Source organism: Cynocephalus volans, chromosome 6 (genome assembly GCF_027409185.1).
Source record: "Cynocephalus volans isolate mCynVol1 chromosome 6, mCynVol1.pri, whole genome shotgun sequence".
NCBI lineage: Eukaryota > Metazoa > Chordata > Mammalia > Dermoptera > Cynocephalidae > Cynocephalus > Cynocephalus volans.
In genome coordinates, this window is record NC_084465.1 from 19,893,366 (window position 1) to 20,037,544 (window position 144,179).

The window sequence follows — 144,179 nt, forward strand, 5'->3', positions numbered from 1 at the left end:
CTATATTCCACCCTCAGGATTTCACAATCCTGTAGGTAGTTTTCCTCCAACTCTACCTTCTTGAAGATTCTTGAGCTGGGACTGTCTCAGTGAATAAGGGGTGGCCATCAGAGCACCTCTCAGAACAGAGAACGTTTCCATATCTATTTCTTCTAATATAAAGGGGGTCCATGTCAGATCGCAAGATATTTTCAAGTAAAATTAAACACCAACAACAACTACAACAACAAACCTAAAAACTAAAAACTTGTGTCCCCCAAAAGGAACTGCTTCACAAAGATCAAACAGCAGAGACTTCTTTGTCTTTTCCTCTGAGTGGATATTTGGTTTCCTCGGGAGGGAGACAGAGTCATTTCTATCAGGCAGGGTCAGTGAGGCTCTGAATTTCACAATGAATTCTCTGTCCTTTGAGGGCGAGGTGATTCAAGAGAAAAGTTTGGTCTCATCACTCTTAATTTACTTTTCATCTACAGGATTTAACACAGATGAATTGCCAGTTAACTTGGGTTGTACAATCAGGGCACTTCTGGCAATGACACAGTGGGACTTCTGTGAGGAAGAACGGAAAACTCGATGGGATAGGAGCTGGGCATTCTGAGTTCTCATTCAAGCCAGGTCACCTTAGACAAGTTACTCGAGATCAATAACTCTGAATCCCCTCAGTTGTTATTACCACCCTTTGGGGTTTTAGTAAAAACAAAATGAGGTCATGGTTACGTTAACTCATTGCAAAGGTCTTTTTTTTTTTTTTTTTTAATAAAGTACTGTTTGTTTTTAAGCCATCACTAAATAACTCACAAATATGACTTCAAGAGCGATTGACTCCAGCACAGCAATGAAGTGGTGGACACATGTCGGAAACCCACACTGAGACACCTGATTCACTAGGTATGTTTATAAGACAATAGGATACAGAATTCATCAATTAGAATGGCCACAGAAAATCAAATTTCCTTGATCTAAACGACATGATGGTAGGGTATATTGCTGCACACATCTTGCCTTAGTTCTACAAGAAATTACACTCGAAAGTACACTGGTGTCAAGCATCTGTGAACCTTCTTCTCAAAGAGGGCTCAGAAAACAAGGTGGTATGTTTCTGCTTCCTTCAGTGCCTTGGTCACTTCCTTTATTATACACTTAGGAGGGGGACTACTGTTCTACCCATGGCCCAGACCATTTGAAGTTATAAATGGGGAGAAGTCATAGAAGAGTAGAGAATATCGCCCTGTGTTTTCAGAGGCTCACTCTCTCTTGAGGCCAGACCCTATGACGTCAGCAGACATCATAAGCTAGATGTTGCCATTCGACCGATCAAACTAATCTTCTCTTCCATGGTTCTATCTAGTTTTTCTATTACTTTCTCACGTGAATGCCAAATGAAATAGAGTGGTGCAGGCATGTGATTTAAATAAAATATTTCCCTTTGATGAAAGATTTCACTCATGGTGGCCAACAGGATAACTATACCATTGGAATGGCATATTGACTTGTCATGGTCTGGCTCAACCTATCTCTTCAGCTTTCCTGTTCTTCCACACCCATAATAGGCTGTGGCTACTGAGAATGAAGTTCAGGACTCTGAATGTTCCATTCTTATGCTTTAGGAGTCTTTCCTCTTCCTTTATCTACCCAGTAAAAGCCCTACTCACCCTTTAGTGCTTTACTAACCAAGTGTGAGCTGCGTTAGCCCCACCCTTCTCTGTGATGCTGAGAGTCCTGACATCTGTAACAGAGCACCCGTACACTGTGCATCACTGTTTTCTCCTCCCCTTATCTCCCAGGACAGACTGTAGGCCTAGAATTATGATGAATCATCTCTGTATCCTAGATGTCTAGCACAGTACCTGGATGTGCCTACTTCTGCAGCAGCAAATATTGAAGAATAAATTCATAATCAAATATTTTTAGCATATCAATAAAACACACACTTACATGTGCTTTCTATAAAATAACCAACTGACTGACTACTGCAGGGAGACAGAAAAGTAAGCTTTAAAATGCAGAATAATAAGATGAATGATTTTTTTCTCAGTTTTATACGTGGATTATGTCCTCTTTATGTGTGTGTACATATGACACATCTGGAATCTAAGTTATTTTTCCAGCAGGGGGTAGAGTTGAAGGGAGCTTCTGAGACCTGCTCACTTTTGCAACCAAGCTGTTTCCCAATTCTCTCTCATACCCTTGGGGGTGTCACAGACCTAGAAAAACTCTGAGTTCCTATTAGTTTCTCCTTTTGCTCCAGTGTCAAGGAGGCACAATCTGCCAAAGAATTGCCATCCCTGTCCAAATCCTTTTTCCTTTAGGCCAATATAAAGATGAATGAAACTTTTTCTAAAAAAGTGAGAGTATATTAGCTTTTGGACCCTTCGAATGCAGTTTATCTGAAAACAGAGTCCCATCTGTCTTGTGATGGATTACTGGTACCAACAAATGGCCCTATGGGCTTGGGCAGCTCACATAGGAAAGACACAAAACAAACAAACAGAAAAAGGAATTGAAATGTTTCAGTTTTAATTTTCAGTCTTCATTGAGTGTGGAATTCTCTTCTAGCAAGTCAACATAAGCAGCTTTATTGCCTGGCAAAACATCCTTTTACATTTTGTCACTGAGTAACCCCTAAAAAGAATACAGTATTTACAAGCAAGGTTTCTGGCATGCTCTCCTGAACATCCCAGTCCTCTTGCAGTTCCAAACGCCTCTTAAAATAGCTTTGCAAGTGCCTTCCCAACATTCCCCAGGAGCACATCATGCTCCCAGTGTAAGTGACAGTGGTCTGAGAGAGCATTCTATCACCTCATTGCAAATTTCTCTGGACCATGAAATGCCTAGCATCCCAGACAATGCCAGCTCCTCAACTCACCACAAATTGCTTGTCCTCTTTTCTTTCCTTTGCTAATAAATGAAGCAAAAAGATAACAAAAAAATGGACATTTCATTTTGAAAACATTTGTGACAAAGCCGATTCCATTTATGGTTATCAGGACTTTAGGATGAAATAATTTGCTATTTGGAAGAAAAATACATTAATAGAATTAGGAGAGATGACATCAAAATACAGCTTTCTGTAATTTGTCTCTTTTTCTCACTCTAAAGACACTGCATGGACGTTTTGCAAATTTGGCAGTAACATGACAACAGTTCCCTAATGATTTTATAAAATGGGAAAGCAAACGAAAAAAGTAGATTTTGATGTTGGTTTATACAAATCCTTCATACTTTCTTCAGCTTTTTGAAGCTGTCATACATCTCCACAGAAACAAATACATTATGTAATCCGTTTTCAATTACTCTTGATTACATAACGTTAAAAGATTGAGCTGATTTCTTTCTATAAGCATCAACATTAGTTTAAAAAATATATTGGCCCAAATAGATACTGTAAGGATTAATGAAAACCCTTATTATTTAGGTGCAATTCAGTAGCAAAAATGACTAGATGATACCTCCAAAATCTCTGGAAAGTGGGAAAGTAGATCATGAGTTCCCTTTTTTTTTTTTTTTTTTGGTCCTTGTTGTGACCGGTAAGGGTATCGCAACCCTTGGCTTGGTGTCGCCTGCACCGTGCTCAGCCAGTGAGCGCACCGGCCATCCCTATGTAGGATCCGAACCTGCGCGGCAGGAGCGCAGCTGCGTTCCCAGCGCCCCTCCCGAGTGTGCCAGGCGGTTGGCCCATGAGTTCCCTTTTTTAAGGCATCAGGGAAACCAGAAGAGGGGAGGTGGAAAGAGAATCAAAAGTCCCACACAGGGGCCGGCCCTGTGGCGCACTCAGGAGAGTGCAGCGCTGGGAGCGCAGCGACGCTCCCGCCGCGGGTTCGGATCCTATATAGGTAATGGCCGGTGCGCTCACTGGCTGAGTGCCGGTCACGAAAAAGACAAAAAAAAAAAAAAAAAAAAAAAAGGCCCACACAAACAAGGAAAATCAACAAGGGGCTTTTATAGCCACAGCTCTTTCTTAGAAGGAATTAAACTCTAAGATTAAAAATAATCACTTTGAACATTCTGGAGGGGTAGTCATGGCAGGGTGATGAAATTAACAACAGATCGAGCATTCAGATGTTCATACTGCAAATCCCGGCTCTATCACTTCAGATCATTGTAACCTGCATAACAATCCACTACTGTTTTTCTTGGTCACAGTCTCCTTAACCATAAAATAAAGGTATCAGACTAGCTGATGTTAAACATCCCACTAAATCATTGAATCTATGATGTGAGGAGGTAAAGGTAAACTAACAATGATAAAATTGCCTCTAAAGTGCATAAGCTTTACCACTGGTTTACAGTATATAAATATACTGATACCCTTTGTGTGACACCCGAACCTTAAGGCAGGGAAAGATGTTGAAATCTTTTCTTTCCAAGCTCCCTAGAAGGTGATGGAAGCCAGTGGAAGATCCTCCCTGCCAGGGAGCACAGGTCTGTAGAACTACAGAGGCTGCAGCAATGCTGTTATGAAGGAATGCTAAGCCCTGTGTATGAGAGGGGCTAAGAGCGGACATTCGAGTGTGGTATTTCTACCTCTCCTACTGGTGTGTGTTGATAGAGAGGGGGCCAGGTAGGAGGGATAAGTTGGGGCCCAAGCACAGTGTTATGAGCAAAATACAGGTTCATCAAATTTTTGCTGAATGAATGAATAAAAAATATAAAGGAATCCCCAATTTTATGACTAAGGCTAAGGTTATCATGTGGCAAGTTATCTAGAATGGGACTTAGTTTCATGATATAAATTGTTGTTTATCTTTTATCTTCTATCTTTTGGATAGGGTTAAGTAAAAAGAGAAAATAGTACTAAATCCATCCCTAATGTGGCGGGGGGTGGGGGGAGCGGTCCATTTAAATCATATGCAATCTGTTGTACTAGCTAAAACTTCTTTCAATGTATATATAAAAACAAAAATTTGGGTTCCTTTAACTAATTTGTTCAACTTAAACAAAATAATTCTACCATATGCCTGCAAGGACAACCCAGAGAAAAGTTTGCTCAGGCTTAGATGAAATGTTGGTTTCAAAACTGAGAACATTTCTCAGAAGAGATTTATTTTGAAAGAGAAATTTTACCTAGAAAGAGTTTCCTTGAGCTTTTTCAGGAAATGTTAACTTGATATTATGAAACTAACAGAAGAAGCATATTAGGGTAGTAGGAAACTTGGAACTCTTAGCAGACTGTTGGTATAAAATCACCATTAAATAAATATTTGTTGAGCTCTGCTATGTGCCAAGAAAAGAGACAGGCATCAGATTCAATTCTGAGAAGAATAAACAACAGAAGAAGGAGGAGAAAAAGGTAAAGAAGGAGGGGGAGGGGGGAAGAAAAGGAGGGGGAGGGGGAAGTGGGGAGGGAAGACATGCAAATCATGTCCTTATAGAGCAGGATTCTTCTAATGGAACCAGAGAATAACAATGAGGAGGCAAGCGACAGGGCACCAATGCTCCGCTGCCACCCAGGAGTCCTGAGACAGGGGCCAAGGGTTTGCATGCCCCTGTTTCCACAAGCAGGCAAGCAACAGAGTGCACCAAACCCATAGTGGTCAAGCAAGTTCTTGAGGAGGCAGACCAATGCAGCAGAATATTTACCACCGACCTCCACTCTCTAGAAGAGAAACCCCAAAGCAATTAAGTTGAGACACAATAGAGAACATGTGCCAAATACCCTCAGAGAAAAAAAGGCATTATGTATCAGTCCTGAAAAATGAGCAAGTCTAAGAAAAATGTCCGTCCTATTGTCTTTCTGTTACTTTCTCTTTCTCAACGATCAATAACAGTATCTCCCTATTCATTTGGAAGAATGTTACATACAAATATGATGACTCCTTTGATTACCCTATAGAAATATGATATCATTTTTTTTGTATTTAATGAATCTCATTCCTTTAAAAAAATGAGAGAGAGAGAATATCACTGTGTAAAGGAGTTGGGTGTAAGGTATGTGTGTATGTTAAAGAGTGGGCCCAAGTGAAAATGTTAAAAGTCAGGTTAAATAAGTGGGTGCCATCAGCTGTCCAACGCAAAGGCTAGATCTAAATAGATGGGATGAATAGACCAATATATCAAACAACATCAATTTTCTTAGCGGCAGAGAATAAAGAAAAGGGTGAACCCTAGAAAAGTACTAAATTTCTTAGGATGCCTCTTACTTCTTATATAGAAATAAGAATATTTTTTCTGCAATTGGTAGAACCTATTAAGATTTATGGTCTTTTACTTAGGGTTTTTTTTAGGGGTCACTATGGTCTTTCATAGAATGGTCTTTCATTTAGGCTTTCAGCTTTTTTACTTAGCTTCATTATGACCATGACTGCTGAGGCTTGGAAGATCAATTGAGAAAGAGAAATGGAAAAGAAGCAGCTCTGTGATGTCCTTTCTACTGCTCTTCTTGTATTTACAGACTCAAAGGAGCAGAAGAGTTGCTAAGACTGGATAAACAAACCATTTAAATCCTTCAACAAAGAGGTGAAAGATTTTTATTGTTTGAATTACAAAAAAAAAAAAAATTGTGGAAAATAAAATAATGGGAAAATAAAGATATTGAATAAAACCCACAAGATACCAGGTAACAATGCTCTTTTCTCACTAAGTATAAAATATAGGTAGGGGTGGGTTAAAGGAAGAAGAACAAGAGATATAATCAAAATATCCAGAACATGCGTTCTGTGGCTATTAATGGAAAGTTTCAGAATTACGAACACGGAAATGTATGATTAAAGAAAGTCCAGTACAAGAATAAAATAATATAATAAGCATGGTGAAAAGAAAAATATTTCTCTCATGCACAGCTGAAATTTATCTTCAAGGAGCAAGGGAAACATTTACTGATTGAATGAAAATCCCAAAGGAAAAAAATAGTGCAATGGAATATTGTTTGGTGCTAAAAAGAAATGAACTATCACATCTTGAAAAGATATGGAGGAACCTTAAATGCACATTACTAAGTGAAAGAAGCCAGTCTGAAAAGGCTACAAACTGTATGATTCCAACTATATGACATTCTGGAAAAGGCACAACTATGGAGACAGTAAAAATATTAGTGGTTGCCAGGGTTGGCGAAGGGAGTGATGAATAGGCAAAGCACAGGGGATTTTTAGGGCAGTACTCTGTGTGATACTATAGGTTGAATACATATCGTGATACATTTGTCCAAATGCATAAGAATGTACAAAACCAAGAGTGAACCTTACTGTAAGCTACAGACTCAGAGTGATAATGATGTGTCAGTGTAGTTTCACAGATTGCAATAACTGTACCACTCTCGTGGGGGATTTTGATAATGAGGGAAGCTGTGCACATGTGAGGACAACAGGTATAAAGGAAATCTCTATACCTTCCTCTCAATTTTGCTGTGAACTTAAAACTACTCTAAAAAATAAACTCTAAAGAAAAAAAAACACACTAGCTCAGCAAGAAAAGATGTCTTTCAATAATTGCACATAGTAAGGGGGGGAGAGCAATCTGAATTTTAAATAACTGACCCCTTGGTATCAAGTTTCATTTTCAATTATACTAGAAAAGTAAAGTAAGAGAACACAGAAGTGTGGGAGAAATAAGAATTTTAAAAGGTAGTCAAATGTTTAATGTAATTGGAATGAATAAGTCACACTAATTTAATTAAAAGAAGCAAACCGAAATAACCTTTTGAAAATCTGACCAATATATGGTGCAGGGATTTCAGTGATTTGTATTTCCAAGTCTTAGAGAAATCACCTAACAGACTTAGAGTTGCCATCCATTATTTCTGAAAATGCATATCAGACCACAAGAGGTGCCAAAATATAGGAATAGGAGCGATATCTATTAAGGGAGACGCGAGCAGGGCTGTCAATTATAGCTAACACTCTAGATTCAATGTCTACTAAAATAATAGGACTAAACCAGAGTGAAAAATGTAACAAAGCTTATGCACTGAAAAAGCTACAGAGAGTCAGGAGCAATTAGGTATCTGAGGATTGGGAAATGGAAAAAAGATCCAAGAGGAATGGACCATGGAAACTTGCATTGTGATGAAGAAACTAAAATAAGCTAGTGAACATCAAAGGAGAAACATAGCACAACCTCTTTCTTTCATGAAAATGACCCCTGGGATTCAATCTGAAAACTTCAGTGACAGAAAGATGTCATTTTATTTTACTTAAATAGGGAAAGTTACTGGAAAGTAAATATGACCTCCTTTCTGTATCACTGCTGGGAAATAAAAATAATTTAAATTTTCAGTAAATTATTACAGAGATAGAAGCCAAGGAATCTCTTTATAAATTAGGAAGTTTTAAAGAGGAACACTGAGGATGTGAATTTCCTGAATAACACGTTATGTAACTAACAAACTGCATGGGAGAGGAGCAATTATCACTTTAATTAATTAGGGCCCTGTTGTAGCTCCCTTGTGAAAGATAATCCTGATTAAAAGTGTTAGTATATAAAAATATTGACTGATACTGAAATGTAAGACTGTGAAGTTTCAATTAATTGTAAAACATTAGCTGCTATTATCATTTACCAATAAACACTAGTGATTCTCAAGAGACTTGGGACATACAAACAAATGGTTAAGGCTGACAATGGACATGTAAACAGGAACAGAATTAATCTACTCTTGGTTCATCCCTCAGAAGAATTAGCTCCTTTGACATTTTGTTTGTGCATCTGCAGTGCAGAGGTAAATGTTAACTAATAGCAGTCGTTCTGCAGAGGAAGGGACTAAATATAACAGTCTAAAACAGAAGGAGATCAACTAATAACATTTTAACAACATTTAGCATTTTCCTAGTCAACAGAAATGTTCCAACATATATGCATTTTATAAATACCAATGAAATCACATTTTATGCCTTGGAAATTCCACATTTGGAAGTCTCACTGAGACTCTTTCCACCCATGTGCCTAGAAAGAGCTCTCCCCCCAGGGAATGTAAAGGCTCAAGCACTTGCAGTTGTGAAACCTCGAAATTAGATTAAGCCAGTAGGTTGTGGCCAAGTCACATAAACCTCACCTGAAGCTGATTCCTCTGACATAAACTCTGCTTTTATGATTTCATTTTCTGAACACTGATTGGAAGTGAGACCTACCTCTATTTCTTTTTCTTCCCTCTCTCTTTCCTTGGCTTTATCAGAATTAGATACCAAATAATATAATGAGATATACCCTTAAAGAAGCTGCTTGTGTTAGAGTGAAACAAAACATAAAAACATTAAAGAACTGATCTTTGATCACTCTTACGACGTGAACAAATTATTTAGTGTCAACAAGCCCTGATTTCTAGACACAGAAAGAAAAAAATATAAACACCTGCCACATCAGGTTGGCATGAGGTACAGAAACAATATATGTAAAGGTCCTAAAATTTGGTAAACACTCAAGAAACAGTGGCTATCATTTCATGGGTTTTATTGTCATTTTATTGTCACAGAAAAGTATCTCACCCTAAATTCTGAAATTTCCCCTAACATAAAAATATTTTTTAAATAAAAGCAAAACTGGGATTCCTTTTACTTTTGAATGGCACCCGTTTGCCAGAGATAACAGAAAGTAAACCCACATCATGCACTGCTCCTTGCCTTCAGTCCCTCTAGCACACAGTACAAAGAAAAACAGAAATCTTTAATATTTAGGCTTATGTGCGAAGACGTAACTGCCCACTCCACTGATAAAATGTCCCGATGCTCTCCAAAGAACACAATTAAGAAGAATCTTTCTATCATGCCTGTTGTGGTAGAAGCCTCTTCCCTATGTGACAGTACCAAGGAGGGTACAGGGTATTAGAAAGTCATCTTCGCGTTCAACAATATGAAATTTTGGGTGAGATTTATTTTAGTCCTTTTTCCAGTCAAAGTATTCCACACTTAGCTTTTATGAAAAATGGGGGAAAAATAACCTTCAGGTTATTCATTAGCTCTCCATCTCACCCCTTCTGAAGAGCCCTTTAGTAGTTAATTAAATAATCAAGAAATAATTGTTCTACCTTTTTTATTGTTTTGGCATGGGTGAAGAATTAAGGAAACGATTCTTTATTAAAGCAGAAGAATCATCTTCATGACCTAAAAGTAAACAATAACATCAGGAAAAGTCATTACAACTTTCCTATTCCTAGAAGAGGTATTACTTTATGTCAGTCTATTACCTGGGATCATGGCAGTGCCCAACATTTTGCAACATTAACAGTGAAATGTGTCCTCATTAACATTTAAGACAATTCCCTCTCTCTCGTTAACTCCTACAGTAGGTCTGGGAGAAAGGAAGAGAATTAAGGCCAGGTGCTTGATCAAGCTCCATTGGAAATGAAAACCTAGACAGAACACCAGATAGAAGAGACTGCCATGGAGATTTGGGATCATGGAAATATTAGATATTGTGTCTGGGAAGGTATTAAGGAGAATGACAGGGATTGTGGAAGCGAAAAAAATGAAACAAGGCATCGAAAAGAAATCAAGTACTTATTTCTTAAATGGCCTGGACTGATTTAACTCTAAGGACATAAGGTATGCAGATGGGACTGTGTCCCCATCTTAACTAACCAGTATACAGGTTTTGTATAAAATGGAAGAGACGCATCTTTACCTATGGTTGTCCTCCTAAATTGTTAATCATTCATTCACATTAGAATTTTCCTAGGAAATCAAAAAGTTTCTGGACCCAGCTAAACTCTCAGTCTGGACCATGATGGTCCACATAGGGATGGGAAACTCGTATGATAATATTGGCAGCAACATTTGAGTTGAGCATACTATCTTCTTTCCTCTTTAATAACCCTTAAGTCCCAATTCTCCAATCTGTTACTATGGAAAATGTGGTACTGTGATTACCCACCTCCGTAGCATGTGAAGTGTTCATTAAAAGTCTAGACTCCTAGGCCTGACCCCCAATCTGCTGACCCACAATATTTGCACAGAAATAGCGTATTTCAGGTACTCAACTGGTGAATTACTCCCTGTTAAATGAGTACTTAGAAGATAGTAGTGACTTTAATTAGAATCTTGATTTTCAAAGCACTATACCTGATGCTATGAACACTGACTGTTGAAAAAGCGGGTCTTGTTCTGTCAAGGGGTCACCATTAAAGGTGGATAGGAGTCTCAGTCTCCAAAAAGAGACATCCTGCTTTTCTGAACCCAACGGATACAGATCGATTCAAAATACTGCCCTGCTACCACCCCTTTTGTCATTTATTTTCCCTAATCTTATATAGATCTTTAGTTTTGTTGCTATTGTCCATTATTTAGGTGCTGGAAATTTGAATTTAAAGGACTGTTTAGCCTATGAAGAAGCTCATAGCTTCTTTGATACAATAAAATAGGAGAGGTTATGCATATTTATGGGATTGCACATTATCTATGCAAAAAACTGGGAAAAAAAGAAAGTTAGCTATTAAAAAATAAAGTTCTGTATTGCTAACACATTTTCAATGTATATTGCTGTCGTTTATAAAAATGTGGCCTCCATTCTCACGTTAGACCTCATTTGTATCCTTAACAAGTTTTTGTTGTTGCTCTACTAGCAGCACCAGGTAAAATCACCTAAGTTGCTTTGCACTTTAACAGATTAACATTTTTGAAAATAATTCAGTTTAATAACCAGGAAAACAATTCAGCCAAATTCACAGAATACTTTAAAATAAAAAAAAAACCTTGTCTTCACCTTCCAAAACACTTAGCTGTGAATACAAAGTGTCAGTGATGTTACTATTTATTATACTGAAAATAACAAGCACATACTGAGCACCTAGTGTATACCAGGCAATGTGCCTGGCTGTGGGAGATTAAATGAGATACAGGATGTAAAACTATGTATCAAAATGCCTGTCCTATCACATCTTTTCTTAGTTATTATTATTAGTTTTAGGGATGGCTTGAGCACAAGTGTGATGCTTATCATTGCTTATTGGCATTATAATAATAACTTGCATGTAGAGGAAGAGAAAGAAAAGGAGGAAAATAATAAAGAGGAAGGAGATATATTGGCTACCATTTATTTATCGTGTGATCTGCATCAGACATTGCACTAAGCTATTTGAATGTATTCTCTCCTCGCGTCCTGGGGGAATGAAGCAACGGCTGCTAGAGATATGGCTGGAAAAACAGCTTTGATCAATTATGGAAGCTCTCATGTGAGTTTGATTTCAGCGTTTATCCTAGACAGTTGAGAAACACTGAAGCATTTTTAACAAGAGAATGGCATGTTCGGATTTGCATTTTTGAAAGGTCACTCTGGCGATGTGAGGAATAGATTGTACTAGAGAAAGACTGGAGGATGTAAGACCGGTTAGAAACATATGGCTGCGATGACAGTTCATGTGCGAGGTGCTAAAGGTCTGAAAAAGATGTGTGGGTGGAGAGGACATGGGTTCTACAGAAGTCTCAGAGATGACACTGATTTGACTTGGTGACTGATTCGAGAGGGGCAGAAGAATTTGGAGTGAAAACGAGAGAAGGCATGTCTATAGCATATCAACCTCTCTTCTAATTTGTCATGTAATTAGTGATCAATAGTACTATGCAGATTGATATTATTATTCACACAATCATATAGAGTAAGAGTTAAACTTCCAAATTTCTCACTTAACAAATACACACATATTCACACACACGAGAGCACTTCGAAAAGTTTGTGGAAAAATAGAATTTTAAAATATAATACAAATATTTCCGTGAAGTTTTTGAAGTGCCCTCGTGTATGTGTGTGTGTCCAGCAAAAAAAAAAAAAAAAAAAAAAAAAAAAAGTTCATGTTCTAAAGATAGAAGACCTCCATTGTGATGTCTTAAAGACTTTAACATGCAGTGTATTCTATTAGATTCTCCTCCCAGAGTTATCTCAATGGCATTTCTTAGAAGAGGAAACTCCCATAGAAAATTTTCACAATGTTAAACATATATGGGTACAAATATACCTCCTCCCTTTGACATAAATTTCTAGAACTCTACAGAATAAACAGCGCTTAACATACGTAGACAACAAATGTGTTCTACTAATCTCTAATTAAATGTCTTCTTTGCTTATGTCCATTTCAAATTGTAACTGAAATTGAAATTCCCCCTGAGCTTTAAAAACAACGTCCCTTGTCCTATCCAAACCAATGTACTTCCTGTTATTGAACACCAGAGGGCGACGTTCAGTGAAAGCCTGGATTTGGGAGGCAAAGTGGGGCGTGGGGCGGGGGGAGAGAAACACAGGGAGGGAATTCCATTACTAATAAAAGAAACTGATATTTTAGTGTGTACCCTTGTCTACCATGAAAAATTACCATGGTAACAGCACCAGTTAAGATGATTGTATATTTAGGTCATAGTATAAAGGAAGGAGCTTGAACACGTGGGGGGGGGAGGGGGGGGAAGAAGGAAATGAAAGAAATTAAGACAAGAATATACAAAGAGTGGAAGGAGATAAACCAACCGGAGCCTATCTCATTTTTGCTAATAGCTGTCCACAAAGTCACATTATGTCTTTCAAAGTAAAGATGGACAATAAATCTAATTAAAATTAAATGGAGCCATCAAAATTCAGAACCATGAGGGCCGATAATCTTAATAAAAGAAAAGGAACATTCATCATGGCCAAGTGAAGAGGCACTAGACAGGAAGTTGGGATATGTGTGTTCCTGTGCAAGTCTTGGTTAGCTGCTCACCTAGGAAAAGCCTCTTTATCTACTTTAACACCTACCATGAGTTAACTGGATGATACCAAAATTCTCTTTTATTCTTTTGCTTCAGACAAGAGGAAATCTATTTAGTAATGTCCCAGTATAGCTGACAGGTGGAAATGGCATCTGCCAAAATGTCAGGTAATGCTTGTGCCATTGTTTTCCTCTGCTAGAGGCTATCATTGACTAAACAAAACATACATGTTGTACCAACTGAGAATCTAGTCAGCACCGAGTCTTCTTTGCTGAGGATTTAGGGGATCCATCAAGAACATGCAAAGTTGAGTTAAACAGATGGGAAAAACATCACTGAACCCTGAACACCATAGATTTGCTTTCCCCAAACACAGGGCAAACAAGTACTACAATGATTTGTAGAGAGCCAATCAATCAGCACAGCAACAGAACAAAGACTCTGTAGTCCAACAGGCTCTGGTTTAAATCCAGGGCCTGCAACTTACTAGCTATATGATCTTGAGCCATTACCATATCCCCCGAATGATGATTTTCTCCTCTATAAAACCAGGGGAATGACATCTCCTTCATAGGATTGGTTCAATGATAAAATGAGGAAAATGTTTCATTGATTCGCTCATTCAACAAATATTTCACAAGTTCCTAGGATTTGCCTGGCACTGTCTTAAGCTGTGAGGATAAAGCACTGATGAAACAGATAATATTATACATGCAAGGTTCTTAGGACAGTGCCAGGGACATAGAATACATTTGGTGAAAATGCCTGTCCAAAGAAAAATAATGTTTCCTTGCTCCACACAAATCACACACCACCACCACCACCTCATGGCCCAGCTAAGCTTTGGGATATGCAGTCAGCATACCTGTACTGATGATCCTGAATGAGAGAAATCCCATCACCTCTCAATGAACTAGAGGTAGACAGAGAGGGGACAGGTGAGAGGAAATGAACGCCAGTTGATAATAGTCACAAGGAAGATACTGACAGCATTTGACACATAGTAGTTGACTGAGGGAAGTGACAGAGAGAACCCACATCATAAAATGCTGATCCAAGACAAAAGTAAATTTAAAGGAAGAAAACCAGTCCTTTGGTGGAACTGTGTGACAATTGTCTCTCTCAGTTCTATCCTATCAAGTAAAGTGAAGAAAATTCAAGATAAGGTTAAGAGTGGGGTTTGGGTGGTCAGGTGATGACAATTACTAATAGGCATGTCTCACAAGCATACCCCAAGCAAAAGCTGACAACAGCGATGGAGGTCGAATCCAACAATACTACTGGCATACCCATAGACTCTTGTTCTAGTATTTTTTTTCCCTCCTATCTCCATTTCTCTTTTATTCTTGTTTCTCTTCTCCTTCCTCCTTTCCACTTTCTTTAATGTTGTTCATTGCTACGAGTCAGAGAGACACGTGATTCTTAATTAGCCAGCGTATTCTCCACTAAGGACAGTGTCATTTATGCCTCCTGTGCCTTCTCCTACCAGCCCGCAGGTTGGGAACTGCTGTCTTCTTCAGACCTCTAAAGCTGCCCATCCCTCTTCTGCCCTTGGTCCTGGAGACTGGCTGCTCTGAAATTGGAATGGAAACATTGCCCCATGAACATACATCCAGCTGCCTGACTTTGGGGACTGTCTGGGAAAATAAGGAAATATGACCATATTTAGAGCAATATAGATTTTTAAATATTGTGAGGACAGCAACCTTGGTTCCCCCAAATTTAGAAACTCTGGGGACTCACTCCAAAGGGACTTTTTCGTATGTTTGAACTGCTAGTCTCTTCTACATCTGTCTCTGAAGTCAGTTGAGAGCTGCAAACATGTACTTTGGGTCCTCTTATACCTGAACTACAATAGGGATATTCAAATCCACCTATTTTCTCACTCCAATCCCCCTCCAGACACCCTCAGGCACACTTACATCAACACGCATGCCTCTTCCTTTTACAGGAAGACAGAGCATCTGTCAGGCAGCCTACTCTGAATTTTGGGTCTCAGGACTTTTACCCTTTCCTGATCCACTTCAATCACAGAGCTTTAAAACAGTAAACTGACTTGGCTGGAGCTCGCATGCCTTTTTAGGGTCAGGTTTTATTTTCAAGTTTTAATTGGCATTGCTGTTTAGCCCAGTAAAGCAGACAGAGTCAATGGGAAGTTGCTTGTCTACTGCATTACCACATCTGGAACACATTACTAATAATAGTGATAACAATAAAGATTCATCTGTCATTAACTTATTGCTTCTTGAGTACTTAGCTGCCAAGCCTGCAAAGCTGCAACACTGTTAACACAAAATTCTTTCATCCATTTGACAAGAGTCTCCAAAGTCCACTTTCTAAATTGCAGCCTAGTACAATTTCCAGCATGAAACTGTCCCTTGCCCAAATCAACTGGTTTTACTTATATGATCATCTGTGCCTTTGTTGTTATCGCCCCAGTGACTTCACATGTATATGTATTGTTTGTAGTTTCTACTTAAATATATCACCATCCCTATTATTTGCTTATCAATGAAAATACATATACTACTATATCAAGACAGTTTATACTTATAAACCAGTTATAAAACGTGCAGCCTTTGCCGCTGGGTTTGTTACCCTGGAGTTTCTCAGCAGCTCCACTTCCAGAGCCCTCTCAATCCAGGGACTCCAGAATTGCAGGGAGTGAAGGCAGGTGCTGGCCCACCCCAGCACCAGGCCATCGGACTTCTCTGGGCCAGCTGGAGAAAGGCTGCCGCCCGCGGGTCTGCTCGGCGGCGCCGCAGCCTCAGGAGCCCTCAGTGCTCCACACTGCATAGCGTGGGGAGCCGTTTTCCCCAAAGCCTTTCCCACTTCACCCCCCAATCCAAATTCCAGTTTTTCTCAGGCCTTTTCGGTCGCCCCGGGTTTTGCTATCTGGAGTCTAGGCGTGCTTCGTTCCCCGCCTCCCGAGCCCTCTGCGGGACCGAGACCGTGGCCATGACCGTGGCCGCAGGCGCCCGGGCTGTCGAGCAAGGGCTGTGCGGCGGAGCGCTGGCGGGGTATGGCAGAGCGTGGGGACGTGTTTGTGTCGCTGGCTGCGTGTATTAAGGCACGGACAAACCACACGGCTGCCACTTACGCACTGCCACCCAGCACCCTTTTCTTGAAAAGAGCAAGAAAAGCAAAACAAATAAAAAGAAGGAAAGGAAATTGCAAGTCGATGTGGGGGATTCCGGAGCCTGAGAACTGGGAGGCGCCACTCTCTGGCTGGGCTCGCCACGCCTGGGCGGGCACACTTGGAACCTTGGGTGGCCACAGACACAGACGTGCCGTGGCCGTGAACTAACATAAGGACGCGGGAGGGCGGCTTGGGTGAGATGTCAGCGGGCAGCTCTGCGTAAGCTTTCTCTGCTCTCCTCCCGCCTCTCCCACCTAGTGACTCTCCCCGCGGGTATTTCCATACAAGCAAGAGTCTCGGTATCACCGCCAGAGGCTGGAGGGTCCGTGGACCCTCCCTTGGACGATTTTTGTGGCTCAGAGCAGCCTGGGGGACGGCTACGGGCAGGAAGATAGCGAAAGGGACGCGGGTACTGGAGGGGGACGAAAGCAGAGGGTCCGTGCCACTCCCCATGTCAAAAATTGGGGGGAATTGTCACCTCTCCAGAGAGCTCTTACGTGAGCCTCCACTTCACCCAGAGAAAGGCGTCCTGGGGCGCCGGGCAGAGCGCGCAGGTGGAATTTCTGCGCGTTGTACCCTGCACGGGGCTTCGACTGCACCTCGCGGGGTCCTCGAGCTACAAGTTAGTGGCGATTGCCCAGGTCCGCAGGTGCGGACGGCGAGGGACATCGGAGGTGCAGCGGCCCCCTTTCTGCGACTCCGAGGTCCTCTAGAGTGGCCTAGGACCCGCCGTGAGTTGAGTGGCGAGGCCGAGGCACAGTCTGGGACCGCACGGGCACCGGGCTGGGACCCTGCGCACAGCCGCGGCGGACAGCCGATACCGTGCGCGGAGCCAGAACAGGACGGGGTTGCGGAAGGCTTCCGTCACTTTTGTCCTGGGACCCTTTCCCCATTCTTGCCCTCTTTGCCCCTTGGCCGTGGTGCGCGGACCGCAACGCCAGACCCCTTTACAGAGCCCAAGGGGGCTGTTCGGAAGGCGGAGCCGGGGAACGGCGCTGAGCCCGGACGAACTGGGCCTCCTCCCCAAACGCACGGAAGACATGGTCAGACCCCAGGCAGAAAGGAGCTTCGGGGGGCAGGAGAGGCAAAGCTGCCCCGGTCTTTTCCATGACTGCATCTGGGGTGGGGGGCGGCCGGGAGATCGGCGCCAGCGAGTCGGGGGGCTGGCGTGCTGGGAGGGCGAGCGACACCCGGCAGCGCGGCGCCCAGCCTGCCTTCGCCACATTCCACCAGACTCAGTGACCTGCGGAATCGCCCCCGCCCCTCGCCGTGCCTCATTCGCCCCTTCCTCCCGGACCCGCCATCGCTGTCCTCAGCCCTCCTAGCTCCGGGAGCCGAAGTTTCCATTTGACAGTCTGCACGTGTAGGGACCACCCTTTAATTCCCCCAACCCAGAACCCCTCCGCTCTTGGGAGGGACGCCGCCGTGCCAGGGCTGCCGGCGCGGGCGAGCGGAAAGCCGGGCAGCGCGGTGCCCTTACCTGCTGCTGGTTTAGCTCCACTTGCCTCCCGCGGCTGTGGTCTGAGGCTGGCAGGAGAGAGGAGCCTTTCGTGGGTTCGAGGCCGACTCGCCCAGGAGCTAACTGCGAATGGCTTAGAGTCCGAAGCCAGCCCCGGCTCGCTTTCTCCCTTGATCTTGCAAGAAAAAAGGACAAGATTAGTTGGTGCCGCGACACTGGAAGGGTGGGGCGGGGGAGGCGGGGAGAGAGCCGACCCAAAGGCTCAGGCGAGGGCTGCGGGGCTCGCGCGCGCCAGCAGAGTCGCGCACCCCACACGGTCCCGGCCGCTCGGCCAGTCTGGGACCCGCTCGCGGTTTAGACTGGAGTTCGATTGACGCTGCCCCCGCCCTCCGTACCAAACCACCAAAGGAGAAGCAAACAAGACTTTCAAACCTGGCTTTCAGGATGATAAGTCTGGAGACCAAAAATAGAACAGAAACCTGGATGGGCCGATGAGCTGGGCAGGATGCATTTCTTCACCAAAGTGCTTGGGAAAGTAGTACTCGGTGTGGGAGCCAACACCTATTCCAGCGCCTCTGGCGATTTCCTAGTGGAATCTGCGATTTCAAGGCTCTGGCCAACCCGAACCCGCAGGCTGGTGTGTGTGTGTGTGCGGTTGTGTGCGCGTGTGTGTGCGTGTGCGTGTGTGTGTGTGTGCGGTTGTGTGTGTGCGCGTGTGTCCGCGTGCGCGCTCGCCCAAGCGAGTCTCTGCGCCCGGGGCGCCTTCGGAAGCAGAAGAGCGCGCCTGTGTTCGTGCGTGTGTGTTCGATTAGCTGCAATGGGTGGACAATTTCTGGAGAGAACATTTACAATTTTCTTTCAATATGACAGGATTAGTTGCTGTTGAAGGCGCTCCTCCAATGAAATCTTCTCTGCTCTCTGATTTGGCGGTTCTTCCGAGCAAACATGACGGCCTTTTCTCCAGGCTCTTTTCCTCTCCTCTCCATGTCCATCCAGGAGCCCAGCTCTCCGTCCGCAATGTCTACATCAGAACCTTTGCAATTACCACCACCACCCCCAGTCCCATCCCTGCAAGTGTATGACTGCTACAAAGGTGACATGGCATATTGGAAAGAACGCAGTGTTGCTTTCTGATTTACTGAAGATACTTAAGCCCCGGTTTTCCAGGTGGGAAAACGTCAAAATAAACCACTGTGCTTTGTAAACGTATAATCGTGCTGAACTATTCACAGATTGTTTATTGCTTTGGTAAGTTGGCAAATGCACTGGAAGGAGAGGTAATTTTTTTCTCTCATTTTAAACATGGGTCAATGACCACGTTTTCTTCAACTAATGAACAGTAGACTCCAAAATATGTATGGCGCTTCAGGGAATTTAGGATCTCCATGAAAAAAACAAAAAAATTAGAATGTGAGCATTTTATGTTCAGACCAGCCTAAGGTTTTTATTTCTTTATTTTAATGAGAAATTTCTTCTAAGAATTGTACCCATTATTTTTAAGTATTAACCTTATTTGATAAAGGTACAATGATATGATCCTAAAGTATAGCTTAGGACAAGATTTGCTTTTGTGAAAGTATATGTGTATATGAAGATGACACTGATATATGATATGTTATATAGGCTATATTTCCTCTCATCCGACTTTAATCAAATGAAAAATAGGTGAAACCTTAAATTGAATAATCCATAATTGGATACATCACCTTTTGGATCACAGAGACAAAGGGCAAGTTGAAGATGCATTGATTTAATATATCCAATTAAATTTAGTTCAATTCTTGATGCCAGAATTTTGCTAGGTGTTAAAGGGCATAAGGAATAGAAAAAGCCCACGGTTATTGTTGGGTTTTTTTTTTCATTTTAATAAGTTTCCAAACTTATTATCGAGAAAAAATCCCTATATGAAATACCTATATAGCAGCTGACAATCAAGATGGTTCATTATACAGCAATATAAATTCATTAATAAATGGAAATCCTATAGCTGAAAGTTTTTGCCATTTTTGTGAACTTAGCTGTCATCAAGCAGGACCTGACACAAACTTGATTTTGCTTGATGGCAGTCATCCTGAAGTAAAGCATTATAACACCAAGCCTCTTCCTTCAACCTCCACACTCACATCCCCACCTCACTGGGAGATTATAAGACACTTTTAAGGAAGTCAAAATAGCTCTGTCCAGTTTGTGTTCTCAGCAACCCCCCCCCCCCAGCATTTGTTCCATTACCTTAAATATCTGATTTTGTCATTTCATCTCCCTTAGGTGATGTTTTGAAAATGAATTCACATTTTTCTTTCTTACTCCATTATTTATTTCTACTGAGCTTCCATAAATTCATACAGTTGTTTGAACCTTTTTGAACACACACACACACACACACACCAAAGCAAAAAAGTGAAGAACAGATTTCTGACCAGCAATAGAGAAGAAAACCCAGTAATCTGTTACTATTTTGTTCTTTCATAGTATTAATACCTTCTTTCTAACAGGGACTACACATTTCAAAAAGAGCAATAAAGTAAATAGCCAATGAAGACTAACAGATATTTTCTTAAATTTCAATAAAACAGAGTCTTTGGGTGATTGAAGGACTATGTTCAATAGATGTCACTATACTTAAGGCCTTTTGGAGCTGTGCTAAAAACTGAAGGAACATGTTTACAAACAATCATTAATGATGTCCATTTTGTTTTTCTAGGTCATGACTGAAAACACTTTTTTAAAAATTTATACTTATAGCTCTGTCACTCACTGTGTGATTTGGGGGGAAATTATTTAACTGCTCTGTATCTCAGTTTCCAGTCTTGTTTGGTATAAAATGGATATAGTAATAGTAATATGGGTACAGTAATACTAATATCTACTAGGGTTGTTCTAAGGAATAATAGACTTAATTCATGTGTAGTTCTCAGAAAAATGCCTGGCATATAGCAAACTAGCAATAATTATAAGTCAGAGTCATGCCTGTAACCTACTGAAAAAGAGTGCTCAGGAGCAAGGCTTGCCAATGAGAAGCGTTATGCTCACTATCATCAAACAGTAAGCGCGCTGAACATAATCTATCATAACACTGACTCCAGGGAACTCCATTCTTTTCGTGTGTATATTCTGAGCATCTTATTTTCATATTTTAAGCCACTTCACTTTCTGAGAGAAGAGAACTTCCCCATCCCAGGGATATAGAGTTTACATTTATTAGTAACTTTTGGTGTGGAACATTTTCAAAAGTGCTTTTTAAAGGTTTTGTAGAATGCATCTATTGGTTTTCTTTTATCTGCATGCTTATTTTCCACCTCAAAGAATGCTAATAAATTTGTAATTTCCACTTATGAAGCCAAACTTCACTACCTACGACCTCATAAGGCTAATTTTACATATGTGCTGCAGAGCTCCCGATGCCTGTAAGGAATGACTTTGGATCACTGACAAAGCATGCTTTTTTAATAAGACTGTAAATAAGGTCACCACCACTGTGAGGAGAAGGGAAAAGACAGGTCTCATTCCTGAAGATGTGGTGCATATTTTATTGTGCCATGTTGATTTCAGTGCAGCAATAATTAGGCTTCAGTAATTAGGTGCACAAATCAACACTCTATCATCATAAGTGGATTAAGAGGGTGACAAGTTCAACTCCAGTGATTTCCCACCAGGTATGGCAGCCATAACAATTTTTTACTTTTTTGTTTTTAAGGGATTAAGAAAATGAAGGTGAGGGCTTTGCCTATATGGGGAAAATGAGTCAAGAACAGTAAATCTGGCCTTGTCCTTCATCTCCCACTCACACAAACTGTTCAAGAGTTGAACTAAGAAAAGCAGTATTTATCAGCAGGAGTTTTGGAAAAGGCAGGCTGATTTATTTCATGTATGCCAGAGGAAACCTTCTTTTCTTTGACCTTAAGTTGAAATATAACAATGCTAGGTTAAAAGTGGATCTCCACTAGATGACAGCAACTGTTTAAAATGGGTTCTTCCAGATCTTTCACTGTTTTGAAATATTAAGAACAACTCCATAATAGACATGCTGTTCTTCATAGAGTTATTTATTTTCCCTATAAAACTTCCAGGAGAGTAATTTAAAGGCTTCTATTCTTTAGCTAGAAAAGATTATCTCTTTTTTTCCTAGAAAATCCTAAGCTTTTATTTTTCAGACCCTACAATAGAACTTTTCATATACAAATGGGGCTGATTCTGATTGACAATATTTAGTGACAGTCTGACAAACAATGCTTTGCTATTTTTTTCTTTTCCTTTTTCCCAAAGTTTAGCATCACAGATGTTTTAAACTCTTTTTCTCCTAGCAGTGGTAGTCTTATCTAAAGCCTGAAAACATTTACTGTTGCTGAGTCTAAAATATTTAAAATACAGAGCTCTTTTTCAAACAGGGAATATGAAGAAGGGGAAAGGAGGGGGGATGCCACCCTGCAAAATGTTAAGCAGCTGTGATGGTGATAAATCAGGGTTAAGAACACAGAAGGAAAAGGCCACATGGGATCTATGTTTGCTTAGAGAAGCATTTATTGTATGTGAGTTCCTACCACTGGGAGATAAAGCTGAGCGCTGCTTCAGAGGTCAGCCTCTAAGACAGGGCGAATTGAAAAGTTTCAACAACATCTACCTCAGGGTGTATTTTGACAAACAGCTTAAAATTCCCCTTTTCACAGTCTAAGTTACATAAGTTAGATGCTGGAATCTCAGATGAAGGTAAGATTCTATCAAGTTCAAAGTGAAAGTCTTATCAGACTGTTTTATATGCATGAGGCCCCAGATTATTTGAATCAGTGACTCTCTGTGCAGAAAAGAGTCATCTAGGAATACTTAAAAATCATTTTAGTCTGTAGGGAAACCTACTTTTCTTTGAATTTAGAATGAACTAATCACTTACTTGTGGGAATTTCTCAGATCATATAACATACCAGATTCTTAAGCTAACTAAAATGGCCCTTTAAGGGAAAGCTGGGATTTCTAACACATTCCAGAGAAACATATCCTGGGAGTCACCACAATTATAGGACAGCTTCCTCACTAAATTTGATCTACCCTCTATTTTTTGAGAGTGACTGAGGTAAATGTGATGCAGAGAGCAGCATTTTGCTAAGCAAGACTCAACTGAGTGTGACTGGTAATATCACCTCATATAGATTTTCTCACTTTAAAAACAGACTTTCTCCTAGTAGTGTGCCCAAGGAAGCATTCTCTAACGTATTCCCTGATTTACTGTGCCTAATAAGACGGATCCTGGACATTGTGTTCTTTCTTCGTCATTTAATCAGCAAGGTTACTGGGAGTTGGGCTCAAGGGCCTCATTTACAAAATCTCATGGGCAATATTCTATACAACCTGTCAGAAAGGAAGGAGACAACGCTCTAGGCAAAGTCAATGTATGTGCTCCATTTCCACAAGCCTTTTGTTGACTTTTTTTTTTCCAGAAAGTGAATTAACTTAAAAAGGATGCCTAATAAACATGTACTGGCAGTCATTGAATGTCTTCAATAACAACCACTCAAAACCTACCCTTAGCTTCACAGCTGACACAATGTACTCTCTTTTTATTGATGATAGGATATGGAGTAGACAGATTATCTGGCTCGATGGTAATCCCCAGCACATATTTCTTTCTTGAGCAAGTCTTACATTTACAGTAGCCAAGACGTGGAACCAACCTAAATGTCCATCAATGGATGATTGGATAAGGAAATGGTGGTATATATACACCATGGAATTCTACTCTGCCATTAAAAACAATGAAATTCTCCCATTTGCAACAACATGGATGAGGCTGGAGAAACTTATGTGGAGTGAAATAAGCAAAGCACAGAGGGATAGATACCACATGTCCTCACTCATAAGTGGGAGCTAAGAGAGAAGGAAGGAAGGAGAGAAAGACCACAGCAATGTGTTGGACTTGCAGAGGGAGAGAACATACCTTGGGATACAAAGTGGGGGTGGAGGGGGAGGGAGGTTGGGGATAATTGGGTGCGGACACTGTGTACAAACGCAATTTGTGGTAATGGGCATGGTGCCAGTAAGAATCTGGCCTTCACATCTTGGGCACGGGGGGTGACGATCAGCTTTGTATCTCATGAATATTCATAACCAATAATAATAATAATAATTTTAAAAAGGGCCATTGCTTTGCTTTCCTTCTTCAGTGTTGTGAATTGCAGAGGCCAGTTCTGAGAATTTCTGGTTGTATCTCCGAGAATTGCATGTTTCTCACAAGTCTACCATAGACTAGATTTGAAGCATTGGGATTGGTTCAACAAATATTTATACATCATTTAATGTTCTCTTAGATATTAGGGCTATGAAAACACATAAGGAAATATTCCTGCCCTCCAGAAGCAAAAGATGCAGTTAAAGAGAACAAACATAAACAAATATGTTCTTAGGCAACTGTGATAAAATCTTTGATGTTATAACCCGCGGGGGATTCCAGAAAGAACTCTGGCACTTTTAAACCAGGGAACTGATTCTAGATGTGGATTCTAGCTGAGTTACACCCTACCTAGGATTTGGAAGTTATGATAAGGTACAGCTTGTGGGTGCAATACTCTGGTTGATGAAACGATACTTGAAATATTTAAAGCAATCACCAGGAAGGTACTACTAAACTGAAGACACACATTAATGACCATCTAGCAAAACCTTGTATCCATGCTTTCTCATATCCAGGGTGACAAATGTAACCAAAAATCATGTCTAATCTCTAAAGTTGGTTAACTAAGAAGCCCAGGATAGAACAGAAACACTCCTACACGCTCTTTGTCCAAGGTGCTACATGTTTTAGGATGTACTTCCAATCTTTCAATTTCTCTGTAGCACTTTCTTTTCTTTTACTATTTTTTGTTTTGGAAGCAATAAGCTGACTGCACACTTACTTAGCAATGAGTGTCTTTGGCACAGGACATTTCTGTAATTTTTTCAGAAGAAAGCTCTTGGCTATGGCTGTTATAGCTTGTTCTAATTATGTAATGGCATCGGGGATGGGGATAATGTAACTGAAAACTGGAATATGGTCCCTTTTCACAAAATGGACTTAAAGGAATGAAAACTCATTTCGAGTCATAGCTATACCATCAACTTGCAGAGTAACGCTAGACTTATCCCTGGGAATGTCCTCTCAGGTTTCTATGCATCTTGCCCTAGAGCTGGCCCACAATGGTGAGTGAGAGAATGAGAAACGGGGAAGGATGCAAATTTTAAGGTAAAAATGAGAAATATACCACCCAGTTTCTAAGATGAGCAGTGCTGGGTAGAAAGCTTCTGTGCCATTATGTCAACAGCAGGGTCACCTGGACAATACTAGGAGAGGTGAAGAAAATGGAAAACTGCTAAGGTACAAATAATAGACTTGCTTTTAGGGCCAAACATGGGAAAGATGAGATCCAAAGCTCTACACGTGGCAAAGCCAGACTCTGGTTCAAAGTTCACCACTTACTGGGCAGAAAAAATGCTTAATCCCTTACACTTTAGTTCTGTCACTTGTAAGTAACATATAGATTCTGTCCCAGAGTCTCATGATGATTAAATCATGTTTATGAAAAATTATATTTATAAAGGCATTTTGTAAAATGTGAATTATTATTGACAGTGGGTATGTGATTAAATTGTAATGTACATGACTGATTTATTGTTTTCCTTTTCCAATTTCAACTCCCCCCACTCAGGTGTTTTCTTCTTAATTAAAAATAATGTCTACTTAGGGGAATATCAGGCAATATGTGGCTAGGGACAAGAAAAGAGTCAGGCAGGAAGTTAATCTTGTTTCCCCAAACCATACCAGAATATAATACAGGTGTATAAGGGGTCTTCAAAAAGTTCATGGAAAGATTCATATTATCTTTTAATTCTATTTTTCCATGAACTTATTGAAGTACACTTGTACCCTTACAACAAAGACGAATCACTGCTGTCTCTTTTTTTTCCGTCTCATGATTTCATCTGTTCCTGGTATAAAATAACAAACACGAATCATGTTGTCTATGATCATTCAAGTTGTAAGCAACTAATCACATCAAAAGGGAGTTGAAATTAATTGTATTTAAACAAAACTGACTTGGCCAATGGAGGAAGGGACCGCTATGCTTTCAGCCCCGCTGTTTTATCTGACTGTCAATAGAGAAAAATGAAATTTCTGCTCTACAGCAAAAAATGCCTGTCTTGTCCTGTGTCAAATGTGGAACTCCAACAGTTGCTTTGCTCTGGCTTCTAAAACCATTAGCAGTGGTGTCTGTGGCTACAGGAACTAGTTTCAAAACCAGTAGATCGTAAGTGCTTTCTGATAGCAAAATGATACAGAGTACCTCCCTATAAACCTATGCCTTCATAAAAGAATCTCAAGTTTTTCTTCCAGACTACCTAATTCAGAAATATTATCATTCCAAGACTTTTTTCTCAGGCCCAATTGCTACAATGCTTTGATGCATCCTAAGGACTGGCTGGAGATTCACCAGGTAATCCTGATTCCAACGCTCCACATCCTAGTACTTCTGTGTAAGTTTAGACCTAGACTTCTCTTTCAATTATAAAAGAAATTATTTCTGGTCTGAAACATGATCCCGCTGTGTTTGAATCTAATAACTCTTCTTTTAAACTGGGGCGTGGTCAGTGCAGCGGGGCTGAAAGCATAGTGGTCCCTTCCTCCAATGGCCAAGTCAGTTTTGTTGAAATACAATTAATTTCAGCTCCCTTCTGATGTGATTAGTTGCTTACAACTTGAACGATCATAGGCAACATGACTGAGGATAACACTGTACAAATACGATGATGATTCCCATGAAAGAATTTTAAAACTTATGTTAAATATGAGTTGTCTTCATCATTGAGCTGCTTATTTTTGGCCAGAACAGTAATGTCCATAACAACATAAGAACATTATTTATATGTCATTAAAATAATTTTACCACATTACAAACATTTCTTACTATGTCTGTTTAGTGATGATGAATTTTTCCGGAGTGTGAGAGTTGGCAAATTTTCTTATTTTATTCTCTTCTCTACAAAATTTCTGATTGCTATTTTTGTTTCTAATTTGAAACTATTCTTAGTAAATTTAACTTATAAACTAAAGGAAAAACATTTTAAAGTCTTATGAAGACACTAAAATAGGAATAAATTCTAAAAATGATTACATCAGATGAAAAGAGAATAGAAAGAGGGAATGTGGGAAGAAATTGTGAAAAAGGCTTGTACCAAGTGAGATTAAATGTCCTGATGGAGCTGATACGCATAATGTAAAAAAAGACAACTGGACCATATGGCAGTTCTATCTATAGTTTGAGAAACCTCCATACTGTTTTCCAAAATGGCTATACTGACTTACAGTCCCACCAACAGTGTAGAAGGGTTCCCCTTCCTCCACATCCTCGCCAGCATTTGTTATCCTTTGACTTTTTGATAACAGTCAGTCTAACTTGGGTGACATGATATCCAGCAATCCCACTTCTGGGTATATACCCAAAGGAATGGAAACCATCATGTGGAAGGAATACTGCACTCCCATGTTCATCGCAGCTCTATTTACAAGAGCCAAGAGTTGGAACCAACCTCAATGTCCATCCATGGACAACTGGATAAGGAAAATGTGGTATATATACATCAGAATACTACTCAGCCATAAAAAAGAATGGAATTCTGCCATTTGCAGCAACATGGATGAGCTTGGAGAAAATTATGTCAAGTGAAATAAGCCAGGTACAGAAAGAGAGCAATATTGCATGTCCTCAGTCATAAGTGAGAGCTCAGGAAGGAAGGAAGGAAGGAAGGAAGGAAGGAAGGAAAAATAAAAGACCACAACAATATGTTGAACTTTCAGAAGGAGAGAGCAGACCTATGTTTACTAGATGTAGGAAAAGGGGAGGGGAAAAGGGGTTAAGGAGCAATTGGGTAAGGGACACAAAGAATAATTATGATTTGTAAAAATGAACATGCTAATAATGTTGATTTGATCGTCACACATTATACACAAGTACTGATAGTTAACACTGTACCCCCTAAATATGTATAATCTATTATGTTCCCATGGGAAAAAACCCCTAAAAAACACAACTATGAACCAGCACCCTCTGTCCCCCAAAAGCTCCTCCATGGGAGTATGGAAAAGGCAATGAACCATTGTTTTGTGCTCTTTCACTAGAAACTGCAGCACAGCTCTCATAATAAGCTCAAAGTTCTCGGCTCCCTAAATGCGGCTTATAAACACATTCTATTTAGCTCTTAAGGAAAATAAGTATTAAAAACAAAAATAGTTCTGAAAAAGCTTCTATTTCTTTCTTTCTTTTTGCTCGCTTTCTCCCTTGTGTGGTGACAGTTCTCTCTGAGCCGCATTAGAAACCTGGTGGCACAGATGAAGAGAATTTATTCAAAATAGTCTGGGGGTGTTGGGATGGAATGGGAGAGAGAGTTGAAATGGATAGCAATCTAGTCACTAAGGATAAGAGTCAAAGTCTACTACCCCAAACGAACGTGCCACAATGTTGCTCAAAATGGATATGTGGTGATCTGGAAAAATTAATCTAAATGCTTTATTAAGGACATAAATAGCATTTTCTATGCCTGTTCTCACAAAGCACAGCACTGCTAGGGAGGCAGCATTTTTAAAGCATTTCTATGTGATGGTGTATAAACATGCAGAGTATTTGTTAAGCTTTCTCTAGTATAGATAATACTTCATAATACAGTTCCAAACAACATAGATTTAAGATGAATCATTATTTAGGGGTAGATCTCAAGTCTCCATTCACCCACTCCTGTCTGCCCCCATCATCACAATGTTTATTTTTTCCTCAGTAATGATCATCTTAACTCATTTAAAAATAACTCTGAATAATTGTCTAATCATTGTGCACATTTTGTGTAGTGAGATCATCAAATGGTGAACTTTAGCTTCTTGCAGAAAGAATGCACTTCATAAACAGTATTGCCCTATTACAACAGTATGAATTGAGTGAATATGCACCTAGCCACATCTGGGAACATCAACTTCTTCTAACTAGGTGACCTGAAGCATCAGAATACCCCATACAGTACACACTTACAGTAATGATCATGTGGCCAACATTGAAGAACAAACTTATTCCATATTCCAAATTACCCTAGTACTGTACATTTATGACTTTAGGCTTTGTGAATTAAACAAAAATGTTAGCCACATGATAGATTTGTTCTATTACAAATTACCAGTATTACGAAATAACCTGTCTTCCTAACTGGAATGCAACAGTGATGTCAAATTGAAAGTGCTCTCAATCCCAATCCCAATTCCTCTATATTATGTGGCCTTGGATAAGTAATTTAACGCAAACATGCCTCATTTTCTTTATCTGTAGAAAGACAATGAGCTTGTCCTAAGTGATTCCAGATAACTTAAAAGATATTTTAATACCTCAAGATTAATTAAAATAAAAAATGTATATTTTGAGAAACTAGCTATTTATCAAGCTCCTTCAACCAATTTTATGATGATTTTTATAATATGCAATGTTTATATTTACCATGTTTGGTAGGCAGAATAATATCTCCCTACTGCCCCCTAAGATGTCCACGTTCTAATCTCTGGAACCTGTGAATATGTTACCATACATGGCAAAAAAAAAAAAAAAGAATTTAGATGGAAAATGCAATTAAGGTTGACAATCAGCTGACATTAAGATAGGCAGATTATCCTGCTTTATTCAGGTGGACCCAATGTAGTCACAAGTGACCTTAAAAGTGAATGGTCCAGGAAGAAGACTCAGTGTTAGACTGATGTGATATGAGAAAAACTTGACTGGCCATTACCAGCTTGGAAGACAGAAGCAACCATGAGCCAAAGAATAAAGTCAGCTCCAGAAGCTGGAAAACAAAGAAGACAGATTTTCTCCTGCAGCCTCCAGGAGGAAAATGGCGCTACTGACAACTTTATTTTACCCCAGTATTTCCCCATCAAACTTCTGAACTACTAAACTATAAGATAAAAAATAAGCTTTGTCTTAAGCCATTAAGTCTATAGTAATTTGTTACAACAGTCATAGGAAACTAATATACCAAGTTTCCACTCGTGTTGTTGAAGATGATTTAGGTATTGTGTGCCTAACAGTAGTTTAGTTCATCCAGATTTCCAGGTGGATGCCTCATATTAGTGACAGTATAATTGTGTCAAGTATTGTGCTCAAAAGTCTCAGTCAAGTTTAGTGGTCACAATAACTGTCCTAGGGTGGGAGCAGGAGGGCTGCCAAAGTTTTGAGGAAGCACTAAATTGATACTAAATATTCAGCACTTGGGACAGTTTGGCCTTATTTTCCAGTTTTGAGTCAGTACCTTGGAGAGAGAACAGGACACATTCTTTTCCTAGGATAGGCCCTGATGGTCAGTTATTCTGTGGTGTCAGCCTCTGCCAAGATCTCTGAGATGGAGGCATGACGTGCCGATCGTGACCTGAGAAGAAAATATAAAGTAGCCTCTGTTTTGAAGTAGTTCTTTCCTCAGCATCAAAGTTCCCTCATCTCAGATTTGCCAAAGCTAGTTGGAGTCAAAATGTTGGATTATCTCTGACTCAATGCTGCATACCACACGCAGCCTCTGCAAACTTCCTGGATCTGATTTGCCTTTTCTATGTCTCCTTTTCTATGTTTCTATGTCACATGCTAGTCTCAACCTCTGTCTTGAATCACACAGCCCTTTGTTATAATTTGTCTTTATGGTCCAGCAATGATCTTAACTTAGAAAAAGGCAAACTGACCTCATTCCTAGAAGCATTGAATAGAAGAAGATACAGACCAAAATAAGCCACCGTGCATTGTTCATTTGGTAAACAATATTACTTACTGCCTATCATATGTCATGCTAGGGATAAAGGCTGACTAAGATAAAGCCTTGCTTTCATGGGCCTCTTGTGGCAGAAGGCAAGCAGTAAACAACTACAAAGAACACACAATGTAATATGATATAATGATATCGAACGACAATAATTACTGTAAAATATAAAAGCAAGTAATGAAGCTATTCTAGATTAGATATTATGTTGTTTGCCAAATATAGTTCTCCTCAAAGGTATAAAATATGATTGCAGTTGCTGAGGGACAGGGCTCTGTGATTAGTTCTAACGATGAGGTGTGAGTGACATCAGTGGCACTCACAGCTGAGTATTAAATCACCAGCGTGGAAACCTCCCAGGATCTCCTTTTCCTCAGGTACAGAAATGGCAATATTAAAGAAAGTAGCAGCTCCACAATCTGACTCCCTGAGTGGTTCCTGCTAACCACCGTAGATACGTAGTGGGAGTGGAAAATGCAACTTTGTTCTTTTATTCCACAAGCATTTGTTTTTCCCTCCACAGAATAATCTATTCTATTCTAATCAATACAGAAAGTCAGAGAAGCCTTGACACTCAGAATCTGAAATTTCAGCAGAGACCTGAAGGATCATAATAAGTGAGTGATGTTAGATTCCGGAGGAAGAATATTTCAGGCGGAGGAAAGAAATAGTGTGAAGGTTTTGAGATGGGTGTAATACAGGGCCCCCAAAAATGTTTCACAAATCGGAACCAAGTTTGAGCATGAATCATAGCTGTGGACAGTCCCAGTGCTTTTCTTGCCCTATTCTTTGCCTAATAATTTCCATTTCTTCACATGCTAATATTTATTTTGAAAAACATGGTAGATGTCGAAACCAGTATCTGAAGTTCTTACAAACCTAACTCTAGACATACGGTTAAGGATCTATGTTATTTCTTACCTATACAATTATTCTATTCAGATACAGTCACTTTTTTGCCCCTTTCTTTACACCCTAACCAAAGTTCTCACCGTCGTCTTTGTAACCTTGAGGGAAATGCTTAGAAGCCCAGAGAGCTTCTGAGTCACTGCAATCTCATCGTTTTTCATTTATTCAATAAATACTTATTAATCAACTTCAGTATTCCTGATCCAGGACAAAACACTTGAGACTCCATAGTGAACAAAGATAAAACTCACAGTGTAGTGAAGGGTACAAATATTAAGCAAGTAATGATGCAAATTCAATAGAAATTGCAACTATGATAAATGTGATGAAATACAGGTCGTGTTGCTCTGAAAGTACACAGAGGGGATTTGAATCTGCCAGGGAGGTCAGGGAAGACTTGCCTGAGGAAGTGAAGCTTGAGTTAACATCTCAAAGATGAGGAGGAATTAATCAGGTGAGGAGTGAAAAGAGATGTTTGCTAGGAAAAGGGAATGACAGGTCAAACGTTCTGCAGTGGGAAAGAGCATGGAGAGTAAAAAAAATATATATGTATAATATATATATACACACACATACGTATATATGCAATACATTTTATGAGAGCAGATGGGTCAGGCAGGCGTGGGGGAGGGAGGCCACACATGGCATTGTAGCCATGTTGTTTAGAAATACCTGCCTTTTTAATGAAAGTAGTGGGAAGCTACTGGAGGATTTAATTGGGTGTGGGAAAGGAAAGCTACAATTGAAAGGGTTTCACAAAACTGGGCTGGATACAGTGGAAATGATGGGTTGGAGGAAATCAGGAGTAAACGTAGATAGATCAATGTAGCTATTGCCTCAGTTCAATGAACAGATAATGATGACTTTGGGGGCATAAAAGGGGAATAGAATAAACAGGTGAATGTCAAAGTATTTGACGAGGTGAATTTTATGCAATTTGGGGAAGATTGGATATGATTGCAGGAAGAGAGAGACTTTTGAGGATAGCAACCTGCAATCTGAGATGGCAATGCCGGTCACCGGAACTGGAAACACTGCAAGAGAAACAAAGCTCTCACAGGAGGCTTCATGTTTGAAATGTTGAATGTGAAGGATCTGAGACAAACAAGAAGAGGTGACAAGTAGACAGTTGAAAGTACAGACCTAGAACTCTAAATAAAGGTCTAAGCTAGATATATAACCTTGTGAGTCACTTGCTCCTAGGTGATAATTGAAGCCGTGGGCAAGGCTGAGACAGCCTAGCGAGAGATCACAGAAGAGGAGGAGCAAGGCAGGAAGCCAGGGAGACGAAGGGAAGATCAGCAGAGCAAGCAGAGACCGGCAGCAGGTGCAGGGCTGGAACTAGAGCTGGATTGGGACAACATCGGGAAATCTGGGTTCCGCCCACCATGGTCCAGATATAAGGATTTAAGAAATTTCTACCCAAGGACACAAGTTCTCCATGAGAGAATCTACTTCATTAATTATCTTTTCAGATGATCTGAATTAGAGAATAAAGGACAGTTCTCTTCTAAAAAATCTGCTACTGCTCTCCCCCATAAATTGTCCCAAAGTCGAGTGTTTATAAAGCAGGGACTCATTCTATGAACAACCATCCCAAACGTGCAGTGCACTCCGAAATTTGCAGTGGGAATGGGCATAGTGGTGGAAACAGGAAACCAGCTAACCTTATGTTTTAGGAGGAAAGTAAAGCGACAGCCTACTTAATCAGAAGACAGACTTCTATAAATGCAACACTTGGAACATATCTATAAACCCAGAAAAGCAAACAAGCAAACAGATATCTCCTGCATGAGCTTTGAAAATAGTATTAGAAAAAGACCATAAAAGATGTGTTGTGGGGGAATTCCTCAGACACTTATAGTTAAAATACTTTTTTGTTTTATATAGAACTCTTACAGACTCTTGTTACTTGACTTCCCAACCAATAGACAATTAACTTCATTCAATAATAAGAATTAAGGAACTGTTGGAAGCAGGCATATAGCACTGAGGAGAATGGAAGACGAGAATCCTGGCAAGAGTGGAAAACAAGAAAAACAACAGCAGCAACAACTACAAAAATCATCCCAGCAACTCAGGAAGCAGAGCTCTCCGGACCCATCACAAGAGCACACAAACATTCTCACCCTGATCGCCCTTCAAGCCTTGGTTGTATTAAAAATTAGCAAAATACTTTGAGTTATCCTGATAATCCTGAGGTGGAATTAATCTAAGTATAGTCTTTAAGAGGACAGAAAAGCTTATATACCTTTACTATTAATTAATTTAATTAAAAAGAAGGAAGTTCTTGAGGGGGTAAACTTTTGTCATCTTAAAAATTATTAATCTTTTCCAAACCTCTCATTTCCATGTGAACTAAATAAATACATAAGCATGGATTAATCATTAGCTAATGCTCTTTCTTGCCTTTGGACATTAGCTGGGAACATATTTAAACTTAGTGTATTCGTTGTCTAGGGCTTCTATAAAAAAGTATTACAACTGGATGGTTTAAACAGCAGACATATATTGTCTCACAGTTCTGGAGCCTGGAAGCCCAAAATCAAGGTGTTGGCAGGATTAGTACCATTTGGGGGCTATGAGAGAAGGATCTGGCCAAAGCTTCTCTCCTTGGCTTGTAGATAGTTGTTTTAATGTTCATGTGGTATTCTCCCTGTATGAGAGTCTGTCTCCACATTTACTCTTTTCACAACGACACCAGGCATATTGGATTAGGTCCCACCCTAATGATCTCATTTTAATTTGGTGAAGGCCCTGTCACCAAAAAATGCACATTCTAAGGTACTGGAGATTAGGACTTCAACATACAAATTTTGGGGGTGGACACAATGTAGCCCGTAGTGCTTGATTACGTGTGCAAAACAAGTAAGTAAATTAATTAATAAATGTTGTATTTTCTACCTGCTGTTAATTTCGGTCAAAGTCATGCTCTTTAAAGTTTACTTTAGTAATGCCACTGGATTCCCTCATCGTGCTTTACCTTCTTCATGATCAAAAGCAGTGTTTAATAATGAATAGACAAGGCACTTGTAACAGACAGCACTTATATAGAGACAGTTAACATAATGTAACAATATAATATATAATGTAATAATAATATAACTGTAGTTAGAAGGACTTATAATAGATAAGGCACTTATAAGGCAGTGTTTAATAATTAAGATAAGGCGTTTGCCTTATCTTCTTCATTATCAAAGGAGCCGTTTAATAATTAATGATTAGCCGCTGCTTCCATAATACTCATCACAGTCAGCCTGGTGCTCTCATCTTTCTAAAATATCACCTCTTCTAATTCTCCTGTAATGTTCTTGGGGACATGAACCATGTATTGATCATCTTAGTATACTTGTTGCATAGCATTGTGCTTTGTACATGATAAGTCATTAATAAGCATTTTTTGAGGTGAATTTAATTGAAGGGTTAGTTGAGATATAAATTTTCTCAGTGACTGCAGAACTGTGTGAAGTTAATTGACTCACCTAGGAGATTGCCTTAGTCTCATTCACCACATTCTAATTAAATAAACTAATGAAAAATTGACAAATGGTGGCTCGATTAGACCCATTCCATCTATCTTATTCTCTGGACATTCACTGGCTTGGCATTCCTGGAGTGATTTTAGTACATCAGGACTCTGGCCCCATCTTTAAAAAATAAAATAAACCCAAGGACTTGGTGGTCCAACTCTCTTCAAGAGTCACTTTAGTGACATCTTGTACACAAGCAAATGAGGTTGACACAATTAAAGTTAGCTGTCCCTGATCAAATTTTCCCAAAGGCCACATGCTATTAACTGAAATAGAGAAAAAGTGTGAATACGTGTAAATTGCATATAGTTTCTATTTTGTTCACTAATTTATGTATAGATTCTGATTTTTTTTAGGTGATTCAGGTTTTAGTTCTAATATTGCCTTTTTAAAGTTACTTCCTTGATCAGATAATCTATAGATTTCTCTCTGTCTCATTCATTTTCTATCACATTATTCTTTTAGAAACATTCCTTTTAGTACTGACCACTATTGAAAATAATATTTTATATTTGTGTTTACCATCTACTGCCCCATGCTCTGCACTACCCTGCACCTACTAGAATATAAACTCCAGGAGAGCAGGAGCATCGTTGCTCTGGCTTGCTGATGCCTCGTTCACCAGGGCCTGGCTACAGTAGGCACTCAGTTAATATTTGGTGACTATGACTACATGATGCTCTCCTCCGACCATACCAGCTCTCTCACCTCACTTCTTACAAATCTTCCCTCTATTCGTGCCACTTAAGTCTCACTGTCTCCCAGCTGTTCGTCAAACACTCCCACCACGTCCTGCCTAGAGGCTCTGCAGTTCATTTTCTCTTTCCATCTGCATGCTTCCCTGTTTCTCTCCTCTCATGCCTCTTCTCAATATATCATACAGCCGTTTCTGTATCAAAGCCCCCTCTGCCCTGAAACTCCAATGCCTTGCTTTGCTTTATTCCTCTCCATACCACCAGTCACCTTCTGACATAGCATATACGAGTATTTATTTGTCTTACTGGATGCTGTGATGTTCTGTGCAGATACCTCGCTCTTTATGATCTAGACACTCATTCTCAGAGCCAAGGGGAGTACTGACTGTTCACAGATCACAGCTTAAAAGCTCACCCCACTGGAAATTGCCCTTGGCTAGGGGAAGCTGCCACCCACATCAAATACCTGGTCAGCGTGAAGGCCATTTCAGCTCCAGAGATGCTGTGGGGTTTGTTGAGACCCTTGTTGCAATTAAGGCTCAGTTTAATCTTTTCCTTTACCCAAAGTTGCTTTATTCCCTCCTGACCTCCCTTGTGTGAATTTTTTTTTTTAAATTTTATTTTGTCAATATACATTGTAGCTGATTATTGCTCCCCATCACCAAAACCTCCCTCCCTTCTCCCTCCCCCCCTCCCCCCCAACAATGTCCTTTCTATTTGCTTGTTGTATCAACTTCAAATAATTGTGGTTGTTATATCTTCTCCCCCCCCCCCCCGGTTTGTGTGTATGTGTGTGTGTGAATTTATATATTAATTTTTAGCTCCCTCCAATAAGTGAGAACATGTGGTATTTCTCTTTCTGTGCCTGACTTGTTTCACTTAATATAATTCTCTCAAGGTCCATCCATGTTGTTGCAAATGGCAGTATTTCATTCGTTTTTATAGCCGAGTAGTATTCCATTGTGTAGATGTACCACATTTTCCGTATCCACTCATCTGATGATGGGCATTTGGGCTGGTTCCAACTCTTGGCTATTGTAAAGAGTGCTGCGATGAACATTGGGGAACAGGTATACCTTCGACTTGATGATTTCCATTCCTCTGGGTATATTCCCAACAGTGGGATGGCTGGGTCGTATGGTAGATCTATTTGCAATTGTTTGAGGAACCTCCATACCATTTTCCATAGAGGCTGCACCATTTTGCAGTCCCACCAACAATGTATGAGAGTTCCTTTTTCTCCGCAGCCTCGCCAGCATTTATCGTTCATAGTCTTTTGGATTTTAGCCATCCTAACTGGGGTTAGATGGTATCTCAATGTGGTTTTGATTTGCATTTCCCGGATGCTGAGTGATGTTGAGCATTTTTTCATGTCTGTTGGCCATTTGGATATCTTCCTTAGAGAAATGCCTACTTAGCTCTTTTGCCCATTTTTTAATTGGGTTGCTTGTTTTCTTCTTGTAAAGTTGTTTGAGTTCCTTATATATTCTGGATATTAATCCTTTGTCAGATGTATATTTTGCAAATATTTTCTCCCACTCTGTTGGTTGTCTTTTAACTCTTTTAATTGTTTCTTTTGCTGTGCAGAAGCTTTTTAGTTTGATATAATCCCATTTGTTTATTTTTCCTTTGGTTGCCCGTGCTTTTGCGGTCGTATTCATGAAGTCTGTGCCCAGTCCTATTTCCTGAAGTGTTTCTCCTATGTTTTCTTTAAGAAGTTTTATTGTCTCAGGGTGTATATTTAAATCCTTAATCCATTTTGAGTTGATTTTAGTATACGGTGAGAGGTATGGATCTAGTTTCATTCTCCTGCATATCGATATCCAGTTATCCCAGCACCACTTGCTGAAGAGGCAGTCCCTTCCCCAGTGAATAGGCTTGGTGCCTTTGTCAAAGATCAGATGGCAGTAAGTGTGTGGGTTGATTTCTGGATTCTCTATTCTATTCCATTGGTCAGTGTGTCTGTTTTTATGCCAGTACCATACTGTTTTGGTTATTATAGCTTTGTAGTATAGCTTAAAGTCAGGTAGTGTTATGTCTCCAGCTTTATTTTTTTTGCTGAGCATTGCTTTGGCTATTCGTGGTCTTTTATTGTTCCATATAAATGTCTGAATAGTTTTTTCCATTTCTGAGAAAAATGTCTTTGGAATTTTGATGGGGATTGCATTGAATTTGTATATCACTTTGGGTAGTATGGACATTTTCACTATGTTGATTCTTCCAATCCAAGAGCATGGAATATCTTTCCATCTTCTTGTATCCTCTCTAATTTCTCTCAGCAGTGGTTTGTAGTTCTCATTATAGAGATTTTTCATCTCCTTGGTTAACTCAATTCCTAAGTATTTTATTTTTTTGGTGGCTATTGTAAATGGGCAGGCTTTCTTGATTTCTCCTTCTGCATGTTCATTATTGGAGAAAAGAAATGCTACTGATTTTTGTGTTGATTTTGTATCCTGCTACTGTGCTGAAATCATTTATCAATTCCAACAGTTTTTTTGTAGAGGTTTTAGGCTGTTCGATATATAGGATCATGTCATCTGCAAACAGGGACAGTTTGACTTCATCTTTTCCAATCTGGATGCCCTTTATTTCCTTCTCTTCTCTGATTGCTCTGGCTAGTACTTCCAACACTATGTTGAATAGGAGTGGTGAGAGTGGGCATCCTTGTCTAGTGCCTGTTCTTAAAGGAAAAGCTTTCAGCTTTTCCCCATTCAGGATGATATTGGCAGTGGGTTTGTCATATATGGCTTTAATTATGTTGAGATACTTTCCCTCTATACCTAACTTATAGAGGGTCTTTGTCATGAATGAGTGCTGAACTTTATCAAATGCTTTTTCAGCATCTATAGAGATGATCATATGGTCCTTGTGTTTGAGTTTATTAATATGGTGTATCACATTTATTGATTTGCGTATGTTGAACCAACCTTGCATCCCTGGGATGAATCCCACTTGATCGTGATGAATAATTTTTCGTATGTGTTGCTGTATTCTGTTTGCTAGTATTTTAGTGAGGATTTTTGCATCTATATTCATCAAGGATATCGGCCTGTAGTTTTCTTTTTTGGTTATATCTTTACCTGGTTTTGGTATCAGGATGATGTTTGCTTCATAGAATGAGTTTGGGAGATTTGCGTCTATTTCAATCTTTTGGAATAGTTTGTAAAGAATCGGTGTCAATTCCTCTTTGAATGTTTGGTAAAATTCTGCTGTGAATCCATCTGGTCCTGGGCTTTTCTTTGTTGGGAGCCTTCTAATAACAGCTTCAATCTCCTTCATTGTTATTGGTCTGTTCAAATTTTCTACGTCTTCACGGTTCAGTTTTGGGAGCTTGTGTGTGTCCAGAAATTTATCCATTTCCTCCAGATTTTCAAATTTGTTGGTGTAGAGTTGTTTGTAGTAGTCTCGAATGATTCCTTGTATTTCAGATGAATCAGTTGTAATATCACCTTTTTCATTTCTAATTTTTGTTATTTGAGTCTTCTCTCTTCTTTTTTTTGTTAGCCATGCTAATGGTTTGTCAATTTTATTTATCTTTTCAAAAAACCAACTTTTTGATTCGCTGATCTTTTGAATTGTTTTTTGGTTTTCAATTTCATTCAGTTCTGCTCTGATCTTAATGATTTCTTTCCGTCTGCTAACTTTAGGTTTGGATTGTTCTTGTTTTTCTAGTTCTTTAAGGTGAAGTGTTAGGTTGTTCACTTGCCATCTTTCCTTTCTTCTGAAGTGAGCATTTAATGCAATAAATTTTCCCCTCAATACTGCTTTTGCAGTATCCCACAGGTTATGTATGATTGTTTTCATTAGTTTCAATAAACTTTTTGATTTCCTGCTTGATTTCTTCTTGGACCCATATGTCATTAAGTAGAATGCTGTTTAATTTCCATGTGTTTGTATAGATTCCAGAGTTTTGTTTGTTATTAATTTCTAGTTTTAATCCATTGTGGTCTGAGAAGATACATGGGATAATTCCAATTTTTTTGAATTTATTGAGACTTGATTTGTGACCTAATATGTGATCTATCCTGGAGAATGATCCATGTGCAGATGAGAAGAATGAATATTCTGAGGTTGTTGGGTGGAATGTTCTGTAGATATCTGCCAATTCCAATTGGTCTAGAGTCTTGTTTAGATCTTGTGTTTCTCTACTGATTCTTTGCCTAGATGATCTGTCTAATATTGACAGTGGAGTGTTCAGGTCCCCTGCTATTATGGTATTAGTGTCTATTTCCTTCTTTAGGTCTAATAGAGTTTGTTTTATAAATCTGGCTGCTCCAACATTGGGTGCGTACATATTTATGATTGTTATGTCTTCTTGATGGATCAGTCCTTTTATCATTAAGTAGTGTCCCTCATGTCTCTTTTTATGGTTTTTAGTTTAAAGTCTATTTTGTCAGATATAAGAATAGCCACTCCAGCTCGTTTTTCTTTTCTGTTTGCATGGTAAATCTTTTTCCATCCTTTCACTCTTAGTCTGTGTGAATCTTTATGGGTGAGGTGGGTCTCTTGTAGGCAGCATATAGTTGGGTCCTGCTTTTTGATCCAGTCAGCCAGTCTGTGTCTTTTAATTGGGGAATTTAAGCCTTTTACATTAAGAGTTGTTATTGAAAGGTGTTGATTTATTCCTAGCATTTTATTGGTTGTTTGGTTGTCTTAGGTGTCTTTTGTTCCTTGCTTTCTTATTTACTGTTTGGTTTCTTTGTTTGTTGGTTCCTTAGGTTGTAGATAGTGTTTTTGTTAGCTTGTTTTCTCTTCATGAATGCCATTTTTATTGTACTAGCGGGTTTAGATTTTTCTTAGGTTTTTATGGCAGTGGTAGTTATTTTTCAGGAACCAAACCCAGTACTCCCTTGAGGATTTCTTGTAAGGGTGGTCTTGTGGTAGTGAACTCCCGCAGTTTTTGTTTGTCTGAGAAATATACTATTTGCCCCTCATTTCGGAAGGATAGCCTTGCCGGGTAGAGTATTCTTGGCTGGCAATCTTTGTCTTTTAGTATTTTGAAAATATCATCCCATTCCTTTCTAGCTTTTAGGGTTTGTGATGAAAAGTCTGATGTTAACCTGATTGGGGCTCCCTTATAGGTGATTTGACGCTTCTCTCTTGCAGCTTTTAAGATTCTCTCTTTGTCTCTGAGTTTTGCCAATTTGACTATGACATGTCTTGGAGAAGGCCTTTTTGGGTTGAATACGTTTGGAGATCGTTGAGCTTCCTGGAGCTGAAGATCTGTGATTTTTCCTATACCTGGGAAGTTTTCTGCCACTATTTTGTTGAATATGTTTTCAATGGAATCTCCATTTTCCTCCCCTTCTGGAATACCCATGACTCGGATATTTGAGCGCTTGAGGTTGTCTGATATCTCTCTCAGATTTTCTTCCATGTCCTTGATTCTTTTTTCTTTCTTTTTGTCTGCTTGTGTTATTTCAAACAGCCCATCTTCAAGTTCAGAGGTTCTCTCTTCAACTTCGACAAGCCTGCTGGTTAAACTCTCCGTTGTGTTTTTTATTTCGCTGAATAACTTCTTCAGTTCAGCAAGTTCTGCTACATTTTTTTTCAGGACATTGATTTCCTTGTATATTTCCTCTTTCAGATCCTGTATACTTTTCCTCATTTCATCATGATGTCTAGCTGAGTTTTCTTGTATCTCATTCAGTTTCCTTAGAATTATCACTCGAAATTCCTTGTCAGTTATTTCAAGGGCTTCTTGTTCTATAGGATCTAGAGTATGAGATTTATTAACTTTTGGTGGTGTACTTTCTTGATTTTTTGTATTTCTGGTGTCTTTTTTTTGGTGTTTATTCATTGTGGCAGGGGGTTTCACAGTCCACCGGTTTGAGACTAATGACTAACTAGGATGTTGCTGTGGTTGCCAATTTGGTATGGCTCCCTCCGTGACTGCTCAGTTGGCCTCTAGTGTCTTGTGTGTGTGGTTGCCTCGGGTCTTGGGCTTCTCTGGGGATCCACCTTTCTGGTCAGCTTGTACTCTGCTGGGCTGGTGGATCACGTACCACAGGGTGTGTGATCTCTGTTGAGCTTTCACTTTCTGTACATGACTTCTCCCCATTCCGTGTGCTCTGGCCCAGGCTGTTAGATCGTGCAGTGGCGACCCCACCGGGTGTGTGGTATCTGTCGAGTCTCCACCTCCCTGGCCGCACGTCTCCCCCCTCTGTGCACACTGTGCTGGGCTGGGGTGTGTCTTCTGCACCCCTCGTCTATCAGCTGGGCCTTCAAGACCCTGCTCAGCACCGTCTCGCCCAGGAAGTCTACCAGGTTTCTGCTAGGCACAGACGACCGGTCTCTCTGGGTGCCTTTGTAGCACTATGTAGATCTTTCTCGGGTCTTGTTCACCTTTGTATCCCCCCGGTATAAACCGAGTCTAGTGCCCGCCTGCAGCCTGGTCTCCGGCAGGTTCAAGCGGACCTGGGAACTCTCCTACCACACTATTCCCAACCAGAAATTCGTTAGGCTTTTTTCCAAACTGGTGGTCGCAGAGATGGTATCTGCCTCCCAGTAACAGGAAGTTTACCAGGGACGGAGTCCAGGGTGTGGTGGAGTGACAGTCGGCCCGCCCGTACTTCCTAGCCCTCCCAACACTGGTCGGGACGCCCCACACCCCCAGCCCCGCCAGAGAACCGCGGAGGGAGTGGGAGAGGAGGCCGGCCCGCAGGGTCCGGAAAGCCCCGTGCCAGGCCAAGCAAATGGGCTCAGTGATGGCCGAGCAGGGCGGAGCTGCCCGCACCTGGGAAAATGGAGGCAGCACCGGGGCAGTGAGTGGCCTGGTGGTGCAGGCGGGAGCCGCGTGGGCATCCACCCCCCGAACAGAGCTGTGCCAGGGATCACTCACAGTGCTGTGCCAGGTCCGGCGCTCGCTCTGTCTCTAGTTTGTTGCCTTCCCTGTTCTCGGCGCTGCCGCTTCGGGCTGTTCAGTTGCGGCGCCACTCGGGCGCTCCCAGGAATCTTCTTTAATGCCGGCCTGAAACCTCGAATCCTGAATAGGGCAGCTGGCCGCCTTCAGTGCGGCCCCAGCCTCCGGGATCCTGGCTGCATCCACAGCAGCCCTGGCGCCATGTTCCCTGTTTCAAGACTCGCTTTTGCAGCTAAGAATCAGTTCTTTTCCTGCTCCACACTTCAAAGCTGTTGCCTGTAAATGAGGCAGCCTCTCCTGCCGGGGGCAAAGTGGCGTTGAGCCCCCACGACCGGCCAGCAGCAGCAGTCCTCCCTTAAGAGATGGCTAGAGGAAGGTCCACAAGTTTCCCGGCTGCCTGAGGCCCAGTGGCCACCTTTTCCACCTCAGCTACTCCGCGCCAGCCGCCGCAGCCGCCGCCATCTTGAAACTCCCCTTGTGTGAATTTTTAATAAACATTCCTATGCACAAATCTCTATCTCAGAGTTTGTTTTCCTGGGAACACAAGCTAAGACTTACATGGAGTGTAAACTTCATGAGAACTTATGATCCAGCCTTACTGTTGCTTTCCGCAGGGTCTAGAACAGTGCCTGAAGGTGCTCAATTAATAGTTAATGAGAAAATAAATGAATAAGAAGTCAGTCATCTTTCCTCCCAGAGGTGAATGTATGGACATGGGTGGATTCTAAACGCTTTTACCAGAAGACGATACAGGGCAGTTTTCAGGAGATCTGAAGAAAGGCTGCTGCCACACCATAAACAACCTTTATGAATGATTTATGTCATGTATCACAATTTTCAGTTGTTAGAGTTTTCTCATACTATTCAGAGTCACTCCAGTGTGATATCACAGTTCACTTGACCTTCTTACAAACTATGGGAAGAAGTCGTGTGAGCAGATTCTATTTAATAAATGAAACTGAAGACAGGAAAGTTAGAATGACTTATCTAAGACCACTTGTTACTAGAACATAACAGAACTGACACCCAAACTCAGATCTTCTGCATTTTTGTGCCATGTTCACTTTTATTCTTTTATTAAGAACAAGTCCAGCTACTAAATGAGTAAGCATTAATTCATTAATTTCATATAAGTATAAATATTTACACACAAATACACACCTGACTTGTCCAAGCTATATTAAAAAAATTAATTTTCTTGTCCTCTTTGATGAAGACTCAGATATCTCTCTGTAGTTTTGAAACAAGTAGAAAATTAAATAAAAAATCTATTGCTTTTCAGATTCATTTGTGAATTTCTTAATAAACACTGCAGGAAATAGTAATCACTGTGCCATTGATCTTAAGTAATCTTCCCGCTAAGAGTCACCAATTAGTCCTGTTACTATAGAGATGTCAATATGGCTTGTTAATATAACTTTCTTATATAAAGCTTGAATTTTAATAGAAGATATGCACAAAATAATATACTAAGGATATATTTTATATTTATATAGAGATCTGTCTCTACACATCCGTGTATAAACACACAAAACAGAAAGTAAATTCAACCAAGACATGAATAATAATTCCAACTAAGTTGTTAAAAAATGACAAATTAAATTTAGTATTTGGTTCACTTGAATATCATGGCCAATCAGACTGAGAATAACTAATGATACCAAAACACCAAGGCTTTTTTGGAGCAACATTTTTCAGGGGAATGAATAATAACAATGTTGTAGCAGCCATGAAAATGCACTTCTCAGATTACCTTCTGTGGGGAACACAGTTGACTGGTGACCATAGTTGCTGTCCCTCTGGATCCACGAAGTCCATGCTTCCCATAGACTACTCCTGATGAATGGCAAAGGTGCCAAGACAGGCCCATGCTGGTGACATGTGGGACTCCCACAATTGGCCTTGCCTCAAGGACTCTGCGATAACATGGCAGAACCTTCCGTGGAACTGTGGTACAGTCCAAGATTCTTTTTACTCCATCTTCCTTCCTTACCTCTCACCTTGCAAAAATGTTATATCTGCATTCCTGTCTAAAGGATTTCCCTGCCTTCTCCTGCTCCGTCCACCAGTAAATCTCACTTTCCCATGTAGATCCACTTTAGCATCCACTTCTCAACAGATCCACACTACAGCATTCCTCACTGATCCGAGGAGGAGAACTCCCAGTGGATGCCTGAAACTGGGGATAGTACAAACCCTATACATATCATGTTTTTTCCTATACATACATACTATGATAAAGTTTAATGTATACATTAGGCATAGTAAGATATTAACAAAAATAACTAATAGGAAAATAGAACAATTATAAAAATATATCATAATGAAAGTTATGTGAGTGTGGTCTCTTTCAAAATACCTGATTGTACTGTCTTCACCCTTTTCCTTCTTGTGATGATGTGAGATGATAAAATGGCTATGTGATGAGGTGAAGGGAGGTGAATGACGCAGGCATTGTGGTGTAGCATTTAAACCTCTGAATTGCTTATTTCTGAAATTTTTCAATTAATATTTTCAGACTGCAGTTAACCTCAGATTACTGAAAATGTGGAAAGTGAAACTGTGGATAAGGGGAAACTACTGTAATGCAAATGATAAAGACTATATGTATTGCAGGATGTTCCAACCCCTGCCTCACCAGTTCCTACACTCAAATACAGATTCAACATAATTTTCAAAATAAGTATTCCTCATTCACTGTCCAAGAGACATCCACAAATCACTCCAGTGGGATCTCAACCATCACACAAGCTACATTCATCCTCACGATATGCAGAGAATACTTTTTCTAATGTGGCAATGCTTCATGATTAATTTTTGAGATGGTTACAATAGGAAAAATAACTGTGGTTGAGATTTATAGAAATTGTTGAGTGATGTATGAATGCAACTTCTACATTCAAATGGAGAAAAATGACAATTTTTATTAGCTTAGGAGGAAAGACTGTTATTGAGCTATAAATAAATGAAAGAAGACACGGGAGAAGGATGAAGCTATGTTTGCCATTACAGCCCAGGAGAACAGTCATGACTGCCAGACAGCTGTCTTTGCTGGGCATGCTGGAGGGAAGAATGTATATTCTTAGTGACAACCTGAATCTGCAGTGATGAATACATGCAGCAACTACACTCCTGATACACAGCTAGTTACACTGTAAACCTTATCATCCAATCAAAATAAATCTTTTTCTTTCTTTCTGGAAAGCATTTACACTTATTCAGATGTTTTATGAAAGGATCTATGAGGAAATACTCTTTAGTTATCATTGCATCTTGGGACATATTGTTATTAGAGTAAATACATTGAAAGAGACTTGAGTACTTAATCCAGTTCCATCAATATTTAGCCACAAGGCTTTGGTAAAGCTCTCCAGGCTCTCTGAGTTAAAGCTCCCTTAGGGGAAACAATGTTGCAATACCCTGCATCCCTAGCTCAGAGTTGTGCATGTTCAAGGGAGTCAAAGTGTGTAGAAGAGTTTTGTAAATTAGAAAGAGTATACAAGAATAATACATATTTTTCTCTTTATAAAAGAAGGCTATATCATAAAACTGGCAAAATTTAAAGTCTCTGGAGGGAGTGATCTTTCCTGTATATTGCACAAGTCCTTTGTAGTTATCAGTCTTCATGCAATGTGCTGTCTACTGTGGGGTTGATCATCCTATTTCCATTTACAGGCAAGAATACAGATTTTTAGCAAAGGAAGGAAGGAAGTAATGAAGTAAGGGAAGAAGAGAAGGAGGGAGGGAGGGAGGGAGAGAGGGAGGGAAGGAAAGAAAAGATCATCATAATATGTTGAACTTTCAGAAGGAGAGAACAAATCTGTGGTTACTGGAGATGGAGAGGTAAGGGACAGAGGGGTGGGGAGAGACTGGGTAATTGTAAAGAATCATTACAATTTGTAATAATGAACATGCTAATAATATTGATTTGATCAACACATATTGTACACAGGTGATGGTAATCAATGTTGTACCCCCAAAAATATGTATAATAAATCACGCTTCAATTAAAAAAAAAGAATATAGATTTTTAAATGTACACCCTATGTCTAATAAATCAGTGACCAAGACAGTAATAAATATTACTTAGGGCTTGAATTTTCCCACAACAGGGAAATAGTGACATTCACATTTCTATTTAATACTTTTTTATCTCCCAAACTGAGATAGCAACAAAGTTACATCATCCAGGCCTCTGTTATGTATTCTAACTGTAGGTTCAAGATTTCTTCTTTTTTCTATGTTTATGGCCAATATCCAATGCAAGTTATTTTTACCTCACCTTTGTCTATTGACAGGACCTCCACTTCTACTCCCTTCTGCCTTCACATCACTTCCAAGTTAGAGCACCTAAAGCATCTGTTTGGAAATGTAACTCTCCTATTCTGAAATCATCAGTGACTCCCTGTTAGATAAAGCCTGACATTCAAAGCCATCCACAATCTGATCTGACTTTACCTTGTCAGTAATATTTCCTATTATCCATTTATATCAAACTTTTGCTCTGGAGGAAGAACGGTTTGCTTACTAATTTCAGAACTAAGGTCGCATTTTTCACCTTGTTGCTCTTCCTACCCTGGAAATGATCATCCCTTCTCAAATATCATTTAATTCTTGAACTGGCAATGTCTTGAGAGATATCTGCTCACAGCCCTTTATTTTAAACTAAACTAAAGTACCAAAAGATCTAGCAGACCCAAATCCAACAATAAGTGAAAACTCCATATACAAGGCCCACAGCTCAGAAATCTGATTTTGGTGTTTCTACTGTGCCTAACAACCTGCAGTGAGTTATCAGCAAAGGTGAGACTGACTCCTAGATTCCATGGCTATAATGCTGTATCCTCTGACATCCCCTTAAATGGTATTCTTTTCACCAATCCTTTATGATTAATCCCTTCAAGAATTCACTCTAACTTTTCTGAATCCCTGTATCACTTATACTGTCTCTATATAATTCACCTGAATATTAACCATATGGTGCTTTATATATTTTAATTTTTCTTACTGATTTTTAAATTACAAAAGTACCATCTACTTGCTGTAATATATTTGAACTGCACAGAGATGTATACCAAAAAAATGGAAAGACCAGTAACTTCCCTACAAGTGCCTTACCCAAAGTAGCAGCTGCTAAGAAAGTATTATTGTTCAGACTTATTTTCTATGCATCAACTAACATATACATACAGTTAGTATACTTAAAAATGTACTAGTCTTTGCTTCACAGAACTCACATTCAATCGCATTTGTTCTCTCTTATTCTCTCTGCCCAAGCGTGCATTAATGTACACACACACACGTATTTTTATTTTATTTTTAATTTTTTATTCATGAGATACAAAGCTAATTGTCACCCCTCATGCCCATGATGTGAGGGCCAGATTCATACCGGCAGAAATTGCTTTTGTACCCTGTGTCCCCCACCCAATTATCCCCCAACCTCCCTCCCCATACCCCTTTCCCTCCCACTCCACTTTGTAGCCCTAGGAATGTTCCCTCCCTCTGGAAGTCCAACACACCACTGTGGTCTTTCTTTCCTTCCTTCTTTCTCTCTTAGCTTCTATATATGAATGAGCACCTGTGGTGTTTATCCCACAGTGCTTTGCTTATTTCACTCCACATAAGTTTCTCCAGGTTCATTCATATTTTTGCAAATGGGTGTATTTGATTCTTTTTTATGGCAGATTAGTATTCCGTGGTGTATACATACCACAGTTTCCTTATCCACTCATCCATCGATGGACATTTAAGTTGGTTCCATGTCTTGGCTATTGTAGACATAATAATATACGCATTAATCTGAAAATAATCTATTTGATTGATATCTTTATTTTTTGTTTCTAATTAGGAATACACATTAACCTCATTCTCAGTGAGTACCTTCTCAGGCCTTTATTCTTTTTAATGCCTGTATAGGATTCCATAGTAACACAGCAAGTATAAAAGAGTGTTAGAATTTTATTTAGATATATGCAAGTATAGTAGTCTTTTGGATTGTTTCTAATACTTTTCTATAATGAAATTTGATGATGAATGTTCCCGCTCTTCTACAGAACACTTAGATAACATTTATACAAGAGATTTATGGAAAAGGAATATTGTCAAATGTATATGCACTTAAAATTTAGAAATAATTTTACAAGTTTACCTCAAAAATTCACCAACAGTGTATAAGGAGGTTAATTTTTCTCATCCTCACTTACCTCGATATTTCTAATATTTACCTGTTTGATAGATAAAAATGTGAGGATATTATTACAATATGTCTGTATGTGTACATAAACTGCACTTATTTATTTATCTTTTCAGCTGTTTGTAGAACATGTTTCTTTTTCTGTACAGTTTTTTCCCATTTTCAAAATGTATTCAATTCCCTTTCTGAGTTTTTTTTCCAGATTTTTCTACGAATTAGCTTTGTTAAATGTTTTTCCCTTATTTAAAACTAAAATGATAGCTTAAAGCCAAGACTTTCTTTCCAGTTTTGTTTCCTCAGAAGTTTTTAAGACAGAACTTGCACAGAGTAGGAATTCTTCGGTGCTTGCAGGTTGGCTTTCTATGACAGATGTCTAGCTGTCCATTTTGAAGGCTAACTTAAACAGATAAAGGGATAATCAAGCACAGACACATTTGCATTACAGGGTTGAGAGGACTGGCTGTGGCTTTGACACAGTCTTCCTCCAATCTGGTATGTCTGAAAAGGCAGGAGTGTGGAGTCTACTGACTAGACACTATGTCCATACACACAGTGGATTACAGAAGGAGGCCCACAGTGCTGCTGAGAAACAATAACCTGGTCCATTATTTTAGTCCACTCCCTATGTCACTCTCCACTCCATGGTCATGTACATTTTAATTTCCTATTTCATATACTCATGTTTTAAATTTATATCATGTTTTCTTACTGGAAAACATGAGCTACACTTGACATCAATTGGTAAGAACCAAAGATATATGCCCAATCCATTTCCTTGCCTCTTGATCAAATAAGAATATGACCCATTTTTTACATCCAGCAAAATGAAAAAATACTAATAAAATAATAGTCTTACTGGGTGTAAGGGGAATTACATAATCTGTATCCCTTTCGTGACCATGTGAAGCTTGTGTCTCTCTCATGAAGGGATTTAGTCTTATGGTGCCAGATGTCTCTACAAATCAGAGTGAAGATACTTTTTGTACAGCTTGAGGAATCAGATACTTATCAGCTATCCTAATGGGAAAAAAATTGATGAAATCTAACGCAAGCATCTGTCAAATTGAATATTCTTTCTGTTCTGTCAATGGAAAGTGCTATAAAAAGAACGTGGAGAGATTTCCATCGTGAAGTGTTCAGCATCTCGAGCTCTCTCTAACACTGTCACGAGGTCCTGAGCAGGTTGCTGTTGCTCAGTCTTCAGAGGGAGCACAGACACACATCAACGCTCTTCTTCCCCATCATTTCCTCTGCATCCCCACTCCTCCACAACTAATTGCTTCCATTCCATAATATGAACTGCTACCCAATTACTCTACCCTCTCATTACCTTGCCTCCCTGTCCCCTTTCTGTCATATAGCCCCCAAATCCAAAGATAGAAATTGGTAGTTGTATATATGCTCTACATGCTTTGTTTATTACTCAAGAATATTTAGAAAAAGTTTATAGTACTTCTGCTCACTGGAAGAATATACACAGGTCTACTTCTGCAGCTTGAACTGGTTCTTTTCCTTGCCTTGCTGTCTCTTTCACTCTTCCTATGTAACATCTTTACCATTCCTTGCAACAATAGCATCTCATTCTAACTCTGTCCCACTATAATGCTCCCTTGTATTTTCCCCCTACTAAGCCTTTTGTTCTAATATCTATTTTCCTCTGATATATTTCCCCTTTATTCCTTTTCTCACATATACTTCAGGGCTTTGGCTGTTTTTATCTTTCTTTTTTAAGAATTATACGTCCTTACCTTTCCTCCCACAGGCCTTTTAAGATAGCAGCCCTTGATATTTCTTAGGCTGGTTTGTTTCATAAAGATTTCTAAAAGAGTTGTTAGAGAGCCAGTGAGCCCCGTGATTTATGACTATTGCTGAAACAGTGACATAGCTGGAAGAATTGAACAAAACACAAGAATCCCAAGAGAAACAAAAAGCTAATGTAAAACGCCATAGATCTCTAGTTTCAAAAGGATCTTTACAATAATCTAGTCAAGCCTCAGTACTTTATAGAAGAGAATGCTGTGGTTCAAAAATGAGAAGTAATTTACCTAAGACCACACCAGAATGTGTGGCAAGCTTGAGAAAAGGCAACCAGACCAAAGTCTTTTACTTGGCACTTATGTCGCTTCCTCTATTCCTTCCATTACAATCATTTCACCATTTTTAAAGGTTTAGAATTAAGCACAGGCTATGCAAACCCTCTCTCATTAATCTAGGGGTGCAGTTCTCTGGCACACATCAAGGGAGGTAATTTCCATGGAAGGAAAGTTGGTCTGACAACAGCTCAGGAGCTCACAATTGCATTGTTTTAAGAGCAAACTGCCTCTCTGTTCTGCCTTCTAAATTATAGGGGAGAAAAAATCCAAGCTCCTAATAAAGTTTTAAATAGACTGCATCAAGTGGCACACTAACTTTGAAAACTGGTGCAATCCAGGGAAGCCTCATCCTCCTTCAGGCAGGCTTGGCGCTTTTGCCAGAGCAGAGTTAATGACTCTCAGAGTCCTTACCCAACTCTAAGCCAAAGAGGAAGTTAAAAGAGTCTCAAATTGCTGTCCTTTGATATATTTACCAGCTTTATGCTTAGAGAAAAAGGAGAAGGAACTCCCTATTCTGGGTAATTTATGATAGCTGTTTGCAAGCAATTTGAATGGCTTTATGAAACTGCTATCTCCAGATTTGTTTCAAAATGGCAATACAGTGGGAAAAGGGGAGTGAGACAGCGATGGGAGAAGAGGGTGCTTCCCCAGCTAGTTTTATGCATTTTGGGAAGCTTGGCTCATATTTGTGAGTCCTTACTTCCATGAGGGCACCCTTCCTTGTACAAAATGTGGTCCCTGTTTATTTTAAGGTACCCTATGTGTTCTATGATCCATGTCTTGTGTGTGTGTGTGTGTGTGTGTGTGTGTGTGTGTGTGTGTGTGTGGTGTGTGTGTGTGTGTGTGTGTGTGTGTTTTCAAAGTATTTGAGAGGGAGATTAGTAAGAAAGGTTTCTGGAGGAGGGAAGGAAGCACTTTTAATTGTAGACTTTAGATGTTCTTTTTATACAAACCAACCCAGTAAGCAACATTTGTGATAATGTCTTATGTTTTTATTTGCCTGAGATATGCAGGATTATCTCAGGGGGAAAGTCTCTAAAACTATGTTGCTTTAGTTTAGATTAGGCTTGCCAAACAAAATACAGGACACCCAATTAAATTTGCATTTAAGATGAACAACAATTTTTTTTAAGTATTAGTTATCCCAAATATTTCATGGGGCATACATAAACTAAAGAAGGCTTTGTTCATCTAAAATTCAAATTTAACTTTGCATCTTTGTATTTTTACTAAATCTGACAACACTTGTTTAAATATCAGTGTTGAACTAACTGTGAAGTCCTCTGGCTCTGGAATTTTAGGAGAGAAGTCTGAAGTTATACAAATTATTTGATACAATTAAAGAGGGAAAAGGAAAATAGAAAGGAAGAATACTAACATACTGTGGAAATGATATCAAGAATTTCAAAGTGTTTCTTTGATATGCTTTAAAAAGGTGGCTTTACTAGATAGATTGAGATTATAATTTTTGCTATCAACATCGGGTTTGATTTTACAAACCTAAGAGTTAGAAATTTTAAAAAATTTTTTATCATCACAGTGGTGGTCAATGTAGAAAGAAACAGTTTCAGAAAATTTTGGAGGTGAGTAAAAAAGGAATATTTCATGGTTGTTAAGATTTGGGGCACTGAATTAATACAGTCAATGTTCAGTCCAGGATCAGTCACTTATTAGCAATATAATGCTAGTTAAATCTTTTATACATTCTGTGCCTCAGTTATTTCATTTTTAAATATAGGATAACAATAGTGCCTCTTTCACAGGCTCCCTGTGCAGATTAATTGATATTATGGATATAAATTGATAAACCCAGTGCTTGACAAACAAAGACCCTGAAGTAACAATGATTCTTCTTCCATCAACCTCTCCATTCTTCAAAAATATTTATAAAAATATTAAATGCAAGATTAAAAAAACTGTGGCATATTCAACAATGGACTCCTACCCAGCAATAAAAAAAAAAAAAACTCTGATACATACAACAGCATTATTGAATATCATAAATAGAAGTTTGAGCAAAAGTAGCCAGATGAATGAGAATACATGGTATATTAGTGGCCTATTTGACACTGACAATGAACCATTTTTAACATACCTTCTCTATACAACAAAGCTGTCCTTAGTAACAATGATAAAGTAAATAAAAAATAATAATTGAGGCTTTTCAAGATGGCAGCGGCTGCGGCGGCTGGCGCGGAGTAGCTGAGGTGGAAAAGGAGGCCACTGGGCCTCAGGCAGCCGGGAAACTTGTGGACCTTACTCTCGCCATCTCTTAAGGGAGGACTGCTGCTGCTGGCCGGTCGTGGGGGCTCAACGCCACTTTGCCCCCGGCAGGAGAGGCTGCCTCATTTACAGGCAACAGCTTTGAATTGTGGAGCAGGAAAAGAACTGTTTCTTAGCTGCAAAAGCGAGTCTCGAAACAGGGAACACGGCGCCAGGGCTGCTGTGGATGCAGCCAGGATCCCGGAGGCTGGGGCCGCGCTGAAGGCGGCCAGCTGCCCTATTCAGGATTCGAGGTTTCAGGCCGGCATTAAAGAAGATTCCTGGGAGCTCCCGAGCCGCGCCGCGACTGAACAGCCCGAGGCGGCAGCGGCCGAGAACTGGGAAAGGCGGCAAACCAGAGACAGAGAGCGAGCACCCGACCTGGCACAGCACTGTGAGTGATCCCTGGCACAGCTCTGTTAGGGGGGTGGATGCCCACGCGGCTCCCGCCTGCACCACCAGGCCACTCACCTCCAGGCGCTGCCTCCATTTTCCCAGGTGCGGGCAGCTCCGCCCGGCTCCGCCATCACTGAGCCCTCCCACTTGCTGGCTGGCGCCAGGCTTTCTGGAGCCTGCAGACCGGCTTTTGCTCCCACTCCCTCGGTGGTTCTCTGGCGGGGCTGGTGGCGGGGGCGTCCCGGATCAGTGTCGGGAGGGCAAGGAAGTACGGGCGGGCCGACTGTCACTCCACCATACCCTGGACTCCGGCCCCAGGTAAACTCCCTGTTACTGGGAGGCAGATACCATCTCTGCGGCCACCAGTTTGGAAAAAAGCCTAACGAATTTCTGGTTGGGAATAGTGTGGTAGGAGAGTTCCCAGGTCCGCTTGAACCTGCCGGAGACCAGGCTGCAGGTGGACACTAGACTCGGTTTATATTGGGGGGATACAAAGGTGAACAAGACCCGAGAAAGATCTACATAGTGCTACAAAGGCACCCAGAGAGACCGGTCGTCTGTGCCCAGCAGAAACCTGGTAGACTTCCTGGGCGAGGCGGGGCTGAGCAGGGTCTTGAAGGCCCAGCTGATAGACGAGGGGTGCAGAAGACACGCCCCAGCCCAGCACAGTGCGCACAGAGTGGGGAGACATGCGGCCAGGGAGGCGGAGACTCGACAAAACCCACAAACCCGGTGGGGTCGCTACTGCACGATCTAACAGCCTGGGCCAGAGCACACGGAACAGGGAGAAGTCCTGCACGGGAAGTGAAAGCTCAACAGAGATCACACACCCTGTGGTACGTGATCCACCAGCCCAGCAGAGTCCAAGCTGACCAGAAAGGTGGCTCCCCAGAGAAGCCCAAGACCCGAGGCAACCACACACACAAGGCACTAGAGGCCAACTGAGCAGTCACGGAGGGAGCCATACGAAATTGGCAACCACAGCAACACCCTAGTTAGTCATTAGTCTCAAAACGGTGGACTGTGAAACCCCCGGCCACAATGAATAAACACCAAAAAAAAAGATACCAGAAATACAAAAAATCAAGAAAGTACACCACCAAAAGTTAATAAATCTCAAACTCTAGATCCTATAGAACAAGAAGCCCTTGAAATGACTGACAAGGAATTTCGAATGATAATTCTAAGGAAACTGAATGAGATACAAGAAAACTCAGCTAGACATCATGATGAAATGAGGAAAAGTATACAGGATCTGAAAGAGGAAATGTACAAGGAAATCAATGTCCTGAAAAAAAATGTAGCAGAACTTGCTGAACTGAAGAAGTTATTCAACGAAATAAAAAACACAACGGAGAGTTTAACCAGCAGGCTTGTCGAAGTTGAAGAGAGAACCTCTGAACTTGAAGATGGGCTGTTTGAAATAACACAAGCAGACAAAAAGAAAGAAAAAAGAATCAAGGACATTGAAGAAAATCTGAGAGAGATATCAGACAACCATAAGCGATCAAATATCTGAGTCATGGGTATTCCAGAAGGGGAGGAAAATGGAGATTCCATTGAAAACATATTCAACAAAATAGTGGCAGAAAACTTCCCAGGTATAGGAAAAATCACAGATCTTCAGATCCAGGAAGCTCAATGATCTCCAAATGTATTCAACCCAAAAAGACCTTCTCCAAGACATGTCATAGTCAAATTGGCAAAACTCAGAGATAAAGAGAGAATCTTAAAAGCTGCAAGAGAGAAGCATCAAATCACCTATAAGGGAGCCCCAATCAGGTTAACATCAGACTTTTCATCACAAACCCTAAAAGCTAGAAAGGAATGGGATGATATTTTCAAAATACTAAAAGACAAAGATTGCCAGCCAAGAATACTCTACCCTGCAAGGCTATCCTTCCGAAATGAGGGGCAAATAGTATATTTCTCAGACAAACAAAAACTGCGGGAGTTCACTACCACAAGACCACCCTTACAAGAAATCCTCAAGGGAGTACTGGGTTTGGTTCCTGAAAAATAACTACCACTGCCATAAAAACCTAAGAAAAATCTAAACCCGCTAGTACAATAAAAATGGCATTCATGAAGAGAAAACAAGCTAACAAAAACACTATCTACAACCTAAGGAACCAACAAACACAGAAAACAAACAGTAAATCGGAAAGCAAGGAACAAAAGACACTTAAGACAACCAAACAACCAATAAAATGCTAGGAATAAATCAACACCTTTCAATAACAACTCTTAATGAAAAGGCTTAAATTCCCCAATTAAAAGACACAGACTGGCTGACTGGATCAAAAAGCAGGACCCAACTATATGCTGCCTACAAGAGAACCACCTCACCCATAAAGATTCACACAGACTAAGAGTGAAAGGATGGAAAAAGATTTACCATGCAAACAGAAAAGAAAAACGAGCTGGAATAGCTATTCTTATATCTGACAAAATAGACTTTAAACTAAAAACCATAAAAAGAGACAACGAGGGACACTACTTAATGATAAAAGGACTGATCCATCAAGAAGACATAACAATCATAAATATGTATGCACCCAATGTTGGAGCAGCCAGATTTATAAAACAAACTCTATTAGACCTAAAGAAGGAAATACACACTAATACCATAATAGCAGGGGACCTGAACACCCCACTGTCAATATTAGACAGATCATCTAGGCAAAGAATCAGTAGAGAAACACAAGATCTAAACAAGACTCTAGACCAATTGGAATTGGCAGATATCTACAGAACATTCCCCCCAACAACCTCAGAATATTCATTTTTCTCATCAGCACATGGATCATTCTCCAGGATAGATCACATATTAGGTCACAAATCAAGTCTCAATAAATTCAAAAAAATTGGAATTATCCCATGTATCTTCTCAGACCACAATGGATTTAAACTAGAAATTAATAACAAACGAACCTCTGGAAACTATACAAACACATGGAAATTAAACAGCATTCTACTTAATGACATATGGGTCGAAGAAGAAATCAAGCAGGAAATCAAAAAATTTCTTAAAACTAATGAAAACAATGATACATAATACCAAAACCTGTGTGATACTGCAAAAGCAGTATTGAGGGGAAAATTTATTGCATTAAATGCTCACTTCAGAAGAATAGAAAGATGGCAAGTGAACAAACTAACACTTCACCTTAAAGAACTAGAAAAACAAGAACAATCCAAACCTAAAGTTAGCAGACGGAAAGAAATCATTAAGATCAGAGCAGAACTGAATGAAATTGAAAACCAAAAAACAATTCAAAAGATCAACGAATCAAAAAGTTGGTTTTTTGAAAAGATAAATAAAATTGACAAACCATTAGCATGGCTAACAAAAAAAAGTAGAGAGAAGACTCAAATAACAAAAATTAGAAATGAAAAAGGCGATATTACAACTGATTCATCTGAAATACAAGGAATCATTCGAGACTACTATAAACAACTATACGCCAACAAATTTGAAAATCTGGAGGAAATGGATAAATTTCTGGACACACACAAGCTCCCAAAACTGAACCGTGAAGACGTAGAAAATTTGAACAGACCAATAACAATAAAGGAGATTGAAGCTGTTATCAGAAGGCTCCCAACAAAGAAAAGCCCAGGACCAGATGGATTCACAGCAGAATTTTACCAAACATTCAAACAGGAATTGACACCGATTCTTTACAAACTATTCCAAAAGATTGAAACAGACGCATGTCTCCCAAACTCATTCTATGAAGCAAACATCATCCTGATACCAAAACCAGGTAAAGATATAACCAAAAAAGAAAACTACAGGCTGATATCCTTGATGAATATAGATGCAAAAATCCTCACTAAAATACTAGCAAACAGAATACAGCAAGACATACGTAAAATTATTCATCACGATCAAGTGGGATTCATCCCAGGGATGCAAGGTTGGTTCAACATACGCAAATCAATAAATGTGATACACCATATTAATAAAGTCAAACACGAGGACCATATGATCATCTCTATAGATGCTGAAAAAGCATTTGATAAAGTTCAGCACTCATTCATGACAAAGACCCTCTATAAGTTAGGTATAGAGGGAAAGTATCTCAACATAATTAAAGCCATATATGACAAACCCACAGCCAATATCATCCTGAATGGGGAAAAGCTGAAAGCTTTTCCTTTAAGAACAGGAACTAGACAAGGATGCCCACTCTCACCACTCCTATTCAACATAGTGTTGGAAGTACTAGCCAGAGCAATCAGAGAAGAGAAGGAAATAAAGGGCATTCAGATTGGAAAAGATGAAGTCAAACTGTCCCTGTTTGCAGATGACATGATCCTATATATCGAACAGCCTAAAACCTCTACAAAAAAACTGCTGGAATTGATAAATGATTTCAGCACAGTAGCAGGATACAAAATCAACACACAAAAATCAGTAGCATTTCTTTTCTCCAATAGTGAACATGCAGAAAGAGAAATCAAGAAAGCCTGCCCATTTACAATAGCCACCAAAAAAATAAAATACTTAGGAATTGAGTTAACCAAGGATGTGAAAAATCTCTATAATGAGAACTACAAACCACTGCTGAGAGAAATTAGAGAGGATACAAGAAGATGGAAAGATATCCCATGCTCTTGGATTGGAAGAATCAACATAGTGAAAATGTCCATACTACCCAAAGTGATCTACAAATTCAATGCAATCCCCATCAAAATTCCAAAGACATTTTTCTCAGAAATGGAAAAAACTATCCAGACATTTATATGGAACAATAAAAGACCACGCATAGCCAAAGCAATGCTGAGCCAAAAAAATAAAGCTGGAGGCATAACACTACCTGACTTTAAGCTATACTACAAAGCTATAATAACCAAAACAGTATGGTACTGGCATAAAAACAGACACACTGACCAATGGAATATAATAGAGAATCCAGAAATCAACCCACACACTTACTGTCAGCTGATCTTTGACAAAGGCACCAAGCCTATTCACTGGGGAAGGGACTGCCTCTTCAGCAAATGGTGCTGGGATAACTGGATATCCATATGCAGGAGAATGAAACTAGATCCATACCTCTCGCCGTATACTAAAATCAACTCAAAATGGATTAAGGATTTAAATATACACCCTGAAACAATAAAACTTCTTAAAGAAAACATAGGAGAAACACTTCAGGAAATAGGACTGGACACAGACTTCATGAATACGACCCCAAAAGCACGGGCAACCAAAGGAAAAATAAACAAATGGGATTATATCAAACTAAAAAGCTTCTGCACAGCAAAAGAAACAATTAAAAGAGTTAAAAGACAACCAACAGAGTGGGAGAAAATATTCGCAAAATATATATCTGACAAAGGATTAATATCCAGAATATATAAGGAACTCAAACAACTTTACAAGAAGAAAAGAAGCAACCCAATTAAAAAATGGGCAAAAGAGCTAAGTAGGCATTTCTCTAAGGAAGATATACAAATGGCCAACAGACATATGAAAAAATGCTCAACATCACTCAGCATCCGGGAAATGCAAATCAAAACCACATTGAGATACCATCTAACCCCAGTTAGGATGGCTAAAATCCAAAAGACTATGAACGATAAATGCTGGCGAGGCTGCGGAGAAAAAGGAACTCTCATACATTGTTGGTGGGACTGCAAAATGGTGCAGCCTCTATGGAAAAAGGTATGGCTGTTCCTCAAACAATTGCAGATAGATCTGCCATACGACCCAGCTATCCCACTGTTGGGAATATACCCAGAGGAATGGAAATCATCAAGTCGAAGGTATACCTGTTTCCCAATGTTCATCGCAGCCCTCTTTACAATAGCCAAGAGTTGGAACCAGTCCAAATGCCCATCATCGGATGAGTGGATATGGAAAATGTGGTACATCTACACAATGGAATACTACTCAGCTATAAAAACGAATGAAATACTGCCATTTGCAACAACATGGATGGACCTTGAGAGAATTATATTAAGTGAAACAAGTCAGGCACAGAAAGAGAAATATCACATGTTCTCACTTATTGGTGGGAGCTAAAAATTAATATATAAATTCACACACACACACACACACACACACACACACACACACAACTGGGGGGGGTAAGAAGATATAACAACTACAATTATTTGAAGTTGATACGACAAGCAAACAAAAAGGACATTGTTGGGGGGAGGGGGGAGGAAGAAGGGAGGGAGGTTTTGGTGATGGGGAGCAATAATCAGCCACAATGTATATCGACAAAATAAAATTAAAAAAAAAAAAAAAAAAAAGAAATGAAAAAAAAAAAAAAAACAAAGAGTTAATACAAAAAAAAAGTAAACAAACAAACAAAAAAAATCGTTATTTCCACCACACTTTAAAGGTATTTTTGCTATGTATAAAATTTCAGGTTGACAGTATTTTGCTTTTAGCACTTTTTATTTATTTATTTATTTTTAAAATTGGTTATGCATATTTGTGGAGTACAAAGCTGACTGTCACCACTTGTGCCCAAGATGTGATGGCCAGGACAATACTATCAGCATGACTGTTACCACAAATTGTGATTATTCCCCATGTCTCCCATCCAATTAATACCAAACTTCCTCCCCACCCACCCTCTGGCTTATTTCACTCAACATAATTCTCTCCACGCTCATCCACGTTGCTGTGAATGGCAGAATTTCATTCTTTTTTAAGGCTGAGTAGTATTCCATGCTGTATATATATGATATTTTCCTTATCCAGTCATCCGTTGATGCACATTTAGGTTGGCTGCATATCATGGCTATTATAAATAGAGCTGTCATGAATATGGGAGTGCAGGTATTCCCTCGACATGATGATTTCCATTCTTTTTAGCATATACCTAGAAGTGGGATTGCTGGATCATATGGTAGATCTTTCTGTAGTTGTTTAAGAAGACTCCATATTGTATTCCATAGTGATTGTACTAATTTACAGTTCCACCAACAGTATAGAAGTGTTCCCTTCTCTTTACATCCTCTCCAGCATTTATTATTCTCTGTCTTTTTTATTATAACCAGTTGAAAAGGGGTGATGTGATAACTCAATGTGTTTTTAATTTATGTTTCCCTGATGATTAGTCTTGTTGCTCATTTTGTTAAGTGCCTGTTGGCCACCTGTATGTCTTCCTCAGCTAAATATCTATTCAACTCCTTTGCCTATTTTTTAATTGGGTTATTGTTTCTTTTTACTGTGTAACTGCTGGAGTTCCTTGTATATTGTGGATATTAATCCATTGGATGTATAGTTTGCAAATATTTTCTCCTACTCTGTAGGTTGTTGTCTCACTCTGTTGATTGTTTCCTTTGCTGTGCAAAAGCTTTCTACTTTGATATCACCCCATATGTCTATTTTTTCTTTTGTTGCTTGTGCTTTTGGGCTCTTGTTCATAAAGTCTGTGCCCAGTCCTAGTTGCTGAAGTGTTTCCTCTGTTTTCCCGTAAAAGTTTTACCATTTCTGGTCTTATACTTAAAAACTCTTAGAACTGGTTAGTGATTTCAATAATGCTGCAGGATACAATATCAACACTCCCAAATCAGTTGCATTTATATTTCCAATAATGAGCTAACAGAAAGACAAATCAAGAAAGTAAGCCTATTTTCAATAGTCACACCCCAAAATAAAATACCTAGGAATCAATTTAACCAAGGAGGTGAAAGATTTCTACAATGAGAACTACAAACCACTCCTGAAAGAAATTAAAGAAGACACAGAAAGATGGAAAGACATTCCATCCAGAATTAACATTGTGAAAATGTGCATACTACCCAATGCGATCTACAGATTCAATGCAATCCTCATCAAAATACCAATGACATTCTTCACAGAAATAAAAAAAAAAATCCTAATGTTCATATGGAACAGCAAAAGACCCCAAATAGCCAAAGCAATCCTGAGCAAATAAAATAAAATAAAATAGAATAAAGCAGGAGGCAAAACATTACCTGACTTCAAATCATGCTACAAAGCTATAGTAACCCAAACAATATGGAACTGGCATAAAAATAGACACTCAGACCAGTGGAACAGAATAGAGAACACAGAAATGAGCCCACAGACGTAAGCCAATTGATGAGACCCAAGCCAATTGATATTTGACAAAGGCAACAAAAACATACACTGGTGAAAAGACTGACTCTTCAATAAGTGGTGCTGGGAAAATTGGATATACATATGCAGAAGAATGAAACTAGACCTGTACTTCTCACCATGTACCAAAATCAACTAAAAATGGACTAAAGACTTTCAGTACTTTAGACATGCTGATACATCGTCTTTGGGCTTGCATAATTTCTGACAAGGAGTGGTCTGTAGTTTTTGGTGTTCTTTCTACGTATATTATGCATCCTTTTGTTCTCTGATTGCCTTCAAAATATTTTCCTTATCTTTGGTTTTGATCTGTTGAAATACAATGTATCTAGGTGTGTATGTGTTTATTTTATTTACTTTGGTATTTATTCTGCCTGGAGTTTCCCAAATGTCTTGTATCTGTAGTTTGTTATTTTTAGAAAATTCTCGACTTCTATCTCTTCAAAAATTTTCTCTGCCCCACTTTTTCTCACTTCTTTTTGGAAGAATTATATACACGGTAAACTTTTCTTTGTTTCTGTTTTTCACTCTTTTTTCTTCCTTGTGTTTCAGTTTGGCTAATTTCTGTTGACAAATCTATAATTTCACATATTCTTCTCTGAGTTATTTTGAGTCTGCTACTGACTGTCAAAGTGAATCTTCATCTGTTACTGTTTTTTTTTTATTTCTAGCATTTCCTTTTGATTTCTTATGGTTTCTATCTCTCTGCTGAAATTCTGCACATATTATAGTATATCATCAATTTACTCCATTGTAGACTTGAACACATTGATCATAATTATTTTTAAATGCCTGTCTGTAATCCCAACATCGGAATCATCTCTGAGTCTGGTTGTAATGATTGCTTTGTCTCTTGATTGTGTATGGTTTTCCATCTGCATTTTTTGTGTGTCTTGTAACTATTGATTGATTTGGGGCATAGTTTATACAGCAGTAGAACTGAAATAATTTATATTTATGCCTGAAATGTACATACTGCTGCCAGAATTTTAGTGTGTAAGGCTGAGTTAGTCTACGTAAGTGTGGAGCAGCTTTGGGGTTTTATTATAATTATGATTACTTAGTGCACCACTGGCTTCAAAGTCTTTTGGTGTTATATTGTGCTTAATATGAAAATTAATACACTGGTTAATTTATCTCAATGTTTCACTAGATAGAAACATTACTTTGGCTTCATTCAACATATTTTTTATGTTATGTTGTCATTTTTATTCTATTCAAAATATTTTAATTTAACTTTTTTTATTCTTTTACCCATAAATTATACCAAATATGTTGTTTAGTTTCTAAATATTTTGCATATTACAGATATGTTTTTTTTAAATTTATAATTTAATTCCTTTGTGGTTAGAAAACACACTTTGCATAAATTCAATCACTTCAAGTTTATTGAAATGAGATGTGTTAGGCTAAGATTATGGTGTATCTTGGTAAATGTTCTGAAAACATTACAGGTGTAATATTCTATAACTCCCTATTACATCAATATGCTTGATTATTATTTTTCTCTATATCTTTATTTTTACTACTTGTCTATTTTCTTGTCTTGTTAGTTATTGAAAGAGAGCTGTTGAAATCTTCAAATATAGTTATAAGTATATCTATTTTTACTTTTTTATTGGCAATTTTTTATTGAAACATAAATGATTATATATATTGTGGGGCACAGAATTGAAAATCAATACATGTGTACAATATGTCATAACCAAATCAGGATAATTAATATATTCATGTTAACAAAATCTAATCAATTTTTGTGACCCTTCAATAATTTCTTGCTAACTCCTACCCCCTCCCCCTTTCCCACCTCTAATAACCACAGTTCTGTTCTTTTTGTTTGAAAGTTCAATGTATTATTGTGATTTTTCTTTTTCTTTCTTTCTTTCTTTCTTTCTTTCTTTCTTTCTTTCCTTCCTTCCTTCCTTCCTTCCTTCCTTCCTTCCTTCCTTCCTTCCTTCCTTCCTTCCTTCCTTCCTTCCTTCCTTCCTTTCTTTCTTTCTTTCTTTCCTTCCTTCTTTCTGTCTTTCTCTTTTCTTTTCTTACTTTCTTTTCTTTCTTCAATCAAAATATAGAACAGTTCATCACCATAAGTTACCTCATGTTGTCCTTTTATAGCTATACCGGCTTCCCTTCCACTTTTGACCCCTCCCTGGAAATCACTAATCTGTTCTCCACTTCTATGATTTTGTAATTTCAAAAATGTTATATAAATGGAATCATACAATATGCAACCATTTGGAATTGGATTTTTTTTCCCACTTAGTGTGATTCTCTGGAGAGTATCCAGGTTGCTGTATGTTTGAATAGTTCACACCTTTTTATTGTTAAATTGCATTTTTTGTAATGTGATGTACCGCAGTTTATTTAACCATTATCCCATCAAGGGACATTGGGGTTTCTTCCACCTTCTGGCTATTACAAATAAAACCACTATGTACATTTGTATACAGGTTTATATGTGAACATGTCTTCATGACTCTTTGATAAATGCTCAAGAGTACAATTGCTAGGTAATATGTTGTTGTATGTCTAGTTTTTAAAGAAACTGCCAAACTGTTTAGCAGACAGTTTTAAAATGGCTATATCATTATACAACTCCACAGCAAAGTTTTAGTAATTCAGTTTCTCTGCATCCTCATCACAACTTGGCATTCTTTTGATTTTTTTATTTCAGCTGCTCTGATAGGTATGTCGTGATACCTCATTGCACTTCCGTAATGGATAATGATGTTGAAAATATTTTTATGTGCTTATTTGCCATATGTACAACCTCTTTGGTGGATGTCTTTTTACGTATTTTGATAATTATCTATTTGGAATATATGTATTTCTTTGAGATTTCTTTATTGAGATTTGAGAGTTCTTCGTATAGTCTAGATACTAGTTCTTTGCTGGATATGACATTTACAAATATTTTCTCGCAGTCTGTAGCTTATATTTTTATCCTCCTGAGAAGGTTTTTTGCAGAGCAATTTTTTAAACTTTAAGTCCAACTTGTTAAGTTTTCCTTTTGTGGATGAAACCTTTAGCATAAATTTTAAAATTCTTTGCCTAACACTAGATACTGATAAATTTTCCTATTTTTTTCTAAAATTTTTATAGGTTCACATTTTACATTTAAGTCTTTGATATATTGTTAGTTAATTTTTATGTAAGCTGTGAGGTTACAATCAAAATGCATGTTTTGCCTATGTATGTAAAATTGCTTAAGCACCATTTGTTGAAGACTATCTTTACTCCATTGAATTTCTTTTGCAACTTTGTTAAAAATAAGTTAGGCATATGTCTAGGTTCTCTGTTCTGTTCCATTGGTCTGTATGTCTGTCACTGTCAATGCCACACGATATTGCATATTGTAGCTATACAGTAAGTCCCGGAACATAATCTTCCCTTTAAAATTTTTTTATTTTAATTCCTTGCTTTTTCATTTAAATATTAGAATTATCTTGCTTATATCTACAAGATCATGAAAGAGAATGAAAAAACTGAGAAACTGAGAAACTATCTTGGATTGGAGAAGACTAAGAATACATGATGATTAAAGCAACATGGCATCTGGATTTAGATCCTCAAATAGACAGGGGACACTACGGGAAAAATTGGTGAAATAGCGATAGCGATAAACTCTTTGGTTTAGTTAATTGTATTGTAACAATGGGTTTTTTTTTTTTTTTCCTGTTTTTAGTTTTGATAAATGTACCATGATGATACAATATGTTAATGTTAGGGGAGCCTGAGTGAAGGAAATATAGGAAATCTTTGTATTGCCTTCAAAACTCTTCTATGAACCTAAAGTTATTTCTAAATAAAAATTACAAAAGCAGAACTCCTTTACATTTGCCCACATGGAAAAATCTACCTCTGTCACTCTCACTCTTTGTGCTGCAGCTAGCATGGTTGTCCCCAGTCCCCAGTACTTGGGATGCTCCATCCTACCACAGGGTTTTTGCACAGGGTACATAGGGTTCTCCTCTGGCATTAATTAAATCTCTTATGTCCCTTTCTGCAATAGTAATTCCCTACTCACACATTAGATCTCAGATCAAGAATCTCTTCCTCACTTTGGCACCTCTCACTGGAACAAATCTTTCATTTATAGATTCTCCTATATCACGTACCATTCCTTTATAGACCTAGTTCCAGTTGAAATTGTGCATTTATTTGTATGATTATTTATTAATATTTGATTCTTCTACTGAACAGTAAGCTCCACTGTCAAGAACTACATACACTTTGATTTGCCCAGGCTCTGTCACAGAGTAGGCACTCAGTAAATACTTGTTCAATAAATGATAGAGTCTCACATATCAGAAGCATCTGAAATTGTTCTACTACTTGCCCATAAAAGGGTGAAGGGGCACTTCCCTTTCCATCAAACAAGATGGAAGGCAAAACATTGTATGGGGAAATATTTTAAAGGAGGGAAGCTTTTAAGTAGTCTGAGAGCCTTCTTAATTAGAAGCAGAAATGTGGCTGCCTCCTCTATGTTCTTCTCTGTCCAACCCCCAATCCCAGGAAAATTTCAACTCCTCTACCATGTAGTGTGCAGTCTTGTGGCTCTGTCAACACTTACTTTCACTCCATGAGTAAAGAATAAGGAAATTCAGACATGCCTATCACGTAAGCCATACAAAGCTTTGTCTGCCTATCTTTTTTCTTTCTTCTCTTTCTTTTTTTGTTCTTAATTGAAGGAAGTTAAATCTACTTTTGCAATTTGCTCTTTATCAGGCAAATGACTCTTTGAGGCAATTCCCAGTGGGACTTGCTTTACATTTTGGGGACATTTCAGTTCAGTGACAGCAGATGGAACATCATACTTAAAATTTTAAGAAGAGAGACGAGACAATGAAATGAGTTCTGGAGAAATAACAAGTGTGCAGTTGCATAGGCAAAAAAAAAAAAAAAAGGTAGAAAAATTGCTGCTTGGAACTAAAACCAGTATCCAGGGAATCAAGTGATGAGAGAATGTGAGAAGAGACATTAACTCTTTCCTGGTTTGGATTATAAAGCACTGTTGGTCACAGAGCTAACTCTGAGAACGTGAATCCTCTATATAGATTTAATTTCTTGCAATGTGGGAGTGGGGAAGAAATAAGGGAACCCAATTTCTTCTGGAACTCAGTACAGGCCCTGAGTATGAATGTGATATTTATTATTTGCCTCTCAGTGGGATTGTTACTGTACATTTGTTGCCCCAAATATAGAACAAAATAAGTTGTCCTTTATTAAAAGAATATCAGATATTAATGAGTTGATAGAAAAAAATTTAGGTAACAACTGTTCCCCGACTTCATGGCTAACATACCACAGATATGTAATGAACTCAGCTCATTTTCAGTATGACTCATATTGACTCATTTATATAAGACCTGATAGTTGAATGGATTATAAGGAGACCATGATCAGGAATTTCTCTCAAATAATCATTTCTTTTAAAATAAAGATACAGTTTTAAATGTATTCTATGCTAATGTTTAGAAAGAAAGTAGAGAGAATAAACATCACCAACGTATAATCACACCATCAACAGATAATTCCTGCTCCCCCTGAATCTTCCTAGTAATTACAATCACAAAGAACAATTATGAGCACTGGTTCTTCTTTTTTCATTTAGTATCTCCTAAGAATTTCCTCATATCATTCATGCTTCTTTCTGAAATAAAATGAGATTAGGTGTGCGATATTATATCAGCTAGGTGTACCATAAAATAAAAAAAAAGGATTCAAACATCCGAGAGATTTCTAATTGCAGTCTAATTTGCATGCTGGGTGAGAACTGGGTGAGATGACCTAAGAAGACCTCAAAGTCTCTCTCTCCTATCGTATGCTGGGTTCAAAGGCTGAATATACAGCCACAGGTGCAGTTTAAATAAATTGGCAAAGAAATTAACTGGTAAGTGTTCACCTTTCCAAAGACCCTCTCATCCATCCGTGGGTTTACCAAAGATTTCCCTTAGAGAAAGGTGAACAGGCTTTCTCTCTTTTTTGTCTGCCAAATGACTGTTTGCCCCCCCCAATTGCTCCCACATTTTCCTACACAATTTTGTTTGAAATTCTCAGTTTTCAGATGAATATTTTGGATCAGTCATTGACCATTCCAGGAAGTCAACTGTCACAAATGTAAGTACCACAGCATAGGGAATGAAGCATTGAATGCCTCATTTTTTGGCTAATGACCACATCATTATATAAGTCCTTGAAGATATGGCGGATTACAGGAATGATACATTTTAATCATATCTGGAGGGTGGGATAAAGGATTTGGAGGTAAAGCTCATACTGGAGTTCTGTATCATGAAGCACTAGGCAAGAAGCATAGGCCAGTAAAATGGTGATCATTGGGTAGTCTTCTGAAAACTGACGTATAGGACCTGTAGAGACCAAGCAAGTAGGTGTGCCATGAAGAGAAGGAGGTGTAGGTAGAAGGACATGAGCATAGCAGCTGCTTGAAGTTTGCTAGAACTGGGAAATCATAAGAGTTATGAAGCAATCACGTTTAATAAAGTTGAGGTCCAGATATTTTAAATTACTTATTTATTTATTATCTGCCACTGGAATGTATAACAATTATTATAACTTATGTTAAATAGCTGATATTACCTGGCTCTTTGGTCTTGTTAAGTGTTTGTGTTATTTAAGCTAACAATGTTTTTAGTTTAATTGATGGAAGAGAAAATACGGAGGGAAATGATAGATAAACAATCAATTATCTCAGAATGCTTCCACGACAACTTTCATTGTGTGTCACCTTCTGTGTGTGACAGTTGACATATGTTCTTACAAAGTATTACAATCCTGCATAATCTATTCTCCCCTTAAAATGAATCTTTACAGTGAAGGAGAAATGCTACTTGTTCATAATTTACTAAAATAATTTTTTTTGATTACCTAAATATATCCCCACACCAACAACTAAAGAAATAAACATGGCATTTAGATAAATGAAAACACTGCTTTCTCATGCACAGGTTGGAAAAATATAAGATGGGTGATAATTAGTAAAGCAGAACTGTTACAAGGCCACCAATTAGTGTTAATAAGTCAAGAAACACCTACAGTAAATTTCTGTCTTTATGATGTAAGTAAACTTTAATAGATCTACATGTGCAAGCACATAGTCTATTAGAACAAACATTGGCTTATGTTACCCTCTTTTCCAATTCTCTAAGAATCCTATCCAGGAGGTAATTTCCATCAGATTTGTTGATGAAAGAGAACCAACCAGATGCCAAATCTCTTATCCTTTGCCTCAAACTTTAGAAATAAGGGCAGTGTGAGAAGCACCTTTCAATACTTAACATCCAATGTTTTGCTGGTAAATATTCCACAGCTAGTTCTCTGGGGGGCCGGGGGGGGAGAGGTAGGAGTCCTGATCTATAACATTTGCTAATTTCTATGGTGTAAATACTCCCATTATGGACAATTTCAAGCTACCAACGTAACAGAAATTTGCTCCCCAAGTTTATGAAAATTTAAGTTGTCTGTCCTGAGCTATTAAACCTGGCTCCAGCATGCATCTACTTTTTACAACTCACATGAGGGTAGTTCAAAACGTTCACGGAAAGATTTGTATTATCTTTTAGTTTTACTTTTCCATGAACTGTTTGAAGTGTCGTCCTATGTGAGAGGTATTCATATCCTATGAGCAAAGAGGCGTAATGGTAAATCTAGTTTCCATCCTTCCTTTTCTCCCACGTGAGTCAAAGCAAATCTCCAGGGGAAAGGCAGAAGCCCCAGAGGCCAGGCAGCTTAGCCCCTTCCTTCTTTGTCCATTAATGCTTTGCATTTTGCTGAACTATGACCCCATCTGGGTTGAGGAGGTCAAGAGAAACCAGAATCACTTAAGAAAGAAGTAGCTTATGCTTTCTAACATGTGGATATAAAAAAAAAACTTGAATGCAGATGAGCTCTAAATTCCTTCTCGGCTTTGAGAGTTTATGGCTGCAATTCTCAACCCTAGATGCATGTTAGAATCAGCTGGAGGGCTTTTAACAATGGCCACGACTGGTTCCAATTCCCAGAGATTCTGATTTCATTGAACCGGGTGGGGCCTGGGCATTGGTGTATTTTAAAAGCTCGCCAGGTCATACGTGCAGTTAGATGTTTCCAGATAGATAGTAATGAGCAGAAATAATTGTGTGGAGAGGCAATTGTGATTAGGTGTGAAGGGCTGGAGGTGTATACTTGTATTTATGATTTAAAAAGATATTCATATTATACTGGAACACCAAATAATATGAAATAGTGACATTTTGACAAATTGATGTAAAAGGAACCAGGTTTAAAAAGATTACTTTTATTTCAGTTTTGTTTTCTTTGAGTTCACTGCTTTCCCTAAGACAGTTTCTAAAAAGTATGGGTTAGAACCTGCAGGTACTACACCCTCAGTTTTCATGTGGACTCCTGTATATAAAGAAAGAAAATTCAGGGCTTTTTTTGTTGAGGTTTTATGATGGCTCCAAAGTCAAAAAGAAAACAATTATGGCCAGCTAATTACACCATTTCAAAAAAGCAGTGGAGCAGGACTTGCAAGAGTGATCTACAAAAACGATTTAGTGACACCCTTTACCTACCACTGGGCTGCTGAAAAGAAGTTCTGATTCTTCTCAGATACGGTTTTTCAGGGGTCAAATTTTAAGAGAGTTGTGGTATTTTTTTACTCATTCCCCCAACGAAGAAAGAGAAAAGGATGTTTTATTCTCACTTCAAGTAAAGTGAAAGAATTTTTTCATCTTTTTTTAATTTTTAGAGGAATTTGTTTATATTTTAATTGACACACATTGATCATACCTATCTATTCCTGGTGTACAGAGTTGTATTTCAATTCATGTATACAATGTGTCATACAGTCAGGGTAATCAGTGTATTTGTCATCTCAAAACTATTATTTTTTTGTGATGAGAACATGTGAGCTCCTCTCTTCTAGCCATTTGAGAGCATATGATTAATTATTATTAATTATAGATGCCTAGCACTACTAGAAATTATTTTTCCTATCTAGCTGTAATTTTGTGTCCATTAACCAACCCCCTCCATCTCCCATCCCCTTCCCAGCCTCTAGTATCCACAATAAGACTCTCTACTCCTAAAAGTTCAACTTATTATTATTACTTTTTAGCTCCCACATATGATTGAGAACATGTGGTATTTCTCTTTCTGTGCCTGACTAATTTCACTTAACATAATATCTTCCAGGCTCATCCACATTGCTGCAAATGACAGGATTTCAGAATGGGAGAAAATATTTGCAAGCTATGCATCTCACAAGGAGTTAATATCCAGGATATACAAAGAACTTAAGCGACTCAGCAGCAAAAAACTAAATAATCCAATTTAAAAATGGGCAAATGACCTGAATAGATATTTTTCAAAAGAAGACATACAAATGGCCAACAAGTATGTGAAAAAATGCTCAACATCACTAATTATCACGAAAATGCAAATCAAAACCACAGTGGGATATCTTCTCACCTCAGTCAGACTGGATTATCAAAAAGACAAAAAAAAAATAACAAATGCTCTTGAGGATGCAGGAGAAAAGGCAACTCATACACTCTTGGTGGGAATATAAATTAGTACAACCGTTATGGGAAACAGTATGGAGGTTCCTCAAAAAACTAAAAATAGAACTAGCATATGATCCAGCAATCCCATTGCTGAGTATTTATCCAAAGGAAAGAAAATCAGCATACTGAAGAGATATCTACACCCCTGTGTTTATTGCAGCACTATTCACAATATCCAAATTATGGAAACAACCTAGGTGCCCATCAATAGATGAATGGATAGATAAAATGTGGTATATAGACACAGTACTACTCAGCCATGAAAAAGAGTGGGAGGGTTTTCAAGAGTGTCACTCAGAGGACTTGAGATGCGTTCCTTGCAATTTGGGGGAATACAAGATACCGATTTTTGTCCCATGTCTCAAAAGTTTAAAGGCAACAATTGAGACTGGACATGATTGTTTGATGGGAGAAGAAAAGAGAAGTCTGGGCAGGAAGTCAGCTAAGCTTCCACTAGCAGCAAGGGAAAGTCATATCCTTGCTTTGGATCAGGTGAGAGCCATACAGGAGGAAGCTGGTCTGTGCGTCCTTTTAAAGGAGAACTCATCCCAGAGGGCTTCATTCCAGAGAGGAGCCGTCTCAGCAGAAAAAAGCTGAAGGTGTACCCTCAGATACAGATGCAGAGGGAACTGCCCTCAGTGAGTGCCTGGAGGAGGGGCTGTTGCCCACACTGAGACAGATGCAACCTGGAATTTCTAATGGGGAATCTCTGAGGTACCCAAAAAGCACCGTGCAAGAAAGCTTTAAATAACTGCTAAACCCAGAGAACAGACTATGGTATGACACGTCAAGTAAGATCTTTTCTGTCCCCATTTGACTCCATTCTGCCCCACTTATAGATCCAGAATCCTTTAAGTGGAGATGGGAGGTAGGTAAGAAGATGCAAAAGGCTATTGGAGATGCTGTGATTACACATCCTTATCTTCACTGAATGATGCCCAGCTTGAAGCAATATCAAACTGGGGAGGGGCAAATATTTAACATAAATCAAGTTGAGAGTTATGATGCTTAAACTGGATTGGGCATTTTGATTATGGAAATGAAGACTTTTCTTATGATTAATGGGACTAGTAGACTTTTTCTAATATCCAAGAGAGAATAAAAGAATTATTGGATCCTCACAAGGGCAGTGAAAACAAAAAGTTGAGCTCAAATAGTAGGTTTAGAAGAACAATGACAGGAAAGACTAAAGTTACATTTTGCTGCACGCTATAGAAACCCGTCCTTTCAGTGTACTAGCTGTTCTATTCACCAAACCCCATGATTCCGAGATCCTGTCTGAAATCTAAAAACTCAATGGAAAATAATTCTTAATATTATAACTATAATTTTCCCCAAGTCATGTAATCAAGTTGAATGATAACAAAGGCCAATCACACTGCAAAGCGCACACGGTGTGGTGGAAAGAGAATTATAGGAAATGAGAAAACATAGACTGTAGTCTGGGCTGTGCCATTTTTAAAGTGCATAACTGGGGGAAAGTGACTTAACCTCTCTTAACCCATGATGACTCTGCAGACTAGGAATAATGATTTTTGCTCCACCTGCCTCCCAAAGTTGTGGGGAGGATAACAGAAGAAAATGCTTTGAAAACCAGCAAATTTCTACAGCATATGTTGTGACAGTTGACCATACCAGGCCTCAGAATATAGTATACAGTTTAGAAGCCCATGTTTTGCCATTCTTCTTAAACTATTTCAATTGCTTTTTTATATCAGAGAAATAAAATCTTTCCTGCACAGGATGCTATTCTCTCTGCTGATTCCATTCAAGGAAAAAAACATTAGTTCTCTGGCTTTTGTTTTCTCTAGTGTATTTCCCCTGAGAGGTAGAAATCAGAAACAAATCTCAGAGAAGACATATTTCTTATATTTTAAACTAACATTGATTTATGGTAAAGAAAAGTAATAGTAATACATGTGTATTGTAGAAAATTTGGAAATAATAAAAGCATTCAAAAAATAAAAGTCTCCTATCACCTTAACATTCAAAGAACAATCACTGCTAGAATTCCACTTCCATGCAAGCTCTAGAAAGACAGGTGTTTGGTTTACATTGCTATATTTCTGTGCTTGGAAAAGTGTCAGACACATAGTAAGCACCCAATACATATTTGCATAACTATGTTAGTATTTTAATATACTGTATTTTATTCTAGTTTATCTTCACTGTGTGTGTGGCTGTATCAACATAGATTTATCACCCCAAAGTAGACAATTACAAAATTGGGGCAGTACAGTTCTGTATCAGTTGGGCCCTTTGCTTACAAGAAACAGAATAATTTCAGGTAATGCTAAGGATATACATGGAAAAAAACCAAGATCTTACTAGCACTAGGAAATATGAATGTAATTTGTTCTTATGGAGACAGGAGTGTAGATTGGGGATAGAAAAGTCATCCAGACTCTAAAGCAGGTCTACCAATCAGGGTTAAGTAGCAACATTTAGAGAATTCTGATCCAGAGCTCTATCACTATTATCACTTGGATATTTTCTACATCAAGTTGTTTTCCAGGTTGATTTGTTTGACTTTCCTTCTAAAAACTCAACTCGTTCTCTCTCTCTGTTTCAAAATGCAAATACCCTAGTAGAGTGAATCCAATTGTTCTGAATATTCTACCTTATCTCGAGTGACCAAAATTTGTACCCAATTGCATCCTAGGTCACGGACTAGCACAGAACTTGGTTCGGTCCAATGGCCACTATGGTCTTATCTGCTGTATCCAGCTCATCATATGACTTAGATAGTAAAAAAGAAACTTTTAAATGAGCATGACAGATATTCTGAGATAAGCCTGGTGTAGAAATTATGCTGTATATTGTTTTGTTACCTGCTTTTAAAGTTCTGTATATAGTTATCTCCTTTAATTCATAATGTCATAAAACTTGATTAACAATAGTTGAATAGTACTTCATGATATGCATGTATCAGAATTTTAAGAACTATTTTACTATTGACAATGTTTGGATTTCTTCATATTCTCACTATTATGAATAGTGTTGAAATAAACAATGGTGTTTAAAAATCTTTTTTCACATCTCTGGTTATTTCTTGGGATTAAGATTTCCCTTAGCTATGACAGTTCCTCAGAATGTCCTGATTTTTGATGACCTTGACAGTATTAAGTATTGTTCAGGTTGCAATCTTTTCTTTACCAGATAGATAATAATCCTGGTATCAGTATAGCCAAATTTAGCAATTCTCCTACCGTGGATCATTCAGACTGTTTTCACTTTTCACTATTAAAATTCTAATTCTGTTTTTAAAAGTTGCTTCATTATCATCCTAGGTTCATTATTGCAGAGGATAAATCTGAAGTCAGCCTGCTCTTTATTTCTAAGTAATCTGTGACACTCCATAATTAATTCATCTTCCTGATTGGGGTTAGGTTAAGGTCTGGAGTTAGGGTTAGGGTTAGGGTGTCAAGCCAGACGTATTTACTCCTTCTCCGTCACTGTACACGAACTCAGAAATAAATAAAAAATTGTGTTCCATCCAGAATCTAATTCTTCTTTCTTTGTAAATAACCTGTTATTTTTGTTTACTTTATTTTGCATCACTTTTTTTTTTTTTTTTGCCTTGATGTTTCTGTGATTGTCTACTGGTGCAGATTTTAAAAATTATTATTGGTTTTAATAATTGTAACTTACTTGGATTTTCCTCTGCTCTAGATTTTTTTTTTCTTTTCTATTTGTGGTTACTGCTTCACTTCCATTTGTGATTTTCTATTTTTTAGGAAGCCAAACTATCAGTAATTTATATCCATTGTGAAATAGACTCGTCAATGGTTCTTTTTATGTTTGTACTTTATTCACATTTCAATGTAATAGTTGGCATGAAACATAAATGTAAGTTGTAAAGTATAATAAAAAAAATTATAGCAATCCTATTATGCTACTCTGCTATTAAAACATTACCAACACTGCAATCCCAATGGATTTCTCTGTGTTCCTCTCCCTTAGTCCATCCTGTATCTCTCACCATGAAGGAGCCATCTTATTCTGTTTTCATTATCTCTCTGCACTTTAAAAATAGTTTAAAAAGTATACACACACACACACACACACACACACACCCATATTCGTGACAGTTCATTGGTTAGTTTTACTTAATTTTAAAATTTATAAAAGTGGTATCAAGCTGCTTATAGATTTCTGGGACCCATATTTTTCTCCAACCATCTAATATAAAATTCTAAAATACTTCATGTTACAAATAGCTATAGCTTGTTTATTGTCATTGCTGTATCATAATCCATTATATGATATGTTATTTTTTATTATACATTCTCCTGACAATAGGCAATTATATTGATTCCCCTTTTTATTTGTAAGACTAAAGCAATAATGAATATTTTGTGTGTGTTCTGGTTCACTTCTGAGTGTTTCTTGGAGTTTCACCTAGGAGTGTAATTGCTGTGTCCTAGATAATGTGAATATTTGTCTTTACAAAAGAATAACAAGCTGTTTCCAATCCACTTGTATAGATTTATGCTCTCCCTCTCAGTTTATAAAACTTCAACCTGATCCACAACCTCTTTTGATATTTTGAGAAGTTATAATTCTTGCTAATTTAATTGGTTTAGAAATATCTCATTATGGTTTTAATTTACATATCTCTCAGTGTAATTAAGAGTCTAGTTTTGTATGTTTGTATATGATTTTGTGTCCTCATCTGTAAAAAAGTCTTTTCATGTTTTAGCCCATTTTTCTGTTAGATTGTTTTCTTACTCATACGTAGAAGTTCCTTTAAAGAAGATCCATTACTTGATAAACTCTCTCATTCTTGATTCAACAAAAAAAAATCTATATTTCTCCCATGTTTTTGAAAGATTATTTGGTAGATATGTAGTTTTACTTAACAATTATTTTCTTTAAGCACTACGAGCCTATCGACTTACTGTCCACTGGCTTTAAATGTTGTTTTGGGGTCCGCTGTCAGCCTAATTGGCATTCTTTTTAAGGTTACCATTTTTCTTTGCCTGCTTTTAAGATCTTCTTTCTGTCTTTATTGTTATTTATTTTATGATATATGGAAGTGTTTTTGTTTGTAATTTTAAAATTTTAGGGCTTTGTGAGTATGTGTATCTAATGTTTAAATCATCAATAGTTTTTTTTTTTAAATTTATTTTATTTTATTTTTTTATCCAGCAGTGAGACAGCTAGATTGTAAGGTAGATCTATTTTTTATTATTTATTTATTAAGAATATTCAAGAGATACAAAGCTAATTGTCCTCGCTCCTGCCCATGATTTGAGGGCCAGATTCAAACTGGGGGCACCATTACCAGAAATTAGTTTTGTACCCTTTGTCCCCTCCCAGTTATCCCTCAACCTCCTTCCCTTTCCCCCTATCCCCTCCACTCCTATCTGTAGTCCTAGGAATGTTCCCTCCCTCTGTTAGACCACGACACTACTATGGTCTTTCTTTCTTTCCTTCCTTTCTCTCTCAGCTCACACATGTGAGTGAGCACATGTGGTATTTATGCCTCTGTGCTTTGCTTGTTTCACTCAACATAAGTTTCTCCAGGTTCATCCATGTTGTTGCAAATGGGAGTATTTCATTCTTTTTTGTGTCAGAGTAGTATTCCATAGTGTATATACACCACAGTCTCCTTATCCAATCATCCATTGATGGACATTTAGGTTGGTTCCATATCTTGGCTATTGTAAACAGAGCTGTGATGAACGTGGGAGTGCAGGTATCTCTTCGACATGATGATTTCCATTCCTCTGGATATATACCCAGAAGAGGGATTGCTGGATCATATGGAAGATCTATCTGTAGTTGTTTGAGAAACCTCCATATTGTTTTCCATAGTAGTTGTACTAATATATAGTCCCTCCAACAGTGCAGTAGTGTTCCCTTCTCTCCACACCCTCACCAGCATTTGTTATTCAGTGTCTTTTTGATCATAGCCAGTCTAACTGGAGTGAGGTGGTATCTCAATGTGGTTTTAATTTGCATTTCTCTAATGACTAGTGATGTTTAGCATTTTTTCATATATCTGTTGCCCATTTGTATGTCTTCCTTCAGAAATTGTCTATTCAACTCCTTTGTCCATTTTTTAATTTGGTCATTTATTTTTTTACTGTATAATTGCTTGAGTTCTATGTATATTCTGGATATTAGTCCCTTGTCAGATGCATATTTAGCAAAAATGTTCTCGCACTCTGTAGGTTATCTTTTCACTCCATTGATTGTCTCTTTTGCTGTGCAGAAACTTTTTAGCTTGATATAATCCCATTTGCTTATTTTTTTCTTTTGCTGCTTGTGCTTTCAGGCTCATGTTCATAAAGCCTGTGTTCTGGCCTAACTGCTGAAGTGTTTCACCTATATTTTCCCTTAGTAATTTTACAGTTTTGGGTCTTATCCCTAGGTCCTTAATCCATTTTGAGTTGATTTTAGTATATGGTGGGAGATGTATATCTAGTTTCATTCTTCTGCATACGGAGGACCAGTTTTCCCAGCACCACTTGTTGAATAAGCAGTCTTTTCCCCAATATAGATTTTTTTTGTGTGTGTGTGTGTGACCGGTAAGGGATCATCCTCGGCACAGTGTCATCCACACCACACTCAGCCAGTGAGCACACCGGCCATCCCTACATAGGATCCGAACCCACTGCCTTGGTGCCACCAGCGCTGCACACTCCCAAGTGAGCCATGGGGCTGGCCCCCCAGTGTAGATTTTTGTTGCCTTTGTCCAATATCAAATGGCAATAAGCCTGAGGGGTGATTTCTGGGTTCTCAATTCTACTCCACTGGTCTGAATGTCTATCTTTATATCAGTACCATGCTGTTTTGGTTACAGTAGCTCTGTAATATAATTTGAAGTCAGCTAGTGTTATGCCTCTGGCTTTGTTTTTTGGTTTTTTTTTTCCCCCTCAGGATTGCTTTGGCTATTTGGAGTCTTCTGTTTTTCCATATGAAAGGTAAAAAAATTTTTCTATGTCTGTGAAGAACGTCATTGGTATTTTGATGGGGATTGCATTGAATCTGTAGATTGCTTTGGGTAGTATAGACATTTTCACAATGTTAATTCTTCCAATCCAAGAGGCTGGAATATCTTTCCATCTTTTTGTGTCCTCTTTAATTTCTTTCAGAAGTGGTTTGTAATTCTCATTATAGAGGTCTTTCACCTCCTTTGTTAAATTGATCACTAGGTATCATATTTTTTTGGTGACAATTGTAAATGGGCTTACTTTCTTTATTTCTCTTTCTGTTAATTTATTAGTTGAGTATATAAATGCTACTGATTTGGGGACATTTATTTTGTATCCTGAAACGTTACTGAAGTTATTAACCAGCTCTAGGAGTTTTTTGATAAAATCTTTATGTTTTTCTCTGTATGGTATCATGTCATCTGCAAATAGGGAAAGTTTGACTTCATCTTTTCCAATCTGGATTCCCTTTATTTCTTTCCTTGCCTGATTGCTCTAGCTAGTACCTCCAGTACTATGTTGAATAGAAGTGGTGAGAGTGGACATCCTTGTCTTGTTCCTGTCCTTAAGGAGAAGGCCTTCAATTTTTCCCCATTCAGAATAATACTGGTGGTGGGCTTGTCATAAACAGCTTTTACTGTGTTAAGATATTTTCCTTCTATACCTAATTTGTTGAGAGTCTTTATTATGAAGGAATGTTGAATTTTTTCAAATGCTTTTTCAGTATGTATTGAGATAATCATATGGTCTTTGTCCTTGAGCTTGTTGATGTGATGTATCACATTTATTGACTTTTGTATATTGAACCATCCTTGCATCCCTGGGAAGAATCCCACGTGATCATCATGTATGATTTTTTACAAATGTTGTATTCTGATTACTCACATTTTGTTGAGGATTTTAGCATCTAGGTTCATCAAGTATATTGGCTTATAATTTTCTTTTTTTGTTTCATCTTTAGCTGGTATTAGAGTTATGTTGGCTGCATAGAATGAGTTTGGGAGAGTAGCATCTATTTCAATTGTTTGGAATACTTTGAGGAGAATTGGTATTAACTCCTCTTTAAAAGTTTGATAGAACTCAGCTGTAAAGCCATCTGGACCTGAACTTTTTTTTTGTTGGAAGATTGCTAATTACCACTTCACTCTCCTTGCTTGTTATTTGTCTGTTCAGGTTTTCTGTCTCTTCTTGGTTCAGTCTTGGTAATTTATATGTGTCCAGAAACTTATCCATATCTTCCAGATTTTCAAATTTGTTGTCATACAGTTGTTTATAATAGTCACTAATGATTCTTTGTATTTCTGTGGTGTCAGTTGTAATGTCTCCCTTTTCATTTCTAATTTTTGGATATTTGGGTGTTCTCTCTCCTTTTTTTTTTTATTAATCTAGCTAATGGTGTTTCTATTTTGTTTATATGCTTGAAAAACCAACTTTTAGTTTTGTTGATCTTTTCTATTTTGGGGTGGTCTCTATTTCATTTAGTTCTGCTCTGATCTTAATTCTTTCTTTCCATCTACTGCCTTTAGGTTTGGATTGTTGTTGTTTTTCAAGTTCTTTGAGGTGTAGTGTTAGTCATTTATTTGAAGTCTTTCCATTTTTTACATATAAGCTTTTACTGCAATAAATTTGCCTCTTAGTATTGCTTTTGCAGTATCCCATATGTTTTGGTATGATGTATTTTTATTTTCATTAGTTTCTAGGAATTTTTTGATTTCCTGTTTAATTTCTTCTTGGACCCATAAGTCATTCAGGAGCCTGTTATTTATTTTCAATGTATTTGTGTAGCTTCCAGCATTTTGCTTGTTGTTTATTTCCAGTTTTAGTCCATTGTGGTCTGAAAAGATTGCTGGAATGATTTCAATTGTTTTAAATTTGCTGAGACTAGATTTGTGATCTAACATGTGATCTATCCTGGAGAATGTACCATGAGCTGATGAGAAGAAAGTGTATTCTTTAGCTGTTGGGTGGAATGTTCTGTATATTTCTGCCAAGTCCCGTTGGTCTAGGGTGTAGATTAAATCCTGTGTCTCTTTGTTAACTTGTTGCCTGGAAGTTTGGTCCCATGCTGAGAGAGGGGTGTTCAGGTCACCCACTATTAATGTGTTAGGTCCTATCTCCTTCTTTAGGTTTAAGAGTGTTTGCTTGATATATCTGGGTGCTCCAGTATTGGATGCATACATGTGTATGATTGTTACATCTTCCAGCTGGATAGTTCACTTTATCATTATATAATGGCTTTCTTTGCCTTTTTAAATTTTTTTTTTTTTTTTTTGGCTTAAAGTCTATTTTGTCCAATATAAGAATAGCTACTCCTGCTCATTTTTTGTTTCCATTTGCATGGTATATCTTTTTCTGACCCTTCACTTCTAGTCTATGTGTGTTTTTACAGGTGAGATGGGTCTCTTGAAGACAACATATACGTGCCTAGCTTTTTAATCCAGTCAGTTGGTCTGTGTCTTTTGTATGGGGAGTTTAGTGCATTCACATTTAGAGTAGTTATTGAGAAGGGTTTAATTCCTGTTATTTAATTGCTACTTGTTTAGGTGGTTTAAATATCTTTTGATCATTATTTCCCCCTTTATTTCTCTTCTTCAAAGTTAGTTGGGAATTTAAGGTGGAATGATTTAGATTCTTTCTCTTTCTTGCTGGCATTTTTGTTTTAACTGTGGGTTTTGCTCTTTCTTGTGTATTTGTGATGGTGGTCACCATTATTTAGATTCCAGATGAATGACTCCCTTGAGAATTTCTTGCAGGATTGGTCATGTGGTGGTGAACTCCCACAACTTTTGTTTGTCTGGGAAATACACTATTTCTCCCTTGTTTCTGAAAGAGAGTCTTGCTGGGTAAAGAATTCTTGGCTGGCAGTTTTTTTCTTTTAGTATTTTGAATATATCATTCCACTTTCTTTTGGCCTGTAAGGTTTCAGTTGAAAAGTCTGCTGTTAGTTTGATGGGGTACCCCTATAAGTGACCTGACGCTTTTCTCTTGCTGCTTGTAGAATTCTCTCTTTGTATTTGAGCTTCGTGAATTTAACTTTAATATGTCTTGGGGAGGATCTTTCTGAGTTGAATCTGTTTAGGGATCTTTGAGCTTCCTGGATCTGAAGGTCTGTATCCCGCCCTACACCTGGGAAGTTTTCTGTTACTATATCCTTGAGTAGGTTTTTGATACCTTTTCCTTTCTCCTGCCCTTCAGGAATACCCACAATTCAGATGTTAGAGCACTTGAGGTTGTCTGCTATCTCTCTTAGATTTTCCTCATTATTTTTAATTCTTTTTTTCCTTTTTTTTTGTCTGCCTGAGTTATTTCAAAAAGACTATCTTCAAGCTCTGAAATTATTTCTTCTGCTTACTCTATCCTGCTGCTCAAGCTCTCAGTTGTGTTTTTTATTTCACTGAGTGAGTCTTTCATTTTTAGAAGTTCTGCTACACTCTTTTTTATGGTATTAATCTCTTTGTAGATTTCCTCCTTCATATTCTGGATGTTTTTTCTTGTTTTATTATGTTCTTTAATTGAGTCTTCCTTTATTTCTTTAAGTTTTCTTAAGATCATTACTCGAAATTCTTTTTCAGACATTTCAAGGATTCCCTGCTCTATGGAGTCTGACTTTGGAGCATGACTGTATCCTTTTGGTGGTGTCATTTCTTCTTGATTGTTTGTACTTCTAGTATTTTTTTCACTGAGGCTTGGTCATATGGTAGGGGGTTTGCTTCTTCTATTATACTGAGGTTAGCTGTGGAGTGGCCCCGATTGCTACTGTGGGAGGTGAATTGTCTTTGCTTGGCAGTAGGTGTGGTGGTGGCTGTTATGTTAAACCACTTTGGTTCCATTCGAGACTCTGTGTTCATAGAATGGACCCCTAGCACCTTGGAGTTCTGCTGGGCCAAACTCAGTGGCTCGTATCTCTAGTCTGGTGCTCCCCCCAGGTCTGAGGTGGGGAGAGGAGCCAAGTCCAGCCCCATAGTTCTGCTGACTGGTGTTGCTGCCAGCTGCTGCCCATCAATGGAATTTTAGATTTCACGACTATATTTCATTTTTTCAAGTTCAATTTAAAAAAATAATAATCAGCTTTGTTACTCTTATTACTGCATTTTTTGTTTCTGCCCTTTATTTCTTTAAATGGTTCATGCATTGCTAGTCTATAATTCATATATGGAAGTTAAAGTATCCTCAGTTTTTAGGATCTATATATGTTTTGGTTTTGCTGATTCTGACTTACGATGCTCTGTGTCTTTGTGTGTTTAGAGCTTTAATTGGATATCATTGTTTGATCTTAATCTGTGGGACTCCTGTGCTTCTAAATTCAAAGTGTTTTTCCTCCAGGGATACTAGTTTGCTTTTGCTTCTGCCAGGACCCAGAGTCTAGCACACGGAAGGTCTAGGCTCAACCCTATGCTTCCAGGCTGCCAGGCTCAAGCCTGCAACTTTCAGCTGGATCAAGGCTCAGTATCTTGATGATAAACTGCGATAAGCCATTGTCCTCAGCACAAACTTGGCTCTCAGAATTTCTGTGGCTCACCATTCCTGACAAAATCCTCCTACTCTTTGAAGGGCTGAGTAGAAATGTGAACCCCAAAATAAACTTTTAAAATGTGTCCTATCCATAATATAATTTTCTGGAAGTTTCTCAGAGCACTTAGTTGGTCATTCTGCCAAAGGTGGAAGTCTTTCAACTATTTTATATGCTTCACTTCCTCCATTTCTTCTGCATTTCCTTAAGAAACATCTCAAGTTCATCTTGCTTGTCACTAATTTAATTTTCTGTAGTGCCTCTTCTGTCCTTATTTGTTCTCATACATATTTTACTTCTTCCCTTTTATTTTTAATTTTATTACAAGCTGACTGTATCATTTTCATAAGCTTTTTACTTATATCTGCCTCTCATATCTCTTTCTCATCTCAAACTGTGGTTTTATGAATTCATTGTTCATTTCTCATTTCTTAGAGGTGATGTTTTCTTAAATTTTATTGGCAGCACAAAAACTGATGCGTTGTAAATTTTATATCTGTTTCTCAGAGTACTTTCACAAAAGTATGTTAATTCTGGATATTATTTTTCCTCTTATGCTACATATTTTTTTGTAATTGTCTATTTTTATTAGTCATTCTTGAAATAATAATGACATTCTAGCAAAGCAATATAAATTAAGAGAGATATATAAAGAAATAGCAGCTTCTTCTTAATTATTATCACTGTACTTGAATTGTTGCTAGAATCCTCTTGGCAGATATCAAACTAGAGAACTAATAGATGAATCCACTCCTAGTTAAATTTTACGTAGGTGAAAACTTCTGAAACAGAATATCCTAGACCTGGTGCTTTTTTTTTTTTTTTTTTTTTTTCCTGTAAAGAGAAGAACTATCTCATGGATCATCTAAAGATAATTGTGTTTTCTCTCTTTGTAGAAACTGTTGTTTTGACACAGTCTCCAAAGTGGCATTGCTTGATCAGCTTCTCCAGTCCCAATTCCTTTCTGCCCCTTCTGGTGCCAACTTCTGAGGTCACGATGTGGTGTAACACTTACCTACTGCAGCACTCATCTGTGTTCTAATACTGGAAATTTTCACACTGGAATGGATGTGACGAAGAGAGGAAGATGGGAGGGTATAAATTGGTGGTCAAAATGAACCCAGTAAGTGAAGAAGGTAGCAAAGGGATCACTGCTTGGACTTCTGGTTGGTACAGCTCTGGGGGCTTCAAATCTAGATGGAAGGCCATGAGGATTGGAACAGGTATCCTATTCAGTCCTCAAGCCAGTCAGGAGATTTTCTCTTGAGCAGCGTTGCTGTTAATATCACACACGGATTAATGTTCTCTTAAAGTAGTGAAAATTACTCTCAGATTCTGTGAGCAACTTGTTTTTTATTTCAATTTTTGATGTTATAGGTTTTCTTTTTATTTTCAGTCTTCATAGGTATTTTATTACAAGCTCAGAGAGACCAAATCATGGAATGTTAGACACTATCCTAGTCCAGAAGTCAGCCTGATTTTATTGTACACATTCCATCTGCACTCAGATGTCACAGTTTATTCATTATTTTCCAAAGATAAAAAAAAAAAAAATCAGAGGAGAGTCCTCAAAGCCTTATTTCCAACTTCAGTCATTGCTTTTCTGTGACATCTAGTCCTTGCCACAGCTTTGGCTGAATAAGGCCTATGGGCTATCTCTGTATTGTGCTGATAAGGACTGATACTGGGAGCAGAGAAACCTAAATTCCAGCTATGTCAGTAACTGGAGTATGTAATCACAGGCAAAGCCACTTAAACTTTACAGTTACCAAGTTTTTTCTTATTTTTCAAGTGAGAAAAACACTTGCCTTGCCTAATTTAATGGGGTGAATTTAAGTCCACATGTGGGTCACTCATGAAGAGGAGCTGGTGTTGCATTTCAAGCAAATAAAGCAGAGTGGTAGAGCACGGGGAGAGTAAAAACTAGCACAAGAACATTGCAGAGACTAGGGAAGAAAGAAGAGTTGGAGTGTCACCAGCACAGCAACTTCTTACAGTTTTTGTACAGCAGTGGTTCTCCAAGTGTGGTTCCCCCAAACAGCAGCAACAGCAGCAGCACTGGGGAATTTGTTAGAAACGCACATTCTTGGGCTCCACCCAGGACACACTGGATCAGGAACTCTTAAGAGCAGGACCCAGCTATTTGTGTTTTAATACATCTGTGAGGTAGTTTTTAATGCTCATACTATTTTGACAACCATTGGTGTAGAGAAATCCCTAAATGCATCTCCTCACCTCCCTTCATCTTGAAAGCGAAGTCTATCATATTCACCTCTGGATACCAAGTACCTAACCTGATCAAGAGAAGGTATCCAAGCATTTTTAAAAATTACTTTGTCAATTAAATTTAAGGCAAAAGTCATGTTATCTAACCTTAACTGGACTGCTTATGCTTTCAAATTCTATTTATTGCTTGTTGACTTCCTATTCTAAACTTTTCCATATGATCCAATCCCCATCTCTGCTTCATTCTAGCAGACGGCCTTGGTTTGTACTTTCCTTAGTACATGAAAGGATTTTAGTCAACTTCTCTTTTCTATACCTTGGTAATGACTCAATTACTTTCTATTATTATAATTATGTATAAAATTAGGTTATTATATTTATATTGTATTTCCAAGCACCTTGATTTTTTTATCAGGACCTAAACATGGCTATGTATATATTATTTTTAAAAATGCTCAACTGTGTCTTGACAAACTGATAAGAGAAAAGAATTATCACGATCTTCTTGAAAGAGGAGGCTACACTAACTACATCCCATACAATTTTTAAGCATTTTATTTTATTGTAAAATATATATAACATAAAATAAGCCATTTTAACCATCCTCAAGTGTAAAATTTAGTGGTATTAATTACATTCACAATATTGGGCAACTATTACCACTATTTCTAAAACTTTTCTATGACTCCATCCCACTCTATCCCTGCTAATCTCTAATCTATATTTTGCCTCTATGAATTTTCCCTTTTGAGATCATTCATATAATTGGAAACACACAATATTTGTTTTGGGGGGCTTATTTCACTTAGCATAATGTTTTTCAAGTTTTATCAATGATATAGAATGGATCAGAACTTCATTCCTTTTTGTGGCTGAATGCTATTCCACTGTATGTATATACCACATTTTGCTTTTCCATTCCTATATTGATGGACACTTGAACCCTTTTTGTCTTTGTCTATATGAATAATGCTGCAATCTACATTGGTGTACAATATCTGTTCAAGTCTCTTAACTATTGATTTATTTAATTTTTTTATTGTGGCACGAACACCTAACATGAGATGTACCCTCCTGACAAAATTTTAAGTGCACAATACAGTACTGTTTACTACAGGAGCATTATTGTACAGCACATCTCTAGAACTTATTCATCTTTCTTGGGTTCTTCTATTCAGTTCTTCTGAGTATATGTGAAGGAGTGGAATGGCTGGGTCATATGGAAGTTCTATGTTAGCTTTCTAAGAAACTGCTAAACTGTTTTCCATGGCAGTACAACTATTTTACATTCCTATTAGCAATGTACAAGTGTTCCAATTTTTCCATATCCTTACCAACATTTGTTATTTTCTGTTTTTTAAAGTACAACCCTCCTCACAGATGTGAAATGTTACATCATTGTGAAGTGATCTATCATTGTGAAGTATAACTCATTTGATCTGTATTGCCCTATTGACTAAAAATGTTTAATGATTTTAATTCTGATGAAGTCCGATCTATCTATTGTGTTGTTCTTTTGGTCATGCTAAGAATTCACTGTGAAATAAGATACCCCTATGAAGATACCTCTATGCTTTCTTCTAAGAATTTTATGGATTTAGCTCTTAAATTTATGTTGTTGATCCATATTGAGTCAATTTTTGTATGTTGAAATGTGAAGAAGAAATCCCACTTCATATGTCGTAGCATGTAGAAATTCAATTGTACCCTATTTCTTGAAGGGACTGCTCTATTCCTATTGAATGGACTTAACACCTGTGCCAGAAACAAATTGATGATAGTTGTATAGGTTTCTTTCTTTCTTTTTTAATTAAAACATAGTTGTTTATACATGTTTTTGGAATATACAGTTGACTATCAATACTTGCATATAATATGTGATGATCACCTCAGGACAATTAAGGTATTCATCATTACAAAACACTATCATTCTTTTTGTCCATTAGCTGGTTTCTCACCAACCCCTCACCTCTCCCTTTCTCACATCTAGTAACCACAATTCTGTTCTCTCATTTGGAAAGTTCAATGTATTATCATGGTTGTTGCTTTTATTACTTTCCTTCTTAGCTCCCACTTATGAGTGAGGGCATGTGGTATTTCTTTTTCTGTGCCTGGCTTATTTCACTTAACAATTTTCTCCAAGCTCATCCATGGCACTGTGAATGGCAGAATTTCATTCTTTTTATGGCTGAGTAGTAATCCATTGTGTATATATACCACATTTTCCTTATTCAGTCATCCATAGATGGACATTTAGGTTGGTTCCATATCTCAGCTATTGTAAACAGGACCATGATAAGCATTGGTGGGCAGGTATCCCTTCAACATGATGATTTCTATTTTGGGGGGTATATACCCAGAAGTGTGATTGCTAGATCATATGGTAGTTCCTTCTGCAGTTGTTTGAGAAAATTCCATACTGTTTTCCATAAGAGCTGTACTAATTTACAGTCCCATCAACAGTGTAGAAAGGTTTCCCATTCTCTGCATCCTTGCAGCATTTGTCTTTTTGTTTGTAGGCAGTCTAACTGGGGTGAGGTGATATCTCAAAGTGGTTTAGATTTGCATTTCCCTGATGACTAGTGATGTTGAGCATTTTTTCATGTACCTGTTGGCCATTTGTATGTCTTCCTTTGAGAAATATCTGTTCACCTCCTTTGCCCACTTTTTAATGGATTATTTGGTTTTTTACTACTAAGTTGAGTTCCTTGTATATTATGGATATTAATCCCTTGTTGGAAGTACAGGTTGAAAATATTTTCTCTCATTCTGTAGGTTGTCTTTTCACTCTGTTGAATGTTTCTTTTGCTGTACAGAAGCTTTATAATCTTATTTAATCCCTTTCATTTATTTTCTTTCTTTTGTTGACCGTGCTATTGGGACTTATTCATAAAGCCTTTGCCTGGTCCTACATCCTGAAGTGTTCCCCCCATGTTTCCTTCTAGGAGTTTTATAGTTTCAGGTCTTATATTTCAGTCTTTAATAGATTTTGAGCTGATTTTGGTATATGGCTTGAGGTATGGGTTTAGTTTCATTCTTGTACATATGGATATCCAGTTTTTTCAGTGCCATTTATTGAAGAGGCTGTTCTTTCATCAATGTATGTTCTTGGGGTCATTTTTTTTTTTTTTTTACTCTTTCATTTAGTTCTGCTCATAACTTAATTATTTCTGTCTACAAATTTTGGGGTTAGATTGTTCTTTTTTTTCTAGTTGTTTGAGGTGTAATGTTAGGTTGTTTATTTGAAGTCTTTCTATTCTTTTTATGTAAGCATTTGATGCAATAAACTTCCCTCTCAATTTTATTCCATATTTCTACATTTCTATTCTTATACCATTACCACACTATTTTGATTATTGTTGCAGTGTAGTAAGTTTTGAAATTAGGAAGTGTTGCACCTTCCAAATTTGGTCTTTTTTCAAGATTGTTTTGGCTGGAGTCCCTTGCGATTCCACATGAATTTGAGGATCAGCTCTTCCATATCTGCAAAAGCAGCTGTGGGATTTGCATAGGGATTGCATTAATTTTGTAGATCACTTTGGGCAGTGTTGCCATCTTAAAAATATTGAGTCTTCCAATCCATAAACATAGGATTCTTTCCACATACTTAGGTGGTTTGAAACTTCTTTACAGGAATGTTTTATGATTGTCGGTTGCCCCAAAATTTTACTACATTGATTAAGTTTATTTCTGGTTATTTTATTTTTTGTATGGTATTAGAAATGGAATTGCTTTGTTAACTTTTTTTTCAAATTTTTCACTGCTGGTGTATTGTACCCTGCTACTTTGCTGAATGTTTATTGTCTTTAGTAACTTTCTTGTGAATTCTTTGGAATTTTCTATGTATAGGATCATACCATCTGTGAATAGAGATAGTTTCAGTACTTCTTTTTCAATTCAAGTGCTTTTTATTTATTTTTTCTTACCTAGTTTATCTGGCTAGTACTTCCAGTGCAATATTAAATAGCAATGATGAAAGTTGGCATTTTTGTTTTGTGTCTGGTATTAAAGGGAAAGCTTTCAGTCTTTCACCATTGAATATTACATAGCTTTTGATTTTTCATATATGGCCTTTAGCATGTTGAGGTAGAATTTCTCTACTATTCCTAGTTTTCTGAGTGTTTTTATCATAAAAGGATATTGTATTTTGTCAAATGCCTTTTCTGTGTCAACTGAGATGATCATGTCATTTTTTTCTTCATTCTATTAATGTGGCAATTATATTGAATTTTTTAAAATTTTGAATCACCCTTGCATTCGCAGGGATAAATCCCCTTTAGTCATGCTGTGTAATCCTTTTAATATGGTGTTTTATTCAATTTGCTCATGTTTTGTTGATAATTTTTTCATCTGGATTCATAAAGGACATTGGTGGGTAGTCTTGTTGACTATTGATATTTTCACTTGGCTTGGTATCAGGGTAATGCTGTCCTCATAAATAAGTTAAGAAATGTTTGCTGCTATTCTGTTTTTTGGAAGAATGTGAAGAAATGTATTAATTCTAAAATATTTGGTAGAATTCACCAGTAAAGCCAACCGGAACTGGACTTTTCTTTTTCAAAAGGTTTTTTTTTTTTTTTTTTGTCTTTTTCGTGACCGGCACTCAGCCAGTGAGTGCACCGGCCATTCCTATATAGGATCCGAACCCGCGGCGGGAGCGTCGCTGTGCTGCCAGCGCAGCACGCTACCGAGTGCGCCACGGGCTCGGCCCTTTCAAAAGGTTTTTTGATTGCTAAATAAATCTATTAAAAGTTTCTTTAGGTTTTGTATTTATTCTTGAGTCACTTTAGATAATAGTGTATTTCTAGGAATTTATCCATTTCATCTTGCTTATCTAGTTTGTTGGCATATAATTGTTGATAGTATTCTCTTGTATTCCTTTTAATATTATTATTTCGGTAAGGTCAGTAGTAATGTTGCCAACTTTATTTTTCATTTTATTTGCACATTCTCTCTTAGCTAAATGTTTGTCAATTTTACCAATTTTTTTTTAAAAATCAACTTTTAAAAAATTTTTCTCTATTTTTTTCTTTTTATTCACTTATTTCTTCTCTAATCTTTATTACTCCCTTCTGCTATCTTCAAATATAGTTTTCTTCTCCTTTTTTTTTTGTTCCCTAAGATGTAAACTTAGGTTACCAATGAGAGATAGTTCTTCCTTCTTTAATGTGGGCTTTTACAGCTATAAATTTCCCTCTGAGCACTTCCTCTACCTGCATCTCATAAATGTTGGTATTTTTTAAAATTTTGTTTTCTTTGTCTCAAGGTATTTTCTAATTTTCCTTGTGATTGCTCCTTGGCCCATTGGTTGTTTAAGAGTGTTTTGTTTAATTTCTACAAACAGTGGCTGGGGCTGAGGTCATTTGAAGCATTACATCCTCATATATCTGATGCTTGAGCTGGAAAAACACAAGAGCTAGAACAGCAGTTGGGGATCTCTATCCTTTTGTAATTTCTCCAGATGATCTCTCTGGATTGGCAGATACAGGCTAGCTAGACTCAGGCTCCAAAGGCATGTGTAATAAGAGAGATATCCAGGAGGAAACTGTACCATTCTGATAACCTAGCTTCGTAAGTCATAAAGCATCACTTCTTCACTCTATTAGAGCAGTCACAGGCTCTGACCATATTCAAGGGGAGGGGATGCAGTCCCCATCTTTCAGTGGAAAGATCGTAATTGTCCTACTTAAAATGAACTAGCAAAATGGAAGATATCTTTGTGTCTATTTAGGTAAACACAATTTGACACAATATGATAATGATAATATTATTCTGAACTCGAAATTTTTAAAAAATTGTTTGTGTAATGGCAGAATTTTTGATATGTAAAATAATAAACTTTCGGTGGTTGAAAAATGCAAACAATAGTTTCTGGTGCATTATTAATCATTTTTTATGACTGTCTAAGATTTTGTATTTGGATAAGTGATATGTCTTTGCTACATTTCAATAATCACAAAATGGCTCTAGTATTGTCATCTGTATAAATATAAACAAAGAGACTATTTTAACAGTCCTCATTCACCCTGTTACTTTCTTCAATCAAGTTTTCTGGGCACAGATATAGCTATATAGGGTTAAACTGAATTGAGAATGAGGCACAGAAAGTCAAAAATATAATCATATTCATTTATGTATGAGTTTATATTTTACCTTGTTCTACAGAACTTTTTCTTCATACAAGGTTTACTGGTGTAGCTATAGATACTGAGGAATAAATGGACAAAAGAAAAGATATGGAAACACAGAATGTCAAATGAAATGTAAAATCATATTATTTATGTATGGATGTATACTTTGCATCATTGCAAGAAAAGGACTTGAACTGCCAAAAAAGATGTGTGAAAGAAAAAAAGTATTATATGTTGAGTAATATAAGAGCCTTATCTCTTCCCTTTGTAAAACAACAACAACAACAAAAACAAAAACAATATGAAAGCACCTCTATCATTGCACTTGGATTCCTGAATTTGTGCAAGTTGGCATAAGTGTAGACTGGCTGGCTGGCTGGCTGATTTACATTGTTAAGGGCATAATAGCTCTCTACAAAATAAGTGACCTTAAGAAGAGAGGAGAGTAATGACTAAGACAAAATCTTTGTGTGCTGGATTTAAAGTGGAGGATGGTTTAAGAGAGAGATGGAGCACTTTCCAGAACATGTTATAATTGAGCTCTCATGAGGAGTGCTTTGAAGAAATAGATGGGTAAAAAGTAAAGTTAAGAAATATTGCACTGTGTGTGAATGGAACCCTGGAGAAAAATCTTATTTAAACTCTAATTAAAATTTAAATAGCTGTTCAGTCATTTTTGGATATTAGATTGTCATTTCTTTTAAATAGGACATTGCGTTGAGATTAAAAACCCAATTGCTTTCTCATCTGATCAGTGAGGATATTTATGGAGAATCAGCAATTAGTGGAATATAGTTGAAAGTGCACTTAGTTGGGAATTACAAGATATGAGTTCTAGTCTAGGCTGAGAAAGAACAAAGTTCTTTCTGCCTCTAACCTGCTAAGATTTTGTCTTATTTTAGTTGTAAGATGAAAATAAAAACATATACAAAATATGCATCTGGTTGTCCTGATGCCTTTACCACTCCCAAACACAAATTGTTCACAAGGAAACATTGGGTGAAGAACTGTGCAAGATCAATTCTGAATGGTGGGCCATGGCTTCAGAAACTTTCTAAGAACTCAGAACAAGCCTTTAAAAGCTGCTGTCTTTTTGCCATGACAACTCTACAAGTGAACCCACTTCTCAGGCAAATTGTCTGTCTCTCTTTAGCAATTTATCCTCACTCAGCTGATAAGGCAAACTGAACCTGTGTAATTGCTGTAGATTGGATGCCCCAACCTCATTAAGGCTTAATTCTCACCTTAACTGTTGAGGGTGGAAAATCCTATTATGGTAATTGAAAGGTGGGGTCTTAAAGAGGTGATTAGATTGTGGGACCATGCTGTCCTGAATGGATTAAAAATGCTGGTTATGGGCATGGTTCTGAGGGCTTTAAAAGAAGAGCACACGAGAGGTTAGTCTCTCTCTCTGCTCTACCATTTTCTGCCATGTGAGATCCCTGGGTCACTGTTGCCACCCACAAGACCTTCACCAGCTGTGTTCCCTGGACTTTGGATTTCCCAGCCTCTGAAACTAAGCAATAAATTTTATCTTCTTACAAATTACCCAATTCCATGTATTTTATTGCAAGAAACAGAAACGGACTAATACAGTAGTCATTGAATTCATCCAATAGACTGGTTCCGTTGGATTTCAACTTGATGTGTTTTAGCTCAGTAGAAGCAGTTTGAGATGTTTGGGAGATGAACAAGGCAATCATCTTAAGACCTTGAAAATTATGAGTTTTATTTGGCATGAATTATTTCTTGTTAGGGGAAATCTATTTGGAGATGATTTTTAAAATATTCTTTTCACTGTGACATATAGACTATTTTAATACAATCTTTAGAGCTATTATTATTGTGCCCAACCTATAGAAGCATGGTGTGGCACAAAGATTACCTAGGAATCCAATAACTGAAGTTGTAGTCCTGCCTATTCTACTAACTTCAAGCAAATTTCAAAATGTCTGAGAGTCTAGTTTTTGCATCAGTAAAATGAGAGGAACGAACAAGACTGCTGCACTTCTTTTCACCTACAGTATTCTCTGACAGTCTGTGCTATCTTTTAATATGCTTGTTCCAAAAGGTATGATAGTTTGGATCTGGAAGTGGAGTAGATGTTCAAGTCATCAATGCTGTCCACCTGTTCTGATCTTATGTTCCCCAAAGCTTGGATCAGGAAAGAGCGCCATAGCTGTCATAATCATTTCATTTTACTCAATTAGGCCATTTTCATTGTACAGCACACACAAATAGCTGTCTGGAGATTAAGAAAATACCAAAGTGTAAATTTCTGTTTTGAGAGAGAGAGAGGCAAAAATCTAGATTAAAGTAGGGAAAGCTACACAGCCAATAAAGGGAAAAAACATCAGTTATACAGTGGAGCATAAGTCAATATACTGGACATCTGCAATCAACATCCATAAGATCTCAATATAGTTATTATTCTCTTTCTCCCTGGAAAAAGTAGATGCATTATTTCGAACGTCAATAGTAAGTTGTGCATAGGGAGAGGCTGGCCAATGGGTACAAAATTACAATTACATAGGAGGAATAATTTCTGATGTTCTGATGTTCCGTTGCACAATAGGGTGACTATGGTTAACAGTTAAGTTTTATATATTACATACTAACTAGAAGAAAGGTTTTTGAATGTTTTCCCCACAAAGAAATGATAAATGCATGAGGTGATTGATACATTAGCTACCCTGATCTGATTATTATACAACATATATATATGTATCAAAATATCAGACTGTACCATAAAAGTATGTACTATCCTTTAGTACTGCTCTCCTGTTCCAACGTTTTCTTCCCACATGACCCAATACTCTCATTATCAGAGTAATTGACCTTAAAGTAGAAGGATACTTTTTTCTGAGGAAAACTACTATTTAATAGCATGCACAATCACGGAGAGTGAACTATACAGAGAAAACATTTTTCTGCCTCTACTGGCATTTCTACTTTGACCCATTACATGACAACTTCAAGCCTTTTGGAAGTTTTGGAGAAATACCTTCTTTCCTCCTTTGTGTCTCCTCAATCATTTCTTCACACACACACACACACGCACGCATGCACGCACGCACACACACACACATCAGAAGAGAAACTTCACAAAAAAGGAGGAGAAACATCTTATTCGTGAGAGTCAAGAAGGTTGATACACATGTGTCTAGTCATTCCTCATCCGTCATTCAGAGTAGCCTGTTGTCAGGAGCACACAGTCTCTGCTCCTCCATGTGCTAAGTGTATAGAATCAAATTTTTTCCATGAAATGAGGAGAACCACAGTTCTGCGTGAGTAAATTAATTATGAGGAAAAATTACAGAAAGCCTGATTTTGGCCATAGTTAGTTAAGCCCTCTATTCCAACCCATTCTTTACCAATCATAACTATGATATTTGCTACTCATCCATATGACTGACGTCTGTGTCTATATTTCAGTCTTTTTCTGAATTTGTATTGAAGACAGTCACAATGAATGAAGAGTTACAAAACTGTAACAAATGGAACATGGGCCAAGAAAGTTTAAAAACAGAACTCTGGAATTTGGGTACCAAAATAGCACTTGGCATGACAGCCTGCATCATATGTAAGCAAATTCGTACTACCTACCTCCTCCTGGTGTGGGCAGAATCTTCCTCCTTAAGATCCATCCATAGATGTTGAACCTGGCTTGGCCATGTGATTTGCTTTGGATAATGTTAGTAGATTAAACCAACCAAAGCTTGGTGGTTTTTTTGCCCTCTACATGTCCTTGACATCCCAATAACCCCAACAAAATGTGAGACGTACAGAGAAGACATACCCAACCCACACAGCGTAGAGCCAAACTGAGTCAGGTACAGACTATATTAGTCTTACCCAATAGACCCATAAACTCATCAACATGAGAACAAATGTCCATTCCTTGTACCCACTGAGTTTTTTGGTTGTCTGTTAAACATACCACCAAATTTATTAATGTACATTTGTAGATAAGGCTTCTGGTGAGACTAGAGCTGAATTAGTAGTTTGCTGTACCTTCTAATGTGGCTAGCATTTATTATTGTACAACTGGTTTTTCAACAGTTGTAGCCATAGAGGTCTCTGAAGATGACCTTGTTCTGCACCTCATAGGACTAGCTTGGCCTCAGAAGGGATTTAGTCTCTGTATGGACAACTGCAAGCATGCTAAAGTTATACGGTAAAGACAATTGCTTTTCATGCTCAGGACCATAGGCCATGAGATTTTTGATCTATGGGTTATAAGCACAAAGCATTACTAGCTGGCATTAAATTATCCTTCGAAAATCCCATTCCTCTTACATTGCTCTGACTTTCATTTATGAGATCTCACCCTGTAGCACATGTAATTATAGATGCAAACTTTGTTGACCCTGAAAGGTAAATTTATCCAATGTGTGACAGATTTTATTCATGCTTAAATCAATTTTATTTTATTTATAAACAAACAAATAAAAATAAATGGGACCATAACTTTCAGTCGGATTGAGGCTAATAAACTATTAAATTAAATTATTACAAATCCAAATCCAAAATATTACTTAAAAAACTTCTACTGGGATACCTAAGTTTTGGAAATCAGTCTGGTATAGAAACAGTGCAAAGATCTGGGCTAGCACATAGAGAATTTTCGTAATGGTCTAGATTGATAGAAGGTATAATTTAAAAAATAATTTCACCTTTATAAATAGCATTGAAAAGCCTATGATATGGAGGAAGAAACAACTTGATATCTTGGATATAAAACTGGAAATATATGAGAAAAGGAAAGAGGATATAACTCAAAAAATATATTAGACTAAAAATTAGAAATATGTTTCAGGGACCTGCCTTAGTCAGGGAGGGTAACTGTGGTCCAAGGATATCTAACTGAAGAAAGAACTTATGCAGCTGATTTAATGTGTCCCCCAAAGAAACCCCGAGAGTCATTGATTTAGACACTTGTCTCCTTACAGCCACAGGTAAAATCCTTAAAAGCAACTAGGGAACAACCACTGATGCCCAGGACAGCTGCAAATATGTTTACATCAAACAGACGTGCAGATGATACACAACCAGGACATTTATGTGGTTAAGTTTCCATGATTTAAAAGAAACCAGCCTGCTAACAGCATGACTCAAATTTGAGTTTCCATTGGTATAATAACTGTGAGTAACTGCATGAAGTACAAATTCTCCTGCTAGCTCTTTAGTCTAGAAATCACTTGTAAGTAACAGGTGTACATTACTATCAGTGACCAATCACGTCACTTCTTTGGAAGTCTGTTGGTGATTGGTGACTGCACATGAGTTATTCAGTTTGTGCACAGACAACAAAGCAGTTGTGTTGTCTCCTTATCTCTAATTGATAAACCCATTCATAATTATACAAAAATGGGCAATGGAGAGAAAGAATTGGCCAACAGAGATGAAAGTGCGGCAAAGAAGTGAAAAGGGATAACGCTGGAAGTGAAACTTGAAACCAACATAGAGTTAGAGAAGAAATTGCTGATGGTGGGAATGTTGACACTGCTACCTTTCAAGGGACAATAGATATGCGGCCAGAGGAACTTAGTAAAGGTGAACTTATTGACAGAAATGAGGATAGTGGTTGTGACAAAAGCATGACAACATCCCAGAGGAAGGAACACCAGCAAAAACTTCACATCAAAGGAATATGACAATTCGCCAAGGCATAGAAAAGATGCTCACTCTGTATCGTAAGTTATGCCGTGAGAAGAGAAAGGCAGGTGTTGTTCCAATTATTCCTGAAAAGTTTTCCATAAAGAAATGGAATGCTTTAATTTTCAAGATTTCTAATATTTTAAATTATAGTCTACTAAACAAATGCGTATTTGTATAATATCTAAGTATAGTTAATATTTTTAAAATGTATTTATTAATTAAATATACACATTGTATCTTATATTTAAAATATTAATTCTATTACTATTATATATAATAATTTTAAATCATATATAATAATATAATTATTTTTAAAAATTTTAGTAAAAATATATACTTTTATACATTTATAAAATATTAATAAATATTTATTTAATAAATTGTTTTAATGGTTTTTATTTTCCCATACATTTATAACTGACAGAGTTTTTAATGTTTTGACAACAATTTTTTAAGGCTAAAGAACAATTCTGATTTTTCACATAGATTATTGTGATCGTTGTGCCCACTTCTGGCTTCCAGTCTTTGTTACGGTCCTGCACTGCTATGCAAAGAATTGCCTGTATTTAAAATTGTAATTAACTGCCCCACTCCTTCCCATCCTTTAGTCCTGATTCCTACAGGCAGTTATATTTATCTTTTCTAGCTGTGTCTTGTGGTATTAATCTCTATATTTCTAATTAATATGCTATAATTGCCTTTTCTTGCCTCATTTCAATTTCTTTCATTTTAACTATCTTTTCATGAATTTTTAATTTTAGGAATCTTAAGATTTAGCTTTCAGTATTATCACCTTCCTCTTTGCTTACCCTTGTGCCATTCTCCCAAAGTACTTATTACTCAATTTTGGTTTATACCAATAGACAATGTTCATATTATGGCTCTGTTAATATTACTTACTGCTGAGTTAAGTAGTGTTTTTTGATACATTTGGCAGTTCTATTCTATCTTATTTTATTCTATTTTATCCTATCCTATCCTAACCTATCCTGGCTCACCTTTCCTTATGAAATATCTCCACCCTGGAAACACAGTCTGAATCACAGCTTATTATGATGGCTTCTGGCTACATTCCAATGGGAATGTAATGTTGGGGCTTTAGTCCCTGTGTCAAACCTTAGCCTTTCTATGTTTTCAGTTACCCTGCTTCCTGTGTCCTCTCCCACCACTACCCACCCTCAACAAAAAAAAAAAAATAAGTCGGGATGCAGAACTGAGGTATAGTCACAGCATTAAAAACATATATATATATATATATATATATATGCAATACATATTTATATTTATTTTGATATTATACTTATAATATTTTATGTATAATATTTATTTAATCAGAGACTCATTTTAGGGTATTTAAACTGTTGGTCACAGAGTTTTCAACCTCTGTGGGTAGGTAATGAGTCCAAACTCTAATTTTTGTGTGAGTGTGTGTTAAGCCTGGCTTTGGGTTTACATTATAAGAAGATGCTTTTAATTCCAGCATTAGAACACCACACCAGGCCTTTATTGACTATTTCCAGTTCCAGGTCCTGTAAATATATAACTTCAGACTGAGTTTTCATTCACTTGCTGATACATGGCCATATTCACCTTGAGCGTGCCTATATCTTTCTATGAGTTTTTTTTTTTTAACACACTTATTGCAGTAAGTTATAAATGAAGAAGAAAGCAATTTCCATATTAACTTATTCTGCTATTTTGAAATATTTCTGTTATCATTATACACTCAAGTAAACACATGCACACACCTGCACTCTGTATTCGAAGTATTTATCTTTTTAATTTTGCACCTCCACAATAAAATGTATTTGAGGCTCTGCGTAAGCAGACATTTGCCACTGAGTGTTCAAGTGGATATATAGGCAAAGTGGTGTCCATAGGGCTAATAGTCTTAAAAAGTCTTATTGAATTTTAATACATGCAAAAGCATCATTAGTACAATATATAATGACCTTCATTTTATTCAATATCATATTTCACAAAAGATGTTAGCTAATCGTGTTAATAGTGTGAACAAGAATACAAGGCATAATCTACTTTTAAGACATGATAAGCTATTTGCAACATCTTTTAGAAATCAATATTGCAGCAGATGTTTGCATATTATATATCAATTTCAAATGGTGCTTATTTAATTCTTGGGGGAAAATATATCAATTGTCCTCCATTTGGAGTAACTATGCATTCCCTAGAATAACCCTGAGTATCTTGGAGGCTTTTTGTTTTTAATTACAGTCATTCTTACTAGACTTAGTAGTTTAACTTGAAAGGTAACAATGTGGTAGGGAAAAAAAAAGATTTTAATACTAGAGAAATCTGTGATCTTAAACCTACTTCTATTATTTTCTAATTGGGTGAACTTTGGTGAAACTGATTTCAATCAGCCTCATTTTTAATGTATTTGTTAAGTAGAGATAGCAGTGGCTACCTAATTTCTTGGACTTTGGGTGGTCTAATTGAGATAAATATAAACTTCATAGTACGGGACTGGCATAGAGTTGATGTTCACTGTGTGTTAGTTTTAGTGTCTATTATCCGATGTCTGTGAGACTTTATCCTAAAATGTAAATGGAAGATTATGTGCGTCTCCATCCAGTCAGTCTTCATGAGTAAGATTATGCTTATTAGCTCTTGTATCCCCTTCATGTCAGAACAACAGCTGGATCAAAAATCAATTTTACTTTCTTATGTGTCATATGTGTTTCCATTTCCTATTGCAGCTTTGAAAAAGGGGGGAGTATTTGTAAGATAAAAGCTTGAAGAAAACAATGCAATTATCTATTCAGTCTGAAATATGGCCCAGGAGGTACTTTTCTGCTTACATAGGCTCTACAAATAGATAAATCCATAATGAACTTTTGTCCTAAAGAGGTATTTTATAACTCTAACATATTAAATATAACAAATGCCAAATGAAATTAAAGAGATGGAACAAAACTCAGTACATTTGTTTGCAATCTAAATTCACCCTTGAAGTACACTAGGACAGAATCTGAGATATTCTGCCAGAAGCTTCCCTTCTTTTAGTCCTATACATACTGAGTTGTGCTTTGCATATTGGTGCTTCTCTGTGAGTAGGTCACCATTCACTCTGCAAATACAAATCAGGTAGAGAATTCTTGAGCAGGAAATGCTAAAAATATTATTCCAATGCCAATTACTTAGGGTGGGATGTTGCAAAAATGTCTCATAGGAAAATACACACACACTCGCAAATTTGAAGTAAGAAGACCTGGATTCAAATCCCATTTCAACTCTTTCTACTCTATAGTCATGAACAAATTAGCCTTCCCTCTAAATTTAGTTTCATCACTACTAGAATACGTATTTTATTTTGCGTCTAACAATATATGTCACATAGTAAGTATGGAAATGTATAGGTAACCCTCCATTTCTTCCTGTGCAAGCAAGGTTACAATTTCCTAAAGAAAACTCTTAGTTAGGCAATTTCTGTAATGGATGGAAGAATTCAAGCTTCAAAATACCAGAGATAGGGTTAGGTTCACATGCATGTCTCCTGCCCCTAATTATTTATATTATCTAACAAGCAGGTTAACATAAATTAGTAAATTAAATATGGAATTAAAGGGTTCTATCAAAGTAATTTTATTTATTTATTTTATTTGGTTGAATTTTCATTTCAAAGGAGTTAGAAAAACACACAGAAAATTTGAGGATAACTATACATTTCAATAAATATTTGTTAAGCATCATTATGCCTTGCATTGTACTAGGTACTGACGACATAAATCTCATAAATCACCACCCCAAATTGTAACCCTCTTACACTGCTGATGGGAATGTAAAATGATGCAGTCACATTGGAAAACAGTCTGGAAATTCTTAAAATGGTTCAACATAGAGAATGCCACATGACCCAGCATTTCCAGCCCCAAGTATTTACCCAAGAGAAATAAAAACCTATGTCTGCACAAAAAATTGTGCATTTTTGTTTGTTTATGACAGTATTGCTTATAACAGCCAAAAAGTGGAAACAATCCTTAGTCCATCAATTGATAAATCAGTATATAAAATGATATATCCATGCAATAGAATATCATTCTTTAATAAAAAGAAATGAAGCACTGAAATATGCTGCAACATGGACAAATTTCAAAAACACTATGCTAAGTGAAAGAAGGCAGTCACAAAAGACCACATATTGTATGATTCCATTTATATGAAATGTAAAGAACTGGAAAATTTATAGAGACAGAAAGTATACTGCTTAGGGTAGGGGTTGGGGTGCGGGGGAATATTAGAAGGGTAGGGAGACTAGGGGCTAAAGGCTAAGGGGTGTGAAGTTTCTTTCCTGGGGTAACAAAATGTTCTAAAATTGATCGTAGTAATGGATGCACAACTCTGTGAGTATATTAAAAACCACTCAATTTTATACTAAATGGGTGAATTGTATGTGAATTATGTCTCAATAAAGCTCATAAAAATGAGTAAAGCATGATCCTTGCCCCCAAAAAGGTATCAGAAGAAACAGACATGTTAATAAGTTATGATGACTCCTGTTACAGAGATCCATTTCGTTCCTTCACTCATTCTTTCATCCTACAGATATTCAGTGAGCACCTGCTCTGAGTCACATACCCTGTTGGGAGCAGGACATGCACACAGTAGTAAGCAGAATAGGTATGATTTTTGTTCTTATGGAGACAGCCACTGATAGCACACCATTGATTTGCTTTGTTTAGAAAAATGAGAATATGACCTATTAATTTCTGGGACTTAATTCCCAATTCATTTATCCAAATGGAAATAGTTTAATTAAGTTTCGTATAAGATGTAAAGGTTTTTCATGTAGAATTTTTCAAAAGAGGGACAGGTCAAAAAATATCAGAAAGAAATGATAGGTGCTTCATCTCAGAAAGGTGACAAGCCCTTGACTGTGGCTTGAAATGTATTTGTCTCTGTCCAGCTATATTTTTTTGATGATATTAAATAGTCAGAAACAGTCACAATTTTAAGTTTGTGATTTAAAAAAAAAATCCAGAGACATACAATGATAGAAATAGCTTATACGCAACATTTTGAGGACAAAACCATGTCTTTTGCCACCTCTTGTACTTTATTACCTCCCTCACTTGGAAGAGGTGGTTCCGGCAGACATCAAAGTCCAAAAAATACATAGTCAAGAAATAGAGATTTAGTGGGAGAGTCAAAGTCAAAATATTGACCTTTTCTTTTCTCTCTCTTCTTTTATCTTTTCAATTCAGAATCTGCAGTCTTCTTCCAGTTTGGGGAAGTCTGACCACGTCCTATTCTGCCCCATTCGCCTCTCCCTCCCAATCAATTCAGGAAACTAAGCAGAAATTAGAAAGAGTCTCAGTAGGAAAGGGCATGGGACAAGAACTTATTGTAAGTTAGGCAAAAAGAGACTTTATGGATGATACATACATAGGCTCAGAGTGTAAAGTACCTTGTGGGGATTTGGAGCTATTATGGTCTGAATGTTTGTTCCCCCTAAAATGCATATGTTGACACTAATCCCCAATGTGATGGTATTAGAAGATGGGGCCTTTGGGAGGTGGCTAGTGCCATTACCAAAGAGACCACAGAGAATGAGATAGTGAACTAGCCCTTTCCACCAGGTGAGGACGCAATGAGAAGGTGCCATCTGTGAACCACAGACTGACTTTTACTAGACACTCTATCTGCAGGTGCCTTGATCTTGGACTTCTCAGCCTCCAGACTGGGAGCAATAAATTGTTCTTGTGTATAAGTCACCCTGTTTGGGGTATTTTTGTTATAGCAGCCTGAATGGACTAAGGGAGCTAATATGTATCAAACGAACCATCGGTCTAGATGACAGAGAATGATCTTGACACTCAGGAGAGCTTGGTGTTCTGACCCCTGCTTTGCCACTAACTAGTTGTGTGACGAACTTTGTCAACTGAAGCAATTGAACTAAAAGATCTTTCAGTTTCTCTTAGCTCCAAAACGTATATGTTTTTTGTTATGTTACACTCAACCTAAGAACCTTTTTATACATCTTGGAGCGCAGAATGGGGAGAAAAGGTGCAGAGTTTGGAACGAGACAGAGCTGAGAGTGAATGCACTTTATATTTATTAGACAGCTGTTTGGAAAATCTTTTATAGATCTCCTTTAACTCATCTATAGAAGAAGGAAGTAGAATAACCCCATAAGATTGGTTTGAAGATAAAATGACTTCCCCTACATAAGGCACCTTGACTACACGATGTGCTAATAAATGAATGCTATACTTGATCTAGAGTAGGTATATTTATTTTATATAGTCTGCTCAACATGTCTGGCTTTGTAATTATTTTACATGCAAAGTTTCCACCTGATACATTATAATATTTTCTAGCTCTAACATGCTACACGTCTATCTCTAGTCTATAATTAGAAAACAATTTCTAAGCTACAGGCCAATCTCTGAGCCAATGAATTGTTCTAAATACTTGACTGCTGTCACATCTCTGTGACATTCTTGAGAAGCCTAAATTGACAATGGGAAAAGAGCATGGGGGAAGTGGGGTGAAGAGAGAGAGAAAGAAGATAGTAAGATATAAAGAACACTAGTCTACAAGTTAGAAGAGGGAAAAAAAAGACAAATAAAAGGAATAGTATAAAAATGAACACCTTAATTCAAATTCTTTATATTTTTGTGGTTTCTAAGTCTTTTACAAAGAACAAATATTGTTTTTATTATAGGAAAAATTATGTAACTTATACAAGGAAGAATGTATCATTGCATGATAACAGTACTTAAAAATTCAAAGTAGCTCCTGAAGGGAGAACAGCAGAGGCTCAGTGGATTTCTTCACCCGTGTTTAAAATCAGACCTAAGGAACCCATATACAGATGCTTTAGCAAATACTTCTCTAGTCATGCAGACATTTACAGGTATGCTTCCAGGAAGAGGCACATCTCTACACCTATTTACAGTTGAATATAGATTTGTGATCAATAAACATAGATTTCCATTCAATCAAATACACACATACACAAACCCTTATTTATATTTACCCCAGTATATAGGCATACAAACACTGACACCCACACAGCTGAAACTACACAAGCTGAAACTAGTTCTTCAGTTTTAGCAAAAGGATAAAAGCTGTTTTGCTCACAACAATCTTTTAGATCCTTGCAAATACAGTGTTTTTTCTTTGCACTTGTAAAATCCGGATGTGTAAGAGATCCCAATTCATCACTAAAATAGCTTAGGATTTTAAAGTTAAAAATAAACATGATACAGTGAAATGAGTTTTTGCATTTCCCTCCTAATGCTATATGCAATGATTTCATAAGTGCTTTAGGACAGTATAAAGTAATGAGCTATTGGACTCATTACAGCAGTTTTCTGGGCTGGCCACAGGGAAGCCACAATGGAACTGCCTAATGCCCATGGAAGGTGCTGAGTACATGACGTCCGCTTTGGAACAAACACTGTAAACTTTGGTCCTATAGACTTACGAATTTCAATGAGCAGGTTTCAGACGTGCCAATGAAAGGCCCATAAAATACATCTGATGGGAGTAAAAGTGATGTCAACTCAGATGTTCCATATAAAAAATTATCACTGCAGCCATGGTTCTCAAAGTTGAGTGAGCCTCAAAGTTACACAGAGGGCTTGTTAAAACACAGATTACTGGGACCCACTGCCAGAGTTTCTGATAGAGAGAGAGAGAGTGATTTAGGTAAGAAGGACTCAGAATCTCTTAGGGAATGGAGTTAGGATCTGAGTAGGAATATATAAATTTGCAGTGTTCTCTAGGGGACTGATAAGTAACTACCAGGCTAGGTAAATTATGCCATTTCAGTCTTAGAAGTCTTAGCCTTAAAAAACCCTGGGAAGTAGGAATATATGTGGTAGAATAAGAGTTATTATGAAGTGGGGAAAAGAAATGGACAGAAGCCCATAGCAGTTGCCTCATCTTTGCCAAGCTGCCATAGACTTTGGAAATAAATGCTTACCTCTTCTTTACGGTAATGTGAACTTAAAGGTATTGGTTAAGTGACAATGAGGTCATAAAGAGAAGGTAAGGAAACTTACATTTACAGAAAATTAGTGCCAAAAGTTCAGTCTTTGATTAGAAGATGTTCTGTCATCATAGCATATTAAATCATCTTCCATACCACAGCGAGTGAACGAGTGATCTTGAGTCTTCGCAGGGAGAAGGCAGAGAGTGCTAACAAGTCCAAACAACAGCAGAATACTTTTCTTTTAAGGCAAGAGAGAGAAATATCCAGAGGAAGAAAACTTGTACTTCAGCTTCTGAAATCCAAAGAAGATGGTTTTAGCTCTCAAAGCTGTAGCCGTGGAGCAGTTACTCCTCAAGGCACTGGGTTAATGTGGTTGATTGCTTCTATGCACACAGTCATAATAGGCTGATATGGGCAAGTTGCTTAACCTCTTTTGGTCCTAGTTTCTTCATCTGTAAAATGAAGAAGTTGGAATAGATCATTTCTGAAGTCGCTTTCAGCTCTAACATTTTATGATTTAGTGCCTGACTGGCAATATTGCCTCTTAAGTGCCACTGTGCACAGCCATGCATGACTTAAAATACTCCTACGCAGGGTGCCAGCTTGTCCTCGCAATTGAAAGCAAAAAGAGTTGGCTTTAGGCAAAAGACTGAAGTAATCCAAGTTTTATTTAACCTTCTTTAAGTTTTGTTTAAACCTGACTTTTATGCCCTTTTAGATTACCTTTCAGGCAACTGGGATTTTCTTGCATTTCCTCATTACCCTCTCTTCACACTGCCATTGCCCCCAAGACAGAGAGGACTTGTTTTATTTACCATTCAGTGCGATTGGATTTTAGTAAGTGTATAATCTCTTTCTATGGATAAATTGCACTTAAGCCTAATTTCTTAAATAAACAAACTTATGCCATCACTTTCAAAGGCTTGGTGGTCATTAGTAAGTGTGTGGGAAATATTTATTGAGCAATTGATAACCTCTCTAAGGTGTGGATGGCTGTAAGTTGATGCAAGAAAATTCTTAAAGGCAGATGATGACACCAAGACTTTTAGTGCAGACAACAATTCCAGATCCAAGGGAAGAGCTTGGTCAGTCAGGTCCAGAAACCCAAGCAAAATATCCAGCAGCAAATTTGAGAACTCACCTAAGAGGACAGGAGGCAAACTTGGTTGAACTGAATGAAGGGGAACTTTGTCCTTTGAATACATTCTTACCTAATCCAGAAAAATGCCAAAGCACACTGTCAAAAAGGGCTAAAAAAAAGTTCAAGCTTGATCAGTTTGGGGCAATAAATGTTTACACAATTGTAACTGCGTTGTTGGGGGGGTTAAATAGGCATGGAGAATTCCTGACAGAATCCTCTCCATTGCTACTGAGATCATACCATATCCTTCTCTAAGGCTGATAGCTAAAAACATCCTGATGAGTTGGTCTAGAATCCCTGAAGGCTGGCTTTATTTTTCTAAACTCCTTTCCAAATTTCCTTTCCTAGAATGACATTTTCTTTTATTCAAAATATTTTAACATTTACTTATACATATTTGTGGGGTTTGATATGTTGTTTCAATACATGCATATTCTGCACAATGATTCACTTAGAGTAGATAGCATACTTTCGTATGCATTTGGAAGGCCCTTTTTAAAGGACCCTGCGTGGGTAGGGAGAGGTGGAGGAGCATGTGTCTAGGAGTTATTGGATTCTTACCAGAACACCTGAACTTGGAGCCTTGTTTCCCGAGCACCAGTTTGCCTTTATGTCTAAACCACTTTCCTGTGCTTTCCTCTGCCACTTTCTCACCCCTTCCATTTGTAACCACCCGTGATCAAGTTCATAAGCATTTTCCTAGGCTTTTGACAACCCACCCAAAGCCAAGCAACCTACAGTTACTATAACCACAGTTCTCCTGACATGTAACACATCTGGTATACGATTTTCAAGAAAGAGAATAGCTGAAAGCCTCCAAGATAATACACGTAAGAGGGAGAGACATAGAAAAATAGTATAAAAGGGCAGCAAGTGTCTTAGCCCTAGGCTGTAGGGGACAACATGGCGTGAATCAATGTTCGGAATTATAAAATGCCTTTGAATAAATGCTAGTGGCTATATGGAACTACAAAGAAAAATGTTTATTAATATAATTAAAAGATATTGTAAGGAGTAAAAAGGGCAAGAGATTTTTAAAATTTGGATTTACCATAAGTTACATTAACTTCAATAATTTACATAAATTGATTTTTGCCTGTGCCTAGTTATTACTTGGAAGGATAGTATTATCTAGTAATTAATCTATCATATTAATAATAGACAGCAATTTATTCTGTTTGATATGACCACAACATGAAATTATGATCAAATATGCTATCATGCTGTGTCTGCCTAGTTTATTTTAGGAGAATAGTTATCTGTTCATAAGGCAAAAATAAATTGGAGGAAAGAGTGAATGATTGAATTGTTATGTTTATAGATCCAGTCTTAAAGATAAATGAATATTACCCTCTTTAAGATCACCATTCAGATGAAAAGATAAAAGTACTGCTTTTATCCATTTTCTAAACACTAGAAATAAGCTATTCTTATATGAACTGTAATCCAACTCAGCAGCCCAAGTTTTGTTCTTAATTGTTGCCTTCATACAGACATGGCTTGGAAGAGAACCAACAAAACAATCCTTTTATTTCTATATCTACTGGCTGGAATAAACTCAGGTTGAATATTTTAAAATAATCACAACCAATTTTGCTTTACTCTTCAATGCTTTTATGTTAAATCCAGAATTCTAGAGTTCCTTATAAAATTATCAAGGGGCCTTTTAATAAATTCAGATGAAGTCTTTGATTAATATTAACCCCAATTCACTTCATATTTTGGCCAAATGTAGAAACCTAGGCTATTTTCCATGAGTCCTTGGCTTTTCATTGGATAGTTGCTGGTCCAGAGATAATGCTGCATGTATAGTTGCCCTGGAATACAGCTGAAGAGGCGACATGGTAAGGGTAACTAGTGCAGGGACCAATCAGAACACAGTGCTTTACCATAAAGCACATAGTAGGCCACACAATCTCCAAAAAAAATCTTACTGCTTCAGGTAGAAGGGGCTAAAGCAACTGTCAAAGATAGATTACGGAGACAAAGCCAAAAGGATACAACAGAAAATAGCAAAAGAAAGTAGAAAAGTGTTTCCAGACATTAGCAATTCATGTTATACCTTCATGCTTTTGCAATATCCACATACCACCCATAATATTACTTACTAAATAATTGTATTTAGGTATATTTACATAGATTTATTTAAATAATTTTTAAAATTAGCCTCTTTTTCTGAGTTAAATATGTGAAAATTTGAGTTTGTATCAGTTACTTTTTAAAAATTTATTATTTATTTATTTATTATTTTTATTTTTTTAAATTTTATTTTGTCGATATGCATTGTGGCTGATTATTATTCTCCATCACAAAAACCTCCCTCCCTCCTCCCTTCCCCCCTCCCTCCACCAATGTCCCCCCTGTTTGCTTGTTGTGTCAACTTCAAGTAATTGTGGTTGTTATATCTTCTTCCCCCCCGCCCCGGTTTTGTGTGTGTGTGTGTGTGTGTGTGTGTGTGAATTTATATATTAATTTTTAGCTCCCACCAATAAGTGAGAACATGTGGTATTTCTCTTTCTGTGCCTGACTTGTTTCACCTAATATAATTCTCTCAAGGTCCATCCATGTTGTTGCAAATGGCAGTATTTCATTCGTTTTTATAGCTGAGTAGTATTCCATTGTGTAGATGTACCACATTTTCCATATCCACTCATCTGATGATGGGCATTTGGGCTGGTTCCAACTCTTGGCTAATGGTGCAGCCTCTATGGAAAATGGTATGGAGGTTCCTTAAACAATTGCATATAGATCAGTTACTTTTTTTATACATGTATGTATGCATGTATGTGTACACACATCCGTACACACATACACCCACCCAGGTGTATACACATATAAAAAAAAATCTTGCATACCCCTGGTTACAATGCTTTTCTTCCCTGTATCCACACCCCTTGCAATCTTTTCATCAGAAGGTGGAGTCTATTTCTCCATATTTTGAAACTTTGAATCTGGACAGAACTTGTGACTCACTGTGGCCAATACAATGCAATAAAATGATGTTATGCTGTTTCTATGATTAGGCCTTAAGAGATTTGTGCACTTCCACTTAACCCTAGCACTCCAGCCTTCACCACTGCATATTTTTCTATAGCAAGACTTAATTTATACAGCTATCTACACTTTCTGTAGTCCTCCTTCCTCAATTGAAGAACCTTGGGATTGGGGGAGATGGACCCTTGGTGGAAATAGTAAAGCGAATTTATTTTCCCTTTGTTGCTGGTTCATTTTTTTTTTCTTGGTAGAGAAATCATATATGTTGTAAATCCTAAGAAGGTTAATTTATAAGATAGGACCTTCTACTTGGAAGGTACATTTGGCTCTGAAGGAACAAAGAGGAGACAAAAACAACACTCTGAGAAAATAAAAGAGAGACATCACTATGGATTAAGGTCTAAAGTAATGGGGGTAATGATGATTTTCATTATTGCCCAACTCAGCTAATAGGAAAGGAGACCTGGATAAAGGGCAGAAATACAGTTCAAGAATATTGTATGCGTTTGGCTAATGTATCTCTAGATATACATTAAGATGTGTTAATAGAGCTATTTGTTTGTTGGTTTGGAGTCTCCTATGAGAACAATACTAAAGCTAGTTCCCAGGTTATCTATGTATGGAGTTTCCAATATAATGGCCAAACCTAATATGAAAAATTTACTGTTTCACCAAATCTAGTGTACATTAAAAAGTGCTAAAGAATTAATAGAGTGGGAGTACTGGTGAATGGAGATTCTAAGAGAGAGTTATCAGAGAGCTGTGTGTTTCCCTTTTCTTTCTATCTGCAAAGAAATGGAGGGAGGTATTTCTTCCAAATCAAGCCAGGTGATAGGAGAGATTCGAGATGAAATCTTAGAGAACACATAGACGTGTTCTTAATTCTCTCCTGGAAAGATGTGAAAGTGATGACCTACCTGAAGCTGCCCATGAGAGCCAAATGAGAAAAGAGAGAGAAAATGGGAAGACAGTTGATCACTGAATGCAAGGAAAGGGGGCATGTGCATAATCTGCAGTGGACAAGATAAAAGGTAACTGACTGTGGGCCATCCAGAAAAGATCGTGTCAAAAAGAGGACATGTGACCTCAACAGACAGAATATGTTCAAAGTGCACTGCCAGAAGGAATAGCTGATGGAAGATCACTAAACAGAGAATGTTTCAGTGGAGATCTCTGTGCAAAGGAGTCTTTCCATAACACAAAAGAACTCTATCTGAGAAAGGGTCCACATGTGGATGTTTGCTGCTCAGAAGTTGCTACTACTGTGTCATAAAGCCACTAGTCAAGTGAAATCCCACCTTTTTCCGTCCCTGACCATGGAGCATCCTGGAGGAAGAACACTGCCAGTAGACAAGAAAGATATCAAGAGATGAAAAGATAAAAGAACACCCATCCGTTTTGTACTTCAGGTTTCTAAGCCTGAAATGTGGAAGAGAAAGAAACTTTGATTTGAATTAGAGCCTTAAGTTTTGATGTAGGACAGACTGCACTTTGATGCATGAGAATTTGTCATTAATACCTTTGAGCATCTGAATAATCTATGGGATCTAACAGAGATGTATGCTGGAATGGAACAATTAAATAAATTGATGGCATATGGTGGGAGTCTGTTTCTCATTGTTGGAGTGGGAGTCTACAGATAACCAAGGCGAGAAGACTAGAATAATGTCTGTGATAATGTACCACAGTTGGAGACATCAGTACCAGCTCATGTTTACCTTAATATAGATACAGGTGGTTACAGATAAAAATATTTATAGATACATGTGTATGCACATATTAGTACATACACATATATTTCTTTGCTCTGTCAGCTGAGAAGGTCTAAAAGTAATGACACCCCAGTAGCAAAAAGCACACCTAGTTTGCACATATTGGTTTCTTATACCATTCTCCAATAAAACAACAACAACAACAACAACAACAACCAGAGCTCCTTGGAGAATCGGCTGATGCTAGGACTGGTGCAGAAAATATACAGGATGAGCCTGGAGCTTCTTCTAGTGCCAGAATGTAAGGAAATGTTCAAAAAAGCGTTGAGCGAATTGACACAGGAGACAACTGAGAGAGTTCCCAATAACCAAAGCTAGAACAATATGAACAATAAAATAAAGTAATATCAGATTATAACCCAAGCATAAAATAAATATCCATTAATCCATAATGATATAAAAAATAAATAAGTTAATAAACAGGAGATAAGAAACAAATTTTTGCAGAAGAATTCCAAATACATTATGTAGATACTCCACCGTAACTAAGGGAGAGCACAACTCCCCACTTCTTATGTGTGTTTTCCCATAAAATCTTCCTTCCAAAAAAGTATAGTATGGAAAAGGAGGGAAAAAACCTGGGGAGAGATGTGACAATGACGACTTCAGCCAGGTGATTAAGGCCAACTTCATAGTCATAAATCACACAGATGGTATGTATCCTTGATGTGATATAATGAAAACGGAACTTTACTTCTGTGATCTTCCGCCCTCAAACCCATAACCCCAGTCTAATTAAGAGAAAAAAAAAATCAGACCAATTTTAATAGAGTGGCACTCTACACCATACCAGATCAGTACTTTACAAAACTGTCCAGGTAATCAGAAACAAGGAAAGTCTGAAAAACTATCATAACCAAAGGTATTCTAGGAGACATGATGACTAAATGTAATATAACATTCTGGGAGGGATCCTGGAACAGAACAAGTGCATTAGGTAAAAACTAAGAAAGCCTGAACAAACTACGAATTTTAGTTAATAACAATACAGTAATATTGGTTCATTAATCGTAAGCAGTGCATCCAAATAATGTAAGAAGTTAATAATATGAGAAAATACATCTGGAATAAAAAGGATATATGGGAACTCTGTACTATCTGCTCAATTTTTCTGTAAATGCAAAAGTGTTCTAAAAAATAGTCTGTTAGAAACAATAGCAGATTGGTGGGTAAGAAGATCTCACGGAATTGGTGGGAGTTTACCATGGTCTTCCTCCTTTATCGCAAGACTGAACTCAAGTCAGCAGGAAATTCTGCAGTGAGCATCAGAGCAGATAGAGAGAACTTCAGGAGAAGGCTTTTAATTCTGGCTGGAGAATCAGGAAAGAGGTCTTCCAACACGCAGTTAAAATTTTTCTTTTTTAAAAAAATTTTATTTTCTTTTGTTTCCTTACATCCCATCCCCCAAACAATCCTATGACAGTAACAGCAGGAGGCACAACTGGGATCCACAGAAGCCCAAAACTCTGAGAGGACTTTCTTTCCTATTAATGGAGCTCTGGTCCCAAGTAGCAGGGAGAATCCTTGTTACTTTTTCATGTCTCTATTCTCCTGCCCCTTGACCCCAGACACAGGCATAAACCAAGGAATTAAACAGCACAGCAGGGTACATAAAGCTGGGGCTCCCTCAAAAGAGGAGCTAAAAGGGACTGAGATGAACACAGAGAGGGAGCAGGAGGGGAATGTGGCCTCTTTAAGTCCTTTGTGAAATCCTGGGCTTATATCTCTAAACTGAGCATGTATGAATCTGACTGTAAACAGCATACATGGACTTTGATAACTGAACCATGGGATCGACCACCATTCAAGTCCCCCACTTGCCACAGCATTGTGCACACATGGTATAAATCCTAATAGTCCTGCACAGGCTTTGAAAACTGAACTGACACTGAAATCACAACCCACAGGATGTCAGTCAGGACATGTAGACAGAACCCAAGCAGGATGATTGCCTGCTTAAAAATATAACTAACATTCTCTATAGAAATTAAGTCAAACACAGTCTCTTAACAAAAACGTTCAAAATGTCCATCATACGATCCAAAAATTACTCAGCCTATAAAGAACAAGAAAAATCTCAACTTACATAAAAAAAAAATCAGACTTCAACATTAAGACGACACATATATAATTTTCTATCCAAAGAAGAACCACAAGAAAAATATTATAGATAAAACCAAACAAAGAAACAAAATCCTTCGTGGATGGGCTCAGGATTAAAATGGGATGACAGAGGAAAGGATCTGTGAATTTAAAGAAAGATCAGTAGAAATTATCCAATATGAATGATGGGGAATAAAAAGATTTAAAAAAATTAATACAGGCTCAGAGACATGTGAGAGAACACCAAAATGTCTAACATACATGCCACCAGTGCCTAACAAGGAGAAAGACTGCAGGGCAAAATATTTTTGGAAAAAATAAAGATTGAAAATTTCCCAAATTTGGCAAAGTACATAAACCTGAAGATTCAAGAAACCCAACAAGTTGCAAAAAGATAAACCCCGCAAAATCCACATCTATGTATATCGTAATTAAACTGCTTATAACTAAGGTGAAAAAAAATCTTGAAATTAGTCAGGGAAAAAATGATGCAGCCTTCTAGTGGAATGATATATCAAATAACTGTGAATGTCTTGTCAAAATCATGGGGCCAGACAGACGTGCAGCAACCTCTCTAAAATGTTGAATGGAAATGAGTGTAATGCAGAATTCTATACCCAGCAGAAATATCCTTCAAGAATGAAGATGAAGTAAAGATATTCGCAGATGAAGAAAAATTAAGAGGATTTGTTGCTAGCAGGCATACCGTAATAGAACTGTAAAGAAATTCTCAAGACAGAAGAAAAATGATACTAAAAGAAACTTGGAAGTTAAGAAATGGAAGAAGAGTAACAGAAATGAGAAAGTCAGGATACGTATAATACAACATTCTTCTTATATTTAGGTGTATAAAATATGTTTGACAGTTGAAAGCAAAAATTATTATAACATTTTTGGATGAGGATTTCAATGTACATGGATGTAACGCATGAGACGACAACATATGTGGGATGGGTACATGATCTATATGGTAGTAAGGTTCTACTTGGAGTGGCAAAAACATAATTAAAGTTAAGTAAAATACCTAGAGAAACCTATAAAAGTGGTACAAAGGGAAATAGAAATTAAAACTGCCATGAGATACCACTGTCAAGCTTAATAGAATGGCTGAAATAAAATACACTCACAGCACCAAGTGCTAGCAAGGGAGAGGAGCAACTGGAACATTCATACATTGCTGAGAAAATAAAAAATGGGTTGGCCACTCTGGAAACCAGTTTGTCAGTATTCTATAAAATTATATGTCCGTTCTGTATATACACAATGGAATACTACTCAGCTATAAAAAACAAAACAAAAACAAAACAATATCCTATCATTTGCAGCAACATGGATGGAACTGGAAACCATAATGTTAAGTAAAGTAAGTCAGGTGCAAAAAGACAAATACCACATGATAACACTCATATGTGGAATCTAAAAAAAAAAAGTGGTTCTCATAGAAATAGAAAGTAGAATAACTGTTGCCAGACATAGGGGTTGGGAGGGGACTTGGAGGGAAGGGGAAAAGTACTGGATTAATGCATACAAAACAATGCTATCTACCCTTAGTGATTCATTGTGCAGTATATGCATGTATTGAAACACACTGTACCCCACAAACATGTACAAGTAAATGTTCAAATATTTCGAATAAAAACAAATAAATAAATAAATAAAAGTTAAATATCTGCTTACCATGGGAGCAAATAATCTCACTCTTAGGTGTTCACATTTGTGAAATGAAAAAGTTATATTAACATGACTACACACAAATGTTTACAGCAGCCCAAATGGCTTTCAATGGGAGAGTGAGTAAATTGTAATACATTCATACAATGGAATACAACTCAGCAATACAAAGCAGTGAGCTATTGATAAACACAACATCTTAGATGAATCTCAATAGCATTTTGCTGAGTGAAAAAAACCCACTCTCAGAAAAGTTGTACTCTATTTATATAATATTCTTGTAAACACAGAACTACAGATCAGATCAGCCAAATGGGGGAGGAGGATAGTGTGACTTCAAAAGGGTAGCAAAGGGGAGTCTACTAGGGTGATGGCACTGTCCTGTATCCTGATATGGTAGTTGCACAAATTTATACATGTGCCTAAATTCATAGAACTGTACACACACACAAGTAAATCTTATTGTATGTTAATATAAAAGTGTATATATGTAAATTGAGGTATAATTGATATACAAAACCTGCACATATTTAAAGTATGCAATTTGATGAATTTTGTCATACATGTACAACTGTGAAACAAACCATCACTACAATCAAGGTAAAAAACATACTCATCACCTCCAAAAATTTCCTCTTGATCCTTTGATTTTTCTCTTTTTTTCTTTTTTTTTAAATTGTGGCAAGAACACTTAACACAAGATCTACCCTCCTAAAAAGTTTTAACTGCACATACAATATTGTTAACTATAGGCACAATGCTCTACAGCAGATCTCTAGAACTTAATCATCTTGAAAAACTAAAACTTTATACCCATTAGACAGCAATTCCTCTTTCTTTCCTCTCCCCAACCCCTGACAGCCACTATTCTGTTACTGCTTCTATGAATTTGACTATTTTAGGTACCTTGTATACGTGAAATAATGTGATATTTATCCTCCTATAACTGATACATTTTGTTTAGCATGTCCTCCAGTTTTATCCATGATGTCCTATATTGAAGGATTTCTTTCATTTTTACGGCTAAATAATATTTCGCTGTATGTTAATATCACATTTCCTTTATCCATTCAACTGTTGATGAACGTTTATGAGGTTTTTAAGGAACTTCCATACTGTTTTCCATTGACAAGTGGGAGCAGATCAAACTAAAAAACTCTTGCATAAAAAAGGAAACAAAAGGATAAAAAGGTAACATTTGAAATGGGAGAAAATAGTGTAAAACATATATTTGATAACGGGTAAATATCCAAAATATATAAGAAACTCCTAAAACTCAACAGCAATAAGAATAATTATAACAATGATGATAACAACCTGATTAAAAATGGGCAAAGGATTTGAACAGACATTTCTCCAGAGAAGACATATAAATGGCCAACAGGAATAGGAAAAGATGCTCAATATCGCTAATTATCAGGGAGAGGCAAATCTGAACCACAGTGAGACAATACCCGACACCTGTTAGGATGGCGATTACAAAAAGAAAAAGAAAAAAGGCAAAAAGAGTGTGTGTGTGTCTGTGTGTGTGTGTGTGTGTGTGTGTGTGTGTGTGTATTGTATACATATATATATGGTATTCAAAGAGATAAAAACAAGATTGAAGTCAGGGGAGCCAAATGAAATCTTTACCTGTGTGGACCCTGAAGGTAATAACACAGAGTATCCTGTTTTGAACTTGAAAAGTCAGAGATAACAATGCAATAGTGCTAAATTCACAGAATGTTCTTTATCTATTGGATAATTTTTTTAAAAAATCACCAGGCCAAATGGCATTTACTCCAAATGATTTTTAAAAAGCTCTTTTAATGAGTACCATGTTCCTATTCTCTTAGATTTTTCACATCATAATCTGTTTCACCTCTGACTTTCCAGCTCAGAGCACCTACAGCACTTTTTATTTTCTGGCAGTTTATTGTCAACCGTAAGCACTTAGAGATATGAAATATAAATTAATAATATTGGAGTTCAAATAAATGAGGAATAAATTAGGTGTCCAACAATACTATTCAGTGAATACATGCCCATAAAAGTTACCCTGAAATAGTCCTATTTGATGTCCCATGGAGTGGGAGACAAAGGCGAGTTTTATAATGAGGACCGCTGATGTCTCGGATGCCAATCTCTTGGCGCTTGAAAAAATGATCAGGCAGAGAAGAAAAGCACCCGCAATCATAAAGTGAATTAGAGATATAATATGGTGTGTGCAGATAACTGCCACAAAAATAATAAGAGGAAAAGAGAAAAGACATTTTGGGTAACATAGAAATGAAAAGTTTATAAAAATTCTTGGAAGTCTTTCCTTCTAATTATTCCTTATATTCATATTTATTCATTTTCTTTATTTCCTTCAGTAGAGAGAGGAAATGAAAGGAATAAATTTAAGATAAAAAAGTGAATTTTTGCTGCTCTTTTTGTGTAATTATCCAACAGATTTATTGACATAACCTGGCGAGGATCAGCTCCATTACCCATTGTTACCAAAGGGCTGAAATTTTATAATTATCTTTCCTGTTCTCTTTGACACCTTTATGAAAACCTTGACATAGCCCACCCTGGAACAGAAGTGATTACTCAGACTTTGATAAAAGTCATTTTTCAGTGTGATTGATTTTCCTCATTTAGTTGAGGACAAAGGGCAACCATGATACCTGTTTCTCTCCTAGACATCAGATGATTTTGAGAGAAAAATTGACCAGACTACTTTATGTGTTATTTTAGAAAGAAGATACAAAATTTGTAGGTCTGGAAATGAGAACAAGTAGAAATGGGAAGAGAGGAATTTTGGCAACTCAATCCAAAGAAAATGACTTTTGCAGACTAATGACAACTCAGAAAAAACTATCATAGATCAAGATTTCTCCAATGCAGCTGCAATCACAGACACGTTATGTACAAAAATTCAAATTAACTTTCCTAGCAACCTTAGGATGTAGGTGCAATAGAGCTTAGGAGGTAGGTAGTCAGTCATTGCAACATTTAGTTATCCTCTCTTTGTTAACAAGTGGTGACTGAGCACATGAATTAAAACAAGCATTCTGCTGGGTGCTGGACTGAATATGGCAGAGACAGTGCCCTCATCCTCTGCCCCAGCCATAAAGCTTGTGCTCTGTGAAAAAAGCAGATAGCAAATAAACTATCATGTTCTGGAAGTCTTCTAATGGGACAACTAACCAAACACGAAGGCCAGAGAAACCTTTTCAAAGAATTTATATTGAAGTTGAAACCTAAAGAATAAACATGAGTTCCCTGGGCTAGGTTATATGTCTCTTCAATGGTATGTCACCCTCTGTGCCCTTGGCTTAATTCTGCCATGTAATCCATAAAGATAGAGAGGTCACGATATCACTTCTGTTCTAAATGGGTTCACAGTTATGTGACAGAAAAAGTATAAAACTAGAAGATGAACAAGACCCTAGGTTCTTAGCATTAATTCTACTTCCTAGTTAATAATTTGAAAGTTTTAAAAATAATTATGTTATTAAAATACAAATATTTCTAGAATATAAATAACTGACACATATGTGGAGCTTACTTTGTGACAAATTCTATTTTAAGAGCTCTATACACATTGAGTTCATTCTTATAACAACTCTGTGAGGTAGACACTAGCCATTATCCCCATTATGTAGAAGAGAAAAACAAGGTGCAGAGAGGTTAAGAAAATCCCTTAAGAACACACAGCAAGCAGGTGGTGAGGCAGGATTCATACTAAGGTCCGTTTTCTTACCTGCTTAGCCTAAACACTCATTTATCCATCAGTTGAAAATAAGACCATATAATTACAGAACAGGACAGTTGTCAAGAAGAATGTGAGTGATGGGGATGCAGCGTAGTGAAACAGAAAGAGCCAGTTTCGGAGGCACAACTCTGTCTGATGTGGGGGATGAGAAGGTGCAAAGGAAAACTCACAATTTCTTTACAAAACAAAATGCTGCCCCTAAATGGGCGTTTTCACCTACATTAACAATTATACTCATTTAGACTAGTGCAAATTGGTGGTGCAATGTGAAACTTCTGGGAGTAAAAAGGTCGTACAAGAAGATTTGAAACCTGTGACCCTATCTCCAGAAAAACTTAAACACGCATATTTTTACATAGAATTTCGAGGATTTGAAGTTCTACTATAAATCATCTATGAAGCTGGCCATCTTACAGACCCTCCTTTTGTTGTTACTACATTCCTTGTGTTGGAATAATTTTACCAAAATGCTGAAGTCAGGAAAAATATCTGTCAGTAGAATTTAAAGTTTACCATATGTAGAATAATGAAAAGGTTTTAAAAATTCAAATGATCAGGGCAGCAATAGAGAAGAAAGATAAATTGCTGAAATATTAATGAATATCTGTTCTCCTGGTGTGGCTCTCACTCCTGTCACCAGGAAGCAGATGGCCAGGTCATCATTTTCCTTATTTTATGTAGTTTTGGGAGTAGGAAGTAAAATTTATACTTTAAAATATTTCTACTGGATTTTGTAAAAGCCTGAAAACTTTTATGGCAGATGTTCAGAAAGGAAAAGAGAAAGCAAAGTGACATTGAGAGGACAAAGGGGAGAAAAATTAATCCTTCCAGCTTGGGGTGAACTCTGCTCCATGCCAGTTCCCTAGAGGATGGACTGGTTTTAGTGGCTGTGACTTCAGGATACATATTGGTAGGACCTGCAGCACTGGCATTCCTAGGCCTGGACAATTTTTATGTCACCCAAGAGAGAGTCACTAGAGAGTAAAGACCATGCAACATTAGAATATATGTGTCTGAAAAGAATTCCGGAATATTTTGTTTAAAACGAGATACAAAGAAGCAACCTCATGAATGACTTATATTGAATTTCCAAATAGGGATTTAAATCCAATTAAATTTGATTCAATGAAAACAAATAAAAGTAACATTTTTGATAAAGCACTTTATTACAAAATGAATAATGCTTTTATGCAAGAGGCAGGAAATTTCACAATTTCACATTTAGTGAAGAGAAACACTTTGATATTATACGGGATACTTGAAGCAAATATGGACTCCAATCAAGTAAACCAAATACTAATGTGAATAAAACCATTGTAGAAACCTCTCTCACCTCTATCCTGACCCCAAACCCCACAAGAAGCAGGAAGACAGATACAGACACATTTTATGTTCCAGTAGAAGTTAGAAGATTATGGGAAGGAAAGATGGGAAAGGAAGTGAGAATGGCCTTCAATTTCTATTTTCTAGTTTTCATATTGAATTCTAACTGCAAGACATGGCCAGAAGCTTGAATTGAAAAGGGAATTAGAGAAACTATGATGCTTGCTGAATGGACATAGGTTGTACTGCCTCTGGCATAATCGGCCTTGATTTCCTTCCAGTCCCTCCACGTCTGCTGTTGTTAGCTTCCAATGGACCACATATGCTGTCTTCAATTAGCAAGCCAAGCTTTCTGGCAGACCCAGCATCCTGGCTGAAAACAATGTTAATGATTTCTGTGATTCTGGTTGTTTTTGTTTTATTGGTGTTTCCTTTACCCTTTATGCCACCTCCAAACTAATTTTCATTCCATTTGAAAACTACTCAAAATGATAAATTATTTTGTGCTATTCCGCAGTGGCAGGATTTAATTGGGTTCCACTGGCCTAGTTCATTTTCTGGCACAAGTAAGTCAAATCCTTGAATATGAGAGAAAGACAATAGGCGAAATGGTGAACACTGGTGCATCAGCACTATAAAATTCTGCTTAAAGCCATTATGTTACCTACATGTTTCCTTTAAAAATATTTTTGGCAAAATATTTCCAGAAAATGTGTAGTAACAATACAGAAATGTTGCAAATAGAACTAACATCGAAAGCACCGAATTATTTTGTTTTGTTCACGTATAGGAAGATGAAATAGTCTAAACCTCTCTTCAATTTCACCTACAATGAGAATATTTATAATACTTGAGGTTTTTTTGTTTGTTTGTTTGTTTGTTTGTTTGTTTTCCCCCTACTGATTGAGAGTTAAAAGGAAATGCCAAGTGGAACATTTATGTATTGCTGTGCAACAACCCCCCACCCACCCCAAACCTGGCAATTTAAAAAAAAAATTTATTTGTCATGATTCTGTGTTTGGTGAGAAAGTTCTATCACTGGTCTTTCCTGGGCTCACTCGCATGGCTGCAGTCAGCCAGCTTCTTGCCTGGGGTGCGAGGATCCAAGATGGCCTTATTCCTATGTCTGGGCCTTTAGCACTCTCAGCTGGGCTATCTCTCTATGTGGTCTTTCATCATTCATGGACTAAGTGAAATACTTACAATTATGCTGGAGGCATGGATGGAATCTGCCAAGGAGGGAGAGATAGAATCTGTACACCTTCTTGAGGCTGCAGAATTCACAGACCCTCATGTTTGCCACATTCTACTGGTCAAAGGACCAAAATAACAGATCAGCCCAGATTTAAAGACTGAAAGTGTATTAGTTCATTGTTGTTGCTTATAATGAAATACACGGAACTGGGTAATTTGTAAGGAAATGAAATTTATTGCTTACAGTTTCTGAGGCCGGGAAGTCCAGAGTCCATCTGGTGGTGGCAACGGTGAGCCCAGGGGTCCTGCATTGCAATATGGTAGAAGCAGAGAGAGCAGAAAGAGAGCAAGACAGACTCTTCTCTCCTTTTAAAGCCCTCAGAATCCCACCCTCTGACCGCCATTTTCAATCCATTCACTGCATGGTCCTACAATACAATCACCTCTTCAAGGCCCCACCTTTCAATTACCATACTAGGATTTCCCACCCTCTTAACAGTCACAGTGGGGGCTAAGTTTCTAATACAGGAAACTTGGGGGACACAATTCAAGCTTCAGGGAGTTTTGGGGGTATGTAATTCAATCCACTACAGAAAGAGTATTTTTTTTTAAGGCAAGACAGATGATATCAGATCCGATATGACAGTTATGAGAAAGAGGTAAAAAGAAATTGCAGATTTTTAAAAAGTAGCTCTCTGCTTTCCTAATGAGAAAGTTTTACATTTAAATACTGACTCCTCCTCTTAAACAGAAATCATTACCAAGGGCTAAATTTAAAGGATCTATGAGGAATGCTACATAAGTATAGTAAAGGGAGACATTATAAAAGAGTTTTTATCACATGGAAATGTTTTGCCTTCAGGCTCAAAACTAGAGAATCCCTGACCTCCACTAAATTTTATTCTTCCTATTCTCTAATTCACCTCTGCCAGTCTATTTCCACTCATGAGACCTGAAAGATGACTCTTCTCTTAGATTGTCCTTGTGGCCTGCACGGGGTTCAGTAAACACCGTCCTGCACTTCGGAGCCTGTGAAGCATTCTCCATTTGTTGGCCATGTTCCTTATCCCTACCCAATCTATCAATTCCTTAAGGGCAGAAAAGTTGTCTTCTTTCTCCTGTCTTTCTCCTCAATGACAGTATTTATTCAAATCTACAATTTCAAATAAACAGAAAAGTGTTAAAAGTATATTTTGCATAGTAATAATATGTAGACCTTACTTTTCTTCTTTAAAATGATTTAATATAAGTAAAGCATCTATACCATTGCTCAGTACATAAGAATTGCTAAATGGCATTGTATTCCTCTTATTACCATGATTATTATTATTATTACTTAAAATCTGATGCATAAAATTAGACAACACTTTCCCTTATAGATCTTCTATAAGCCATGGGCAAACTAGTACCTATACTAATTAATTTATGTAACAATTATCCATTGCACATTTAACATGTATTATGCTTGAATTTTCTGTGTGAGTAAAATAGACATGGTTCCTCCCTCCCTCTGTTGAGCCTATAGTCCAGACTTGGGGGAGACACGTATTAATCCATTAAAGAAGCAAATGATAAATCTCAACAAGTGTTACAAATAGAAAAAGCAAGGTGCTGTGAATAAGCAAACAAGGGAAGGGGCAACACACTAGACGAGTTGTCCAGTAGTCAAGGGATATCTTTGTGAAGAAGCTATATTTCAGCCAAAATTTTTAAAAAGATAAAAATTAAAATGCATCTAACCCAGTGAAAGGTGGTTAAAAAAAAAAATTCAGATGGAAGAAACAGCAGTGAGCCAAATGCATACAGATGAAAAGAGTACAGCAACCTATAAAATGTAAAATTACTAAGGGAAAATATAGGTGAAACACTTCAGCAGTTAGGCCAGGGTACAGACATTATGAACATGCAGCCGAAAGCACAAGCAGCAAAAGAAAAAATAAACAGATGGGACTGTATCAAACTAAAAAGCTTTTGCACAGCAAAGGAAACAATCAACAGAGTGAAATGACAACTTACAAAATGGGAGAAAATTTTTGTTAACTATGCATCCTACAAGGGATTAATATCCAGAATATACATAGAACTCAAGCAATTATACAGTAAAAAAATAAATGACCCAATTAAAAAAATGGGCAAAGGAGCTGAATAGACATCTTTCAAAGGAAGACATAAAAATGGCCAACAGATACTTGAAAAAATGTTCAACATCAGTAGTCATCAGGGAAATGCAAATTAAAACCACATTGAGATGCCGCCTCACTCCAGTTAGACTGGCTATAATCAAAAAGACACTGAATAACAAATGCTGGTGAGGGTGTGGAGAGAAGGGAACACTACTGCACAGTTGTTGGGACTGTAAATTAGTACAACCACTATGGAAAACAATATGGAGGTTTCTCAAACAACTACAGATAGATCTACCATACGATCCAGCAATCCCTCTTCTGGGTATATATCCAGAGGAATGGAAACCATCATGTTGAAGAGATACCTGCACCTCCGTGTTCATTACAGCTCTATTTACAATAGCCAAGATATGGAACCAACCTAAATGTTCATCAATGGATGATTGGATAAGGAAACTGTCATATATATATATATATATATATATACACCATGGAATACTGCTCTGCCATAAAAAAGGATGAAATACTCCCATTTGCAACAACATGGATGAACCTGAAGAAACTTATGTTGAGTGAAATAAGCAAAGCACAGAGGGATAAATACCACATGTAGTCACTTATATGTGGGAGCTGAGAGAGAAAGGAAGGAAGGAAAGAAAGACCACAGTAGTGCCATGGTTTAACATTCCTAAGGCTACAAAGTGGAGTGAGGGGAAGGAGTTGGGGATAATTAGAGGAGGACAAGGGGTACAAAATAATTTATGGTAATGGTATGCCTCCGGTATGAATCTGGCCCTCACATCATGGGCAGGAGGGGTGACAATTAGCTTTGTATCTCTTGAATATTCGTAATAAATAAATAAAATAAAATAAAATAAAAAATAGAAGAATTGCAGCATGGCTAGAGTGACATAGGCTAAAAAGAAATAGGTATGACAGGAGGCTAGTAATGAAGGTAAGACCAAACCTTGTAGTTCCCTGTAGGCCTTGGAAATAATTTTGAATTTTATCCAAATTATAACTCAATGGTTGTAAGCAAGATAAATGAATTCATTTAGAGATGACTCATTTTGCGACAAGGAGAATAAACTAGAAGAGAAACAGTGAGGTGGGGGGACTATCCAAGAGTAATGCAGAGGTCTGGAAGGCTAGGGTAAGCGTGGGCTAGGCAGTGGTGACAACAAGGGGTGGACAAACATCTGAAATGCACTTTGGTGGCAGGAGTCATAGGATCCCTACCAGATCTCATGGAGGCGTGAGTGGCAGGAGTCATAGATCCTTACCAGATCTTCCTGGAGTGATCATGGGTGCATTTTCAGAGATGAAGAAGACTTACAGGATCTGGAATTGAGTCATGGGTCTGTGTTTGCATTGTCTATGATATAACGCAGTGTGGCTTCAGGTAAGCAGTGAGATATGAGAACATGGTGGTCAGAAAAGAGGTCTGAATCAAAGACAAGAATTTAGAATGAGTCAGCATATTTATAGTACTTAAATTCATAGGACTTAATAAAATCACCCAGCAAGAATATAGACAGAGGAGGAAAAAAGTCCCAAGGAATTCTATCCTTTTGGGTACAGTTAGGAAGAAATATCTGGCAAAAAATATTGTCAAAAAAGTTGAGAGAGAGGTAGGAGAAAAACCAGGAGATTATAAGGCTACCCTCAGAGGTTTAACAAATCCAGAATACAACTGCTACCCACTTCCACTGATTTGCACAGGTTCTGGAAAAGTTATGTAAATATAACTTTAACTCTGTCTAAACCAGGAGCTTATGTATATACTGAGATTTCTGAGAAATGTTGAGAGAATGACTGGAGGGATAAACAGCAACCAAGGAAAGTTTTGTGTGAAGATAAAGTCTGGCAGGCCTGCAACAATGCATAGACACAGTGGGAGCAGTACTCCTTGCCATCTGAGACTGATGGACAACCAATCCATAGATCCATCCAGTCCACTCCCTACTTCCAAGCTTCACGTATACAGCTCCAGACTGTGGGAAAGAGCGCACTATGGTATAAATGGAAAATGTAAGCCTTTATCACTACGAACCTAAACGCCCTGTGCAGGAACCATTACCCAAAAAGCTAGAGACATGGTATGCCAAACTGGCTGAGAAAAGAAGTTAGTACCAAAGGTACAGGGGCCAGAGATCCATATAATGTTAGAAGCATCGCTGACAGTTCTGAACATAGAGGAGTCTCAATACATATTTGTTTAGTGAATGAGTCAGCTGTCCCAATTTTCTCCAATAACAATGGTAAAGCATTTATAGACTGCCATAGAATGTTAAGGAACTGTGCTGAGCATCTTCAAGTTAATCCTCATAATACCTATAAAGTAGTTACTATTATTGTCTCTCTTTATGTATGATGAGATTAAGACATACAGAATAACTTGCCTGAAATCGCAGAGCTAACAAAGGAAAAGGCCAAAACTTGAACCCAGGTGGTTAGCTTCATAGAACAAGAACTTGATCAAAGCACTTTACTTTAGCCCTTAAATCTAGATCTGTCTACTTATCTATATATGTAGAGAGAGAGAGAAACCCATTATCTTTATCTGATTAAAAGGCCAAGTTGTCAGGCTATAAAGTGTTCATATTGAAAGCCCCATGGAATAATAGTTGAGAATACCCTTGTCTTAAGTCCCAGAATGTATGGATCTATAATTATGGCTGTAATTATATAATGCATTTCTTTCTTTTAGAATATGGAGCTGTTTGGATTTCTGAAAGACATAAATGAAGAAAAAGTCAATCTTTCCAGCAATATTCAGGGGAGGCCGCATTATTCATTTTCTACTGAGGAGCCATAGGCACCCAAAGCATATTCCAGAACTTACATTTTTACTAAGAAAATATAGCTTACAAGAAACTCCTTCATCCGAGGCAGGAGTATGCAATCTTCTTTCATATTTAGTCCCTTTCTCATATGTTACTGTACTACGGAGGAAATGGAAAGTCTTTTATAAAGGAAAGATGGAGATGCACTACTGGTGTTAGCAGAATAAATCAACTTGCTGAAGCAACATTTGTCTTGTTCATATAGGTGTTTGTCTGTCTTTCCATTATGAGCTCTTGACATCTTGAGAATTTCAGCTTTTGACCACAAACACTGAATAATCCACGGTTTACCAGTCATCTTAGGACTAGTTCTATATCGGTATATTGGCAGACAAATGTCCAGCATTTCATTGGCTTTAAATTAAAATAAATGTGCAAAGCTTTCAGACTAGAGGTAATATCCCACCCATGGAAATAGGAATGGTGCCTTTTTCATTATATTCCCAACTGTTAATATGATGTCAGGAATGACTAGAGGCTCAATAAATATATGTGGAATAGATAATCAGGTGACTCCATTCAAAGAAAGAAAGGAAGAAAGAAGGAAAGAAGGGAGGAAGGGAGGAAGGGAGGGAGGGAGGGAGGGAGGGAAGAAAAAGAAGGAAGGAAGAGAGAGAAAGAAAGAAAAATGAGAAGGAAGAAAATGAACACATAATGAAGAGCTATGACTTTGCTTACTGTACAATGGCAGGGAGTTGATACACTGCCGAATCCTTGAGCAATTTTGAAACAGGCATTGTATTAGTCCATTTCTGTTGTTTATAATCAAATACACATACCTGTGTATTTTATAAAGAAAGTGAAACTTATTGCTTATGGTTTCAGAGGCTGGGGAGTCCAAACTCCAGGGAACATATCTGGTGAGGGTCTTCTTTGGTGGTGGCTTTACAGCAACAGAGGGGTCTCACGTGGCAGAAAATGGCAGAGTAGAGAGAAAGAGACTCTGAAGTACTCTCCTTTTAAAACCCTCGGAATCATGCCCTTGACCACCATTATTAATCCATGCACTACTGCATGGTCCTACAATCTAATCAACTCTTCAAGGCCCCACCTTTCAGTTACCATAATAGGATTTCACACCCTCAACAGTTACAGTGGAAATGAAAGTTCCAACATATGAACTTTGAGGGACACAATTCATTCAATCCATTCTGCCCCTGGCCCCCAAAGTCCATGTCCTTCTCACAGGTAAATACACTCATCCTATCCCTAAAGTCTTAATTTGTTTCAACTCAAAAGTCCAAAGTCTCAAGGTCCCATCTGTGAAATCAAAACAAGTTATCTACTTCCAAGATACAATGGTGGGACAAACATAGGGTACATATTCCCATTCAAAAAGGGGTAAATAGGCCAAAAGAAAGGTAACAGGTCCCAAACAAGTCTGAAACCCGGCAGGGCAGTCATTAAATCTCAAAGCTGATGAAGCATGTACCTTCATTCCATGTTTGATGTCCTCTGCGTGCTGGTGCAGTGGTTGGGTCCCCAAGTTGTCACACAGCTCCCATTCTGTGGCTTTTCTGGTCTCAGGTAATGCTTTAGGTTTCCCAGACTGGCATTGGACTTTGGTAACTCTGCAATTCTGGGGTCCCCTTGGTGGTCCTGCTCTCACAGCTTCACTAAGCATGGCATTGGTGGGGTTTTTCTGCTGCAACTCTAACTCCACATTTCCACTCGACATTGCTCTAGGGAAGGCTGTCTGCAGTGACTCTACCTCTGCAGCAGATCTCTTCGTAGATCCCAGGCTTTTCCATACATCTTTTGAAATTGGGGTGGAGGCTCCCAAACCTCCACAGTTCTGTTGTTCCAACAGCCTGCAGACATAACACCAGGTGGATGCTGCCAAGGCTTCTGGCTTGTGTTTTCTATAGCTGTGGGTCCAGCCACACCTGGGGCCAATTTAGCTATGGATGGAGCAGCTGAATAAGCTGGGGTGCTGGTGCTAGAAGCATTTTCCTGAGGTGGCCCTGGGCAGCAAGCCTGTGGAGGACTCCTTGGACCTGTTCCTCAAGACCATTCTATTTCCCTATGTCTATGGGTCTGTAATGGAAGGGTTGGCTCCTGAGGTTTCTGCAATGCCTTCAGGGCATTTTTCCTTTTCTATCGATAATCTTTTGTATTAATCTTCTTAGAACATGGTGTTTTTCTCCTGAAAATACCCTCTGCTTCTCTACTACATGGCCAGGCTACAAAGTTTTCAAATTTTTACGCTCTGCTTCCTTTTTAAATTCCGGCTTTACATCATGCCTTTGCCACCATAACTCAGTGTATGCTGTTGCAAATAGCTGTGCAGGTTCCTTAATGCTTTGCTGCTTAGAAATTTCTTCTGCCAAATACCCTGATTCAACATCTTTAAGCTCCACATTCCATAAAATTTGTGGACATGAACAGAATTCAGCCAAATGTCTTGCCAGTTCATACAAGGGTGGTCTTTTCCCCAGTTTCCAATAAGCTGCTTCTCCTTAGAATAGTATTTACAGTCTGTATTTCCATAAGCATTTTGCTTACCACCATTTAACTAGTCTCTAAAACATATTAAACCTTCCCTGGTTTTCTTGACTTCTAAACTCCCACCAGCAGCTAGACTTTCTCTATCCTGCTCCTTCTAATTCTTCCAGCCTCTCCTCAGGACCCAATTCCAAAGCCGCTTCCACATTTTCAAGTATTTGTTATAAGCACCACCACACTCTCAGTACCAATTTATTGTATTAGCCTGTTTCTGTTACTTATAACAAAATACACAGAACTGGGTATTTTATAAAGAAAATGAAACTTATTGTTTATTGCTTGGTTTCAGAGGCTGAGAAGTCCAAAATCCAGGGAACATATCTGGTGACAGTCTTCTTTGGTGGTGGCTTTAGAGCAACGCAGGGAACTCACATGGCAAAAAATGGTGGAGCAGAGAGGGAGAGATTCCCATGTGTTTTCCTCTTAAAGCCCTCAGAACCCCACCCATGACCACCATTATTAATTCATTCACTACTGCATGGTCCTACAATCTAATCACCTCTTCGAGACCCCACCTTTCAATTATCGTAGTAGGATTTCCCTCCCTCAACAGTTACAGTGGAAATTAAACTTCCAACATATGAACTTTGGTAGACACAATTTAGTTAATGCACAGCAGACAGTGAATACTAAAGTAAGGATACCAGAATAATTCTTCCCAACATGACCGTTTAGTGCTATATGCAAGGGAAGAATTTACCCTTCTCCTGTTCAGTTTCCCAAAGCAAAACTCTCAGGTGGAGAGAACAATGAATAAGATAAATATTACAAGATGAAATGACCTATGTTCTGTTCTGTAGAGGATGCCTCTTGTGCCTACATCAATTGCTGTGCACACATATAATTTCAGGCAAAGACAGAGGGGACAGTGCTGTGCAGCTCAGATTCACTTTGCTCTGACACAAGGCCTCAAATCTTCCTTCACCTGTCCCAAGATTTGTTTCTATTCCCCAATAGGAGCTTGGTGGGCTCTTGCTCAATTGCAACTTGGAAATGCAGCAGAGTAAACGCTCTTGGGGGAAATTCTCAACAGGCAGACAGGAGCCGATGGGTAAACAACTCCTTCCACTCTCTCATTCCTTCTTTTACGTGGCCCACTCTCATAAGCACTCCATGCATTTCTCACAGCAACCACAGGAGAAACCTCAATAAACCCTGTTGGTGGCTTTTCCTCCTTTCCTTATTTGTCCTCACAGTTGCTTCCTCTATTAGCCTCTCAAATGAACTACCTACCCTCAAAAATAATGGTCACTTGTTGTACTTACAGTACTCAAAGCCCCCAAATAATAGTCACTTGTTGTGACCATTTTTTTTTCTTTTTCTTTTTTTTCCTTTATAAAATACAAATACTATGTAATTCTAGAGGTTATCTTACAAGAGCTATTTGGAAAACTTAAAATAAAAGACATATAATACACACACACACACACACACACACACACACACACACACACACACACACACACACATTTTCTTCCTCCATGACTCCTTGTATTTAAAGTGAAGGAATGGAATTCTTTGAAAGTTTGGGAATACTGACTAATACACCTTTTTGAAGTACAAATCAGGTATTTACTGATTTTTATTCTAAGATTACACTAAGTATGAAGGTTTCTGCTTTATCATCTGGGAATTCAACTTTACCTCTTCTGCCTCTTCTGCTTAGACAACGTTTTGGAAAAACATGACAGCCCCCTCTGTACATGCCAGTACATCCTCCCTCCTTTCTTTTTAAAAAATATAAATATTATTCAATTCTAGGAGCTATCTTAAATGAGCCATTTTGAAAACCCCAAATAAAAGAAAAGCCACCTTATCAGAAAATCTCTATACATCAACTTTCTAGAGTCAGTTAATATTGAACATTTTCTGACATTCCTGTGACTGCAAATAATCTGTCTTTTTGTTCCATTAGTACATTTGTAAATACATGTTTAAGGTGAAATACATTTACATATTAGAATGTTCCTCACTATTGCCCCTTGCATTCATCTGTTCTCTTGCTCCAGGCCCTTCCTCTGACCATCAAAGGCTACGACATTTCAATAAAATGAAAAGGTAAAGTTTATTGACTGAAAAAGCAGCTTACAGAAGTATATATAGAGTGTGATTTTATTTTAGTTAAAGAAAAAATACATTTATGTAAGTATCATTCACCTAATTCAGAGAGAGAGAGAGACAGAGAAGAGAGGAGGGGAGGGAGGAAAGAAGGAAAGAAAGGAAAGGGGAGAGGACAGACTGAGCTTCAGGAGGGTATAAGGTGTTAACATGGAGTTGCATTTTTCATATTGTTTATGGTTTTTATTATTTGTCTGCCTGGACTCCTTATTTTCTAGAATGTATATATACAGCTTCTACAAAACTTACATTTATACATACACGCATATGCATATATATATCTCACAACTTGAAGAAAGCACTAATTTAAATTTTACTTGATGGAGTTGTCTTACTATTCTGAAAAAAGAAACAAAACAAGCAGTCTCTTGGCAAGGATATATCAACCCAGATGCCAACGAGAGATTTCAAGTTTGCCTGGAATTTCCAATTCATGAATGTTGAGTGGTCTCTAAATTTGGCAACTTGTTTTTCCCATTGCTAATAATATGTCTTCTCTACTATCAAACACAAAGCATTGGATACCCTAAATAAACACTGTAAAAATAGCCTCCTTTATTTGTGGTCCTACTGTCTCCGATGCCTGTGGTCGATTTTCTGCCCTGCTTTGGAGGCCAGAGCTCTCCTGTCTCTCTTCATTTCATTCTTATCACTCCCAGTTCTCTGCCAAATTTGGTAAATACTAAAAATAAAGCAGATGATTTACTGAAAGATGGTAAGCAAATAATATGCACATCTAAGTACCTCAAATCATCTTTCATATGTGCTTCAGATTAGTTTTCCAGCCTATGGAGTCAAAGGATTACCCTTCTTCATACTTTACAAAGTATGCCTTGTTTAAAATTTTTAAAAAGGAAGATAAGGAATTTGGAAGGTAGTGCGTGCCATCTCTAACAGAGTGATGGAGGACAGACCGTGAAATACTCCCCGGGGTTCCCAGCAGTGTCTGCAACATCTTAAAGTCACTTCCCTTTAAGACCCTCCCCTCAACCTCCACTATGCCAACTACATTCTACAGAAGGTGCCCCTCTTTATTTTCATACAAAGGCAAATAGATCCCACAGTGAATTTTGGAGGGAACATGTGGTGTGGACCCAATAGCTTGGTGTGAAAAAAATTCCCATAAATAAATAAAATTCTCCCTCTGTGTGTGTGTGTCTCTCTCTCTCTTCCTCTCTCTTCCTGTCTGCCTCCCTCTTTCTCTCTCTCTCTCCTTCCTTCTACCCTCCTCCCCCTCACAGGCTGGTGAGTTTTTCTTTCTGCATTGGAGGAGAGTCAGGCAGAGGGCTCTGTTCCCTGAGAACACTGAGCGTGTGGCCACTCTAACTCTATTATTTGTAATGGCTGAGAGTCTTGCCAGACTGTGGTAATGTATTGATATTTCGGAGAAGCAAGGAAGCATTGTAAAATTTCATTTACTTAATAGCTTACAGATTAATTGAATTGCATACAGCCCTGAATGTTGTACAGTCTTTCTTAAAGCATTGTATTATTTTTTAAATGGTGCAAAAGAATCCTTCTTAAATAAAGATAAATTTTTTCTTCCTTATAATTAACTGGCTGTAACTTACCCCTCATATCAAATTCATATGTAAAGATTTTATATTGAAAGATAAGACATTATATTATTCCTCTAATTCCACCAAAAACTAGAATACCACTCTATTGAATCCTGCAGTGATAAAACTCAAAACACAGAGGCTGACTATTAAGAGCACCTTTTAAACAGGAAAGCTTACGTAGTACCTTAATAAAAGAATATTTTAGTTATTTTTTCTTTTGTTATTTTTTTTCTTTAACTGAGAGTGAAAAAATATTATTTGACTCTGTCTGGTCCTGAGAGAAGTTTGAGTTTGCTTTGAGTTGTACATTTAATAAACTCTGGGGAGAATTTAAGTCAAACAACTTTTCTTAGGCAACTTTCTGCCCTACGTACCAAGACCAATGTTGAATAAAGGAACTTCAGAGAACTGTTTCATTAAAGAAAAAGTTAAACTAATGCTGAACTTTCCTGTCATTTAAATAAAATAAATGATAAACTTAATAAGGATTATCAAAATTCAGAGAAGCAAGTGATCCATAAAGGCCACCGCAGATGGGGAATTGTGGCTGAAGAAGAGATAAGACGTGTTTTGGATGGTGGGCATAATTTGGATACACGGGGGTAAAGATTAATTCATGACTAAAATGCAGATGGAAGGGATTGGGGAATAGCTGGTGGCAGAGAGGAAACCAGCCTTTCTGAAACAGGCGTTTCACGTGGAAGAAAAGTGGTAAATGGGCTTAGACAAGTTGGGGGGCACTGGATGGGGAAATAGAGACAGTCCTGACAAACAAATAGGGTGAATCCTTAAGTACAGTCTACAGAGTTTAGATTTGATCCTTCAGGTGCTGAAAAGCAATTGAAATCTTCTGAAAAATTAAGATTGTCATATCTATAAATGAAGGGGAGAACTAAGATATGAAATATAGGAAAAGGAAGAGTCAAATGGCTCTTCGTGATCTCCTCTCCTGTTAATGAAGATGAAAGTGATAGACATGGAAATGAAAGCACGTGGTCTGTAGCAGCAGCAGCAGCAATAGAGCCACAAATCACAAGAAAGTCAGGAGCCAGAATGATGTATACCCGACCTGGACCACAGCTGAGTTTCTTCTAGCACTAAGTATGCTCTTGGCAGTAAAAAAATGTGGAAGGAAAGAGTTGAGGCAAAAATCTATTGCAAAAGAGAGAAAGCCACAAAACATGGGAAACACACTCTCTCTCTCTCTCTCTCTCTCTCTCTCTCTCTCCTTTATTTATTTATTTATTTTTTCAGTTTGAAGTGGCTGAGAAGATGAGGAAGAATTTTTCTATGTTAAATTAATTTGGTATTTTAAATTAATTTAAATTAACTAATTACATTTGTCCATTTAAAATTAATCTTAATTAGCTTACCTTTTCCCCCCAGTTCCCTGTAACCAATCCAGTAGTCCTCTTGTTTCCACACTGGACACTTCCCCCTCCGAGGTGGTCACCAGCAGTGTTTCTAGTGTTCCTCTCATTACACCATGAATTTCCTACCTCCCTCAATTTTTCTGGCACCTGCTTTGCACTCTTCATATTCAGTATCTCCCTCTCTCTCTCTCTCTCTCTCAGACTGCACACTGTAAATTATAAATATAAATATTTTACTGTCGCTCACCATTTTAATCTTTTTCTTTCATTCAGTTAACAAAAAGTGCCATAAAAGATAATTTCAGATCTTGTTCTATTCCAATGTTTCCATTTTTCTTTGCTTAGCTTTTAATTAATGATCAAGCTGAAAATCATCTGCATGAGTTTTATTATGCACTTGTTTCGCTAAAGCACAGGACTGTCTCTGAGGTTAGTCTTTCAATTCTCAGAGAATTAATGGTTTTCACTTCTCCAGGACGAATTCCCTCACTTGAATGCTGGACCCTATCACTTCTTGCCTCTTCAGGAATTTGCTTTCCACCACATCCGTTTCATGTGCTCTCGTTAATTTTAGACCACTATATTAAAAAAATAAACAAACGTATGATTTTCTGAGGAATAGCACTTGTTTTATTAGTGGGATTTTTAAGTGTTTCGTTTCCATTTTCCAAGTTTCTATTAGGGATTCTTATTCAGGAGGGTTGACTATCCATGACTACTTCCCCTCCCTCCTCAAATCCTACTGAAATATGAGAACACTCTAAAGATGTTATACCACTAAATCCATTGCACCATTGCAAAAAACATATGGTTAAATGATCAGAACACAGAAGCACTTCTCAACTCATAAAACGAATTGGTTATGAAACCCAACCAAGGTTAATCACCTGCAATTTATGACAGGTAAAAGAGGATGACCAAATAAGTGAATTTATGCAGCAGGTCTTCCAAAGTGTCCCAGTTCCAAAGGCAGTTGAAACTGGGAGTAGGACCAGACCTGTCAGGTGTTTAGCAACGTGATTCATTCAAGGACTATGGGACAGTTGGATCAGCCTCTCACTAAGGAATTTTCCCAGAAGCTGAAACTAAGTAAACAGCTTTTCAAATAAAATGGAAGTTCTGCTCTAAAAGACTACCTGTGTAGAAACTGGGTCAAAAAATGCTGCTATCGCACTCAAAAAATTGTAGCACCCATTAGTTCCCTTTGCTTCTAAGGAAACCCAGCCACCCACAAACCCTCTCCCCATTTCACCACCAATCATCCCCACTCTTCCTCTCAGCCAGGGCCCTTGATAATCAGGTTCAGCCCCCATCATATTAGAAAAAACTTACTTTACCTGTCGTTTGAAAACAACTCAACCTAGTATATTGATAAAGAAAGCAAAGGCAAGAAAGAGATTCAGCAGACTGAATGAATAAACCCCCAGGGAAACCCAGACTAGCAAGCACAATAAAAGATAACATCCAATATAGCATCTTTAATAACCTCAGAGATTCAAAATAACATACGTCTAAAACAAAAACTGACTACTATAAAATAAAAGAAACCAAGTAGCCTGAGTTACTGAGAATTAAGTTTAAACAAAAACTAAGACCCTCAACATGAGTGTTAATAAAGTGGAATAAAGCACAACCGCAATGACATTGGTATTAAAGATGATACAAAGGCATGCCTCAGTGCTAAAATTTAAGTCAGAGAGATAAAAATGACAAATGAGGTGAAATCACAAGAATACAATTAGAAAACATGAAAAATAGATCCAGGAATTCAAATAATCTTTCCAGAAGGAAACATTAGCTACCAGTGTCACTACTGTGACAACCCACTCACGCATTAACCCATTAATCCATGAATAGATTGACCCCTTAACAGCTCTTAGGATTTAATCAGCTCCCAAAGGTTTCACCATTCAACACTGCCACATTGGGGATCAAATTTCCACATGAGCTGTGGAGTGGAAAAACCTTCAGACCATAGCAGATATTCATAAGTGATATTTTTCTATAACTTTCTTATACTGTCATTAGCAGGTTTATGTATCAATGTTATTCATGCTTCACAAAAATAAGTTTTCTTTAATTTGCAATGCAATGGAACAATTTAAGGAGCATTGGAAATATCCTCTTATGAAGCCAAATGGATTTAGGGTTTTTTGGGTTCTTTTGTTTTGTGTGCTTTGCATATGTGTGTGTGTGTACGTGTGTGCACGTGTGTGGCTCATTACTCACTTTAAATAACTTTCTCTATTTCTTCTTTGGAAATTGGTCTGCTTGAAGTTTTTATTTCAAATGGGGCCGATTTTTTTTTTTAGCTTTTTTTTTTTATTGGAATATAGGTGATTGTACATATCTGTGGGGTACATTGAATGTCAATACCTGTGTGCAATATGTGATGTTCAAATCAGGATAATTAGTATATTCAACATTATGCAGTGTAATCAATTTTCATGGCTCTTTACCAGTGGAACCAAGTTTTTAAACCAATTCTTACCTAAAATATTATACATTTTACCTGGATTTTCAAATTTGTTTGTGTGGAGGTCTACAAAGCTCCTCTTTTGAAATTTTAAATGTCTTCTATTTCAATTATTATTCCTTCCTTATTTGTCATCTCTTATGTATGTGCTTTTGACATTTTTCTTCATGGTTACCTAGTAGTTTCTTTATTTTTTAAAAAATAGCGTTTTTATATATGAATTAAGTCTATGGTTTCTATACTTTACTTTCTGTTTTCTTATTTATTATTTTCTTCCTGTGCTTTTTTTAGTTTACTTTATTTTTTCTCTACATTTTTGAGGTGAGGATTTAGTTCATTTCTATTGATTAAAACATTTAATGCTGTAAATTTTCCACTAATCACTGTTTTAAACAGTATACCATAGATTCTGATATGTAGTGATTTTATTATATTTTTCCCACAAATACTGTTACTTCAATTATATTTTTTTCTCTCATTCTGGAATTATATAATACAGTATTTAAAGTGTCCAAGTGGAAGGGATTTTTACATTTATTTTATTCATAGTTTCCAGTTCCATTGCATTGTGATAAAGATTATTATTTATATTTCCACTTTATAGAACTTGCTGATTTTGGGGGACCTAATATCAATTGCTGAAAATATTCAATGAGCATTTGAGAGGAAGATGTATTCACTATTATCAGAGTATAAAGTTTTATATATTCTTAAGACCCACCTTGTGTTTTTTTGTTTTTCTATATGATCACATATTTTGTTCATTTGATCTGTTTTCTACTAAGGGTGGTTGTTAAAGGCTCCTATTATTAGTCTATTTCTATCTACGTCTCTTTGCATATCATGAAGTTTTTGCTTTAGTAGGTAAATTAACCCCATTCATATTAATTGGAATAACCAACACATTTTATCCCAATGCTTTCATAATATCAACTTGATTTTTGAAGGGTAACATTTTTGTTTAATCTTATATTTTTTATTTATTCTCTATGAAATATGTCTTTCATATTTTCTTATTTAAATTCTTTGGGGGGAGTAGGTAAAGATTGTTTTTTTTGTTCTAGAAGACACCTTTTGATGCATACCATTTCACATCAAATAGTTTTATTAAAATATGTCTCAGAATTGATTATTCCAGGTTAATTTTCCCAGATACCTGTTTGGTCCTGAAATAGATAGGTTCAGTTTGTTTGTTTTCACCTCCTGGAAAGCATTCCTAGATTATAGTTAACAATACTAGTTCTGTTCCTTTATTTATTGTTTTATCAGGGACTACAATTATACCAATCTTATTACTTCTTTATTTGTTTTCCCTTTCTTCCACTTTCTCTGTGAAAACTTTTTACCAATTTCTTTATATCATTTTCATCCTTTTAGGTTCTTCCTTGCCTTTATTTAATGAACACTATTAAATTTGTAGTTGAATATATTCTCTCTTGAGCACCTTGTAATCTAGTTTTCATTTCTAAAAACATTTTGCTTTCTCTATTTTTTTCTGAATTCTACAAGCTCTCATTGCACTTCTTCCCTCTTATTTATTTATTTTTTCTGTTTTTCTTTTCTCTTTGTTTCTTTTTGGTCCTTATAACAAAATTATTTTCTTAGTTTTTGAATTTCTAATTTAATTTTTTAAAAATACCCAAGGTTTTATTTTAGTGTATTTAACTCAATTGATGTTCTGACTAACAATTTTCCTCAGCTCCATATTCATTTTTGGCAGGGGAGGGGAGATTTTCAGCTAAGAAATATTGATTATTATCCTTTGACTTACTATAGTGATTTTGTATAAGCTTGTGTAATTTTACCTGCTTATTTTGTGGCATTGGGTTCCTAGTTTAGAGGTAACTTTGTCAGTGTTAAAAAGCTCGATTTGTTTAGTAGAATTTCTTTCCTTCTTTCATTTTTGGCAGGGCTGTGGGTTTGTCCTAATTTTTTTTCTTTTTTTAAATTTGAAAGTCTAAAATTTTCTTTTTTGATGCATTACGATCTGATTGTCAAAGGACATTTCTCCCTTCCTTTTCTGTCCTTTTCTCTTCCATAAATTGGTAGCATTTTAAAGTCTAACATTTCTAATGACAAGTCTTTTAAGCTCACTGGCTACATTTAGTACTCTGTTCTATCAGGACATATTTTTTTTTAAAAATATTTTTTACTGCTTTTTACTCTTAGAGTAGGCTTTCTTTTTCTGGTGGTAGTTTTAGTGCAATGTTAGACACAACACTAACTCTCCTTTCTTCCCTGAAGATTTTTTGTTGGTGTGTGATTTTTTTTAAAGGATATGCACATTTATTTGTTCAAATAAAAACTACGTAAACTGAACAAATAAATAACAAAATACTCTGTAGAAAGTATGGCTTCAATTTTTCACAAAAACTGGAGATGTAAAACATTAAAATTAACAAATTTTATTTTATAATTTCTACAATTACTTGAAATAGCTCTCTAAAGTCTTCCAAAAGCATGCAAATATCAAATTAATTTCAACAGAGGAAGATGACTAAACTTTTCAAAGGCAAATTAATTTCCAAGCATATCAACAAGTCCACTTAATAAAAAGAAATCAAGAACAGAAATTAAATATCTAACTTTAGCAAGATAAATTACATAAAAAATCAGTAAAACAATATAAACTCAAGTATACTTCAAAAAGTTCATGGAAAGATAGAACTGAAAGATAATGGAACCTGATCTTGCTTACTAAAAAGGCTTGTGGTAAAACTTTAAGGCAATGCTCAGTGGTATTTGTTATTCTAAATTTTTCTTTTCTTTTTTTTATTTACAGTTGTTTAGAAAAGGCTTTACTATATGTCTTCTATTTATAACCAGAAAATATTTTTGTACAGTTTTGTTTGTTCTTTTTTTTGCTCCATATTATTTTGGATGGGATATAAAGAGAGTGGTATTAAGCAGCTACCATTATATTTTACTATGTGAAATTCCAAATCACAAAATTTAATAACATTCATATTATACTCTGCATGGCAAAATACTATAAACAAAGTTGAAAAATGTAATGAGATACTGAGAGAAAATGTTTCTAAATTATAACAAACGCCACATGTATTATGGGCTTAACAGCCACGACATTTAAATATTATTACAAATTTACAAGAAAAATGCCAATTGCAAAATAAAATGTCAAGTGATATGACCACATAATTAACAAATGCAGAAAAACAAATAGTTGATAACGAATAACTGATCAGTGAAATGTAAATTAAACTAATGAAATATCTGTTTTTAAATCTCTGACTGAGAAAGATCAGAAAGACAGATCTTATCTATTCTTGACTTTTGTGGAGAAAAAAAGTCTTTATTGGTATAACTTCTACAAATGGTATTTGACATATCTATCAAAATCAAGTATGCACATGCCATTTAACCCCATGAATTCGATTTTTAGGAATATTTTGTGTAAAACTAGTAACACAAGTATTCAAGGGCAACAAACATAAATGTTTGTTGCAGTGTTATTATTATTAAAAGACAAATAAATAGAGCAAGTTGTAGCACTTTATAAAATTTTTATAATATAATTAAATAAAAACAAGCATATGTCCATGCCTTGTTCATATGTATATAGAGAAAGCTTTAGTTAAAAAAAAAAAATCTTAGAAGTATTTACCTTTCTAGTGACTGGGATTGCATGTGCTTGGGGAGAGAAAGTAGTGGGGACTTTCAGTTTTTATTCTATAGACTTCTGACTGTATTCTTTTAATAATTTACATGTAGTGATGTTTCTCACTATAATTTGATTAATTTCTTTATTGATTTTATAATAAAAATTAAAGTTTCTGCCTGTCTCTCTTCTTTCTAATTACTAATTTATTTTCTTGTGTCAAAGACTTCAAGTTGTCCTGAAATATTCTCTCACTAGTATAGTTTCAGAAACTACAAGTTTTAGCTGTGGGCATAGATTCCCAGAATAAAATCTACATGCAGCTCTTTTTAGGTATGCATCTAAGTGCTGATGAGTGGTATGCAAATGGGAGGAAGAAATGTAACTTTGGGGTCAGATGTGTATAGTGATTGGGCATACCCTCTTCTTTCTTTTTCCTTCCCATTGGCTGGAATGTGGTGAATCATATTGGACAAAGCAAATAAAGGTAACATTCTAGGAATAGTGGAAAAATAAGGTAGAAAGAGATTAAGCCCCTGACCTTTCACAGCAGAACCACCATACTTTCTCAGATATCTATATCTATATCAATCTACAATTTATTTATAATAAAGATATGGAACCAACCTAAATGTCTATCGATGGATGATTGGATAAGGAAACTGTGGTATATTAACACTATGGAATACTACTCTGCCATAAAAAAGAATGAAATACTCCCATTTGCAACAACATGGATGAATCTAGAGAGACTTATGTTGAGTGAAATAAGCAAAGCACAGAGGGATAAATACTGCATGTGCTCACTCATGTGTGGGAGCTAAGAGATGAAGGAAGGAAGGAAAGAAAGACCACAGTAGTGCCGTGGTCTAACAGAGGGAGGGAACATTCCTAGGCTACAAAACGGAGTGGTGGGGGGAGGTAGGAGGGGGAGGGAGGTTGGGGAATAATTGAGTGGGGACATGGGGTACAAAGGTAATTTCTGGTAATGGATATGCTGCCAGTATGAATTGGGCCCTCACATCATGGGAAGGAGGGGTGACAATTAGCTTTGTATCTCATGGATATTCTTAATAAATAAAAAAAAAATAACATTAAGAGTTGTTATTGAAAGGTGTTGATTTATTCCTAGCATTTTATTGGTTGTTTGGTTGTCTTAGGTGTCTTTTGTTCCTTGCTTTCTGATTTACTGTTTGGTTTCTTTGTTTGTTGGTTCCTTAGGTTGTAGATAGTGTTTTTGTTAGCTTGTTTTCTCTTCATGAATGTCATTTTTATTGTACTAGCGGGTTTAGATTTTTCTTGGGTTTTTATGGCAGTGGTAGTTATTTTTCAGGAACCAAACCCAGTACTCCCTTGAGGATTTCTTGTAAGGGTGGTCGTGTGGTAGTGAACTCCCGCAGTTTTTGTTTGTCTGAGAAATATACTATTTGCCCCTCATTTCGGAAGGATAGCCTTGCAGGGTAGAGTATTCTTGGCTGGCAATCTTTGTCTTTTAGTATTTTGAAAATATCATCCCATTCCTTTCTAGCTTTTAGGGTTTGTGATGAAAAGTCTGATGTTAACCTGATAGGGGCTCCCTTATAGGTGATTTGACGCTTCTCTCTTGCAGCTTTTAAGATTCTCTCTTTGTCTCTGAGTTTTGCCAATTTGACTATGACATGTCTTGGAGAAGGCCTTTTTGGGTTCAGAACTGAATGAAATTGAAAACCAAAAAACAATTCAAAAGATCAACGAATCAAAAAGTTGGTTTTTTGAAAAGATAAATAAAATTGACAAACCATTAGCATGGCTAACAAAAAAAAGAAGAGAGAAGACTCAAATAACAAAAATTAGAAATGAAAAAGGCGATATTACAACTGATTCATCTGAAATACAAGGAATCATTCGAGACTACTATAAACAACTATACGCCAACAAATATGAAAATCTGGAGGAAATGGATAAATTTCTGGACACACACAAGCTCCCAAAACTGAACCGTGAAGACGTAGAAAATTTGAACAGACCAATAACAATAAAGGAGATTGAAGCTGTTATCAGAAGGCTCCCAACAAAGAAAAGCCCAGGACCAGATGGATTCACAGCAGAATTTTACCAAACATTCAAACAGGAATTGACACCGATTCTTTACAAACTATTCCAAAAGATTGAAACGGACGCAAATCTCCCAAACTCATTCTATGAAACAAACATCATCCTGATACCAAAACCAGGTAAAGATATAACCAAAAAAGAAAACTACAGGCCGATATCCTTGATGAATATAGATGCAAAAATCCTCACTAAAATACTAGCAAACAGAATACAGCAACACATACGAAAAATTATTCATCACGATCAAGTGGGATTCATCCCACGGATGCAAGGTTGGTTCAACATACGCAAATCAATAAATGTGATACACCATATTAATAAACTCAAACACAAGGACCATATGATCATCTCTATAGATGCTGAAAAAGCATTCGATAAAGTTCAGCACTCATTCATGACAAAGACCCTCTATAAGTTAGGTATTGAGGGAAAGTATCTCAACATAATTAAAGCCATATATGACAAACCCACTGCCAATATCATCCTGAATGGGGAAAAGCTGAAAGCTTTTCCTTTAAGAACAGGCACTAGACAAGGATGCCCACTCTCACCACTTCTATTCAACATAGTGTTGGAAGTACTAGCCAGAGCAATCAGAGAAGAGAAGGAAATAAAGGGCATCCAGATTGGAAAAGATGAAATCAAACTGTCCCTGTTTGCAGATGACATGATCCTATATATCGAACAGCCTAAAACCTCTACAAAAAAACTCTTGGAATTGATAAATGATTTCAGCACAGTAGCAGGATACAAAATCAACACACAAAAATCAGTAGCATTTCTTTTCTCCAATAGTGAACATGCAGAAGGAGAAATCAAGAAAGCCTGCCCATTTACAATAGCCACCAAAAAAATAAAATACTTAGGAATTGAGTTAACCAAGGAGGTGAAAAATCTCTATAATGAGAACTACAAACCACTGCTGAGAGAAATTAGAGAGGATACAAGAAGATGGAAAGATATTCCATGCTCTTGGATTGGAAGAATCAACATAGTGAAAATGTCCATACTACGCAAAGTGATATAGAAATTCAACGCAATCCCCAACAAAATTCCAAAGACATTTTTCTCAGAAATAGAAAAAACTACTCAGACATTTATATGGAACAATAAAAGACCACGAATAGCCAAAGCAATGCTCAGCAAAAAAAATAAAGCTGGAGACATAACACTACCTGACTTTAAGCTATACTACAAAGCTATAATAACCAAAACAGTATGGTACTGGCATAAAAACAGACACACTGACCAATGGAATAGAATAGAGAATCCAGAAGTCAACCCACACACTTACTGCCATCTGATCTTTGACAAAGGCACCAAGCCTATTCACTGGGGAAGGGACTGCCTCTTCAGCAAGTGGTGCTGGGATAACTGGATATCGATATGCAGGAGAATGAAACTAGATCCATACCTCTCACCATATACTAAAATCAACTCAAAATGGATTAAGGACTTAAATATACACCCTGAGACAATAAAACTTCTTAAAGAAAACATAGGAGAAACACTTCAGGAAATAGGACTGGGCACAGACTTCATGAATACGACCCCAAAAGCACGGGCAACCAAAGGAAAAATAAACAAATGGGATTATATCAAACTTAAAAGCTTCTGCACAGCAAAAGAAACAATTAAAAGAGTTAAAAGACAACCAACAGAGTGGGAGAAAATATTTGCAAAATATATATCTGACAAAGGATTAATATCCAGAATATATAAGGAACTCAAACAACTTTACAAGAAGAAAACATACAACCCAATTAAAAAATGGGCAAAAGAGCTAAGTAGGCATTTCTCTAAGGAAGATATCCAAATGGCCAACAGACATATGAAAAAATGCTCAACATCACTCAGCATCCGGGAAATGCAAATCAAAACCACATTGAGATACCATCTAACCCCAGTTAGGATGGCTAAAATCCAAAAGACTCTGAACGATAAATGCTGGCGAGGCTGCGGAGATAAAGGAACTCTCATACATTGTTGGTGGGACTGCAAAATGGTGCAGCCTCTATGGAAAATGGTATGGAGGTTCCTTAAACAATTGCAAATAGATCTACCATACGACCCAGCCATCCCACTGTTGGGAATATACCCAGAGGAATGGAAATCATCAAGTCGAAGGTATACCTGTTCCCCAATGTTCATCGCAGCACTCTTTACAATAGCCAAGAGTTGGAACCAGCCCAAATGCCCATCATCAGATGAGTGGATACGGAAAATGTGGTACATCTACACAATGGAATACTACTCAGCTATAAAAACGAATGAAATACTGCCATTTGCAACAACATGGATGGACCTTGAGAGAATTATATTAAGTGAAACAAGTCAGGCACAGAAAGAGAAATACCACATGTTCTCACTTATTGGAGGGAGCTAAAAATTAATATATAAATTCACACACACACATACACACACACACACACACAAACCGGGGGGGGGGGGAAGAAGATATAACAACCACAATTATTTGAAGTTGAT